Raw genomic sequence first — 144,179 nt, forward strand, 5'->3', positions numbered from 1 at the left:
TCTACAAACAAATGCATACACATACACAAAAAATAAGGAGCTGGAGAGATGGCTCGGTGGCTAAGAGCACTTTTTGCTCTTGCAAAGCACAGAGGTTCAGTTCTCAGTCCGCATCATGGCTGCACACAGCCATCTTTAACTCCAGATCCAAGGGCTCTGTCATCTTCTTCCATGTTCCATGCGCACCAGGCAATACTATGTGCCCATGCACACATGCAGGCATTCATGCACACATTTAAATAAACAAATCTTTTGCCTTTGGAGACAGGGTCTCTCTAAATAGCCTTAACTATTCTGGAACTCACCATGTAAACCAGTCTGACCTCGAGCTCACAGAGATCTACCTCTTGGGTTCTGGGATTAAAGGTGCACACTATCATCCCTGGCTATAAGACCTTGTTTAAAAAAAATTAAAGGTTAGCAAGATGGCACCATAATTAAAGGTGCTTGCTTCCAAGCCTGAGAACCTGAGTTTCATCCCCTAGGACCCACATGGTGGAGAGAACTAATTTTAAATGCCCTCTCACCTTCATCACTCGCCATGGTGTGTGTGTGTGCATAAACATACGCACCACACATACAAATGGATAAATAAGTGAATTAAAAGCATTAAATAACTTTTGTTTTCTCGAGACATTGTTTCTCTGCGTAGCCCTGGCTGGCATTGAAAAGAGAGGTTAAACTATTACCATTTCTTGAGACTTGTCCCTGTAGTGTCGCCATGTCTCGTATCCTGCCCATCTTAATACTCAATACAAATTTACAGTATACATATGTAGCAGGGAACAAAGTTCTAATATATGCTGCAATATGGGTGAACCCTGAAAATATGCTAGGTGAACTAAGCCAGACCAAGAGGCTGGTTAATAATTGTGTTTTTATAGGGAGCCTAGAATACACAAAATCATAGACAACAGAAGTAAAATAGAGGTTGTCAGGAAACCAAAAAATGGGGGTGGTTATTATTTAATGTGTATGATTTGTGTTTGGGATGCTAAGGCCTAGAATTAGATGACAGTGAAATGGGCACAACAATGCAAATGTACTTAAAGGCACTGAATTACATAGCTATAGGTGGTTAAATGATAAGGTTAATGAGTTAATATATCATCATAATAAGGATTACAATGGAAGATAAAAGAATGCTTAATGCCTTATTTGTAATAGCCAGAAACTGGAAGCAGCCTAGATGTCCCTCAACCGAAGAATGGATAGAGAAATTGTGGTACATTTACACAATGGAGTACTACTCAGCAGAAAAAAAATGGAATTTTGAAATTTGCAGGAAAATGGATGGAACTCGAAGAAACCATTCTGAGCAAGGTAACCCAATCACAAAAAGACAAACATGATATGTACTCACTCATATGTGGACCTGCTTTATGATACATAGTAGTGACCATGCTTTATCAGAGCTGTTTTTAATGATGTTGCTCAGAATGGTTTCCTCCCAGATGATGACTGAGAAACTAATTTAAAAAACAAAAATGGTTCCAAGTACCACAAGAGTAACAGAACTGTGCTGTTTTCTGGGATTCTGATTTTTACTTTTTTGTTATTGTTGTTGTTTGTTTGTTTGTTTTGTTTTGTTTTTGTTTGTTTTTTGTTTTTTTAAAATGGAGTGTGCTGGATGTCTCTACAATTTTGTTCAAAGGACTGCAGAACCTGGAAAAGCTGTTGCTGCTATTGATGCATAACATATTGCCATTATTGCTCTTTTTATATAAATATATATATAGGCTAATTGAAACTCAAATATGTGATGAATCCAAGGTGTTTCAGTGAGTGCTCACCTGTGCATGCAAATTTGATTTCATCTTTAGTAAAGTAGTAAAGTTATATGCTTGCCAAAAAAAAAAAAATAAGTGACACACTGGAAGACAAATGTCACACAATTTCAATTTTATGTGTAACCTAGAAATGATGAACTTATGGGAACAGAGAGCAGAATTGTGGCTATTAGGCTTCAATGTGGGACTTTTAACAATGGGGAAACGATTGGTTTAGGATATAAAATTGCAGTTGGACAAGAGGCATGGACTCTCTGAAGTCTTGAGGTCTACTGAGAGCATGATAAATATGGTTGATAACAATATGCTATATTTTAAAAGTTGTGAGATAGTATACTTTAAGTGTTCTCAAAACAAAAATGATGAATATGTGTGATATAACATGTTAATTGGTTTAATTTAGCCATGCCATTGTGAACATACTGTATTCTATATCATAATTGTGCATGACTTTATTTATGAACCAAATAAATGAATGGAAAAAAAAGAATGCTTAACGCCAATGTACTATTGACAATTTATTAACTGCAACTATTTAATTGATATGATTACTTAAGCTTTGTAAAAGTACTTATAGTTTCTGGCATATTATAACACAAAATAATAATTATGCTGGTGCTGTAGCTTAGAAATTCAGCACTTTTAAAAAAAGACATGGGGTGGGGGTGAGGGGGCTTGGTCCTGGGACAGGCTTTGTTGACTCCCCCTCCCTGATGACTACATGAGGGGGTGGGAGGAGGTAGGGAGGGAGGGGGAACTGGGATAGGGATGTAAAGTAAAATAAAAAGAGAAGATCAGCACCATAACATAATTATAATAAAAATACTTAAATGATGGTTCATACTAAACTTTTTGTTTGTTTGTTTTGAGACAGGATTTCTCTGTGTAGCTTTAGAGCCTATCCTGGCACTCACTCTGGAGAAGAGGATGCCCTCGAACTCACAGAGATCTGCCTGCCTCTGCCTCCTGAGTGCTGGGATTAAAGGCGTGCACCACCATGCCCGGCCATACTAAACTTTTATCATGTCAATATTGGTCAATCAGGTCAGATTTGAAAAAGGAAGGAAAACTTACCCCTTTCAGAGACCTCATAGTCTATGCTAAAATCTGACTCAACCTGCTGTTTCTGAGCTTACCTCACTTGTATGACAGTAGCACAATATTCACCAGTGTCTGATTCTGTGTACGTTTAGTACACAGAAGACCACACTCGAAGCTCTTTATAGTTAAGAAAGAATTTGTGAAGTAGTTTTAGCCATTTCTGGACTTGTGCTTGCTTATGAGACCCAGTCACCAGGCAGCATGCTTTCAGCGACTGCAGTTCAATAGTGCATGTGAAGAATTCACAGTGACCACAAACTAAGCTGCAGAGACTCTGAAGTCATTTGTTAATACAGCATAAAGCTATTCTGTCTTGAACAAAAAGCACTCACTTTAAAAAATGCATTAAGCTCACCAGTGCTGCCGCACACCTTTAATCCCAGCATTTGGGAGGCAGAGGGATTTCTGTGAGTTCAAGGCCAGCCTGGTCTACAAAGTGAGTGCCAAGACAGCCAGAGCTACACAGTGAAACCCTGTCTTGAAAAAAAAATGCACTAAAGTAGAAGGTGGTTGACAGACAAACTAACAGTAGTGTCTAACAAAGTGTATGTATGCTACAGTAAAATATTGGATCTAACTGAGATTCACCATAACCTGGGGGAACAAATACACACACATATATGTGTATGTATATGAAATTGCAAGGAACTAGACACTAAGTACTACTGGAAGCATTTGACAATGTTGTATAAATAAGTAAGAGATAAGTACATCAGCACATGCCCTGTCTTAGTCACTGTTCTATTACTGTGAAGAGACTCCATGACTAAAGCAACTCTTATAATGGAAAACACTTAATTGTGGTGGCTGGCTTAGAGTTCAGAGGTTTAGCCTATTATCATCATGGCAGGATGCAAGGTAGCATTCAGGCAAACATGGTACTAGAGAAGGAGCTGAGAGTTCTTACATATTGACTCACAGGCAATAGAAAGTAGTCTGAACATGGTGTGATTTTCGTATATATGAGAACTCAAAGCCTGCCTCCACAGTGACACACTTGCTCCAACAAGACCACAACTATTCCAACAAGGCCACATCTCCTAATAGTGACACTCATTTTGGTGGCCATTTTCTTTCAAATTACCACAATGACCAAGGCAGCTTTTATAAAAGAAAGCATTTAGCTGGGGACTTGCTTATAGTTTCATAGGTTTAGTCCATTATCACTAATGGTAGTGGCATGCAGGCAGACACTGAAGAAGTAGCTGAGAGCTCCATCATATCCTGTATGCAGAGAGAGAGTCTCTGGGCTGAGCATAAGTTTTTGAAACCTCAAAGCCCACCCCCCAAGTGAAAGACTTCCTCCAACAAGGCTACATCTCCCAATCCTTTTAATCCATGCAAATAGAACCACTCCTTGGTGACTAACCATTCAAATATATGAGTCTCTTGGGGCCATTCTTAAACTGCTACATGCCTGTATTCTGACTTGCTCTGGAGTCAGACCCAAAGATCACTTGAGCCCGGGAGTTAAAGAGTGGACTGGGCCACACAGTAATACCATATATGAGTCTGGGCAGGGGGGAGATGAGTGTTGAAATCAGAAAAGATGGTTTATGAGAATCAAACAGGAGAGAACAAAGGCAACCATTTTTTTTTTTATCTTCTGATCTTTGTAGGGCTGCTTTTGTTTGTTTGTTTTTGAGACAGGGTTTCTCTGTGTAGCCTTGTTTTTTTCTGGAACTTGCTATGTAGACCAGGCTGGCCTCTGACTCATAGATATCCATCTGCCTCTTAACCTGAGTGAACTCTGGGATTAAAAGATGAACCATCATACCTAGTTAAAGTTGGATTTTTTTTAACTGAACAAAATAGAAGACAAAGGCCGGGTGGTGGTGGCGCACGTCTTTAATCCCAGCACTCGGCAGGCAGAGGCAGGCAGATCTCCATGAGTTCGAGGCCAGCCTGCTGGTCTACAGAATGAGTTCCAGGACAACCTCCAAAGCAATACAGAGAAACCCTGTCTCAAAAAAAAAAAAAAATAGAAGATAAAGGCTTTTAAAAAAGATTTATTAACCTTTTTACAAGTATGAGTGTTTGTCTGCATGCATATATGTAGATGGATCATGTGTGTGCCTGATGCAGGAAGAAGCCAGAAGAGGCTTTCAGGTCCTTTGAAACTGAAGTTATAGACAGTTGTGAGCTGCCTTTGTGGGTGCTAGTAACAAAACTAAGTTCCTTTTCAAAAGCAGCAGGTGTATAGCTAATATAGTGTAAACTACTATATAAACAGTTATGTTACATTGTTTAAAGATAAGAACAAAGGCACATTTTTATCCTCAGGTATTTTTTTAACGCTAAGAAAAGGAATTAGGCTTCTAATATTTTTAATTATTGGAAAGATTTCCAATGCATTTGTAAAGTCCACACCATTATGATCTTTGTTACACAATAAGTTCTAATAACCATCTATGTTTAAACTTTCAAATTAGAGGTGGAGAGATGGCTCAGCAGTTAAGAGCACTGGCTGATCTTCCAGAGGACCTAGGTTTGATTCCCAGCACCCACATGGCACCTCTCTAACTCCAGGTCCAGGTGGTCTGTTGCCCTGTACTGGCTTCCCTAGGTACTAGGCATACAAATACATAGACACACATATAGACAAAACACCCATACACATAAAAAATAAAAGAAAAAGGAACATCTCTCTCTCTCTCTCTCTCTCTCTCTCTCTCTCTCTCTCTCTCTCTCTCTCTCTCCACACACACACACACACACACACACACACACACACATATATATATATATATATATATGTTATATAGTGTGTATACATAAAGGGAATTTAATAGAATGACTTACAAACTGTGACCCAGCTGGTCCAACAATGGCTGACTATGAAGGGAAAGTTCAAGAACCCAGAAGTTGCTCAGTCCACAAAGCTGGATGCCTCAGATGGTCTTCTCTAGATGCTGGAATCTTGAAGAAGTAAGGCCTAATGCCAGTCAAGGAATGGACTTGTAGCAAGGCAAGGGCAAGCAGGCAAAGAGCAGAAGTTTCCTTCTTCCATGTCCTTATGTACACTTCCAGCAGAAGGCGTGGCCAGGATTAAAGATGTGTCTTCCCACCTCAAGGTGGGAAGGTGTGTGTCAAAGGTGTGTGTCTTTTTTTTTTTTTTTTTTTGGTTTTTTCAAGGCAGGGTTTCTCTGTGGCTATGGAGGCTGTCCTGGAACTAGCTCTTGTAGACCAGGCTGGTCTTGAACTCACAGAGATCTACCTGCCTCTGCCTCCTAAGTGCTGGGATTAAAGGCGTGTGCCATCAACGTCTGGCTTTCTTTCTTTCTTTCTTTCTTTCTTTCTTTCTTTCTTTCTTTCTTTCTTTCTTTTTTGATGCAAACAGCATGAGGCTTTATTATAGTTGTTTAACGAGCTAACCCCATGTTAGCTCGGGCTTTCCATCCATCCACCATGGCAGATGGCTAGAAAAGACAGCTCAAATCGTCTGCATATAGATCTTATAGGGCAGCATAAGGGGAGTGTCTAGGGGTATGCACAGGCTCAGGATTGGTGTGCCTCCAGGCTTGAAGGGCTTGTCCTGTGTTTATTGTCTTTTTTTTTTTAAGGATTTTATTTATTTATTTATTTATTTATTTATTTATTTGTCATGTATACAGTGTGTGCCAGAATCAGAATCTCTGGAAGAGCAGCAGTCTGTGCTCTTAACCCTTGAGCCATCTTTCCAGCCCCACGTATGTGTCTTCTTACCTCAGAAGTCTTGACTTTAAGAGATTCACTCACTTCAAACCAGTCAAAAAAAAAAAAAAAAAACTCACAGGTGTACTCTCCATTTCAGGATTATAGTTTATTCCAAATGTAGTCAAGTTGACAACTAAAAATAGGCATCACAATTATATACTAAAGACAGCTTTAGTATATAAACAGCTCCTGAACAAGGACATTTCTTAGAAACCTGTGTCACTTGTGAGTATGTCATATTTTACAACAGCCACTCAGATGTAGCCAAAGGTGTTAACTGCACACAGACCCTCAGGATTTATAGTCAGAAAGTCGGTGAATCTACCCCACTCCATAGTAAATGCTCCTGGCACTATCCAATCTTCCCTCTTCCTGAATGAGAACACTTAATGGTTACTGTTCCAACACTGTTCCTGAAGTTATGTAGGAAATAGAACATTTTGGCTCCTGGATCTTCAGAGCAGCAGAGACAACATGTAGATCTGATCTTGGGGGATAAAACCACCTGGATTATGACTCTCGTAAAAGGAGTCATTGTGTTGCCAAGTGTGAAAGAAAAGCTGAAGAGCCTGGTGACCTTACAGAGAGAGACCTCTAGTAAACCCACACATTCCATTCTCCTTCCAGACCGTCTACATGGTCACATGACTACCACCAATGGGCTGAGTGACACACTCCAGGCAAAGAACAATTGTTAGAGTGAGGATTTTCAACACTCTCTTCTTGGCCACAGGGGATGGTTTCCTTTGGAGAGTGTCTAGATGCAGTGGGTTCTAAATAAGAAATAGTTTTGGGTTTTTTCTTTTTGGTTTTGTTTGTTTTGGGTTTTTGGTGAGGTGAAGTGAGGTGGGCTTTTTGAGACACGGCTTCTCTGTAATAGCTGTCCTGGAACTCACTCTGTAGACCAGGCTGGCCTCCCACTCAGAGAGATCCTCCTGCCTCTGCCCTCCAAGTGCTGGGATTAAAGGTGTGCCTCATTATGCCATGCCTAACCTTGGTTGTTTTAGACAACTGGGATTTGGCATTTTTAATGCAGTTTAACCCACCTTGTGTTGTGGAATATTATTTTAAGGTGTGTTACATTTGTTTATGCTATGGAACATTTGTTTTAATGATGCAAAGATGTATTTCATTCTCCCCCCCCCCCCGCCATCTTTTTTTATTTTTTTCTCCATTTTTTTTATTTGAATTAGAAACAAGATTGTTTTACATGTCAATACCAGTTCCCTCTCCCTCCCCTCTCCCCTACCCCCCCCCAACTAAAACCCTACTCTTTCTGCTCCCTAGAGAGGATGAGGCCTTCCATAGGGGGGGTCTTCAGAGTCTGTCATATCCTTTGGGATAGGGCCTAGGCCCACCCCCATGTGTCTTGGCTCAGGGAGTATCCCTTCAGGGCTGTCTTGAAAAGCCAAAGGGAGAGGAAGGAGAGAGAGAGAGAGAGAGAGAGAGAGAGAGAGAGAGAGAATTATTAGGGCTGGAGAAATTGTTCTATTGTGGAGTAATCACCAGACATGGGTTTAAGCCAATAGAAAGTCTTTATTAGATGTCTGGTTATTGCACTGGGTGTTTGGGATCCCTCCCAGAGTAGCCTAGAGTCTTTCTTAGGGTGTTTTTAAGCACAAAAACCATGTCCTAGTTTGACATACTTCAATTAACAGATAGTCAGATACAGAACTACAGAAGCCAAAAAAGCAAGGTTAGTACATTTAGAGACTCTCCCAGAACTATTGACTTTGGTAGATTAGGCCTTTGTTCTTGTTTAGGCAGATGGTGCTGTCTACAAGCTGAGTTTTACAGCCTGAATGCTACTTACAGTATGGAGTCAGTTGTGCTAAGGTCTCAGGGCCAAAGGTCTGGGGGCCCTGTTACAGCTCAGCAGTTAAGGGCACTGGCTCATCCTCCAGAGGACCCTGATTCAATTCCCAGTACCCACATGGCAGCTCACAATTGTCTGTAACTCCAGTTCTGGCAGAAAGCGCCCACGTGGAAGCAGGGTTCAGGCTGCTTTGGAGTAAAGACTTATTGTAACAGAATGGTGCCAGAAGTGGGATAACCCCACACCCCCAACGTTCCCAGAGGAAGCAGAGAACCTGCCGCCACAGCCTGCCCTGTTGAGCTGCTTCATGGCATTGGAGCAGCTTCCATACGCTTGTGCCATCCCACTCCCAAGACGGCCTGAAGTCCTCGAGAGTTCCAGGGTTAGGATTCTGGGCTCTCACCGCCACAAGCTGCCTTCCTGAGACTAGTCAAGTGTTGGTGGAACCCAGGCAGCTGGCAGTAGTCTTATGAACTACCATGTAAGCTTCACAGAAGCTTAAAAAGGGATTTTAGCAGCAAAATAACAGAGACAAGCATGACTTCTTGTTAGCAGCATTTTCTTGGGTGGTCTCCGTTTTGGTAGAGACAAGCAGAGACTCCAGCGGTTTCTTTAAAAGAGGTTTTCTGACTCAGCATAAGTGGAAAAACTGCAGGGCTCCCTTTAAAGAGGCCCGGCTAGCTCAATTGGTAGAGCATGAGACTCTTAATCTCAGAGTCGCGGGTTCATGCCCCAGGCGGCTGGCAGTGGCAGTGACCACATCTCCAAGCCAGGAGCATGCTCCTTGGTGCATAGACCAAGGCAGTGAGCCCAGCTCTCAGAGCTGATGGTAAACGTACCTCCGCCATCTTGAAAGACATCGGCTAAAAAAGCCACCACTTTAATTTTGGCAGCGTTGTTTAACAAAAGACTGGTGACCAGAAAAAGGTAAAGATTTACAGTAAAGCCAGATCCAGATAAAGAAAAACCTCTAAAGGTTTACAATGTATAATAAATATTGTAGGCTTGTGAGAGGAAAAGTAACAGGAAGAAATAGAGTATCTGGGTGTGGTGGCACACATCTTTAATCCCAGCACTCCAGAAGCAGAGGCAGAGGCAGGCAGATTTCCACCGAGAAACCCTGTCTCAGAAAAAAAGAAACAAAAGGAAGTAAAAATAGGATAATAGGAAAGCTGCCTAAAGATGGAAAATACAGAGTCTGGATATGCTATATTGTTGTCTTTAAATTGTTTGATTGCCGAGGAGAGAGTTACTGCTGCTAAAATACATTTGATTATAAGTGCTGCTGAATTAATCCAACTTACACATTTTAACAATACTTTGACTTCAAAATTTAAGTCTAAGGACAGGCTACTTGGGAAAAAAGTTTTTGCTTGTGTTTCTACAGAAAATGGAAAACTATGGATTCCATCCAGACTAATATGGTTTGATCAAGCAAGACACCCTGAAGCAATGGCCCAACTGATCCTACATCCAAAACAGCTTGACACGATGCAGCCATAGATTACTATAGCCAGATTTCTGTGTTTTATTGTGATCCCCATGGTATAGACATGTCCCCCAACCAGCAGGAAGCAATTTGGAATGAACGATGCCCAAATTCCCAAATATTGTTTATAAATGTTTGTTTTCATTTAAACGGGGTTGGTTATAAATGGTAATGAGCACAGTCAATCTCTTTTTAAAGGAAAAAAAGGGGGAATAGGATATAGGAATGAGCACTTTGCATTGGTATGGATTTTCATTTATTGATACAAATTTAAGGTCAATTTTGTGATATGCATAATTAAATAAGATTATATAGTCACCTATAATAGTCACAACCTACAGTTAGTTAGGTTTTCTAGATACACAGAGATGTATTTGGGATGGATATTCTTCAAAACTTTCAAAGACCTACAGAAGATATGGCATTTTAATGGTTTAGGGTTTTTCTTGACAATGAGACACCTGGCACAACTGCTCCTGGCACACCAATTATATCAGAAAGGAGGATGGGCATCGAAGAAACTCAATATGGAGTTTGTGAAAGACCCCCAGACCCCTAAGGGCCTCAGGATCCCAAGGGGCCCCCGAGACTAAGAAACCAGACCAAGAGCTGCAAAAGCAAGAGGGTTTATTGAACGAATGCGCATTCAGGTGTCAGCAATATCGGGAAAGCTGCACACCCCAGCAAGGGTTACAGGCTCCTTATATAGGAAAAAAAAAAAAAAACACAGATCAACATACAGGCAAGGGGCACAAAGTGATTGATTACAAAGTATGATCTCATGTTAGAGTGGTCACCCAGCTGTGACCTGCTTTTTTATAAAGGAAAAACCATAGAACGTACCCTGAAAAGTCCTTGATTGTCTGTTGGCCAGCCAGGTGTGACCCAAAAAGGATTGTTTGTCTGCCCTCAGGTTGAGGCCAACTTCCTTGTCCTGAGCCAAGGCCTGTGGGAAACTTTTTCTCTCTGTGAACTAAAATCTTTCAAAACTTTTTCTCTCAGCAAACTAAAATCTTTCAGTTTGCTTTCAACGTGGCAAGATTAGCCATTTGGGCAAGAAACTGCTCTTGCTTGGACTGTTTGTTGCTGTATAAATTGAACATGCAGGACCCACAAGAAAGTGACTTGCCGAACTTACAAAACAAGATGAACAGTCCTGAAGGGTTCCTGCTGAAATGGAGAAGTGTGCCAGACACACTGTGGCTTATGGGCTGAAGATGGATGCCCCAATGTTACAAAGGAACTTTGGGTGACTGTCCAGGCAACAAGATGTCTCTGTCAATTCTAGAGTTTATATATTATCCTTCTGTGGTCTTTGATGGAGTTGAAGACAGATAGTTATGGTTATAGTTTTCTTCAGTTATTATAAAAGATAAGTTACCCTTCTTTTTATTTAGACAGAAAAGAGGAGATGATTGGGGAAGTGCTTCTGTGTATGTGTTTTGTCTTATTGAATAATAAATAAAGTACTGTTTGGACAATGAGGCAGCAAGTAGGGCGGGGCTAGGCGTCAAGGAGGAAATGTAGTAAAGAAGTAGTGATCCAGGCAGGAATTGACATAGCAGGGAGACTCATATAAAAGCAAGGGCAAGAAGGAAGTCGTTCCTTTTCTCTCTTCCTCCTCCTCTCAGTGGAGTCACCATGTGAGCCCAGGAAGACAGACACTTCCGCTGGTGTCTGATAAGGTCTTATAAAATATATAGATTTATGATATTTAAGACTGAGCTAGCAGATGAGAAGTCCTAGTCATTAGCCAAGAAGCATTGTACCTAATATAAGTCTCTCTGTGTTACTTGGGACCTTAACGTGGCAGCGGGCAGAACTCAGGTGGCTTTGGCAGAAAGACTTATTGTTACAGATGGCACTAGAAGAAATCATCCTGAGTGAGGTAACCCAGTCACAAAAAAGACAAACATGCTATGTACTCACTCATATATGGATTTTAGACATGGATCAGGGGGTTGCCAGCCTACAATCCCACCACCAGAGTCTGGAAAACAGGGAAGACCCTAAGAGAGACATGCATGGTACCCTGGGGAAGGGGAACGGGACAGGATCTCCTGAGCAGATTGGGAGCATGGGGGGGGGGGAGGAGAGAGGGAGCTAAGAGAAAGAGGGGGACAAGTGGAGGGGAGAGGAGGAAATGGGGAAGCAGGAAGTTTGAGTCAGGGGAAGAATAGAGGAGAGCAGGATGAGAGATAACATAATAGAGGAAGCCATTATAGGTTCGAGGAGAGATCTGGCACTAGTGAGATTCCTAGAGATCTACAAGGATGACACCAACTGGCAACCTAATCAATAGTGGAGAGGCTACCTTAAATGCCCTTCCCCGATAATGAGATTGATGACTACCTTATGTGCCATCCTAGAGCCTTCATCCAGAGGCTGATGGAAGCAGAGGCAGGCACCCACAGCTAATCACTGAACTTAACTCCTGGAACCTAGTTGTAGAGAGGGAAGAGTGATGAGCAAAGGGGTCAAGACCAGGCTGGTGAAACCCACAGAAACAGCTGACCTGAACAAGGGGCAGCTCATGGACCCCAGACTGATGGCTGAGAGGCCAGCATGGAACTGATCCAGACACCCTTCTGAACTCGGGTGTCAGTGAGGGGGCCTGGGCAATCTATGGGGCCTCTGGTGGTAGATCAGTACTTATCCCTGGTATACGAATGGACTTTGGGAGCTCATTTCACATGGAGAGATGCTGTCTCATCCTGGACACATAGGGGAGGGCCTGGGCCCTGCCCAGGTTGATATGACAGACTTTGGAGATCCCCCATTTAGGGCCTCACCCTCCTTGGGGATCAGGGTGGGGAGGGCGTGGGAGGTTGGGTGGGCTGATGGAGTGCCGGGGAGGAGGGGAGGGAGAGGAAGCTGGGATTGACATGTGAAACAAGCTTGTTCCTAAATTAAAAGAAAGGAAGAAAAAAGAAAATGCTTCCAGGAAACCCACAAACTTCTAAAACTACAAATATTTGGCAAATAATGTTTTTTCTGGGGACAGACAAATACCAACTTCTGTTACAAGAGGCCCTAAAATTAAGACTCACTCTTCTCCCTTTAGCTTAGCTATCAGAGTTGTTATCATTGTGACATCCTTCTTTGCTAGCTGTTACTTTGGACCCTCTGAATGTGGGTGTCAGTTATGTGGCTGGATCTGTTGGGGGGTCTGGCAGGGGTCACCAGGAACTATACCAGGTACATGAACTGGCTTTTTGGAGTCCATTCCCTATGGTGGATACCTTGCTAAACCTTGATACAGAGGGGAGGGGCTTGGTCCTGCCTCAACTTGGTATGCCAGACTTTGCTGACTCCTCAAGGAAGATCTTACCCCCTCTGAGAAGTAGATGGGGAGTGGGAAGGGGGGGCAGGAAGAGGGGAGAGAGGGGTGACTGAGGTTGGTATCTAAAATAAAAAATAATTTTTGTAAATAAAAGCCAATTAAGCAAGCCATGGAGAACGAGCCAGTAAGTGGCACCCTCCATGCCCTCTGTACCAGCCCCTACCTCCAAGTCCTGCCCTGTCTTCCCTCTTTGTGATGTGGAAGTGCTAAATAAACCCTTTCCTCCTCAAGTTGCTATTGGTCTTGGTGTTTCCTCACAGCAATAGACACTGTAACTAAGACACAGCCACTTGACATATTCTCTCATTACTCCTCACTTGAGAGATTTCTTTTGTTCACTGTTATATCCCTAATGCCAAACAAAGAGCAGGTATCAACCAACACTTAGATGCCAAAATAAAAATGAGATATGTAACTTTCATCATAAGCTTCATGACTCCAAAAACGTTAAACATGTATACAACACATTTCCTAGTGTACATCCTATCTAAATAAATCATTCTAAGAAACAGCTGGCAGGTTGAACACTCACCACTGACAGACACTACAAATGGCTCATGTAAGATTTTTTTTCTGGACTGAGGATGTAGCTCAGTGGGAGAATTAGTAGACACAGTCCCCAGCACCAGCACATTCCTAAAACATGACGGCTGCTTATGAACTAAATGTTAATGTTCTATTCACAAACTCACCATGTGAGAGTTACATGAACCAGGGCCTTTAGAAAAATAAGTAGGTATATGGGTGTGAAGCCCTCATACATATGACAAGGACCTTCCTAAGAGAGATGTCATAAAGCTCCTTTTCCTTTTAACCAAGTGAACAAACATGGAGATGGCATTAATTATCAGAAAATCTGAAGTAGGCTTCATGTAGACAGTGACTCTGAAGTAGACCTCATGTAGACAGTGGCTCTGTTTGTGCCTTAATCTTGAGTTTCCTGACCTCTGGAAGTGTAGGAAATAAATATTTGTTGTTCATAAGCTCCTCAAATTATATATTGTTTTAGCAAGCCAAGGGGACTAAAATAGATGTAAACACAATGCTTATACAACTCTGTCACTAATACATAATGCAAAAACTCCAGTTAACATAAGAATTTAGTATTTATTATGATGTTTATACATACAGCAATGGCAAAATGATGCTCAATAAGTTAAACAGATTTTTTAAATACTGTAAAAATGGATAAGAGTAGGAATGATACCATGAATTTATTATACTTGAAAATAGTCATCTGCCTTTTAAACACATTTGAATTGATGATTTCTACATGAACAAAAATATTTTAATACAGAAATAATTTTTCCAATAAAGCAATGGATGCAATCTAATAGCTTGATTTTATTGCACATATTTGGCTTGGGTTTATTTGATCAGATGTCAAGCAGAAAAATAAACTGAGTATTCAAAGTTCATGAAAGTAGGAAGGATGTTATTTTATACTACAAAAATTTAATGTGTAATGACATTTCACAGCTAAATCTTCAGGAAATTTCATTCAACTACTTCATAAAGTCACTAATTAATCACACACGAAAGCTAAAAGTTTTTAGATACAGTAATTTGGCTCTGTTGATATATTACTCTGAGCTGATAATAACAATCACTTTCTTGACCACTTAAATAAGTGGTCTTCATATAATTTTTTAAAACATTAAACAACATATCTTAAATATAGATGTATATTTATGTCACATTCACATAATTGGCACATCATTGACATTTTATCATTTTAAATATGGAAAAACCAGGGGAAATTGGGGCTAGATGTACCCTGTAAACCAGTTTCTAGCTAAAAGCTTCTCTCTTTTACTTTTCAAATTCACTGCGCCAAAAGATTAAGTAGTTGTATTAACCTGTAAACATCCTTGCTTATTTGCACTGTTGCCTGAGGTAATCTGGAAACTATTGTTATTATGGTAGGCTCACAATTGTAAAATTCCTGCAAATGTGCTTTGGAGAACTTCAAAATAAAAACAAAAATTTAAGTGTAGAATTGAGTGATCTTTCTCTATTACAAAAGCTTGATAAGAAATTTCTAGATACCATAGTCAAATCATTTTCTGCCATTTTTAGATGACAAGAAAAACACTCCAACTTTAGACCATAAAAAAGTACACTTCAGAATCTCAATTAGCACTAGGTTATAGATAAAAGTATTTCATTTGCATATCATTGCTAGAATAATGTGTAAAATCATACAGATTTTAGGTTTTCCCATTTTACAGGGTGATAAAATACTGTTATATGCTAGGAATGAGTACCTGCCTAGATTTTCTTTCTCTTATTTTTTATTTTTAAAGATTTATTTATTTATTATGTATACAGTGTTCTGCCTGTATGTATCCCTGCAGTCCAGAAGAGGGCACCAGACTACATTACAAATGGTTGGAAGCCACCATATGGTTGCTGGGAATTGAACTCAGGACCTCTGGAAGAACAGGCAGTGCTCTTAACCTCTGAGCCATCTTTCCAGCCCTCTTTCTTTCTTCCCTCCCTCCCTCCCTTCTTTCTAGATCAGGCTAGCCTTAAACTCAGGGATCTGCCTACCTCTGCCTCCAAGTGCTGGGATTAAAGGCATGTGCCACTACCACCTGGCTATTTTTTAAAATTATTCTTTCATCTATTATATCCCCATCACAGTATATCCATCACCTCCCTGCAGTATATCTCTTAATAGTATCTTTTCTAGGAGAAAAAACGGTAACTATTTACTTTTGTTGCTGGGGGTGGGGTGGGGGGTAGGGGGTGGGGAATAGTATGACCAAGATGACAACTTGAACAAACAAATTATTTTTCTAATTCATTGTTCTGATGCTAGAATATTCTGTATCACTGGATTTTTTTTTTTGTTTGTTTTGTTTTGGTTTGGTTTTGGTTTTGGTTTTGGTTTTTCGAGACAGGGTTTCTCTGTGTAGCTTTGGAGCATGTCCTGGCGCTCGCTCTGGAGACCAGGCTGGCTTCGAACTCACAGAGATCTGCCTGCCTCTGCCTCCCGAGTGCTGGGATTAAAGGTGTGCGCCACCAACGCCCAGCTTGTATCATTGGATTTTAATGAAACAGAAAACATTGAAAAGTTCTCTTTAGAGGACACAACTGGGCTCTGCAGATAAAATATAACTCACTATCTTTAATATGAAAAATCAATAGAATTACCATTGAAATTTCTTCCACAACTCAAAAATAGAATTTATGCAATGGTATTTAAAAATTTCTGCATTAGACAAATCCACACAAAGAGGCAACACTTTATAATGTTACACATGTCAAAAAGGTTCAATCCTGGTTAAAGGTCTGTACAGTTTACAGCCTCTCTCCCTGGCATTTGTCCCTTGTATCACCACTGGCACAGATGGTTAGGATACTGAACCAGTCAGTCCCTCACATTTCATTTCAATCAATGTGTCAATGAACCACCTCAGTGATTATTTAAATTTTGGGGTAGTAATATTTCTCATGCTGAGTTTCCACCATTCATTCATTTGAATTCTAGAAGAAACTATACTGTGTTACCCCTTAATCATTTAAAGGGAACAGAAGTACAAACCCTGTGCCCCAATAAGTAAAACCTAAACCCACCCAAATTTTGTATTTGTGTTGCTGGGGATTGAAGCAGGGCCTTGCACAGGCTAGGTGAGCGGTCAGCCACAGATCTATATCCCCAGCTATCCAACTGAACTTTTTTTTTAAAGCTTTTTATTTATTTATTACATATACAGTGTTCTGCCTACATGCCCAGAAGAGGGCACCAGACTGAATTGTAGATGGTTGTGAGCTACCATGTGGTTGCTGGGAATTGAACTCAGGAACCCTGGAAGAGCAGTCAGTGCTCTTAACCTCTGAGCCATCTCTCCAGCCCCCACCTGAACTTTTAAATGATGGCTATGAAGACACCTGTCTAAAATTTACTGAAATATAGAAGTAGAAAATGTATTATATTCCCTTGTTAATGATAAGAATATGATTTTCTACTATTATAATTTGGTCATGTGTAGTTCAAAGGCATCCTTAAACTTTAAATTATCCTATGCTCCTATATGGATAATCAATTTCTATTTACCAGTTCTATGTGTTACAATTACCTATATTTTTATTTTGGCCTTAGGCAGTCACTTACAAATTATCTTTAACAGACTGCAAATAACTATGAAATGTTTCAATATTTTCAAATATTCTAAGCAATAAGATAAACAATACAATACTTGTAAACTCACACTGTCAAAATTACAGTGGCTCCTTTTTACATGACCAAATCCCATAAACTATGAAAAAGTAATTATGTTACATTAGGCACTAGTGCAGACTGCTCTAGCAACATTTCCTGTACAGTAATTACATACCACTGCAAAGCCCTGAGATGATTTTAAGTGGAGTGGTACAAGGATGAATGCTTTTTCTTTCATAGCTATAAACTTACTTCAGTTTTTTTTTTTTACTAGAAAAATAACAAGCCCATAAAAATATGAAGTATGATTCAAAACAGGGCCAAGATTTTAAGAGGCTAAAACGAAGAGTGAGTAAATTGTAATGGGAGACTTAGGAGATGCATTCAGGAAGGTTGTATTACGTTTAGGAAGCAGTATGTGAAAGGATAATTCAATTCACCATCATCTCCGAATATCTATAAGGATGAGGCACATCATAAAGGGAACTTCTCCACTACTATCAAAAACTTCTTTCTTGAGGAAAGGATCTCCAATGACATGAAAATTAACATGAAACATATTTTTGTTTTGTTTTGTTTTGTTTTGGGGGGCATGAAACATTTTTACATTTAAGAATATAGATTTGAAAGCATTAGCTAATTAATTTGTTTTGTTTTATTTTTGAGACACGGTTTCTCTGTGTAGCCCTGGCTATACTGGAGGTCACTCTGTAGACCAGAATGGCCTCAGACTCACTGAGATTCTGTCTGTGTCTCATCTGACTGCTGGGATTAAAGTTGTGTGCCATCACCCACCTGGTGCATTTTTTGTTTTGTTTTGTTTTTGTTTTCAAGACAGGGTTTCTCTGTGTAGCTTTGGAACCTATCCTGGCACTCGCTCTGGAGACCAGGCTGGCCTTGAACTCACAGAGATCCATCCGCCTGCCCCTGCCTCCCGAGTGCTGGGATTAAAGGCATGTGCCACCAACGCCCAGCCTGGTGCATTAATTTATTTTTAAAGGATTTACCACATGATGAAAAAATTAGATAACGCTGGAAAGATGCACTATTTCTAAAGACTACAAAGGCACATTACATGTTATGCTTACCACTGCAGCATTAAAATACAGATGAGCTAACTAACAGTTAACAGCTAATTACAATATTCTTTCATAAAAAAGAAGATAAGCTTGTGCACTAAGTGCTCTTGACTCTGGAACCACCTGCACGTAAGTGTCGCTGATGTGGACCCAGTGGCTACCCAAGTCACTGTCAGGTTCCTTCAAACCTAGCACAACAAAAAGGACAATTCTACAGTTAGTATATCTACATCCTCTAAATTGTAAGCAGCAACACATTCACAATAAAATATATTTAATTCTAACATCGTATTTTATTTTTCTTAGATTAAGTATTACCTAAGACGAACTAATGCTTTCGAAGCACCAATATTACTAACAAATTATGCTGGTAATTACTTCCAGTCAATAAAATTTTAATTTAAATATCTAGTGAAATATTAGTCTTATAGTACTTAATTGCTCAGAGAAAAGACTCACTTTCTCTAAAAGGAGGAAAGAGGGGCTTAAGAGATGCTTCGGGAAGCACAGGCACTGTCTGTACCAACCTGGCTGCCAGTTTGATCCCCAGAACCCACACGCAAGTGAGAGGAGAAAACTGAGTATACAGAACTATTCTCTAACTACCAAACACATCCTCACGCAACACAGTAAACACACAGACACATGAATAATGAATACATTTTAAAAACTAATAAAGGAGCTGGGCATGGTGGTACACGGCTTTAGCCCCAGTACTCAGGAGCAGAGGCAGGCAGATCTCCATGAGTTTGAGGCCAGCCTGGTCTACAGAGAAAATTAAAGGACAGTCAGAGAAACCCTGTCTGGATCCCTGCCCCTCCCCCCAAAATTACTAAAAAGACACTATTTTGTGATTATAAAGATTCTTAAATATTATCTAAGCAAATTTAAAATTAATAAAATGAATCCATTTGGAGATCTGTAAAATAATAACTGCTTTAAAAAATAAAACTAACAATAAATTCTTTCATGTTTAGGATGGCTTACCTGGTACAGTTTTTCTCCCAGTAATATATTCAGACAACTTCCTGGAGGGCACTCTCACTTTCACATATGCAGTGTAATGGCCGCCTCTCATTGAGCCGCTATGTTCCACTATACCATAGAGACCGTACAGAACTTTCTCTCCCACATTTATATTCTTTCAAAAAAAGACAAAAATGAGTAAAATTCAGTGAAACAAGCATGAAAAAGTAAATGTGTAAAAGAAATGTAGTCTTAAAACCATACAGAGATACTTTGTGCTTCTCAATGAACAACATCAGCAAAACAGAGGGGAGACTATCAAACCCAAATTTATCCAATCTTCTATAATTGTAATTGTCGGTATGTACAAAACAATAATGACAAAGAGATAATCATCAAAATCTAATTATGGCAAAATACAAGAATGATGCCAAAAGGAGAAGAAATTATGCATTAAAATAGTATTAAAAGAGTTGAGGTCAGTTTGGTCTTAGGTCTACATGGTGAGACCCTGTCTTAAAACATACGCGTGTGCATGTGTGCACACACGAGCACACACACACACACACACACACACACACACACACACACACACACACACACATACATACACACACACACACACAAGTCTGGAAGCTGGGAGGGAGAGAGCATACCAGCGGCAGATTGGACCTCCTGGAAGCAGAGAGAGAGAGAGAGAGAGAGAGAGAGAGAGAGAGAGAGAGAGAGAGAGAGAGAGAGACTGCATCAGTGGCCAAGCAGGTGGCCCAGAAACTGGAGAAGAGAGAGAGAGAGAGACAGAACGATTCTCTGAATTTGTTAAATGCAAATGGACTAGACATTGTTGATGTAATTATTACCTGTATATTTATTGTGTATACTTATTGTATAGTTTTTCTTATGTTAGTTGTAGCCTTGTTATATATTATTTATATTTTAGTTATATATATGTTAGCTATACATTATTTATATATTATTATGATTTATTAAAGCTTGCTTGAGGATTCAGAAAGCAAAGCCAGCCTTAAGCACCTTTAATCCCAGTAGCTAGAAGCTAGGAGGTAGTGGAACACACCTTTAATCCCAGGACTCAGGATTAAAAGATAGATTGATCTCTCTTAGTTCAAGACCACAATGACTACATGAAATTGATCTAGTCCTAAAAGGAACAGATCACACAAAGGTGATCTCAGCACCTGTGATCACACACCTTTAATCCTGGCACTAGAGAAGTGGAGACAGGTCAGAGAAAGGAATATAAGGAGGAGGAAACTGGAATTCAGAGCCTTTTGCCTCTGAGGATTTGAGGAGACAGGATTGCCATTTCACCTTGGTAGATCTACTAGCTTGACTGGATTGCTTCTCTAATCTTTACCTTAAAGCTTGAACCCCAATATATGTCTCTGAGGCTTTTATTTATCGTGCTACATCATTAGATGCTGAAAGAACCTTCAACAAAATCCAACACCCCTTCATGATAAAGGACTTGTAGAGAGCAGGGACACAAGGAACATACCTAAACATAATAAAGGCAATATACAGCAAGCCAACAGCCAATATCAAACTAAATGGAAACTCAAAGCAATTCCACTGAAATCAGGAACAACATAAGGCGGTTCACTCTCTCCATATCTATTCAATATAGTACTTGAAGTACTAGCTAGAGCAATAAGAGAACAAGAGATCAAGGAGATACAAATTGGAAATGGAGAAGTCAAACTCTCGCTATTTGCTGATGATATAACGGTATACATAAGTGACCCCAAACATTCTACCAGGGAACTCCTACAGGTGATAAACACCTTCAGCAATGTATCAGGATACAAGATTAACTAAAAAAAAAAAAAAAAAAAAATCAGTAGCCCTCCTACATATAGATGATAAATGGAATGAGAAAGAAATCAGAGAAACATCACCCTTTACAATAGCCACAAATAACATAAAATATCTTGGGTAACACTAACCAAACAAGTGAAAGACCTGCACAACAAGAATTTTAAATCTTTAAAGAAAGAAATTAAAAAAGACATCAGAAAATGGAAAGATTTCCCATGCTCTTGGATAGGTAGGATCAATATAGTAAAAATGGCAATCTTGCCAAAAGCAATCTACAGATTCAATGCAATCCCCAACAAAATCCCAACACAGTTCTTCACAGACCTTGAAATAACAATACTCAACTTCATATGGGGAAAAAAAAAAAAAAAAAAAACAACCCAGGATAGCCAAACAATCCTGTGCAATAAAGGAACTTCTGGAGGAATCACCATCCCTGACTTCAAAGAAAGACTTACAGTAATGAAAACAGCTTGGTGTTGGCATAAAGACAAACAGATGGACCATTGGAATCAAATTGAAGACCTTGCTATCAATTCACACATCTATGAACACCTGATTTTTGACAAAGAAGCTAAAATTAAAAAACAGAAAAAAAGAAAGCATCTTTAACAAATGGTGCTGGCATAAGTGGATGCTGACATGTAGAAGATTGCAGATAGATCCATATCTATCACCATGCACAAAACTTAAGTGCAAATGGATCAAAGACCTCAATATAAATCCATCCACACTGAATCTCATAGAAGAGAAAGTGGGAAGTTGCTTAGAACACACTGGCATAGGAAACCATTTCCTAAAGATAACATCAATAGCACAGATACTGAGAGCAACAATCAATAAATGGGACCTCCTGAAACTGAGAAGCTTCTGTAAAGCAAAGGACACAGTTAACAAGACAAAACCACAGCCTACAGAATGGGCTGTAGGTACAAATCATCACCAACCCCACATCTGACAGAAGACTGATCTCCAAAATATACAAAAAAACTCAAGAAACTAGACATCCAACTACCAAATAATCCAATTAAAAAATGGGGTTCAGATGTAAACAGAGAACTCTCAACAGAGGAATTTCAAATGGCTGAAAGACACTTAAGAAAATGCTCAACATCCTTAATCATTAGGGAAATGCAAATCAAAATAATTCTGAGATCCCTATCTTGCACCTGTCAGAATGGCTAAGATGAAAAACTCTGATGACAGTTTATGTTGGAGAGGATGTGGAATAAGGGCAACACTCCTACCTAGCTGATGGGAATGCAAACTTGTACAGCTGCTTTGAAAATCAATATGGCAGTTCCTCAGAAAATTGGGAATTAACCTACCTCAAGACCCAGCAATGCCACTTTTGGGCATATACCCAAAGGATGCACACTCACACCACAAGGACATCTGTTCAACTATGTTCATAGAAGCATTATTCGTAACAGCCAGAACAACCTAGATGCCCCTCAATCAAAGAATGGATAAGACAAATGTGGTACATTTACACAATGGAGTACTACTCAGAGTTAAAAAAATAATGACATCTTGAAATTTGCAGGCAAATGGATGGAACTAGAAAGTTATTCTGGGTGATGTACTCACTCATAAGTGAATATTAGATATAAAGCAAGGGAAAACTAGCCTACAGGCCACAACCCCAGATAACCTAAGTAACAAAGAGGACACTAAGAGAGACATACACGGATCTGCCTAGGAAAGGGAAAAAGACAAAATCTCCTCAGTAAATTGGGAACATGGGGGGCAGGAGGTAGGGTGGAAGGGGAGGAGTGGGGAAAATTTATAGCTTAATAAATAATTAAAAAAGAGAAACCTTAACATAAAAATAGTATTAAAGGCATCACTGATTTACTTGTAAACCATTTTATTTTAACTATTGTATTTATTTTTAAAATGAATTAGTATACATAAATCACACAAGACAACAGGAATATAATATAAAGACTGATGTATGAAAGATATTAAATGACACTGTGGTTGTGTTAAAGTGGGAGAGAGGGCTAGGAACATATAGCTCAGTGCATGTGGGATGTCTTGGGTCCAATTGCCACAAAAAAAAAAAAAAAAAAAAAAGCAATCTACAGAAGAATGGTGTTTAGGACAGTATAAGCCTGTAACCCCAGCACATGGAAGGCTGAGGTAGAGGGCTCATGAGTTCAAGACCTGTCTGGGTAAGATCTCAGATGGACATCTGTGAGTTTGAGGCCAGCCTGGTCTATAGAGTGAATTCCAGGATAGGCTCCGAAGCTACACAGAGAAACACTGTCTCGGAAAAAAACAAAACAAAACAAAACACATTACTGTGTTTATTTGCAAAAGACACAGAACCTCACAGACGCTAAAACAAAGCTCCCTATTTGGCTCACTCAGAGGAACAGGAGGGCACAGAGACATCATATCATCTGCTAATAAGAAACAGATAGCCCCGGGTGTTGGTGGTGCACACCTTTAATCCCAGCACTCGGGAGGCAGAGGCAGGCAGATCTCTGTGGGTTCGAGGCCACCCTGTTCCCAAGAGCGAGTTCCAGGACAGTCTCCAAAGCAATGCAGAGAAACCCTACTTCGAAAAACCAAACGAAACAAACAAAAAAAAAGAAACAGGTAGCTTTGATGTTTGTGATCCATGCCCAATGCCTTATTCATCTTTATTCCAAAGAACTAAAGTCATATTTGATGTATTAATATGTCACAATTACTTATTGAAGAAGAGAAGCTTATTTAAACAAAACAAAAGCACGTTCTAATAAACAACAAGCAGTAGGCATTTAAGCATCTTACTTGCAAGTTAATTACATGTCTTCATATATCATACCTTACAAGCAGCGGCACAGAATGGTGCTAAGTCAAGGATAAGTGGAAAGTCTACATGTCTGTTCACTTTACGAAGACTCAAGCCAGCCTTAAAAAGACAAAATAATTTTTTTTAGTAAAACAAACTTAAGTTTTAAGTACTATGTTAATTAAAACCAAAAGAATTCTAAAAGTTACTATTCTCATAGATATTTAAAAAAAAAAAAACATGATTAATAACAGTCATACTGCTGGGCAGTGGTGGCAGAGTTGTAGTGGCTTTTTGCCTTGCCAGTGAACTTGTGGTGGTGGCCACACCCTTTGGGAGTGGTTTCAGATTCAGTTGTGACCCCTTATAAGGTAGAGGAGGGGTTGTCTCATGCAGTCTTGGGTCACAAAGTGAGAGCATCCAAAGGGCAGAGACTGAATCTTCTGGAGCAGGAAGATTGAGGTGGTTATTTACTCTTTAAGTGCTTCCTTAATAAAATACCTAGTTATCACTTATCTTGGGTCTGGTGGATTCATTTAAACCCTGCCCTCAATTGTTTGTTGATTTACACCATCAGCACACAACCTAGCCAACTGCCCACAACCATCAGCCAACTGCTCCAGCCTCCCTGAGTTCACTAGGTCAGACAAGCCAGCAAGTGGAGTCCGAAGGAATGAGAAGATACTTAAAGCTGAATGTGTGCACAAACAAAAGTTAATAGGGGCCACCTTTCATGCAGGGGTCTCCTGACATCCCTGGTGTCCTCACTGTATAGAAAGCAAACAATTTCACTATGTATCTGTCACATTTTATTCTCTGAGTTCTCTTTAAAGAAAAAAAATTTTTTAGTCAATACCAGCTAAGTAACTAATGTTAACCCAGGTCATCTGTATGTGTGTATGTGTGTGCTCTTGTTCATGTGTACAGGCATGTGTACATGTATTGGGGATACATGTGGAGGCCAGAGGACAACTTCTGATATCATTCCTTAGATGTCATTTCCCCAGGTGTCATCATTTTGATTTTTTGTTTTTGAGGTCTCTCTCCCTTTCTCTCCCTCCCTCCCTCCCTCCCTCCCTCCCTCCCTCCCCTCTCTCTCTCTCTCTCTCTCTCTCTCTCTCTCTCTCTCTCTGTTTTTGGCTTTTCCAGACAGGGTTTCTCTGAGTGATTTGGAGCCTCTCCAGAAACTTGCTCTGTAGGCCAGGCTAGCCTTGAACTCAGAGATCTGCCTGCAGCTGCCGTCCAGTGCTGGGACTAAAGGTGTGTGTACCACTGCCACCTGGCCATCACTTTGCTTTTTGAGACAGGGTCTCTTACTGGACTAGAACTCACCAATTAGGCTATGCTGGCTGATCAGCCTGCCTCTGCCTTCTCGCAGGTGACATTTAAAGAACATACCAGCATGCCAAGTTTTTTTTCTTTTTTCTTTTCTTTTCTTTTCTTTTCTTTTAAACATGGATTCTAGAGACCAAACGCGGGTGCTTATGCTTACATGGGGGGCACTGTATCAACTGAGCCCTGAACCATTTCCAGTCTCCAGATGACCACGATAAAAAGGATTCACAGAATAGCTAATATGAAATTATGAGATCATATCCAGGAATAATTATTCAACCTACAGTCAGTCTCTTTGCCTCCTTTTTCATCAGGTGACCTCTATAAGCGTCTAATATCAGCACTGAGGTTATTCACACTCCCTAGCCACTCTGAGACAGCTGAGAAACTCTCCCCAACAGAAAGCCTTCTGCAAAGGCCTTTCTAGGGGATGACTCCTAGAAAATATATAACATTATTTGTTTTTCTTTTAACAGAATGATTCTCCCTAGTCATTAAAATACAAATTGGATGTCCTAGACACTAAGTGCTTAGCTAAATCTTCCACCTGGCTTGATCTGAAAAAGGAATGGCTATGCTGGGTCTCCATCTACTTCAGTGTAGCAGCTTCTTAGGAGTGAGGTTAATTAGGGAAGTACCTTTGCTAAAAAATGCTTCATTTCAAACATTACCTGATAGCCATTACTGACTGACTGTCTGGGCAGTGCTACTAGCAGACTCCCACTGATGGCTTGAGTGCCCATCTGGGGTTTCTTTAGCCTCAAACAATTCTGTATCTTTGTTAAAGATTACAAATAAGATAAAGATTAAGATCTCACAGTTACCAAAAAAAAAAAAAAAAAAACCAAAAACAAAAAACCCTCATTTTCTATTTAATTTGCTGGAAAGGATGGGTCTATTTTGTACTTTACTGGAGTTCGTATTCCCTTTTCTGGAGCTCCACACTTATCTATTGGGATCAACATTTTTCTTAGCAGACTTTAAGAGCTGCCTGCATAGTTATAAAATCAATTATTTGGTATGTCTATGACAAAGATCTCTATGGAGTTTGAGGTTTGCTTTTAAGTGTTGTAAGTGGTTCTGATACATAGCCTTAAAGTTACTACACAAAAACAAGATTTTAGAGATACTACAGAACAAAATGTTAGGTATTACTTAGGAACTCATCTCCGCCATTTCCAGCCCTCGGAAGGAGGCTGTAGCTTTGCTGAGGTTACATTCAGCTTAAGAACAAAAAGGGACTGAAATATTCATAAATGCTTCCTTTGATGTACACACATGTTTTTTAAAAGTTTTTTTTTTAAGTTGTTCCTAAAGAAGATGCAATTACCAAATATAACACATTCTGCATCCAACACACCCTTCTTCATTCATAGTCTGTGGAGATAAATTTAACACCAGGCATTAGAATGAAATGCCTGTTTCTTTAACTTTGGATAAGGAGAATCATGATCTCTTTTGTTGTTGTTGTTTGAGACAAGGTCTCTCTATGTAGCTCTTGCTGTCCCTGAACTGACAAAGATTCCCCCCCTGCCCTAACCAAGTGCTAGGATTAAAGGTATGAGCTTTAATCACTAATAAACATCATAACTTTTTCCTTTTCCCCTCATTCCCCTTCTTCGTTCCCCCTTTCCTTCCTTTAGTGACCACTTTACCAACCGAAAGATTTCCCTAGTCCTCAATAATTTTATTTTAAAATACAAAACAAACAAACAACAAAAAGCCTTAACTTAAAAAAAGAAGTTATGGCTGGATGACAGTGGCACATGCTTTTGATCCCAGCACTTGGGAGGCAGAGACAGGTCGATTTCTGTGAGTTAGAGCCAGCCTGGTCTATAGAGCAAGTTCCAGGACAGCTGGGCTATAGCGGTCTCAAAAAAATCAAAACAGCAACAACAACAAAAGAAGTTACAATACTTGGTAGTCTATACTCTTCTTCAATAAAATGAAAGTCATTTAAGAAAAAAAAAAAAAAAAAAAAAAAAGTCAGGGCTGATGACACAACCTATAATCCAGCTGCCTATGAGCCAGAGCAAGAAGACTGCAGTTTCAAGATCTTCCCAGGCTACCCAGAAAATTCCCAACTAGCTTGAGCAACTTCCCAAAACACTGCCTTTAATTTTAAAAACAGAAAACAGGGCAAGAAATGTAGATCAGTGTCAGAACACCTGCCTAGCATAGAGAAAAACCTGGGTTTAAACCAAACACAAAGAAAAACAAAAGCCTGCTGAACAAGATAAAAGATAAAATGATAAGTAATTAACTTATCATTTTAAGCCATCTTTTTTTTTTAAAAGATTTTATTTATTATGTATACAACATTCTGCCTGCACGCCAGAAGAGGGCACCAGATCTCATTACAGATGGTTGTGAGCCACCATGTGGTTGCTGGGAATTGAACTCAGGACCTCTGGAAGAGCAGCCAGTGCTCTTAATCTCTGAGTCATCTCTCCAGCCCCAAGCCATCTTTTCTTTAACACTAAAAGCATCTAGGTTGCCAGCCCCAGCAGTCTTATTGCCCTCCTTCAAAGCCTTCCCATGCTAGGTCCCTATCAACACTGCTCAGCCCAAACACCATCTCAGCTCAAAAGGTGTGTGGGCTTTGCCTTTTGCTCCTTGTAATTCCTCTTAATAACACTTAGTCTCTATTCAAGCACACCTGTGACCGTACTTCTCTCAGAGGCATCACTTGGGTTCCCACCACTTAGATCTGTCACTATTGTTATACAAGCTTTTTTTTCTCCCAACACAGGACAACTCACATGGTGGTGAGATTTTTAACTCAAGGAAATGCTTAGCAATTTCCCATAAGACCTAGGGGTCTGCAAATGTATCACGAAACTGCCTACAGTGTTAGTAACTGGGCTCTTACCTGATGGAATCTTTTAAGATGAAGAATTAGGATAGCTGGAACAGCAGATATTAGTAGTTGCTTCCTGGCATTAGTATAAACTCCTCCTGCTTTCTTTTCTGCATAAAATATAACAAATTTGCTTATAAAATTCCGTTGACTATATTACTTAGAATGTGATAGACATATAGTATTACACCACATGGTGTGTGTGTGTGTGTGTGTGTGTGTGTGTGTGTGTGTGTGTGTGTGTTTTCTGGATAAGTGTTTCTCTGCATAGCCCTGGCTGTCCTGGAAGTTACTCTGTAGACCAAGCTGGCTTCAAACTCAGAAATCTACCCAACTCTGCCCCCAAGTTCTGAGTGTTGTAATTTAAGAAAAGCAGCATTCGAGAGAAAGACATTATGGGACAGAGTTCAAGAAGAGTTTTTGTTTTGTTTTTTTAATTAGAGAAAGGGATCATAAAATGAGGAAAGGGAAGGGGGATACCAGCCTCCTAAGACAGGAATAGCAGGAGAGAGGAGAAAGGAAAAAGGGGGAGAGAGAGAAAAGAGGAAGGGGGAACAGACAGAGGGAAAGAAAGAGAGGAGGATGGGTGGTGGGCAGGGCCCTTTGAAAAGGGAAGAGAGTGAATGTGCAGGTGGTGCTCTTAGTGGCTGCAGCTGAGGGTGTATCCTGTCAGAACCCCAAGGACAGGCCAGTACAGATGCCTGAATACTAACACTGGGACTAAAGCTATGAGCAACAACACCTAGCTACACCATGTTTTAAAAATACTAAGAAACTATTTTTATATGTTTCCCTGTGTGGTGATTATGTATTGGGGGTATACACATTGTGCACAAGCATGTGGAGGCCAAAAGGTGACTGACAGTGGATGGCAATCAATTCTCCACCTTGTTTTTAACTTGAGGTTGTTTTTCTTTCTTCCTTCCTTCCTTCCTTCCTTCCTTCCTTCCTTCCTTCCTTCCTTCCTTCCTTCCTTCCTTCGAGACTGGGTTTCTCTGTGTAGCCCTGGCTGTCCTGGAACTCATGCTGTAGACCAGGCTAGCCTTGAAATTACGTGTTGGGATTAGAAGCATGTGCTACCACCACCACCACTGTTTTTGTTTTTTTAAAGACAGGGTCTCTGCATGTAGCCCTGACTGTACTGGAGCTCACCATGTAACAACGGACATCCACCGGCTTTTCCTTCCAAGTGCTAGGATTTCAGGCATGGCGCTACACTTGGCTTTTACACAGGTGCCGGGGATCAGAACTCAGGTCTTCATGCTTATTCAGCAAACCCTTTGCCTACTAAGCCCTCTCTCCATCCTAAGCAACAATGCAGTCACTAGTGATGTACTGAAAATTCATCAGGTGAGAGTCCCTACTTTTCTCAAGCAAACACTAGATTCATGGCATAAACATATGTAAGAACATCAAATAATGTATCTTGGTTTTAGAATAAATTGATGAGATTTTGTGAAGACCAGTAATCTCAAATCCCACTAGTGATTCAACTATAAGTTTTCAGGATATTTCAGAAATGTTTCAAATCCCTCATATTAGAATAAATAGATTTGTGTTTACAAGACAGAGACATGTTCTTTTTGCTCTTTGGTTACTGCAACATCTGGGAATCTACTTTGCCCGGCCAGTGTCCTGAGTGCAGAGACAGATAAGTAAAGACAAGGCCTGTGCCAAGGGGCTCAATGCACACAGGTCCTTGGAGTGCCCCATTAAGCGCCTATAACCACTCAACACCTACAGTAACCTAGAATCCATCAGTAACCTAGAAACAAGCAAGCTTGAAGTTACCTGCAGAGCTGGTTTCTCTTTGGCACTTCTGTTTCTTTTCCGTACAGTCCTCACAGAGAAGCTTGTTGTTGCCCATTAGTAACTCCATGGACGTGAACTGGTAGAGACAGGACTGCACCGAGCACTCTTTAGAAGTAGTCACATAGCTCTGAGAAAGAGTCTGAAAAGCATTTTGGGCGCTATGACACTTCATGTGTTTTCCCTCTGAAAAACACAAATTATTGGGGATATTCAGTGGCTGTTTTTCCCTGTCAAAATCTCTATTTCCAATGACAGTGCTGCCCAAATGAAGTTCGGCAATCGCTTCAGCCATCTCCTCGTCGCCTCCGTGAGTCTCGGTGGTATGTGGCAATTCACTTGCCAGTGAGAGGTGTAGGTGCTGATCTGTGCGCCCGCAGGAGTCGGAACCAGCCCGGAACAGCACAGTTTGCTTGGAAGCGCTCTCGGATTCAGAAGGCTCGCTGTCGGCATCGGCACTGCTTTCAGAAAGGCTGGCTTCTTTCTCGCTGCCGTCGGTGGGGCTTTCGTTCAGCGATGACTCAGTGCTCCTGATGGGGGCAAACGGGCTCCCTTCACAGTTTTCATTCTTCCGACGCAGAACACCAGTCTTCTCTTCTCCAGATGGCGATTTTCTTGCATGCTTTCTGTCATGACTTAGTTGATTCTGTAAGTTGACAGTATGTTTCAGAAAAAAAGTGTCTTGTGACCTTATCGAAAACAAATGCCACTAAGTCCTATTTAGCTGCCCCACAGTTATTAAGTAAACATTTCTCTGCGATCCATTTCCAAATCTACCTAAATGAGAATCAACAGATGATAGACTGGCTCTAATTTAAAGCTGTTACCTGGGAGACTAACAACAGTAGCTGCCAGGTGTGGGAAAGGGAATAGGACTTCTGTAGAACAGGGCCATGAGGGAGATTTAAACCTTTCTAATAGACATAAGACATCTATTTCCATCATTATGTATTTGGTCTGGTAAAGAGCACATAATAAAAGATAAATAGTAGCTGAGTGGTGGTGGTACACACTTTTAATCCCAGCACTTGGGAGGCAAAGAGAAAGAAGGATCTCTGTGAGTTCGAGGCCAGCTTGGTCTATACAAGCAAACAAACAAAAACCCAAAAGAAACACCACAAGCTAAAGAAAAGAAAGGCATTGCACACTCATATTTTACTAGCCAATGCTTTATAAAAGCACAACAAAACCTGAAGTGCCTTCATCGTTTCCAATCCACAAGGTTCCAATCAAAGGACTTCTATTCTCCATTGTTAGGAAAGGCACGTGTTGTAAGTATCTTATGACGCAGAAATGAGGCAGGCTTTAACTGTAATACTAGCAAGTGGAAGGTTGAAGCAAGTTTCAGGACAGCCTGATCTAAATACTGAATTTCAGGCTAAACAGAATTATAACACAAGACTCTGTCTAAGAAAACAAACAACAACAACAAAAACAAAACCAACCAGTGACTCAGGCAGACAGACAGACAGATAACTAGTAAAATAAAAATAAAACAAGAGAAAACCACACATTCTATCTTTTGAAGTTTTGCCACTTATAAGACTTCTAATAGAGTAGCTTCAATTTCACATGTTAGTTTGCCAAGTCAGTACAAATTATTTCATTTAAAAGATATTCTTAGATAAAATACAAATTCAGATTTTCTATTTTAATAGAATAGTTAACAACCAGACATGCCACTAGAAAAAGTATTGACAAGATGCTTGAATAGCTAGTAATATGGAAAGAGACACACCAAAAGTTTTATGTCCCTATCTGATTGGAATACATACCACCACTCAAAAATCAGTATTTCTCCCTCCCTCTGCCCAGCTCCATCTCCCCCAATTTTGTTTTATTTATAGTTTCAGAGACAAATCTTACTACTGTTGTAGTTCAGCCCAGGCCTGAATTACTATGAAGCTCAACTTGGGATCCTCCTTCGGTCTCTTGAGTGCTAGAAATACAGGCATGTACACGACCATACCTGGCTAGAAGTTGTCTTGCTGAAAATTAAACAAAAGCTAAAATTTGGCCTCTCGACCTAATTGCGGTGAAGAGGAAGGAATGGAGAGAAAACAGCCTGTCAGAGCCATAAGAACTCAACAGCAAAATGAATTACTGTTCAACATGGGAAACTACTAACACAAGGATGACACTGTTTCAGTAACCACACTGAAAGAAGGGAATCTGTAGATTATAAAGAGATTTTAAAAGTGTGCTAATCAACTGTAATCTGTTGATCCTGTTTTTTAGATCATAAATCCAAACTTTAAAACATGTTTGACATTACTAATGAGTGACAAGTTCAAGTATATACTGATACTTTGGTAATATTTGTAGAGAGCATCTTCATTTTTATTTCTTTGTTGTTCTGAGTGGTGAACATTTGGGCTCTATCACAGGGATCTATCCGGGGCCCCTAAAATGTAACTTTTAGTGATATACTTTCAAGTACACAATATATCTGGGATTTCCTTCAGAATAACCTGGGCTGGGGAAAGAGGAAGTAATGGAATACAGATGGTGAAAACATGACCAGCCATGATCTGGTTGCTGTATAGCTGATAAATAGGAGGGTGGGTGTTTATCAGATACTGCTGTTTTGACTTGCAACATACTTGGGATTTTTCAAAATTAAAGTATTAAAAACACCCCTCCCCATCTCACTTGCCTTATCTTTAGGTGACGGATGCTTCTTGGCAGCTCTGGGTTGATGGGTACTTTCTAGAGTAGCAGTGCTGTTGTCATGATCTCGGTCTGTCTCCTGTAAACCTCTGCATTTATTCATTTTTCCCAGAAGTACAGGTTTTGAAACCTATGCCACATGTAACATAAAACATCTTTAGCAAATGAATTCTTCTCAAAGTTTGTAACTTACTAGAAATGTAACACGATAATTAATTTCCTTTTTTAAAAAAAAATACTTGTTAAATTATTTTATTAGTATGGGTGTTTTGTTGCCATGTTTGCACCACTTGCATGCATTGCCCATAAAGGCCACAAGAGGGCGATGGATGCCCTGGAACTGGAACTAGAGTTGAAGAATGTGGTAATTTGAATGTAATTGGCCCCCAAAATCTCATAGGGAGTGGCACTATTAGGAAGTGTGGCTTTGTCGGAATGCATATGGCCTTGTTGGAGGAAGTGTGTCACTGTGGGTATGGGCTTTGAGGTTTCCTATGCTCAGGACACTGCCCAGGGTCTCAGTCAACTTCCTGTTGCCTGCAAGATGTAGGACTCTCAGATATTCCTCAAGCACCATGTCTGCCTGCACACTGCCATACTCCCTACCATGATGATAATGGGCTGAATCTCTGAAACCATAAGCTAGCCACTTCAATTAAATGTTTTCTTTATAAGGGTTGCCAGGAATAGAAACCCTAACTAAGACAAGACAGCTATAAGTTCACAAGCCATGTGGGTGGTTGTAATTGAATCCAGGTCCTTTGGAAAGGCTCCCAGTGACTTAACTGCTGAGCCTTCTCTCCAACCAGCTTTAAAAAGGTAATTTTCTTAACAATTTCAAGATACAACTGCTGGGATAATCTTTTTTGTATAATGTAAAGATGTGTCTCTGATTTGCCTCACCCGCTTAAGGTACCCTCTGATTGGTTTAATAAAGAGCTGAATCTCCAATAGCTAGGCAGGGAGAGGATAGGCAGGACTTCCAGAAAATCTGAGTCAGGAGATTTACAGCCAGACTCAGAGGAAGTCAGACACACAGTGCTGTAGAGAGGTAGAGACATGTGGCAGTGCCTAGATTAATATAAATGGGTGAATTTAAGTTTTAAGAGCTAGTTGGGAACAAGCTTAAGCTAAGGCCAAGCTTTCATAATTAATAAAAAGTCTCCCTATGATTATTTGGGAGCTGACTATATACAAGGCTTACAGATCTAGCTCCAGTAAGTAAGAAAATACATTCACTTTATGCACATGTACACAAACTTACTAACCAAACACAGTATACAAACGCAGTTGGGTGTAGACCGTATGACTCTGAGACACAGACAATAAGCTCAACAGATGCTTAAATAAATGAACGCACACTCTTCACAGCAGTTCCATGATTACTTCTCCTTACCCTTTCTTCTATAATAGGAAGTGAAATATCAATGAAGGGATCCTTCATGGTGGAGATCTTAAAAAGAAAAAGCAGATTGAGAACTTCAGTTAGAATTCTAACATAGAAACACACTGTTGTTAACGAGCAAAACAAATCAAACTTTCCAGGTGACTTAACATCTCAGGTTAAAACACAATATGAAGTGTTAAGAAAACGCAGAAAGCTGGGCAGTGGTAATGCACACCTTTAGTTCCAGCACTTGGGAGGCAGAGGCAGAGATAGGTGGATCTCTATGAGTTTGAGGCCAGTCTGGTCTACAGATCGAGTTCCAGGACAGCCAGGGTTGTTACACAGAGAAATCCAGAAAGAAAGAAAGAAAGAAAGAAAGAAAGAAAGAAAGAAGGAAGGAAGGAAGGAAGGAAGGAAGGAAGGAAGGAAGGAAGGAAGGAAAAAAGAAAAAGAAAGTAAAAGCAAAAAGCAGAGATAACAATGTTTGGCCATATTCCTGTTCCCAGTGTTCTTTAAACCTTAGTAAAAGTTATAGTCACATTCTATGTTTCAATGTCATAGGCAAGAGAAGATATAATTATCTTGATTTTATAAAACTAGGGAAGGCAGAAAAGCTAAACAAGATTAAGTCAAGAGTTCACATACCCTTTTGAACATCACACAACCACACACACACACACACACACACACACACACACACACACACACACACACACACACCAACCCCAAATCAAATGTGAGAATCTTATCGTGCCACATTTTAGGGCACTGCACTGTGACAGTTAGTCATTTTCACAGAAATTTCTCTCTCACCTCAATATAAACTAGAGGCTAATATATCCAATCACATTAAGATGGGCTTATCCAGAATGGTGGCATATACATGTAATCTTATCCCCTGGGAGGCTGACACAAGAGAACTCCAGTTCAAAGCCAGCCTGGGCTACACATACACAGCAAAACGAGGAGCCAAGAGAAGTGAAGTCAGAATTTCTCAGGTAAGTAAAGAGGAAAAATGAAATCATTTAAACAAACAAGTTTATTTAGAAAAACTTAAAAATGTGCTTACATTTAAGAAGGGGAAGGTATATTTTACAAAAATTACTATGTAGCCACCTATCATATTTTTTTAATGATTTCAAGACTACATGTAGAAGGAAACCTCTTTGCTGCCATAATCACCAGTTGTTTTAAGTCAAAAAAAAAAAAAAAAAAAAAAAAAAAAAAAAAAAAAAAAAAACTGAACTGCAAGCTGATTAAAGGAGAAAAGCACTCTACTCAGAACACTTGAGCTGTTGTGATCTTTACCTGTCTGATCGCTACAGGAAAGTTAACTGTGATGACTGTTGCCATAATAGCATATTTCTACTTTCTTCAGTAACAGGTTCATGTGCTATAAGCTTTAACATCTTTGATCTTGAGCAAGCAGATGAGTCTTTATAAAGGAAAAGCAGCTCACTTACATAAAACTAGTTACTTCGGAGACACCAAGTGGTTTCATTTGTGTATGAAACAATGTTGGAAATCTGAAGTGTTATTGTTATTGAAAAGTAATTGTTATTTAAAGTAAGTCTGTCAATTTATCAGCTATCTATCAATAACCTCTGTGATACTTGAGCAATAAAACACAATACAACAAAACAATGTGACTGAGGTTTATTCTGTGAAGTGAATTCTAGGTACATACATTTGCACATTCTTCACACATGACTGTGCTAGTTAATTCACCAATAAAGATCCGATCTATGAAGTTCATCTTCACGCCTTCTTTTCCATAGGCTGTAAAAAGCATCCATTTTTTAATTAAAAAATTCACAAAACAGTCACTGATTTACAGTTACATGCCATTATTTATTTATTCAAAAGTCATCTGGATAAAGTGTAGCATCTATATTATATCCAGTATTGTATTTATTGTACTATGTTGCATCTTTCTCCTTTACACTTTTATAAAGGAGCTATGACTGTTGAGTACCATGATGTATATGAATTAACATCATGCAGGTCCCAGGGACTGAACTCATGTCATCAGTGTTGGCAGCTCCACACCGTTACTTGCTAAGTCATCTCGCCAGCCCAAACTATTTTTAAGAGGTAAAATAAATATAGCAGTAACTACTAACTCATATCACACCCCTGCTGTTCCCATTAATCATCTTGATGCCTCTGTACCTAATGAAAAGGTAGACAGAATAGGGAGAATAACCATTTTTTTGAGGCTAAAGATTCTGGAACCATGGCTATAAAGAAGGGATGTAAAAAACAAGGTTGTGAAGCACAGTTAAGGAACCCTGGACAATTAATAACTCATGTGAACATGTACACACATATGCTTGGCGATTACCCTTAAAAGCTGAAATTATTTTGTTTATGAAGTACTCACAGATCAATGGAAATTGTGCTAATGGTTCTCTTTAAAATAACCAGTTATTAGAGGAAACTGACCAAACAATGTGCTACGGATGTAGTTAGGTTAGGTGACACACACACAAAAGGATGCACTGTGTTAATCTTTCTGCTCTGACAGATATTTAAAGTTTCCTCAGTAAAACCTGAGGCGGAAAGTATATTAACAAAAGTGTTCATCTGCTTTCAAACTTCTATCGTTTGCAAGTCTCTATCATCAAAGTGTTGAAAATTATTAAGAGTATTATCCAAAGCACTTAATAACTGAAAGACATACTTTAATAGCAATAGACATTTTATAGTGACTACTAACAAATATAGTGTTTCATTAAGAAAAATCAAACAAGGGATTAAAAAGAGAACTGACACAAATGGGAAGAAACCAGAGCCGTTGCTGTCAATATGCACTAGATGGCAGCATCACAACACAGAGTAACAAGGCACACACTGGAGAACATACATCTTCCAGCTGCCTTGCTCTGTAGCTCTAGCTGTCCTGCAACTCGCTCTGTAGACCAGGCTGACCTCAAACTCACAGAGATCCTCCTGCCTCTGCCTCCCAAGTGAGTGCCACTACACCTGACTAAGAAAGTAAGTCTAAAACCTGTAACTACAATAGAATGTTAGAGCACTTATTTATAAATTATAGTCATGTACTATAAACAATATAACACTACAAAAATAAAAGTTAGAAATAAAACACAATATCTTACAGTGTCCTCTACAATGATGGCTTCATACTAACGTTGGTATTTCAGAGCAGAATACAAACTAAGAGTAAGAATTGGATGTCACAGGATATAAACTCAAACTGCACTATCTATACAAGCTTTGCTTAATCACTGGCTTGTCTTACATTGACAGACATGTAGAAATACCTGGAGCAGGCAAGATTTGCTACTATTATTAGCCTATTAAACAGTCAATCTGCAACATCTTTAGAGGTTATAGGCATTTTGTGTAGATAAAAGGAGGTAGTGTAGCTGCCTTCCGAATTGAACTCAATTCCCTCTCCACAAAAGTGTTGAACCAATGACTGATACTGTAAGCATCAATGTAGGTGAACAATGTAGGTACAGTGGCAGTAGACTCAAATTGGGAACTAGACAGAGCAACAAACTGCTTTCTTTAGACAAGTGTCTCCCAGTCTAAAGCAAAGAAGCCCCTCCTTAAAATAAACAATGGTGACTGCACACCCGTGGCTGCCCCAAGATGCAGAAAATAGAGCCAGTGTGGGTCTGTCCCTAGACAAGTCCCTTCACCACTCTCTCTAAGGCATGGAACACTGAGGAATAGGGGGCTGTGTCCAGAGGAAAGTGTTTTCCAACACTACCCTTTCCCCAGGCTCTCAGATGCTTTCCCCCACCCACTCTGCAATGTTCCCTAATCTTTGTGGGGAGGAAGAAACCTTTAATCTATTGTTCTAGGAAGAACTTAACAGAGTCAACATACCTTTGACTTTTTTTCTAGTTTCATCATCAGCAGTCTTCGTAGTTGGGTTGTTAAATGCTTTTAGAATGCTAGCTTGTATCCTCTGAAAAACAAAGATAAGAGAACCTAGTGATAGTTAATGAAGATCTCATTCTCAATAAAAGGGCTTTCAAATAGCAAGGTACACCATGGTTCCTACCCTGAAAACAAGATACTTGAATCTTAAATAGGTACTGGTTGTTGAGATGTATAGTTTTATTGTTTTGAAAGTTCCTTTTGTGTGTGAGATTGAGATTTTCCTAACATATGCACATTTAGAAACACTAAGTGTATTCTCTCTTTCCATTCTAAAATCCCACAGAGGAACAAACTCTGTAACTGGACATGTCTGTAATCTCAGCATTTGGAGGAATGGGCAGGATTGTGCGGTAGGACCAGTCTGGACTACAGAGACCCTGCTTCTAAAACAAATTAAAAAAAAAAAAAAAGAAAAGAAAAGGCTCCAAAACCTCTCTAATGCCAAATTTTCATAGGTAAGAGTCACCTTTGTGTTCAGATTCCTTCTCAGATCTCAAGCATTTTTACCAGCTACAAAAGCAAGTAGCCCAGTTAGTTCAGCTTCTCTTCAGGCTTAAAGTGAGAGGTTCCCCCATCCCATCTCCTCCCTCTATCTAAACTGGCATTCTTTATCAAGACAAACATATGAAAAGGGGAAAAAAGATCATATCACATGAAATGTCTTGTCTATGAAGAAATCTTAATATATAAGAAGCTATCAGACTAGTCACTGCAGTCTCTCCAGAGAAAGTGCACACACACACACACACACACACACACACACACACACACACACACACACACACACACACACGGACCCTAAAGTCCAGACTGTCAACTAAAATCTATCAAGAATTTCCCTAATCACAATTATGGTGAACATTACATGTAGCTGCCAATAATGACTGTGTCTTCAGCTGCTTGTAGATATTTCTACACCTGAATGTGTGCATGTATTCATATATGATGCTAAGCTCTGAACCTGGGGCCCACACATGCAACAGAAGAGTTCTATCACTGAGTCACACACTCATGGTCTTTATTTTTACATCTCCTATGTTAGGAAAGTCCCAATCTCCCCCCCAAAAAACTTTCAAAATAGAATAAAACTATATATCCTAACAATAAATACATATTTAAGTCAACAAATTATTAGCTTTCAATTAGTTGGGCCTCTAATTAAAAAGAATTTTGTGAAGTGTAACTTACATTGTTACATAGAGTAAAGGGAAGCTTGTCATCTTTCAAAAGACATTTTTTTCTACATACTGATCACAGGTTTTACTATATAAAACTATTGCCTGAGAGGTACAACAGTGGGGAGATGGTTCAATGGGTAAAGTACCTGCCACATAAGCATGCGGACCAGAAATATGAACCTCCAGAAACCTTCCCTTCCACAAAGCCAGGGCGGGTGTGGGGGCCTGTGATCCTAGTGTGGGAAAGATGTAGACAGAAATCCTCTAGCAAGCTGGCTAGCTAGACTAGCTGAGAGGGTGACTTCTGGATTCAGGAAGAGACACTGCTTCCACATACAGGGGGAGGAACTATTAAGGAAAATACCAAAGTCAACTTTGGGTCTCTGTGTAGAAACATACATGCACTCAACACACGGTACACACACATGAACACATATACACACACTCACCAAAACCCAACTCTACTGTCTGAAATCAACCTTAAAAAAGATTTATTATTATTTTATATGTGCCTGTTTGTAAGGTATGTGTGTATTTTTCAGGTACCTACGGAATCCAGAAGACAGCATTAGGTCCCCGGGGACTGGGTTTACAGCTCTTTGTGAATACCCCAATATGAGAACTAGGGACCCAATGTTGGCCCTGCAAGAATAGCCAGTGATCTTACATGCTGATCCATCTTCCCAGACCATGAAATGGCTTTTACACTGTGAAAATGACACTGAATTCTCTGCTAAAAAAGCAAATGTCAAGGAGACACTATGTGGTATACTTCAACAGAAAATAAAAATACTGCGTATCAGAATCTAAGATATTTCCCAATGTTCAGAAGAAATTCCACACCTTAAATATTTAAATAAATTGAAAAAATAAAAACAAATGGGTTAAGTAGTCAAATTATGAATTTAGAGAAGGGATGCCAAACCAAATAAAAGTAGAAGGAAAAACTTCAAAGGAAATGGTAACAGAAACTGGAGAGAAGCAATACATGAACCCAAAGCTAATTCTTTAGGTATAGGATAAATAAAGAACTAGCTAACCTTAATATAATAAAGGGAAGTTTAATATCATACTTAAATAAAAGAAGCCACTAAGAAAGTAAAAGAAAATTTAAATAACCCTAAGAGAATAATGACATAATGACATTTGAAAATGTGGGGAAAATATAGTAGGTAATTTTCCAGGAAATTACAATTTTGAAATTAATTCTAGGAGTAACAGAAAACCATCTACCATGCTAGGAGGAGGAAAGGAGGGAAGGAAGGAAGGAAGGAAGGAAAAGAAAGAATAAAAGTCTAATAATTTCACACAGAAAACCTGTTTTACGGCTTAGACATTTTTTTTTAAAGGTTCCAAGTTACTTTTATGAGTTCAATAAAGGTCTAAAAAATGACTCGAGAGAGCTGAGGAAGTAACTCACTTGGTAGAGTGCTTGCCTGATAAACATAACACTCTACATTCAAGCTATAGTATTGGGGGCATTATAAAGGCCACCTGGCTAACAGTGCTGATTCCCAGATCTATTCAGTCATCATGGCTCTCTCCCTCTTAAGCTCCCACCTACATATCTATAATAATACATAATGCACGCACACGCACAAACACACACACACACAAACACACACACACACACACACACACACACACACACACACACACACACACCACCTAAACTTACTCATGCTAAAAGAAAAGGAAAGCCAGGGATGGAGCTGCTGAAACACTTGATGGAGTGCAGCTAGATGAGACATTCTGCCTTTAACATAATCTTAATACTGGATTAAAATGATGTATCTTTAAAATAGCAAGTCTAAAAAAAAATATAAAATATCAAGTCTAATCTTAGTGAGAAAGTTCAAATTAGAAGGGAAAAAAAGGCAAAGAAAGCATGAATCTGAAGGCTGCCCATAAAAGAACCACTTACAGTAAATGTAATTATATATTCTGTACATACACAAACCTGTAGTTTCACCACAGGCCCCCTTTAGCATTGTATTCAATTTAGCAGTAGTATGTTCCTCAACCTTATAGTCACAAGAAAAGCCTTTAAGGAAACAATATGGAAGGTCAGTAGTTTTAAGTCGTCTCTCCACGATTCTGGTGGCAGACATAACAGTGCAGCCATCAGGAAAGCCAGGGCAGTGACACGGATGTACCACGGCACACTCAGCATCTGCACATTCCCAGGCAAGACAATGCAGCTCCTGTCTGCAGACTCACTGTAACCAACCAGCATGGCTGTTCTGCTTGTGAGGCTAAATACATCCACATTTTGATTTTGTCAAACTATCTATGGCCTTCAATTAGCAGAATAAGAGGAATATATACTGCCTGAGTTTTTATGATACTGTACAACAGAGAAAAATAATGCATAGAAAAAGATTTAAATTAATTTGTAATGATGTATGACTATCACATAATAAACATACTTCTGTAGAAAAAATTATAAATCTGTAAGAAAATGTGATCAAATTTTGACTCAGGGGAACGTTAATGTCTCCGAAACTTAATTTATCTTGAAAAAATAAAAAAGCAAAAACAAAAAACAAAACAGGTATAACGTGATGTAGTAGTTACCCATCAACTTATTCAAACTAGCTACAAATCCCCCAGAAAATTAGAAGGAATAACCTATATAACAGGTGACTTTGCTTTTGCACTCAAGTTCTCATTAGGAGCTGTAATAAACTTGTTCAACAGAACTCCATCTGGGTATAAAGGATGGAGACAAAAAAATGGGTTGAGCTCCTGGAGTTCAGTTGAAGAGAAGGAGGAGGGATCTTATGAACAAGGGAGGCTTAAGAGCATTATGGGGAAAACCACAGAGACAGCTGACCCGAGCTAGTGGGAGCTACAGACTATGGACTGACAGATGGGAAACCTGCATGGGACTGAACTAGACCCTCTGTGTGTGACAGTTACGTGGCTTGATCTACTGGGGGCAGTGGGACCAGGACTTATCCTGGGTGCAAGAACTGGCTTTTTGGTGACCATTCCCTATGGAGGAAAACTTTGCTCAGCCTTGAGCGGGGTGTGTGCGTGCGTGCGTGCGTGCGTGCGTGCGTGCGTGCGTGCGTGCGTTGGTCCTGCCTCAATTTAGTATGCCAGACTTTGTTGACTCTCCAAGGAAGGCCTTAACCCCTCTGAGGAGTGGATGGAGGAGGGAGGTGAAGAGAAGGGAGAAGGGAAGAGAGAAGGAACTGAGATTGGTATATAAAATGAAAAAAGAATTTTTTTATTTTTTTTTAGTCTGCCAGGCTGGATCAAACTTTGGGAGGCTGATGCCAGGCAGTTTATTGGCAGCATATTTAAAAGTGGTACAATTTGATAAGTTTCTTGGTGCAATACAAGCCTTGATGCACAGGAAGCATATGTACATCCAAACTCAACTCATGGTACATGACATTTTTTTTTTTTTTTCCAGATAGGCTATCTGTATTAGCTTAAGTACCTAGAGAAGGATTTGGCAAGGTCTCTTTCACCCCTTGAGTTTTTGTTCTTGCTATTCTATTTACCCAAATACGTACACTTCTCCTAACTCCTATTCATGGGCAATGGGGCCCCCCCTGCTCTAGATCTCAGCTTTAAATAGAATTTCCTTTATGCATAGGAGGATTCTCCACATTGAATCTCTCTGCTTGGGTGAGGCTGTGACTTCACTTAACCAATGAGTTGTGACCAAGAGTGACATATGCCACTTCCAGGCTCCAGAGTTTCCTTTTCTTTCTTTTTTTAAAGTTTTTTTTTTTTAATTTTAGAGGCACTCATATTTACATATCCATCCCCCCATTCCCTTGCCCTCCCATCCTCCCATGTTCCCCACCAATGACTGCTATAAGGGAAAAAACAGTGTTAGTGTTAGTGTTAGTCTATTTTCTGTTTCTGTAACAAATAAATGAAACTAGCCTCAAGTTTAAGGTCACTCTGGGCTATAGTGGGAGACCCATCTTTTAAAAGTCAAGAGAGGAAAGAGAAGAGAATCTTATGACAGCCTTGGTGTTTGACATGGTGCTGGGAGGCATCTTAGGAAATGACAAGTGCAAATGTGCTGCTCAGATCTCTCCTCTTCTTCATTCTCACACCTTATTTAACTCTAATTACCCTCAAAGATTCCATTTCCTAATACCATTAACGTGTGACTTTAGTGATTACATTTCTAACGTGTGTACTTTTAGGGAATACATCAGAAGCACAGCAATGTAGGATATGTGCTGTGGATCTGACATCTTTTGTGCCTTCTCTGATAAATTACATATTATCTACATAAGATCTCCCAACCTTTCTAGCTTTTCTAACACAGGGTCTCACTATATGGAATAGGCTGGCCTCAAACTCAGAGAGATCTGCTTGCCTTTGTCTCTCTTGTACTGACATTAAAAGCATGCAACTCATGCCTGACTTTTTTTTTTTTTTTTTTTTTTTTTGAGAGCGAGATCTCACTATAAACTCCTGGGTCCACCAATCTTCCTGCCTCAGCTTCTTGAGTAGCTGGGACAGTAGATATATACCACAATGAGTTTTGTTTCTAAGATACTTTGAGTTGATTTAAGAGCTGAAGGACATTAAGAAAAAGGGAAAACAGGGTTACAAAGTATAAAAGAAATAATCTTACTGAAGAAAGGCAAAAATATAGATAAAAATTACTTGGCACTATACTTTAAAATTACAGAAATTATTCCAGATTATTATCCTTGTCTTAAAGAGAACACATTAAGAAATCTGACCTTTGTCTCCTCTGTCCTCACTGCATCCAGCAAATGGTGCAAAAGCTCCTGACTGTCCTGTTGCTGGAACCCTTTAAACCGAGGAGCCCTAGGATTTTGAAACAAAAGCAAGCAAGAAAAAAGGAATAATCATTCCACAGATGACAGTAACACGTCAGTCTTACTTAAGATCACTTTTAAATAAATTAATGGTCAGTTTACCTCTTCCCAAATAAACAGACAAAATGCTCTTCCTGTTCCAGTGCAAATGAGCCCACTGGGCAGGTACTTACCTTCTATTAGGTATGTCACACAGCACTGACAGTTTTCATGCTTTACTCCCTTTCCCCAAATGACCCCACTCTGTTCTCAAGCTGTAAATGAGGGACCTGTTATGGAATAATTTTTTTGTGCATTGTGAAGATGTGTCATTCTGATTGATTTAATAAAGAGCTGAGTGGCCAATAGCTGGGCAGGATTTTCAGTCAATGCTGGAAAGAAGAAGGAAGTGGTCACCAGCCAGGTGGAGAGGAAGCAGCCTGGGCAGTGCAGAGTAAAGCCAATAAATCCACAAGACAAAAAGTAGATGGATTTTAAAAATGGGTTAATTTAAGTTATAAGAGCTAGTCAGTAAGGAGCCTAAACAATTGGCCAAGCTTTTATAATTCTGTGTCATTACTGAGGAGCTGGCAGTCCCATCCAAAGGGTCTGACTACAGGGACCAGAAGGGATATTAAAATAATATGCGATGTCATACAGCCAGAAGGAAAAACAACAATCAAAACCAAGCCTCTGTAATTTATCTTTTTACCTCAAAGAATGAAAAGATTAAAATACAGTCTGTATCTTAATATAAATATCCATTCATCTTTTATCTTAGAAGAAACACAGTCACACACATTTATAGAATGTATCCTAGTATAACTGCACATTGATAAATATGTGCATATATTCCTTCTACAGATTTAATAATTAGATTTCCTGTGTGACTGAATGAGATAGCAAGTGCTACACATAGAGACAATAACAGCAAATATTTACTTGATTTGGTAACTTTTAAAGTCTGCAGAAGAACAGTGCTGGGGCTATCATCATACCCAATTTCAAAAAATTCTACAGAGCCATAGTAACAAAGACAAAATGACAGTGCACAGAAACAGTTATGTAGACCAACAGAAAAGAACAGACAATACAGACACAAAACACACACTTCAACAAAGGTGTCATAGGCTTATGCTGGAAAAAAGACACCCACTCCAGCAAATGGTGCTGAGAAACCTTTGTATCCATGTGGGGAAGAATAAAACTAGATGCCATCCTTCACTCTCTAAAAATCAACACAAGATACATAAAAGACTTTAATGTAACACCTGAAATGAGAAACCACTAAAAGAAAACAGGGGAAACACTCCTAGATAGACATAGGTGTGGAATTTCTGAACAGCTTCTGATAGCTTAGGAAATAGCAAACACAAGTGAGATTGCATGAAATTAAACTTTCCATGGAAAAGTAATCAAGTCAGTAGCATGAAGAAAAATCCTTGCCATAAACTATTCGGAGAAAAAGAAACCCACAGAAAACAACCCAGCAACATATAGAGAAATGAACACTGAACAGACAGTACTCAGATTGCCAAGAAAATAGGGGACAAGTTCCATACTCTTAGCCACAGGGAAATTCAAATCAAAACTAGATACTGAGGTTGCACCCCAGTCAGATAGCTAACATCATGAAGCCAACAAATACTAGCAAAAATGTGGAAGGAAAAACAGCCCTCATATACTGTTGGTGGGAATGTACAGTGCCACAGGCACTATGGAGATCAATACAGAGGTTCCTCAGGAAACTAAAAGCAAGGAGACCATATGACTCAGCATTTCTTGACTGAACATTTAGGTCAGCACACACAAGTTATGTACACTCACATTCATGCAACACCAGTCACAACAGCCAAGTCACAGTATACAGAATTAGTTTAGGTGTTGTGTCGTCCATCAGTACATAAATGGACAAAGAAAATGCATGCTACATAAGAGACTTTTAAACAAGCATAAAGAAAACCTTGCATCATTTGCAGATAAATAAATGGAACAGATCAAAACATTAAATCAGTTTAGCCAGACTCAGAAAGAATAATTTATGTTTTTCTCAGATGTGGAAATCTCAATAAAACAAAATAAGGTATGAAAGTGAAAGGGGAATATTTGAGAAGAAGCAAGGGGCCAGTGAGGAGGGGTGGGAAATTTGTATAAAACAAACATGATGAAAATGTCATAATGAAATCAACTGTTTGTACAATGAATATAAGCGATTAAAAAATTTTAAAGTCTGTAACAAATTCCAAAGTTAAGATGAATGTTTTGTCTTAAATGAAGGTTAACCCTAGTATGCAGTCTAATCTAAGGTGAATTCTATGAAAAGAACATAGAATAGCATTTAACACAGTACAAAACAAATTTACAATAATTTCACTATGGTGTGTGTGTGTGTATACATACAAATATATGTATATGCATATACAGATATAAAATCTCATTTGATATAAACAGCACTGTTAAAGACTTTGTAAAAATGAACTACATTTTTCTACTTGAGAAGACTGAAAAGGAACAAACTAAATGCCACCAAATACCAATCCAGCTCTTATGACCCAGAATCTAGTACTTTAAATAGTATTCCTCATTATCTCATAATTAGCATCCAACCTACAGTGCACTGATGTGCCTGCCACAAGGCTAAGTGAACCAGCAGTGAAGTTAACGTCGAAGAGGAAACACCGCTTCAGTCTTTTACTAGGTACCTGCAAATAGCTTCCTGTTAGAGAATGGTTGTGGGAGTAGGTCAGAGAAACTCAGCCTAGAAACAAATCCCAAAGTTACTTGAGCCTCCACAGCTGGCATCACAAGACATAGAAATTCCATACTAGACTTGTGCTGTCAATATCAAGTGATGCTAGTGAAATCAACTAGGACAGAAACAGGAATCCTTCTGGAATCTTCCTTCACCAGGTGGTCATCAAGCAGACAGACAGACACAGGGTGGAGATCACTTCTGAACAAAGAATCTGGCTTCCTACACCTCCATCTCGTTCATGTACAGACTGTTTATTGCCTTCTAAATAATCATTGAAAAAAATTAAACTAGGGGTTTTTTTTTTATTATTTTACTGAGAACTGGAAAACATAATCCAATAGCTTATAAGACATTTGAAGGAGCCTATTTGAGGTACCAATATCAAGAGACCTTCAAACTTACTTTTAAAAAAAGTTAACAGATACCGAATGTATGAAGATATGAAGACATTCAGTCTATTTAATAAGAGAAACGCTCATAGGAAATGTGCCTTAATATATTAATTATTTTCTTCACCATAACAATATATGTGACAGGCACACCTGAAGGGAAGGTGTGAGATTTCTGCTTAAATTAGGAGAGAGAGATGAGATATGAGAACAAGAGATACATTAACCATAGCTTACTAGAAGTCGGGAAAGTGAGAGGGAGAGAAATAGAAGGACAGAGAGGAAGAGAGAAGAGAGAGGAAGAGAGAAAGTTAATGGCTGGCTGCCATGGTCAATCGCCAGAGAGAGGAGTGGGGGAGGAGAATAATGTTGTGGGCTTAAAAGAGAGAGCATGTGCATGCCCAGCAGAGTCCCTACACAGTAGCTTCGAACTGCACTGTGCGCACCCCACCCATTGTCAGGGGGGCGGGTCTGTCTCTTAAAGAGGTAGAGCAGGTCAGCATTAATGCCTGAACCTTTCAGTAGGGAGCTTTATTTGAGCTCAGAGTTCCAGAGGGTGCATTCCATCATGGTGGGAGGAAATGGCAACCAGATCAGGTTGGTTGGTGGCAGTAGGGGTGTGTCATGCAGATTATTTACATCTTGGTGGACCAGGGAGCAGAAAGGACACTGGACCGAGACACAGGGCCTGGCTACAATCTTCTTGGCCTCACTAATCATTCACCAAGTCAGCCCTCTATCCCAAAAGTTCCAGAACCCCCCAAACCAGCGCCAGCAGCTGAGGACCATGAGTCTCTGAAGGGCATTTCAGATGGAAACTGTATCTCTTAACAAGAGTGGTGCTGCCTTGAGGCAGAAGTGCTGGAAGGATGGCACAGTGGTTAAAAACAGCCTCTGTTCTCACAGAAGACCAGATTTAAGTTTTCCATACCCACAGTCGCCTGTCACTCCAACACCAGTGATCCAATGTGCTGTTCGTTCTTGCCTCAGAAGGCACTAGCACACGTGTAGTGCACATAAATACACACACACACACACACACACACACACACACACACACACACACACACACACACACACACACTCGAGTGGGCTTTTAAAATCTTCAAGACACAGGGGCTGGGGAGGTAGCTTAGCAGTTAAGAGCACTGGCTACTGGACCAGATGACCCAGATAAATTCCCAATTCTGAGTTGGATTCCTAGAACCCATATAAATGTGTAAGGAGATAATTGGCTTCACAAAGCTGTCTGTGCTATGAGCACACATACATAAACACACACACAATAATAACAACAACAATAGTAGTAGTAGTAGCAGTAATAAAGAGAAAACAAAACACAAGTTCCAAGTGAATTCTACAGACCACAAACATAAAATAGGCAAAGCAAAACACAGCCATGTTGGGCCTGAACGAGCTCAACCTTTAGGGGCTAGAAAAGACTAGAATGAAGCTGTTTAAGAATGGGGGACAGTTCCTTAAACCTTAAAGAAAGGCCCGGGACAATTTCCCCAAAGGCCACAAAAGAACTAAGACAGCCTGAGTACCACCTAAAGCCAAGCCTTTACACCACACACCCAAGTTATGGCCACAATGTAAATGACACATTAGGAAACTTGATCTCCAAGGCCAGCCAGAAGGGTTATGTGAGAGCAACTAAAGATTTAAAGTTAATAAGCAGAGAGTGGAGAACTATGAGGAAGGAAGTGTGGGAGTGGCAGATGAGGCAAGGAGGTGAGGAAGACCTGGGAACAAAAATGAGGAAAAATGAATAAGCAAAAAACAACACCAAGCAAGCCTACGAACTGAGAAATTAAAACGTATGAAAAAGTCTAAAGAAAAAAATAGCAAGAGTATGAATTAGTTTCACTTCAAATGCATTTGATAGAACTGCCCAAAACTTTCCCATTAATGTTCTGAGAATGTCCAATAGATGCTCAACATCAAGAGCACTTGCTGCTCTTGCAAAAGTCCTGAGTTTGGCTTTCAGCACCCATATTCCAAGGCTCACAAACATCTCAACTGTCCTCTTTTGGCCTCCAAGGGCACCAGGAACACATGTGGTGCATATACATATATGCAGGCAAACACTCATACACATATAATAAACATAAAATCTTTTTTTAATAAAATTACTGGTAGGCTGTGCTCACAAGGTATATAAAACGTAAGTCAACTTTGTGTTTGCACTTGAACCCTTCCTTCAAGGGGGCTCATAATATATGAAAATGTTGCAAAATCTGAACAAACCTAAAGTCTAAAACATTCCTACCCCTAAGCATGTCAGGTGAGAGGTGTTAAACCTGTAGTAGTCAATCCTGAAGAACAGGGTAGACAGGAATCTGAATTTTTATCTAGGAGTACACAACTATTTTAACATAGTTTTGGATTTTATAAGTCTTAATAAAAGAAGGAGAAATAAAAACCAATGAATCTATTTTGCCAAAATTAAAACAATTTCTAAAGCATAATGCCCTAAAACTATTTAACTTTATGAGGCAGTCAGATCTCTAAGTCTCTCACAGTCTTTTCTGGTCTTCGGGCATTAAAGAAACGGTATGTGCCGAATAAATGAAACATGCCAAACCCTCTATATTTGGGGCTACTTTAAGTTTAAACAAAAATCTTGAAGTCTGCATATACTATAAAATGCAAGTCCCTACTTTCTTCCTTCACACCTCAGTAACTGGACTGAACAAGTTTATGAAGTCCATGAGAGCATTGTCAGTTGTAATGTTATATACGGTAACTTGACATAATCTCAATGTTTCAGAAAACGAAAGTGAATATTTTAGCGATGTTATTTATGAGGGCATGAGGAATTGTGTCAGGCTGTATTTGGCAATAGCCCAGAGCTATAAAGAACTGTTTAGCAAACCAGGATTGGTGGCCCACACCTTTAATACCAGTACTAGAGAGACAGGAGCAGGTGGATTTCCTCAAGCTAGAGGCTAGCCTGGTCTACAGAGTGAGTTTTAGGACAGCCAGAGCTACGTAGTGAGAAAAGCTTAGTCCTAGCCTGACTATTCAGTTCCACTTACAGAGACAATATGCCCAGGTAGCATAAGCAACTCACCCTGTAAACACACACACCTCTTGGCTGAGAGGCCGTTCACCATTTGACCACTGCTATCCACACACCCAAATTCTGCAGGACAAGGTAACTGCCTGGGTCTGACTCAGAGCACCCTGACCAGACCCCAGAAGGTCCAGGATCTTCTCTCTCCTCCATATAACAAAGTCTTGGAGGTTCCAGGGACCTCCCCATGTAATTAATTTGTGTTCCCAAAGTCTTACTAGCATGGAGATGCTCAGTTTCATTTTTATCTTATCTCTAATCCTGGAGAATGCCCCAGGCAGCCAAACAAGACTCTCAGCCAGCTCTGCTTGCCATTTCAAATTTAAACCAGGGTTTCAAAATGGGCTCTAAATTATCCCAAAAGACTCTCTTGGCTTATCTTCAAAGTAGTCTTAAAAAATTCCATAACAGGGGGGCTGGAGAGATGGCTCAGAGGTTAAGAACACTGACTGCTCTCCCAGAGGTCCTGAGTTCAATTCCCAGCAACCACATGCTGGCTCACAACCACCTATAATAAGATCTGGTGTCCTCATCCAGCCTGTAGGCATACATGCAGGCCGAACATTGTATACATAATAAAATCTTTTTTTTTTTGGTAAATAAAATCTTAAAAAAAAAAATCCGTAACAGAGAGCTCCAGACCACCAAACTCATTAAGTTAACCACTCAAATCTAGCCACAGTACTCCCTTGATAATGAATGACCATTTGCTGGCCCCAGTTCAGAACTTTCAATTTTGACATTCTTACAGATCTAGACAACATTCTCAAATGAAATGTCACGTGGTCCAAGGTACCCTATTTTCGTTTGAATAGGTATGGCCACCATAGGCTTATATATTTGAATGCTTGGACATTAGGGAGTAGTGCTACTTGACAGGACTAGGTATGGCCTTGCTGGAGTAGATGTGCTCTTGTTGCACTTGAGGTGGGCTCTGGGGTTTCAAAACCCAAGCCAGGCCCAGTGGCGCACTCTCTCTCTCCCTGATGCCTACAGATCTAGATCAGATCTAGATGAAGAATTCTCAATTTCTCCAGTACCATGTCGGCCTGCATGCTGCCATGTTCCCAACCATGATAATAGGGATTAAATCTCTGAAACTGTAAGCTTTGTGAAACTCGATTTGTAGACCATCTTGAGCTTGAACTCAGGGCGATCCCCTGTCTCTGCCTCCAGAAAAGATACTTTTTGTTTCTACTATCCTACACACACATCCTCTCAATCCCCTTTTGTCTTCATCTGAAGTATCTGAACTACTATTCACCCAGCACTACACAAACACACACTTACCCAGCACTACATACGTACTCACCTGGATGGTTTTGCCCCCAGGAATTTTAAGACAGCTCTCACTACTTTGGCCTCAAAAAAAGACCTCACCAACCTAAATTTAGCCTGTAGTTTCCTTCTCCAGGATGTAGATTATCTCCTCTTAAGCAGCCATTTCCCACAGACCAATCCCCAACACTCAATGAACCTTCTGTGCTGGCTAGTCTTATGTCAATTTGGCACTCAAACTAGTTATCTGAATAGAGGGAATCTCAAATGAGAAAATGAATCCATATGATCCAGCTATAAGGCATTTTCTTAACTACTGATTGATGGAGGAATGCCCAGCCCATTGTAGGTGGAGGTGGGGACACCCCTAGGCTGGTAGTTCTGGGTTCTATAAAAAAGCAGGCTGAGCAAGCTGTGGGGAGCAAGCTGTGGGGAGCAAGCCAGTAAGCAGCACCCCTCCACGGCTTTTGCATCAGCTCCTGCCTTCAGGTTCCTACCCTGATTACCTTCAATGATGAATAGTAACATGGAACTGTAAGCCAAATAAACCCTTTCCTTGGCAATTTGTTGTTTGGTCATGGTGTTTTGTTGCAGCAATAGAAACCCTAACTAAGACATCTTCTTAACTCTCTTACCTCTTAGGTCTATACAGTCTCCAGAGACAAGACCCAGGTCTGCCAACCATTGGTTACCTATCTGGGTCTCTCAATCTCACTAGAAGGGAGAACTACACCACAAACTAAGATAAGAGTAACTCCTTGTCTATTCATCCCACCAACCAAAGGCAAACTGTTTACATTATTAGGCTTTTATAATTTCTTTCGAATATGGATTCCCAATTTTTCCCTTGCTGCTTAGCCTCTCAATGAAGCCACTAACAGGTTCCTAGAGGAGTCACTCTTTCCTCCCTCAATCCATCCTTTTTCCAATAAAACCACTGAAATGTACACATTGCTTCATCTCTATAACAGCAATTTCAGATCCAAATAAGAATTTCTGTCTCTTTTTAAATGCTAGCTAAGGAAAGCCTTTGCAACACCCTGCCAAAAGGGAAGAACATATATCGTCCCACAGCCTAGTTCTTAATCAGCTAGACATGGTCACCAGAGACTGCCCACTCTCCCTCCAGACCATGGCCATGGTGGTACTGCCTGAGGCAAACAAAATCTTACTTCACAGCCCCCTACAGATCCTCACTGAACACTCACTCAAGGACCTAATCAGCCACCACACTTTCCTAACCAACCCCAATCCAGGGCACAGCTTTTCCATGCTTATTTATTAGATTCTAACCGTGTATATGAACCATGCTCACTCCTCAACCCCAAAACACACCTCCCCAGTAGCCCACCATGCCTGCAGATGCCCTTTGCTCTTTCTCTGACACTTGCCTTCTCTTCTAAGTCTTCTGCCCATATTTTCATTATCACCTGCAAAAGGTCCCTGATTTGTATATAAATGGTAGTACCCTAAAACAAGCACCTTACACAGCACAATATAATATACTTCAAGAGACCCAACTACACTCACAAGCCCACACATACTAGAAATTAAATCCCTAACCCCTCACACAACTTCCAACAGGCAGAACCAACTGCTTTTACCCAGCTTCTCACACCTTCTTCCAAGCTTATTGTCAATATATACATTGACTCTAAATACACTTCAACGTCTTATTCCAGAGAGAAAGGGGCTTCCTAACCCAAAAAGGGACATCGATTACTAACTCCCTTTTAATACAAAAACTCCTTGAAGCAGCTCTCCTTTCCAACCAAGCAGCCATTCTCCACTGCAGTGACATGAAAAGAAAAAATGACTTATCTCTCTTCTAAACCACAAGGCTGACCAGATGGCTCAACAGACTGTCACATCCTGATTCTACTTTGACAAGAAAACCTCCATCCCCAGGGCCATCTTGTACACACAGACACTCTTTCGCCACAACTGGAGCCTCTCTAATAGCTGGCATCTTGACTTGTCTATACTCTCTGAGTCACCCTTCTGATCAAACTCTTCTCTCCTTTCTCTGTGGTTAATTACCACTCATCTCCACTGAGGGGCTATTTCCAAAAAGACTAACCAAGTCCTGTCAGACCTGTCAGAACATAAATCCTAACCCCAACTTCTGCTCTCCCCAATTTCCATCTCACCAAATGAGAATTCACTTATCTTCCCAAGACTAGCAATTAGATTTTACCATATGGTCCTAGTTAGGAGACTCGGTATTTCCTAGTATTTGTAGATACCATTTCAGGATGGGTTGAGGCCTTCCCAACCACAAATAAGAGGGTCCACATTATAGTTTACACACTACTCTCTGAAATCATCCCTTGCTTACCCTCCTGCATACAGTCAGACAATGGCCTTGAGTTCATCCCAACTACCCAAACTGCATCCAAATCCCCTGGAGATCCCACATCTTTTAGTGGCCCCAACCACCAGGAAAAGTGGAGAGGATGAATAGGACCATATATGAGTCCTGGCTTCACCTTTCCATGCTCAAAAAGGGTCCACATCTCTAGTCCCACCAAGCTCAAGATAGCCAGGCTTCCAGGTTCCCAGTTCTCACCATCAGAGGCAGACTATGTAGGACCAGAAACTGAATCATACCCATTTAGCTCCCAAGCTATCTCACCAAGTTCCTCCAACAAAGACTACTAGCTTTTACTGCCCAAAGATAACTGACCAGCCATTATCCAACTTGGAAGCAATCTCAATGTGCCCCTTCTACCACTGAGATTGATGTGCCCCTCTATCAGTAAGCAGTAGCCCCAAAACTATGACTCCTCCCCTTTTCCCTTTCTACCCTTCCAGAATTGAGATATGTTGGATAATAGCCTTGAGTCATGAGGAACTACGTCAGGCTGTATTGGGCCATAGCCCCATATAAAGAATTGTTTAGCTCCAGACTGACCATTCAGTTCAGAGCCACCTCCAGAAACAATATGTCCAGGTAGCACAAGTCACTAATCCTGCCAAACTGTGACAGGGCAAGACATTGCAAAGTCTTCTCCATCTTGTATTCTTGCTGAGGACATTTTAGGTTTAACTAGAAAATAACCTCCTTGATGGAGAATCCCATAGAGAATTGCCCAACTAAGAACTCAAGGTCAAATGCCCCAGGTAACTTAGTTTCTTGTGCAGAACCCCCTCCAGATAACCCCTTACTTTAGTTTCTGTTAAAGTGCTTGCTTCTGTAGTTACCAAGCAAGTCAGAACATGGTTTGTGCTTTTAAAAACCCCTTGGAGTTTTTAAAACTCCAGCCTGGTCTACAAGAGCTAGTTCCAGGACAGCCTCCAAAGCCACAGAGAAACCCTGTCTTGAAAAAAAACAAAAACAAAAACAAAAACAAACTTGGTCTAAATATGTGGGGCTACACTGAGGTACTGAATACACAGGAGTACCATCCCAGCCAGCAAATAAAGACTTTCAATCTGTGTCTGAGTAGTTATTTCTGGTGGATTCCCCATAACAAAATCCCCAAAAGAGCTGTAACTTCCTGGTAGATATATACATGCATGTAGGTACGTTATGTTTTAAGTTTGTTTTGTTGTTGTTTTGTTTTTAGAGACAGGGTTTCTCTGTGCTTATGTTTTAAGTTTTAATTACTATGCCTAAGAGATCCATGAAATAACAATGTCTCTAACCTGTAAGACCCTTGCCCAAGGACTTATACTTCCTGAAATGCTGGAGGCTGTTGTTTATGGAAGATAAGAAGCCACATGTTTTCACTCCCCTAAATGAGTTTGACCCATCTACACTGGATATGTTTGATCACAGGTAGGTGGGAAGTACTTGGGCAAGATACACGCCAGGATGTATGCTTGTCCTCGATAGGATGTAGGCAGGTGGTACACAGGCAGGAAGTACAAGTATGTTAAGATATACGCTTGCCCCTGACTGGACGTAGGCAGCAGGCAAGAAATATGTTAGGATTTATGCTTGCTCCTGACTGGACCTGATGGGAAATACAGTAGCTTATGGGTTTGCCTTTTTAAGCCTCTGCAAAAGATGACTCATTGCCATTTTTCTGGGAACTCTGGAATGGACCCGGCCAGAGTCCATCATCCTGGCCAGTATTTAATGAAAGCTTGTTTCAAATTTGGCTTGAAAATTGTGGCAGTGGCAGTGGCACATGCCTTTAATCCCAGCACTCAGGAGGCAGAGGCTGTGAGTTCGAGGCCAGCCTGGTCTACAGAGTGAGTTTCAGGACAGCCAGGACTGTTTCACAGAGAAACCCTGTCTCTGGGGTGGAGGAGTGGTAGGGATCTTGTTCTCCACCAGTGGGATTAGCAGTATGTTCCTCAGGCCCCTCTAAAGGAGTTTAACTTTCATGGCATGGAAAGGTTGCAGCCAGGCCTTTCACTATTTCAGTAAAGCAGTATCAGCCTGTTGAAATGGAGTTGTCTGCTTCTCTGCTTTAGTTTTCTTGCAGACATCAAGTCTGGTAAGCCCTTTATGGCATGTGTTTATTTCCAAGTATATGAAGATTTTGCTTTTAAACAAATGCTAATACCTTCAGAAATCCATATAAGCTCTATTTGTCTCAAAGCTCTTATGTAAAATGAAGAAGCTAAGAGTCTGAGAATGCAGCTTGGTGGAAGACCTTGCCTGGCACATGCGAGAAACCAAGAAAAGAATTTTTTTTTTTTTTTGTTATGCTACTTTGTCCATGTAACAGTTGGGTGATAGCTCCAAGCCATGAAGAATTGCTTAGCCTCAGCCAGACCATTCAGCTCCACCCCCAGAAACGCTATATGCAGGTAGTATAAGCAACTCAGCCTGTCAAAACACAAAACAGCTGTAACTTACTGGTAGAGACAGACATACCTAACATTACATCACAGACTTGGGTCTCAGTTTTGTTGCCCCCATACTAGGTGTGCTGCCTAGTTTCTGAGTCTCTGCTTCCTAATACATAAAATGTGAATGAACAATTACTTCTAAAGAGGATGGTGACAACTTGCATAAGGCACACAGACATGGCCTGACAGATGTTGCTTCTTTGTCTTGGCAGTCTGGGCAGCAACCAAAACAACAGAGCAAGAATAAAACCCTTGTTAAGTGGGAACATTTTGGGACTATGTGGCCTCGTTGTTCATATTAAGAATACAGACACAATTTCCGTCGACTCATCGCAGACCAGACCAGACCAGACCAGACCAGACCAGACCAGACCAGACCAGGAGGCCTAACTCCTTCAGAGTGAGGAGGCTACAAGGAGAGGCAAGACCATCCTGAGCTTCGGACATTGAATTCCTGGCCCACACACACTACAGAGTAACAAGAGGAGATAGAGAGATCCTACCTGCACTCACTGGAAAAAGATATGGGAAGAAGACAGAAAAAGAACTCGCTCAACAATAGAAAGACCAATATGACACCACCAGAATCTAGGGACTCCACTCCAGCAATACCTGAAAAGCCCAACATAGTGCAAGAAGAAGAGATGGACCTCAAAAATTATCTCAGCAAGATGATAGAGACCTTCAAAGAGGAAACAAGAAAATCCCTTAAAGAAATAGAAGAAAAAGCAAGCAAAAAATTACACGATATGGAGGAAAAGACAAACCAAAAAATTCAAGAAATAAACAAATCTCTTAAAGAAGCTAAAAAAACCCAAGATAAAACAACCAAACAAGTGAAGGAAGCACTTGAAACAGTTCAATGCATGAAAGCTGAAATAGAAACAATAAAGAAAACACAGAATGAGGTGATGCTGGAAAATAAAAGGCTGGATAAACAATTACGAACTAAAGATGTGAGTATAACCAATAGAATACAGAGATGGAAGAGAGAATCTCAGATTTTGAAGACTCTCTAGAAGATATACAATCATTGACCAAAGAAAATCTCAAGTCCAACAATCCTTAACACAAAATATCCAGGAAACATGAGACACCGTGAAAAGGCCAAACCTAAGAATAATAGGTATAGAAGAAGGTGAAGAAATACAACTCAAAGGTGCAGAAAACATATTCAACAAAATCATAGAAGAAAACTTCCCCAACCTACAGAAGGATATGCCTATGAAAGTACAAGAAGCTTATAGAACACCAAATAGACTGGACCACAAAAAGAAGTCCCCTTGGCACATAATAATCAAAACACCAAAACTTCAGAATAAAGAGAAAATATTAAGAGCAGCAAAGGAAAAAGGCCAAATAACATATAAAGGCAGACCTGTCAGAATCACACCCGACTTCTCAATGGAAACGTTGAAAGCCAGAAGGTCCTGGATAGATATACTACAAACACTAAGGGAACATGGATGCCAACCCAGACTACTGTACCCAGCAAAACTTTCAATTACTATAGATGGAGGAAACAAGATGTTCCATGACAAAACCAGAATTAAACAATACATATCCACAAATCCAGCACTACAGAAAGTTCTGGAAAGAAAACTCTAACCCAACAAAGATAACTACACTCACAAAAACATAGGAAATACATAATCCAATTTTTCCAAACACGAAAAGAGGAGGGAGAAATCCATACACAATGACACCACCAACAATAAATCCAAAACAAACAACAAACAACAACCAATGGACATTAATATCTCTCAATGTCAATGGTCTTAACCTGCCCATAAAAAGATACAGGCTAACAGAATGGATACAAAGACAGAATCCATCCTTCTGCTTTATACAAGAAACACACGCCAACTTCAAAGACAGGCATTACCATAGAGTAAAGGGTTAGGGAAAGATTTTCCAATCAAATGGGCCCCCAAAACAAGCTGGCATAGCAATCCTAATATCTAACAAATTAGACTTCAAACTAAAATGAATCAAAAGAGATGAAGAAGGGCATTTCATACTCATCACAGGAAAAGTCCATCAAGATGAAGTCTCAATCTTGAACATCTATGCCCCAAATATGAAGGCACCCACATTTGTAAAAGAAACATTACTAAAGCTCAAATCACACACAAAACCACACACACTTATAGTAGGAGACTTCAACACCCCCATTACACCACTAGACAGGACCAGCAGACAGAAACTTAACAAAGAAACAAAAGACCTGAAAGAAGTTATGGCCCAACTGGGGTTAACGGATATCTATAGAGCATTCCATCCAAACTCAAAAGAATATACCTTCTTCTCAGCACCACATGGCACCTTCTCTAAAATTGACCACATAGTAGGCAACAAAGCAAACCTCCACAGTTACAAAAGTATTGAAATAACCCCCTGTATCTTATCAGACCACCATGCATTAAAGCTAGAATTCAGCAACAATACAAATGGCAGAAAACCTGCAAACTTTTGGAAAATGAATAACACCCAATTGCACCATTCCTGGGTTGAGGAAGAAATAAAAAAACAAATTAAAGACTTCCTAGAATCTAATGAGAATGCAGACACAACATACCCAAACTTATGGGACACTCTGAAAGCAGTGCTAAGAGGGAAGTTCATAGCACTAAGTGCCCACATGAAGAAACTAGAGAAAAGTCACATTAGAGAATTGACAGAACAACTGAAAGCACTAGAGCAAAAAGAAGCAAACTCACCAAGGAGGAGTAGATGCCAGGAAATAATCAACCTGAGAGCTGAAATCAATAAAGTAGAAACTAGGAAAACATTACAAAGAATCAATGAAACAAAGAGTTGGTTCTTTGAGAAGATCAACAAGATAGACAAACCTCTAGCCAAACTAACCAAAAGGCAGAGAGAGAGCACACTAATTAACAAAATCAGAAACGAAAAGGGGGATATAACAACGGACACTGTGGAAATCCAGAGAATCTTTAGGTCATACTTTGAAAATCTGTACTCCACAAAATTCGAAAATCTAATGGAAATGGACAGTTTCCTGGATAAATATCACTTACCAAAATTAAATCAAGATCAGATAAACAGTTTAAATCGACCCATAACCCCTAATGAAATAGAAGCAGTCATCAAAAGCCTCCCAACCAAAAAAAGCCCAGGACCAGATGGCTTCACTGCAGAATTCTACCAGAAATTCAAACAGGAGCTAATACCAATACTCCTCAAACTGTTCCGCACAATAGAAGCAGATGGGACACTGCCAAACTCTTTCTATGAGGCTACAATCACTTTGATACCCAATCCACACAAAGATAAGACTAAGAAAGAGAACTACAGACCAATATCCCTCATGAACATTGATGCTAAAATACTCAATAAAATATTGGCTAATCGAATCCAAGAACATATCAGAAAAATCATCCACCACGATCAAGTGGGCTTCATCCCAGGGATGCAAGGATGGTTCAATATACGAAAAACCATCAATGTAATCCACCATATAAACAAACTGAAAAAGAAAAACCACATGATCATCTCACTAGATGCTGAAAAGGCCTTTGACAAAATCCAACATCCCTTCATGATAAAGATCTTGGAGAGAACAGGAATAACAGGAACATATCTAAACATGATAAACGTGATATACACCAAACCAATAGCCAACATCAAACTAAATGGAGAGAAACTCAAAGCTTTCCTCTAAAATCAGGAACAAGACAAGGATGTCCACTCTCTCCATGCCTCTTCAATATTGTACTTGAAGTTCTAGCTAGAGCAATAAGACAAGAACAGGGGATCAAAGGGATACAAATTGGAAAGGACGAAGTCAAACTTTCACTATTTGCAGATGACATGATAGTCTACATAAGTGACCCAAAAAACTCTACCAGGAAACTCCTACAGCTGATAAACACCTTCAGCAAGGTAGCAGGATACAAAATTAACTCAAAAAAATCTGTAGCCCTACTGTATACAGATGATAAACTCAATGAGAAAGAAATCATGGAAACATCACCTTTCACAATATCCACAAGCAACATTAAATATCTGGGGGTAACACTAACCAAAAAAGTGAAAGACCTGTACAATAAGAACTTTGAGACTTTAAAGAAAGAAATTAAAGAAGATACCAGAAAGTGGAAAGATCTCCCGTGCTCTTGGATAGGCAGAATTAACATAGTAAAAATGGCAATCCTACCAAAAGCAATCTACAGATTTAACGCAATCCCCATCAAAATCCCAACACAGTTTTTCACAGACATTGAAAGAACAATACTCAACTTTATATGGAAAAATAAAAAACCCAGGATAGCCAAAACAACTCTTTACAATAAAAGATCTTCTGGAGGCATCACCATCCCTGACTTCAAGCTCTACTATAGAGCCATAGTTCTGAAAACAGCTTGGTATTGGCACAAGAATAGACAGATAGACCAATGGAATCGAATTGAAGACCCAGATATTAACCCACGCACCTACGAACACCTTATTTTTGACAAAGGTGCTAAATCCATACAATGGAAAAAAGATAGCATCTTCAACAAATGGTGCTGGCACAATTGGATTCGGACATGCAGAAAATTGCAGATAGATCCATACCTGTCACCATGCACAAAACTTAAGTGCAAATGGATCAAGGATCTCTCCATAAACCCAGCCACACTGAATCTTCTAGAAGAGAAAGTGGGAACAACCCTTGAACAAATTGGCACAGGAGAACGATTCCTGAACATCACGCCAGAAGCACAGACACTGAGGTCTGCAATTAATAAATGGGACCTCCTGAAACTGAGAAGCTTCTGTAAGGCAAAGGACACAGTCAGTAAGACAAAACGACCACCCACAGAATGGGAAAAGATCTTCACCAGCCCCACATCTGACAGAGGACTGATTTCCAAAATATACAAGGAGCTCAAGAAGCTAGCCACCAAAACACCATACAATGAAATTAAAAAGTGGGGTGCAGAACTAAACAGAGATTTTTCAACAGAGGAATCTGAAATGGCTGAAAGACACTTAAGAAAGTGCTCAAAATCCTTGGCCATCAGAGAAATGCAACTCAAAACAACTCTGAGATACCACCTCACACCTGTCAGAATGGCTAAAATCAAAAATACCAATGACAACCTATGCTGGAGAGGTTGTGGAGAAGAAGGAACACTCCTCCATTGCTGGTGGGAGTGTGAACTTGTAAGACCACTTTGGAAATCAGTATGGCAGTTGCTCAGAAAAATGGGAATCAATCTACCTCAAGATCCAGCCATTCCTCTCTTGGGTATATACCCAAATACTGCATGTCCATACAACAAGGACATATGTTCAACATGTTCATAGCAGCATTGTTTGTAATAGCCAGAACCTGGAAGCAACCTAGATGCCCCTCAACTGAAGAATGGAAAGAGAAAATGTGGTACATTTATACAATGGAGTACTACTCAGCAGAAAAAAGCAATGGAATCTTGAAATTCGCAGGCAAATGGATGGAACTAGAAGAAACCATCCTGAGTGAGGTAACCCAATCACAAAAAGACAAACATGGTATGTACTCACTCATATATGATTTTTAGACATAGAGCAAAGGTTTACCAGCCTATAATCCTCTACCCCAAGGAAACTAGAAATCATGAATGACTCTAAGGGATAAATGGACCCCAGGAATGGGAAGTGTCATGAACTCCCGAGCTAATTGAGAGCATGAGGGTAGGGGAGAGGGTGCTGCCACAATAAGAGTACAAGATGAAGAGTAGAGGAGAAGAAATGGAGGAGCAGATATATTGAGTTGGGGAAAGAATAGAGGAGAGAGAGCAGGATGAGAGATACCATATCAGAGGGAGCCACTATAGGTCCGAGAAGTGATCTGGAACTAGGAAGATCTCCAGAGACCTATAAGGATGACACGATCTGACAGTCCAGGCAGTGGAGGAGAGGATGGCCTAGAAACCCTTCCCCTAGAATGAGATTGATGACTACTCTCTATGCTATCCTAGAGTCTTCATCCAGTGGCTGATGGAAGCAGAGACAGACATCCACAGAAATACACTGAGCTGAAATCTGGAACTTAGTTGAAGAGAGGGAGGAATGAAGAACGAAGGGGTCTGTACCTTGTTGGAGAAACCCACAGAAACAGTTGGCCTGAAAAAGGGAAAGCAGATTGACCCCAGAAGCTCTTTCGGAGGCCAGTACTGGACTAACCCAGCCCCCTGATCATGGATGCCAATGGGGAGGCCCCTGCACTCCTGGGAGCCTCCGGAGGTGGACTGGCGTTTTGCCCTGGTGTATGTGGGGGACTTCGAGAGCCCATCCCACTTGAAGGGATTCGCTCTGTCTCTGAACACATGGGGAGGGGCCTAGGCCCAGCACAGGAAGATTTGATGGACTTGGTGGAGCCCCGGTTGGGGGCCCTACCCTGCCTGGGGAGTGGTGGGTGGATGGGGTGGGGGGTAGGTTGGAGGTGGGGGAGAAGGAATGGGGGTGAGGGGAGGGAGAGGGAGAGGGGAAGTACATGTGAAACAAGCCTGTTCCCTAACTTGAATTAATAATAATAATAATAATAATAATAATTAAAAAAAAAAAAAGAATACAGACACACTCACTTCTGGCAAAGCTGGTTGAAAAGAACTTTAGGAGAAAGTGGTCCTTTTTCAGCCTCTTTCATGCTGTGAAGAAACAGGAACAAGGCTGAAGTCAATGGTCCAGGGCTTGAAAGTTCCACCACTAACGGATCCTTTGAAAACATGATCAATGCTATGTCAGACATATATAATTTTACAAAATATTATCAAGAATCTTAAAGCTATACCTTATTTAAATGATAGTAACTAAACTATCTCAAGTGTATCCATTTTAAGTCCTTCCCATATAAAATATTTAAAAATAGAAAACAGGATTAAATGCTGTAACTGGCCTAGCAGAAATGCAGGTATTGTAAAGAGACTTGAGTCACTCAATTGAGTAACTCAATCTGACTATACTGCAGTTGGAACAATGGACCCCAAAGAACAGAGACTTTCCCCAGGAATCTCATGCTGGGAGATAGGAATGGTGCCAGACAGAGGGGGGAGCTTGATTTCCAACAGTTCTAATCCCTTGCCAGACCACTTTACAGGATGAGACTGAAACCTTTGTATGTCCTAGGTTTTCTGTTAAACTTTCTCACTTCAGGACCCCAAGGATGGACTTAAGGGTTTGCTGGATCTCTTCTGTCCCTCCCTCAAATGTGGTCACATTGAATAATTCTCTTATTTTCTGCTTTCCACTTTTCATTTGCGTTTTTAAAAGTTGGTGTATTGAGGAGGGCAACTGGATGGACCTGACTTTGGGCACAAATTGTGACCCCCGCCCCAGGCTGATAACAATGCCTTGCTTTAAAAAAAAACACAGGATTTTCAATATCTTCTGCCTTTTACTTGCTGAAACCACAAGCCTGAGTGAAATCACCAACCTTCTGTTGATTCAACCTGTCTCTTGACATGCTTGTCTGTAATCAAGATTATAAATCTACTTGGTATTTGTACAAATTCACAAATAAACACAAATTATATACCAGAACTTCACCTTACTGTTGGGTCTCATTTGTTAGGAACAAATGGCTGAGGTGCCTATTAATATATCAGCCAGCCCTTCCATCATCACTGTGGCTTCTCCCAGCTCTCCCAGCCTCACTCAGTAGCTTGGCTCCTCTGGGCACTTCTCCTCCCACCCCCTACCCTAAACCTCTCCCTTCCAGGGGCTGGGCTTCTGCTTCCCTTTCCCCCAGCTTGATCTCTATCTTAACTCAGCCATTTTTGCTCCACTGGTCTCTTGGCTTCTTGGCTAGGTCACCTTATCAGCTGCTCCTCACGTGGTCTCGCTCCTCCTCTCTCCTCTCATGGTCTGGTTTAGTCTGTTGGCCATGTTCAGGCTGGACTCTGCCTGCATTCTCCCTAAATCTATAACAAAATCCGTCTCCATACTTTAGGAGTAGTCGTGTCCTCCTTTTATTTCATTTTTTTTAAGTTCACTTACTTTTCCCCAAACTTTCCACTAATAAATGAAGGAATGGGGAATTACGTAACAGGCTTGATATGTTACATCTTCTTTTATTTTTACTTTTTTTTCCAACTTTTTTATTTGAATTAGAAACAGCATTGTTTTACATGACAATCCCAGTTCCCTTCTCCCACCTGTCCTCCCTTACCGCCCCCCCCCCAACTAAAACCCTATCTATCACATATCCTTTCTGCTCCCCCTGGAAGATGAGGCCTTCCATAGGGTGTCATCAGGGTCTATTGTATCCTTTGGGATAGGGCCTAGGCCCTACATCTTTTTTTAAAGGAGATATAAAGCTCAATAAAGTAACAATTGTGCTAGGGACTTTTTTCCCCACCAAACTTTGCTTCCTTGCTAATTCTTCTGGGCCTCCAGGGAGGTGTGATCCAGAGCACTGCATGGACACTCTTTTTTGTGGCCTCCAGGGAAGTGTGATTCAGATCACTGTGTGGGCACTCTTTTTGGTGGCCTCTAGGGAAGTGTAATCCAGATCATTGCATGGACACTCTTTTTTAACCGCTCTCAAAAGCCAGATCCTAAATCACACTTTGTCTGCTAATGTATCTGCACCATGTTCACATACATACAAAACTTTATTTGGCTGAACGTACGCTAAGCACTCACCTTTGAGCTATACACCCAGCCCTGTTTTGTTTTGTTTTAAATTGGCTTTGACAGTCTTGCCTACCTCCCAAGCATTCCCTGTACCTCAGCCTGCAAAGTATCAGACTCCCATACATGAGCAATCACACCCTATATCTTTTCTTTTTCTTTTTCTTTTTTTTTAAATAAACATAAGGGTCTCACCATGTTGCCTAGGCTGCCTTGAACTACTGGGATCAAACCTTTGCTTCAGCCTCCCATTCAATTGGCTAGGACTACAAGCACAAATACTACCTTAGCTCTCAATAACTATTATCAGTTACTAGTGGCAGTCCATTCCAGCAAAAGTCCATCCAAAATACACACACAACTAAATAAAGTAAGCTAACTACTTGTTTCTATGAGGTAGAAGGTACATTCTTGGGGAACGCTGAGTGTCTCAGTAAGGGGGTGATATAAGAGCCTACAAAATTTGGACTTTGGTTGAGTAATCTGGCATAAAATCTAAAGAAAGAGGATTTACTCTAGACACAAGCCATCAGCTGACAGGTAATTCTACCAGACTACCTCAACAAGTCTAATCTATGGAGAGGGCAGAGAAGACCAATGTTAAGCTTGCTAAAGTGTTGGTGATTCACTCTTATGTCAGCCAACAGGGGCGTTGGGTTTTCTAAATGGCAAACTTGTTTCACCCGTGTTTAGATAAATTACAAAACCACCTTATTTTGTTCTTATTTTGTCCCAGGCTTGGGGCCCTAGCCTGAGGTTGCCTTACTGTGAGATTGAGGAATATGGCCTGGCTTTGGATGTTATAGGCCAGCTTCTGACTGTTAGCGATTGCTCTTCTGTTACTGTCTTTCTTTCTCATTAGCTTACAATTCCAACATTAGACTAGACTTCAACAACCTTTATCTGAAGAGCCTGTGAGATGGCTGCTTGGCGGGTAGAGGCACTTGCCGCCAAGCACAACGACCCGGGTTCAATCCCCAGGATTGAACGCTGGAGAGAAGTAAACTGTACAAGTTGTCCTCTGACCCCACATCTGTATCATGTCACACATGCACATACACACAAAATCAATAAACTATTAATAAAAATACTTTAAACCAAGGAGCTGGAGAGGTGGCTCACAGGTTCTGAGTTCAATTCCCAGCAACTACATGGTGGCTCAAAACCACTTCTAATGAGATCTGGTGCCCTTTTCTGATTTGTAGGCATATATGCTGGCAGAATACTGTATACATACTTAAAAAAAAATACTTTAAACCAGCAGGGCAGTGATGCCACACACCTTTAATCCCAACATTCAGGAGGCAGATTTCTGAGTTCAAGGCCATCCTGATCTACAGAAAAGCCAGGGCTACACAGTGATACCCTGGTCTCAAAAAAACAAACCCAAGAAATTAAACCTTCAGATATTAAATATTTAAATCCAACTTTAAAGAACAGCAACAACCACAAACCCTAAATTAAAAAAAAAAGTCACTGTTAACTACAAGAGTCCTAGACATTTTGGTCAATAAAAGTTTTGACCCCTGTTTTTTTCCAGAATGTGTAAATAAAAATACCCTAATTTTTAAAATTTTTTTGACCTATAATGTTTCTGAACCATAGCATACTTAACCACTACAATTTCTGAAAATTTTACCTGATTATTTATTTTTACAAGGTACTTTTGAATTATGTTTTAAAGCTCTCAGACTACAGTCCCATTTGGTACTTAGGGAAACAGAAAGGAAATATTTTGGAAACAGGTTATGATGTTTCTGTGGCTGTTGTACTTGCTACTCACCAGCTGCGGAGCTGACGAAAGAGAAATCTTGAGTTTGGTGCCGTCCTCTTTTATCTCATTCATCAGCTCAAAGAGAACGTGAGTCTGCGCCAAGTTCTAAACAACAGAGTCAAGCATCCATCCAGTTAGTGCATATCTGACATGATGACGTCAGTGCTTTGTTCAGTTAATGTGGATCTGACATGATGACGTCAGTGCTCTCTGTTTGGTTAGTGTGGTTCTGACACGATGACGTCAGTGCTGTTAGTATGGTTCTAGTGTGATGACGTCAGTGCTCTCAAAGCTCCCAAAGTCATCCAACACAGCAAAATATGTCTACTGAAAATCTTAAAAGACGTAACTGACTACACTTCACATTTTCTGCCAGTATGACTAATGAAACTATAAAACAGGTTTCCTAGTAGCACTGTTGAGTACACATATGATAATGACCAACAACTACCCAAACAAAGAAAAACAAAAAGGACTTTCTAGAATAACATTTCACAGTCATTGGGCAGTCTACACTACAGGTGCACCTATGCTCATATTAACTTGTTCAAATAACTGTTTACAGTTTATAAATCATTCTGATAACTTACCTGAATGACTGCATTAAAAAAGCAAGTATTTCCTAAATTTGTAATTCCTTTAACAGATGGCACACAGCTGCCTTTTCTTCCCTTCTTTATTTCACCCGTTTCACGTTTTTCTTCACTAAGTTTTATGACTTTAGAAAATGCACCTGTGAAACATAAGTTACAGAAAACTTACATGACATGTAAAATGTGTCACTTGACGATTTAAATATATCATTTGAAATCAAATAAGACTGAATCTTTGAATCAGTGTTCCTGAAGGATAAGACCACAAACACTGTATCTTTGGTTTTATATTTTATTGTTATTGAATTGAACTCATTTTAATATAGCTGTCTGTACCCTTACATCATATTACAGCTACGCAGAGAAACCTTGTTTCGAAAAACCGAAAATAAATAAATAAATAAATAAATTCATTTGCCAGGCGGTTGTGGTGCATGCCTTTAATCCCAGCACTCAGGAGGCAGAGGCATGATTTACAGAGTGAGTTCCAGGCCAGCCTCCAAAGCTAGAGAAACCCTGTCTCGAAACAAAAAAAAAACAAACAAAAGGCTGGATTTCTACTAGAGTTGTTGTCTGATCTTGCAGATAGTCACTGAAAATGGATTCTTCTTTCTTTTATTCACATATATTAATTTTATATGATAATGGATTTCATTGTGACATTTTCATGCAACTAATATGTTTTTGCACTACTTACCTCCTTTATTATATTCTTGTTCTACATCTACTTTTACTGATCCCTGCTTCCCAGATAATCCCATTTCTAGGTCCCATGGTTGTTATGCTGTCGGTGATGGTGTTTTGGTGATCCATTTTTTAGTGTTTCATGTAAGATCCCAGGTGAGGGACCATTTACAAAAGCAATGGCTCCTTACAAGTGGCTATGCCACTAAGAAAATGCCTTTATGTCAGGTGTGATGGCACATGCCTTTAATCCCAGCACTGTACCAGACAGGTTAAGTGACCTGCTCAAGGACATCATAAGAGTAATTCCAATTATAAATCCATCACCTTACAATCTAAATTCCTTCCAACGACTCATGTTCTATGAAAGTAACTACAAAAGACAGTAGGCTAAGCTTCTTACAGATCTGGGTGTATACAGCTCTGAACAAATGAATCCTCAAAAGACCCTCCTTCCTTTAACATTCTTAGTAAGTGCTGTTCTGATATGTAACATATCTGAGACAAGGACTCACACAGCTTCCCTGGGTTCGAGTCTCCTGCCCCCCCCTCCAGTCTACATGATTACAGACAATTATCAACAAGTCGGGTTTTATTAAGTGTTGGGGACTGAACCAAGGACTCTTGTGTCCTAGTCAAGCACTCTATCAACTGAACTACACAAAAAACTGAATGGTTGGGAGAAATAAGCTACAGAAAGTCACTATAGATAAAGACACAAATCCACTTGGAAAAAAATAGTCCTAGAAATAATTAACATTAAAATTGTTTTGATATACTTTGTGTATCTCTGTACCTTATTCATCCATCACTTTTTAAAACATCTGGGATGACATCCCAAAGTAAACAATGTTCATAAGACCATCTGGACAAAACTGCGGGCAAGAAAAAAAAGCATAAACATATGGAAAAACAGATTTTCTCCCTTCCCTTCAGCGGTGAGGAATGACAAATGTCAAATCTGGAGCTAGCCACGCTTCACTGTGCGATGCTTTGCAGCACCACCTGGCTCTCCATGCAGAGCCACCAAATATGGACCCCACTGCCAGAAAGAACATGCCCACAGGGCAGTAGCAATAAACACAGTTGATTTCACGGTTAAATGGCCACTTCACACAAGTGGCAAGGGGTTGTTTGTTCACTTTTACAGCAAGTCTATGAGAAAATATCCAAGATTAACAAGGCTATTAGGCTTGTGTATCAAATACGTCAGATAATTTAACCAGAAAACAGACTAGTATTTTCTGAAAGCTACTTTTTTATTTAAAGTAATAGGGAAAGTTTCCCAATATAGAACAATTTAAAGCCAGTCAGTTTATGGAATGCCCACAGTGTGACAGGTATTGTACTAACCACTATTTACATTTACATAGAATAACTTATGATTTATGACCAGAAAGTATAGAGCTGGCACATAAAACTTTGAATTTATGGTATTATCTTAGCAAAACTTTCAGGACCAAGGTATACATTTTGTACATCTATTCACTAATGAACTGTCTGCTTTGAGCTAAGATTCCAGTTTAAAACAGGGGAGTGTCTGAATTAGTCAAATATTTTAAACCTAAAGGTATATGTGGTTTTGTTACATGGTCCAGTTTATGTGCTGTTGTGGCCTGAACCCCCAGTTTCAACCCCTAGGCAAATCTAGGTGAGCATGCTAGAAAATGAGAAGCACCGCAGCCCTTCAACCTCCTTTATAAACACAGAACCAAATATCCTAAAGACTAAAGTCCAGGAACTTTTTTTGGAAGATGTTATAATGAAAAAGGCAAAGCTGCTACAAAAAAAATTTTTTTTAAAAAGCATACAATTTTTTATTACTGTTAATTTTTGAACCTGGTTTTAACCACAACTAAAAATAAAAATGGTGCCCATTATTAGAAAGGGTAAATTCAGAACTTCAAGGTTATTTTATTTTAGAAGCATATTCTATCTACAATTCACATTAGAATTATATGGAATGAGAATGCACAGAACAAACAGCGGGCATTCTAACTTTCTGCTTATTTCTTGTTTTGGTTGCTGTGCTGTGGGCTGGACCATTACACTTGTACCTCTATCGACACTTCTTACAGCTTTTTAAAAATCTTTTTGAGACAGGGTTTCTCTGTATTATAGCCCTGACTGACCTGGAATTAACTGTAGATCAGGCTGGTCTGAAATTACAAAGATTCGCCTGCCTATGCCTCCTGAATGCTGGGATTAGTGTGCTGCCACTACCCAGCAAACAAACCTTCCATTTTTTCCTCTCTTTTCAAGACAGGGGGTTTCTCTGTGTATCCCTGATTATCTTCTTATGGCTCTTTTTTATAACTCTGTATCTCACCTTGAAAGTGTGTTGGCTATATACACAAAGAGCAGGCTGAGCAAGCCAGGGGGAGAAAGCCAGTAAGCAGCTCCCTTCCATGGCCTCTGCATCAGCCCCTGCCTCCAGGATCCTGCCCCACCTGAGATCCTGCCCTCACAACTTTTGACGATGAACTGTTATATGGAACTGTGAGTGAAATAAACTTTCTTCCGCAAGTTGCATTTAGTCATGGTGTTTTATCACAGCAACAGTAACTCTAAGACAGACTGGTACCAGGATCATGGGATATGGCTGTGATAGACCTAACCATGATGTTTTGGGAAGAACTGTGGAAGAACTTTGGAAATTTGGACTAGAAAAGCCATTGATAATTGAGAGCTCAGTGGACTGTTGTATAGGATCTTGGAAGATGAGAGCGTTGAAAGCAGTACAGACAATGGAGGTCGGGCTTGTGAAGTTCCAGAAGAAGCTTGAGTCCTTGAAGACCCTGTCGGGGCTGTTTGCTATTTTGAATTGAGAATCTGGTTAGCTGGGGTTGAGGGATCAGCTGTGACGAACAAGGACCAGAACAACTGAAGAAAAACTCTTGCTTTGTTAGGAAAATAGATACTGGTCAGATAGAGCGAAGATATTATAGCAGCGATTGAAAAGAGACCAGCATCACTGAGGTGAAGTCTGGGAAGTGTTTCCTCAGGGTCAGCACAGAGGCCGTGTTCCAGAGGTGGCCAAGATTATACCTTGTGCTGGCAGCCAAACTTGGTAGTATAGGAGTCTCCCAGGTGGTACTGGTTTTGAAGGTATGAAGGGGTCATGGAGAGCAGCTGAGGCTTAGCACTACAAGAAGCCAGGATAGACTATGGGTAAAAGCACAGCCTCAGTGTCAGTTAAAGTCCAAGACTGAAGAGGTCATGCAAAGAAGTTGAAGTTTGGCACCATGAAGAGAGCCTACGAAAGGCTATTGGTGAAAGTGCAGCCCACTTGCAGCAGGAGATCCAGCATTTTGGAGACGCCAGTACCAAGGGATGACCACCAAGAACAGTAGCAGCAGTGAAAAGCTGGAGCTTGGAAGACAAAAGCAGAGCCAGAGAAGTGACCGAAGCCCTGTTGAGGAGCCCAGGAGATGGTGAGTTGGATCCCAGATATTGGACACTTGAGTTATTCAGTTGGAGCTTGGTTTTGCTTTGTTCAGATTGTGACTGTGCCCTGGTACTTTCCTCTTGAATTAAGAGTATTCAACTTATTTTTTAATTTATAGGAGCCCACATTTGGGAAACATTGGATTTTAAGACTCTGGATTTTAAAAGAGACTGGCTATTTTAAAGAGACTAAATTTTTAAGTGTTTGAATTTTTAAAGAATGTGGGGCTTTTTAAGTATGGAAGATGCTCTATGCTATAATGTCAATATTAATGTGTGATCTCGGGGGTGAATAAGAAAGGAAATGATCTGGCTTTACAGTAAAGTACCTGTGTGTCAAGTTGACAAGGGGTCAGTTGTGCTGGTCAATTTGATATAGGCTAGAGTCATCTGAGAGGAGGGAACTTCAATTGAGAAAATGCCTCCATTAGATTGGGTTGCAGGACGGGCACTGGAGGTGAATGTCTTTAATCACAGTACTCAGGGGGTGGGGATCCGGGCACAGACAGGCGGATCTCTGTGAGTTTGAGGCCAGCCTGGTCTACAGACTGAGTTCTCAAAAACAAAAAACAAAACAAAAAAAAAAGATTGGGCTGCAGGCAAGCATGTAGGGCATTTTCTCTGTGATTAATTTGGAAGGACCCTGTCCCTTGTGGATGGGGCCACCCCAGGATAGTAGTCCTGGGCTCTATAAAGAAAGCAGGCAGACTAAGTAAAGCAGTAAGTAGCACTCCTTTCTGGCCTCTGAATCAGCTCCTGCCTCCAGGTTCCTGTCCTTGCTGCTTTTGACATGGAACTGTGAGTGTCATCAACCCTTTCCTCTCCAGGTTGCTTCTGGTCACGGTGTTTTTATCACAGCAATAGTGACCCTAAGACATTTAATCAGGTTGATTTGATGCTCAACACAAAGGGCCCCCATCAACCTGACACATGCAAGCCCAACAAAATCCCACACAAGCACACAGAGATGGATGGGCTTAGCAGTCTCACTGATTCCAAGTGCAGGGTCTTCATGGATAAGGGCAGACTTCAGCTCATCTTGCAAAGCAGTATTAACATCCATTACCCCTCCAGCGGCTAGACCTTCCTCTGCCATGGCTTACAGGTGAAGTCAAACCTTGAATACACCGAGCCTCTGCCTCACAGGGCTCTGCAGTGGCAGGGACAGAGCTAGTGTTCATCTTGTGAAAATACAAACAAGAGCAGGATTTACATTTATGGCAGAAGAAACTGTATTTACCTTTTTAAAAGGTGTTAAACCTTTCTAATTTTTACTATATAAGGTCACAGTATTTTAGTCCTCAGCTTCAGAAGCTAATCAAACCATTCAATGCTGTTTTACTTTCAAAACAAACCAAAAAAAAAAAAAAAATATGGGAGCAGGGAGGACATAAAAACACTTTCTAAAACAAACACACTTCAGGTCTTTGGTACCCCAAGAAGCATTAGCATAATGCACTCAAGAGTACATGCTTTATTTTCTTCAGTCCTAATAAAAATAGCATTCTTCCAGTACTGACATTTTGAGCTAAATTTCTCTAGAGAGAGCATGGAACTCGCAATCTCCTGTGTAGCTCACAAAAAGTAAACCAATATTCCTCAGTATCCCATTAGGAATTCCTGCATTTGGTATTTGTATAATACTCTAGTTATACAAGCCTACTGAAGTAACGTAGCTTAATGAACCTTTCATAGTACATGAGTCAGTTTAAAAAAACAAAACAAACAATCCCCCCAAAAAAACTGTGAGCAAATTCTAAGTCCAAAGAAAAATGGAGACAAGCACATTCAAAACCTCTCCATTATATCCACATCCACCGCAAGAATGGTTCATTTGTTAGGAATGATGAAACTACATTGACACTTCATTATCACCCAGTATCCATAGTTTACATTAGTTTCCTCTTGGTGGTGTATGTTCCTTTCAGCTGGACAAATACAGAATGACAGATACCCGCCCTTATCATATGGGACAGTTCCATGGCCCTAAAACCCCTCTGCACTTGTTTGTTCTTCCCTCCCCACAGGCTCTGCCAACTTTATTCACTCTTTTATTGCTTCCATGTCTTTGGTCTACTTCTTAACATCTAGACAGATGTTGGATCTTGCAAGGCTATTTTTTTGCCCCTTTTCAGTCTTGTTATCTATGACCTTTTCATTACGCATATGACAAGGGTGAGCTCCCCACAAACACACAAATTCAAACATCAGATGTGAGATCTACACAGCTGTAAGCATTCTTCTGGGAACCTGCACTGGATTCATCTCACTTGCTTAATGCAATTACCTAAACCAGTCATGTAGCATTAATGCTAATCTGCCCATTTCTACAGCTGAAAGAAGTTTGAAGAAAAACTGTTTCCACCACATTCCCTCTACTTTCAAAGTGAAGAACAATCAATTCACCTATTCTCAAAGTTTAATTCCTAGCTAATCATCAGCCTTAGAAACATGTGCTTAGGCTGGGTGGTGGTGGCACACGCCTTTGATCCCAGCACTGGGGAGGCAGAGACAGGTGGATCTCTGTGAGTTTGAGGCCAGCCTGGTCTACAGACTGAGTTCCAGGATAGGCTTCAAAGTAATACAGAGAAACCCTGTCTCAAAAAAAAAAAAGAAAGAAAAAGAAAAAGAAAAAGAAAAGAAACATGTACTTAGTTATATGATAAATGTCACTGATAATAGCTGGAATGTCCATTTCTGTCTTGTATTATGAGTCAAATAACCTTTCTAAAATACAACACTGACCACTCACTTCTCGACTGAAAACAGTGGTTCTTCACTGTCCTAAGGATAAGGACAAATCCTACAGGTAGGAGGCCCTTAAACACCTGTTCCTACTTCTGATCCTCACTTCTCACTATCTTCAGCACCACCAAACTCATCCTTTCAGCTCTATAGGAGCCCTCATCAACAACCTGTTTCTTCTACCTCAAACACACAGCTTTCACTTTTTGACATATTCTAATTAAATAACTTTCTGCTTGTGGCTTAGAAATCTATTCTACATAAATATCCTTGGCTCTTTTAGTCAAGGTTAGATACCCTTATCCCACTGTACTTGTACTGCATCATAACACCACACAAACAAGCAGACAAGAGATGTGATTTCATTACATCCCTTGTGATACCAAAAAACTGGCAACACAGGAACTGGGAAGTAGGTTTCTTCCATTCAGTGCTTCACCTTGGAAATCTAGCACATCATACGTAGCATCTTGTGTAAAGCAGACACTCAAGCATAGTATAACATTTATGAGTAAGATAACTTTGATACTGACATCCAGGATTCAGGGAGGATGGAAATGACAAAGGTTTTCCATTATTCCCTCAGCAACAACTGTGACTTTCCAGTTCAGTTTAATTTAGCAGGCACTACTGAGTTAGAGGCAGTTAGAGGCAGACAAAATGTCAACCAGAATCCACTCCTCAAAGAATATGGATTTGGCTGGGTGTTGGTGGCACATGCCTTTAATCCCAGCTCTTGGGAGGCAGAGGCAGGTGGGTCTCTGTGAGTTCGAGGCCAGCCTGGTCTCCATAGTGAGTGCCAGGAAGGGCTCCAAAGCTACACAGAAAAAAAAAAAAACCAAAAAAAAAAAAAAAAAAGAGAAAAAGAGAGAGAGAGAATATGGATTTAGGAGAGAAAACACACACAGACACACACACACACACACCTCACACAGATATAGATTCACACACTCTCTTCCCCCCCACACACACACACCCTAAGCACCAAGTGCAATGTACTTATGCTTGCTGTTAAAGTCTAAAGTGTATGTACTACATAGATTCAAAGCAAAGACAAGGGTGGCGAAAAAAGTAGTCATTAAGCTGAGCCTCAATAGGTAGGTAAAACTGAAGACAGAAAACAGATATCTTAGTCTGAAGTTCTTCAAAATGCCTGAAGACACCCTCCTCCCTAAGACCAAAAATCCTTTCATAAGCCTAAGATACTCCTTGTCTTCTCACTTTCATTCAGTCTTCATTGTAAACCCGTGGGGAGTGCAGGAAGCACTGAGCGTGTGAGGTCCTAAGGGAATGTGTGCTGTTGACATGGGCATGGCCATGTCAAGGACTCTCTGTCTCAGCCCCATGGGAGTGGCAAAGCCTTCCGCAGCTGAGAGTCAAAGCCTTCTTCAGGGGTTTGTGTGTGAATGTTGATAGTGTGTACACAAAATGTCCACCATAGCCCCCAACCCCATGTTTACAGTGTGAAGGCTGCTCCTCTACAAAGACTAGTAGTTTAAACCAGTCTCCTTGATCCAATTGTATACTATAAACTGTCTGCTGGCCTCAGCTGTCTAGGTACAACACTTCCTCTCTATTCAATAAGTACATTGAGCTTCCAGCTGCAAGGTTTCTCCATCAGAGCCTGGACCACTCAGTTTTTCTGAGTGTCCATGAGCCTGTGTGTGCCCTTGCAGCTGCTGTCTAGTGACTGGAGCGGTGCTGGAGCCACTTCTGATACAGAAGCAAGATGACAGTACAGCTATTTCTGACAGGTGGCAGTGGTGCACGCCTTGAATTCCAGCACCGGGGAGTCAGAAGCAGGCAGAACTCTGAGTTCAAGGCTAGCCTTGTTTACAGAGTGAGTTCTAGGACAGCCAGGGCTACACAGAGACACCTTGTCTCCAGCCCACCCCCAACAGTGTAATAACAATACTACTCATTCATTTATGAAAAGTATCATTCCTAAAAAGTAGTATTTATGTTGACTGTCATGGAATTATTGACATTTTTGAGTGAACATTCAAACTTTTCAGTTTTACTTCTAACAAAGACTGACAGACACGGCTACATAACCAGAACTTCCCTGAGCTTCAAGCATTTTTCAAAAGTGCAAAGAGACAGTGACATCAAAATCTTCAGACTCAAAGAGCTCCTTGTTTTCAGTGGCACATGGGGAACTAGCCTAGACTTCCTATAAATAACATTAAAAGTATTAGAAAGGAGGCCTTGCATCATGTGAAGTGTGCTTATGGAGCTTGTACTGGCTTTCTTCTCAGTGATTATTTCAACTTAGTGTAAAATCACAAAAAGAATTTGCTTAATATCTTTCTTTCCTACCCAAAGAATGACAGGCAACTGAGAAAGGAGACCCTCCCCAGGGATGAACACATCAACTGGTTGTCCCGTGACAAATGGTCAGCCCTGAAAACATACATACAGGTAACATCAAATAGGCTCAAAAGGGAATATTTGGGAATGTATATGTATATACAAATACATATATACATTCTATAACAACTTATGAAAAAAATGGCCATGAATTTGAAGGAGAGCAGGGAGGGGTTTGCAGGGAGGAAAAGGAGAGGAGAAATGTTGTAATTAAATACAATTTCAAAAGTAAACAAAGAAAGAAAAAAATCATTCTTTTCCTCCTACGCAAGCACATATCCTTTTGGATTATGATATGTGGCATTTTACCTGGATAAAGACTTCACAAATATCACTTAATAACTGCATGACAGCAGCTATTAATAACTCATTGACAGAAATTCTCATTTATTTTATTTCCAAAGTATTTTCTTAAAATACATTGAAACTTCATACCACAGTATGGCAGATTTCTTCCAACATGCCATGGGGTCTTATTCAAAACTGAACCTGCCTAAGCTACACAGTACCTGGAACTTTTGGAAACCATGAATTCAAACCTGTCTCATTGTGAAAGTCTCCTTACTCTTAAGGTATCTCGAAGTCCAATTTCCTAGGTGCTACTCAAGGCCCCTCAAGCACAACTGAGGCTTAGGCTCCCACCATCTCAAGTAATTTCTTTTATCTCCATCAGGCCACAATGCATCCTGAACAATTGGGCCCCAGTGAGTGGCACCTAAGTTGCATATGGTCATGGCATTCTATCACAGCATTAGAAAAAGAACTAATCCAAATATGAAGCTCTCACAAACTCTCATGCACTTGGCTTGCACCCCAGTGAGTGCTGCTATTTGGGATGTGCTAGCAACAGAAACTTTAGCAGGGGAGGAAGTTGGTCACTGTAAACAACATGTTCTTGTGGGTTGTATCTTACCCTGGCTCCTTTCTTTCTGCTTCCTAGCCACTATAAGGTAGACACCTTTCCCGTGGCACACACTCATACCACAGTGATATTCTGACTCAAAAAAAAAAACAAAAACAAAACAAAACAAAAAAAAAAAACGGCATGTGGTGGTGGTGCAGGCCTAACCAGCACTTGGGAGACAGAAGCAGGTGGATCACTGTGAGTTCAGGGCCAGCCGGGTCTACAGAGTCAGTTCTAGGACAGCCAAGGCTACAGAGAGAAACCCTGTCTTGGGGGAAAAAAAAACCCAACTTATAGTGATGTTCTGACTCAACATAAGTCCATAACAATGGAGTAAGCTGATTATAGACAAATGCCTCTGACACCACAAGATAATAAGGGAATAAAATAAATCCTCTCACAAGTTGTTTCTCTCAGGTTTTTGTCACAGCAATGAAAAACTAACATATTCCCTTCCTAATAGTCTTGCTGCAATTGAGTATTCAAGAAATCTGAAAACTGTATAACTATTACACTGGCTTTATTCTTTACCTTAGGGAACCTAAGGTAAGAAATGAATAAGAAAATGGGTTCCTAATCACTGCTGGCATCAAATGACTGCATGTGTCCTTAAGGCCACAAAGCAAATGCAATGTGAGGTTCTCAGGAGACAGCAGTCAGGCTGATTCAGTTGCTGAAGCACTCAGGGTCTTTCACCGCATCTCCCCTGGTTCCTTGTTTCAGTAGAAACTGAGCCATGACTGGTATACCTGAGACCAAGAAGGAATCCTGCAAATGCTTGTCAAATGAGTTAAATAGAGAAGTAATAAAATTAATGATTTCCTTTGCTGTCCAGAAGCCTGGACTTAATCTCCCCCTCCTCTGACTTCACCTCTTCAGAGTGATAGGGGGCTAACCAAGACAACTACAGCTACAGACTAGAATACAATTGGAAACTATGAGTTTTTTTTAACTGTTGTTGTTTTTTTTGTTTTTGAATTGTCCAACAACTAAAAGGTTGAGGATGTAGCTTAATGGTGGAGTGTTTTCCTACCCTGCACAAGGCCCTGGGATCAATCCCAGCACTTTTATTGTAAATATATTTTTATAAAGCTTTCCCACTGCTGGTTCTACATTCCAAGCAGTTCAGTTCTTCACAGGCATCTAAAGGACCAAGGAGGTAGTTGGGGGGGGGGGGGGCGCGAGGGTAAGAGGATATGCTGTTGAGTCTGTTGAGCTTGGTCCCCAGACACATGGTAAAAAGGAAGAACCAATTTTCACAGGTTGTCCTTGGGCCTCACACAGGTACCCTGGAATGAGTATCTACACATGCACTGACTCCTCTCTCCATGTGGGTCCCAGGGTCCCAAAAGTATCAGACTTGCCAGAAAAGCATCTTTACCCACTGAGCCATCTCACAGTCCCAAATAGATGCAAATACTTGAAAACTTAAAAACTGGGGCCAGAAAGTAAACTGAAAGGCAACTTGACCCCTGAACAAGAAGTCTGGCCTATATTTGAGTAGCTAGGATCAGAACAGCACTGCAATTATGCAACACACAATAACAGACCGAAGTTCCAAATATGTGTGTCAGGAACAAGTCCAGTATTTTCACAAACATTACTTCTAAATCTTCACAAAGTATTACTGTCAAGCTTCACAACACTCCTCAAGACCGAATTCTTTGTTTTCTGTTTTTTTTTTTTTTTTTTTTTTTTTTTTTTTTTTTTTTTTTTTTTTTTCGAGACAGGGTTTCTCTGTATAGCTTTGGAGCCTATCCTGCCACTCGATCTGGAGACCAGGCTGGCCTTGAACTCACAGAGATCTGCCTGCCTCTGCCTCCCAAGTGCTGGGATTAAAGGCGTGCGCCACCAACACCTGGCTTAAGACCGAATTCTTATCCCACTTTTATCATAAGGAAACTAAGGGGTAGAAGAGAAATTCAAACTAGGACTGTTACATATTACAGCTTCTGCTAGCTACATACTTCTGTTTCTCACATTAGAAATATCCATACCTAACATGATACAATAGCAAGATGAGACTGCTGCCTAGGGATGTATGAAAGTATTTTACTGAAATTACAGAATGAGAAAAGTCTAGTGAAATCAAAGATGTGATTTGTTTTGTATTTGAGGTAGGTTCTCAACATGTAGCCCAGATGGACTGGAACACCCTATGTAGACCGGGATGGCCTTGAATGCACACAGATCTGCCTGCCTCTGCCTCCTGTGTGCAGGGGTCATAGGTATTCTTTTTTTTTTTTTTTTTAAATCCCCACCCTCAGCCCCAAAGGTATTCTTTATGACCTCTTTATGCAGAGTATAAACCTTTCTTTTCTTTTCTTTCTTTCTTTTTTTTTTTGGTTTTTGAGACAGGGCTTCTCTGTGAACTAGCTCTTGTAGACCAGGCTGGACTCCAACTCACAGAGATCCACCTGCCTCTGCCTCCCGAGTGCTGGGACTAAAGGTGTGCACCACCACTACCCGGCTTACAAACCATATTTTAACCTAAATTGCTTTAACAAATTTCTTAAGTTACCTGTTTGTGTTTTAGAAACATGTTTCTGGAGAAAGTCAACTATCTGAGCCAAAACCTTCTTGTTACACTGTGTCAATAATTTTTCATTACATTCATAACACCTGAAAAATATAAAAGGCAAGCCAATGTTATGAAAGCACCTTCAATAACTACATACAAGGTACATACTTAATAATTCTGTCTTTAATTACACAGAAATAGGGAACCCAAAGCAAGGGATAGATCACACAGATCCTCACCATTCAAATTTTGCAGTTTGTCTGAAATGTAATAGAATGTTACAAGCTTTCAGGCACTGTAGTTATACAGCCTAACTTATACATGTACCCAATTTGCGTGTGTGTGTGTGTGTGTGTGTGTGTGTGTGTGTGTGTGTGTGTATAAGTGGATTTTTGTTTTGGGCAATATCCAACAGTACACAGGAGGCAGAGGCAGGCAGATCTGTGTGAGTTCAAGACCATCTGGTTCAGTTCCAGAACAACCAGAGCTACGTAGATAGACCATGTCTCAAAAAACAAGACAAAACAGCAACCAAAGTAGGATCTCTCATATAGCATTTGCTGTCCTAGAACTTACAATGTAGACTAGGCTAGCCTGTAACTCACAGAGGTCAACCTGCCTCTGCCTCCCATGTGCAGGAATTAAATGTGTGCATCAGCATGCCTGTTTTTTTTTTTTTTTTTTAAGTCTTATTTATTTTTATTTTATGAGTGTGAGTATTTGTCTGAATATATGTCTGTGCACCATGTGCATGCATTACCTAAAGAAGCTAGAAGAAGGCATCAGCTCCCTGGGACTGGAGTTACAGACCATTGTGGGTGCTGGGAATTGAACCCGAGTCCTCTGGAAGAACAGCCAATACTCTTAACTGCTGACCCATCTTTCCAGCCCTGTAATACACACTCTTAACCTCAGAACTATTTCTTTAGCCCCTGTTTTTAGTCTTTCTAAGACAGGGCTTATCTATACAGCCTAAGCTAGCTTGGAACTCACAATCACCTGCCTGTTTTTCCCCAGTGCTGTGATTACAGTTGTAAAACACAATACTTAACTCCAATAATATTTTAAGAACATTACCATGCAGGTTAGAGAGTCCCTGAACCACCTGAGTGCTTAAAGTACCTTCTTCTTAGGATGCTGGGATTCTGTATTAGTTCATTACAGAAAATGCAATGAGACAGATTTCTTTTCCTTATGGTACAAAGAAAATGTGAAAGATAAGTAGGGTTTTTGTTTTGTTTTTAATTTAAGCCTTATGTTTGTGGATTAAATTATTATTATTATTATTATTATTATTATTATTATTATTATTATTTTGGTCAGGTAGCAGTGGCATATGCCTTTAGTCCCAGCACTTAGGAGGCAGATGCAGGCAGACCTCTGTGAGTTCGAGGCCAGCCTGGTCTACAGATCTAGTTCCAGGATAGGCTCCAAAGCTACAGAGAAACCCTGTCTCAAAAATATATAAATCATCCCACAGATTGTGTACAAGAGAAAAACTTATACATTGGTATTACATTTTTATTTTACCTTGTAAAGCTCAGTATTTTTAGTAGATAAAATACTAGTAAAAGTTAACTTACCATATGGTCCAGCTACTCAGGCTAATGACAACACAATGGGACTCGGTCCCAAGGCTCTGGAAATGTCTCAGTGAATGCTGGCTTTCTGAATTTTTACCACATCCCTGAAGATGAACAAAACGTTATCTGTATGAGTCACACATAAGTTTCTTTCAAATTGATCATATCTTAAATTGTACTTAAGCACAGTTTTTGTTTCAAGCAAGAGGGAACAGTTTCAAAGAGCAACATAGATTTTTACCAAATTTCATTATTTGTAAAGTAGATAACTTAATGTTCACTATGTATTTACCTGTAATAACCACAGGTGATTACTTTCTCTGTCATTTAGGAAGGCATGCACTCCCTGTCTCGAACATTATATACTGTGGAACACTGAACATCCGCTAGCCCAGGGGTTCCCTCCCCTAACACTTATTTCCTAATCCTCCACCCCAAGCCCACTGGAAATGGAAACAGGGCCAGTGTGGTAAAATCCCCCACTAGATAAGTAAGGGAACGATTATTACATGGGAGAAAGAGTTTAGGAAAGTGTCATATTTCTGCAAAAAGAAAGGGATATACTATTCCTTCTTCATGAGCTTTGGAGATTGCTGTGTGACACATAATGCCTGAATCATCTCCAGTCTCTAAAGCCAAGAAGCTAGAGATGACACAGTAAAACAATAGAAGTCTTGATTTTGAAAGTTTCTTTCTCTTGAATTAACTGATAGCTCTGAAGTGACTTGATTTCTGTATTTAATTATTTTATTTATTTATTTATTTTTAGTTTTTTAAGACAGGGTTTCTCCAAGTAGCCCTGGCAGGCCTACAAATAGCTCTGTAGAACAAGCTTTGAACTCAAAGATCTACCTGCCTCTGCCTCCCAAATACTGGGATTAAAGTCGAAAATCCCTTTATTAGGGTTGGTGAGATGGCTCAATGATTAAAGGTACCCGCTGATATCCACAAATGTGTTGTGACATGTGTGTGTGTGCGCTCGTGCAGTAAATTAATAATAATAGTAATAAATAGGATAAAAAGGCACGAAAAGGGGAATCCAAAAGATTATATTCATTTACCACAATTCAGAAAAAAAGGACAAAACAAGTCCAGATATAAGAACAAGTGCATTAGATTCCCTTTCAAACTATTTATGAACTACACATGGTTACTTTCTAAACACAGCACATATTTACTTAATCCTAAACATTCCTAAGTCTATCTTGGCACAGCAATCTAAACATGAGATGAATCTATTTTAAGGCCTATATTACCAGAAGTCCAACTCATAGTAGGCATTTTAAAGATAAAAATTGAAGACATACATATAAATGACACCTTTCTTACCTGAAAACCACACTTGAGGCACAACCAAACATCAGAAGGAAGTACCGGCTGTCCATCACAGAATCTTCTCTCTTTCAAACACTCTGAACAAACTGACCACAGGTTCTCAGCTACTGCCTTCTTCACATGATTCACACTGACAGCATGACTGACGTGCTGGCATGTTAAACCTACTGGATAATACAGGGCAAAATGAAAACATTTTCTCTGCTAGGCAAAAACATTACCATTAGCAAGAATGCTGGTTAGTTTATTAACTTGATACAAGCTGGAGTCATCTGGATAGAACCTCAATTGAGAAACTGTCTCCATCAGACTGCCTGTAGGCAAGTCTGTCTGTAGGCAGTTTTTTTGGTTAATGATTGATGAGAGAAGGTCCAGCACACATAGGCAGTGCCATCTCTGGGCAGGTGTTCCTGGGTTGTATAAGAAAGCAGGCTTAGCTAGCCACAGGAAACAAGCCAGCATATAGTGTTCCCCCATGGCCTCTGCTTTAGTTCCTTCTTCCATGTTCCTGCTCTGACTTTCTTCATGACAAATTAGAAACCATAAGCTGAAATAAGCCCTTGCCTCCTCAAGTTGCTTCTGGTCATAATGTCTGTCAAGGCCCAGAAAGCAAACCAGGGCAGTCAGCAAAAGTCTGCATCATTAAAATGATACTAAATAAAAAGCACAAATTCAGCCGGGCGGTGGTGGCACATGTCTTTAATTCCAGCACTCAGGAGGCAGAGGTAGGTGGATCAACAAAGTAACTCATAAAGATACATAATTGCACCAATGCATACACAAAACATTCTAGAAATGAAGTAATTACAGAAGAGATTAGTGGTTTCTAGGAGCTATGGGTGAGGACAGGGGTATGGATACAAATAGGTAGCACACAGGATGGTGATAAGCATGGCTCACTGACATATACAAAACCACACACATAATAAAACTGCAAGTGCACACACACACTCCAACACACATACAAAATGTGATATCTCAATAAGTTAAGGATGGTTCCATCAATTTTGATATTGTATTATAGCAATGCCAGATGTTAACATCAGGTAAGGACAAGTGAAGGTTAAAAGAGATCTCTATATATCTCTTTATATCTTCATGTTAATCTAAATTGGTCCTGAACTAGAAATACAAACAAGATTAATTAATATTTACTAAGCCAGGTTTAATGGTACAAGCCTTTAATCCCAGCACTCTAAAGGCAGATCTCTTGTGAATTGGAGGCCAGCCTGTCCTACATTGTGAGTTTCAGGATAGCCAGAGATACATAATAAGACCCTCTCTGGGAAACAAAAAAGATTTTTAAAAGACTATTTCCCAAACAGATACAATGTATCAATCACTTTGAATGTCTTTTCTGTTCACTAAGCAGTTCCTGCTCTTTTCTTTCACAGGACTGGAGTTCAGCACCCACATTAAAAAGCTCACCGTATCCTGTAATTCCAGTTCTTAAGGAACACAGAACTTTTTTCTGACCTCCACTGGCACCATTCACTACCATTCACTATGACATTCACTGACACATGGAAGTAAATATGTGTGACACACACTATAAATAAAAATTATTTTAAAGAGGTATCCATATGGTTACTCTCCAGTTCTACAAGAAATAGCAGGAAAACACATATTTAGACCAGGAGAGTAGCTCACAGATAGTTGTGCTTAGCATACAGCACCAGGCCCTGGGCTAAATAAGATAAAATAAAAAAGATACATAAATCTTTTCACATACATTCATTTTGCTATGTTCATCATTGTTAGGATAAAGTGGCATAATTTACAGGAAGCAGTTCTTTTTTTTTTTTTCAGAGACAGAGTTTCTCTGTATATCCCTGGCTGTCCTGGAAACTTACTCTGTAGACCAGGCTGGCCTTGAACTCAGATATCCACCTGCCTCTGCTTCCCGAGTATTGGAATTAAAAGTGTACACCACCACTGCCCAGCTTCAGAATTCTTCTTGAATATTCCCACATACTAAAAATGTTTTGCCTAGTCCCTAAACATTACTTATAAAAGTTTCCATTATATATGGAGACAAATGGCTAAAACTAAGCACAAATAAAACATCTTCAAATATTATATTCTCCTCCCAAGGGCCCAGGTAATACTTACATTGTCCTCAAATACCTGAACACTTTAATTTCTCTACCTCAGACATCCACATCAAAATTACATTTACAAATCCACAACTGTCTACTAATTAACTAGATAGGTTAGTTGTGCAGCTAGCTGTACATTAACTATTCAGACATGAATGTCATTCCTCACTAGGTATTTACAATGAAACATATAAAACATTAAAATTCTTAATTCCACATCAAGGGCAAACCATAAAAACAGACATGAAGCCGGGCAGTGGTGGCGCACACCTTTAGTCCCAGCACTCGGAAGGCAGAGGCAGGAGGATCTCTGTGAGTTCGAGACCAGCCTGGTCTACAAGAGCTAGTTCCAGGTCAGCCTCTAAAGCCACAGAGAAACCCTGTCTGGAAAAACCAACAACAACAACAACAACAAAAAAAAAAACCAGACATGAAAGGATTGGTTCTGGGAGCCTGGGGTTGTATCTCAGTTGAATGTTTGCCTGGCATGCACAAAACCCCAGCTTTAGCCCCACTACCCTATAACACAGTATAATGGCACAAGCCTACAATCCATCCAAACACCCAGATGGTAGGAGCATCTGACTTAGCCTCAGCTACACAGTGAGTTTGAGGGCTAGCCGGGGTTAGAGACCATGGTTCAAAAAAAAAAAAGTAATTCTGATGTATATTCAGATAGCAAGGACCATGTCATTAAAGAAAGAAAGAGCTTACATACATTAGTCTGTATGAATTTTATAATTTAAAATTCTGAAGTGAAAAGTCATTCTATCCTATATATCTTCTCCATAATCCATAGGATGGGTTCTGACCAAGATGACGTAAATATTCTGATGCTGCCATTCAGACTTCTAAAACTGAAATCACTGGTAACCTTAGAAATCAGTGGATGGGCCAGGTGGCCATGGCACACACCTTTAATCCCAGCACTCGGAGAAGGAGGTAGAGGCAGAGGCAAGATGATCTTGGTGAGTTTGAGGCCAGCCTAGTCTACAGAGCGACTTCCAGGACAGTTAGGGCTGTACAGAGAAACCCTTTCTTGAAAAATCAAAAGAAAAAAGAAAGAAATGCAAGTCCTAGCGGGGTGGTGGAAGGAAGGAAGGAAGGAAGGAAGAAAAGAGGAAGGAAGACAGCTCTGTGGGCTGGGCATGTGGCTTGGTGGTAGAATGCTCAGCTAACACATGCAAGCCCTGGGGAACTAGGAATGTAACCCTGTTTCAACCATATCACTATAGAAATGAAAGGAAAAGGAGAAAGAAGGTGGAAGAAGAAATGGGGGAGGGGAGGACAGTAGTGAGGGGAAGGGGAGGATGGGCCAAGCAAGTCCTACAGTTAACAAAACAAAAAGTTTTACCATCTATCGACCTCTTAATTTTAATGAGCCATGAGGAAAGACAAAAAACAATGTGACAATTTTAATTTAATAATTTTAAGTTTTAATAACTTAAAACAAAATCCCAATACAGACGCTAACAATGGTTTTGAGGGGGAACTAGACCAACTAGTTCTCAGATTTATGCAGAAAATAGTGAAAATATAGTACTGAATTTAGTGACTGAAAAGCATCTGTTATTCCTCCTTTATCCCCGCCCCCACCGCCCTCACTCTCTGAGATGCCAGATACCACAATTTACCAGCAATGTCATCTGAAGAATCTTCGTCATGAGGTAGCAAGGGTCTTTTATTTCTTTTGCCTTTCTCAGGTAAATCTTTTGATGGATCCTTCACCCGCATCTGTTATCTACTGAAAAGTTCAAAGAAAAATAACAATATTTTAATCTTCAAAATTAAACTTTTATGTATTTAATGCATATCCAAACTCAATTGATATATAAATCAACAGAAGAAAAATAAGGGATACAAATCAGGTAAACAAACCTTTAAACCAATACACAGGATTGAGATTACAACTCGGTGAAAGAACATGAATGAAACCCTGGGTCCTAACCCCAGGACCAACACACACACACACTCAAAGGTCAATACATAAATGATACATTTCAGCTACACTGTTATAGACTGTTCTTACTCCCCAAGTGTCTCAAAATCCCTCTACTTAAATCTAATCCACACTATGACAGTACCTGAAGTTGAACCCTAACAAGAATTAGGTGAAAGAGTGAACCATGCATTTATGTGAGGAAACAAGAAATCCAAGACAAATAGGTCTTTTTTAAATTGGGGTCTACCTTACCCTTGCTTGTAGCAAGGATAGACAAGATCTGTCAGCACCTTCAGCTTGGATTTGCCAGCCTTCAGTACTAACTAACGTTTGCAGTTAAGCCACTCTGTGGACAGTAATTTTTTTTTGTCCCCTCCCCACAGCATCCCTGCATGCATGATATCTCAGAGGGAAAATTTTCATCAAGGAAATAAGTGCTGCTTCTTATAATGGGTTTCCTCACCCTGTCATCTATGCTGACAGTGGTAGCTGGAACTCACACTGGAGCAGAGAAACTATAAACATAAGAGTCAGGAACCCTAATCGCTCTACTACCTAGTGGACTATTGACAGAAAAATTAATTCCTACTTTTAAGTTGCCATATTTTCTCTCCAAGTTCTGATTATGAATCTTTTTTTAAATCTACAAAAGTTAAAAGAATCATATAGTGAGTACTCATGCAGTGTCTAGATTATGTATGTTTTACCATTTTACTATACTTGTTTTATCTAAATATCAGCATAAAAACATACAATTTTTTTTGTTGTTGCTGTTTTGTTTTTCCAAGGCAAAGGTTTCCCTGTGTAGCTTTGGCTGTCCTAGAAATCAACTCTGTGGACCAAGCTGGCACCAAACCATGACCACGTGGAGATACATGGGTTAATAGAAATGAGCTAATGACTAAGAGAAAGCTAGCCAATAAGAAGCCTGAGCCATAAGCCAAACAGTTTATAATGAATATAAGCCTCTGTGTGTTTATTTGGGACTAAATGACAGAACAGAAACTTCCATAAACACACACACACACACACACACACACACACACACACACACACACACACACGTGTTTTAGATGAACAAAAAACCGTCATTTTCTCATGTATTCAGAAAGTCTTAAAAGAAAGTATCCTGGGGGCTGGAGAGATAGCTCAGAGGTTAAGAGCACGTGTGTGTGTGTGTGTGAGCATAGTGCTTTAAAAAAAATAAAATAAGGAGGGTTGGAGAGGTAACTCAGTGGTTAAGAGCACTGGCTGTTCTTCCAGAGGACCCGAGTTCAATTAACATGGCAGCTCACAGCTGCCTGTAACTCTAGTTCCAGGAGGTCTGAGATCCTCACACAGACATGCATGCTGGAAAAACATCAATGCATATAAAATAAAGATAAATAAATTACTTTAAAAAATAAGAAATTTTCCTACATGGCATCACTATCATATCTAGGAAAAGTTTTCCTAATATCTTTTATCCTAACATAGTCTAATTTCCTTATCTGACTCAAGTATATTCTATAGAATATAGATGGATGAAGATTCAATCATTATTTGTACTTCATCTGTTACAGTTCTTCATTTTTAATTCTGCTTTCCCATATGAATTTTTTAAAAAGTATGTGCGATCTCCAGAGTGAGTGCCAGGATAGGCTCCAAAGCTACATAGAGAAACCCTGCCTCAAAAAAACAAATAAATAAATAAATAAATAGTATGTGCGAGGAATAGTATATGTAGGTGTCCTTGCTAACACACCTCAGCAAATGTTTCTATGTTAGACCCCCGAAAACTCAAGTATCCGGGGTCCCAGGCCACGTTCGCGGTCACCCCAATCACCAGGCGGATTCGCTGCAAACTGCACGAGGCTTTATTGTAATTTAACGAGCTAACCCCATGTTAGCTCGGGTCTTTCACCCACCAGCCATGGTGGATGGCTAGAAAAGACGGCTTGAAGCTGCTGCGCATAGATCTTTATAGGGCAGCGTAAGGGGAGTGTCTAGGGGTACGCACAGGCTCACGATTGGTGTGCCTCCAGGCTTGGAGGGCTTGCCCTGTGTTGATTGGTCAACTGGTTGTTATGGCTCATAGGCCCTCCCAGGGTGGTTGCTATGCTCTCTACGTCATTGCTGTGCGTAAAGCACACCCAGGGTCGTAAAGCATAGCGCCACCAGCTAACCTCTGATTGGCTCCCTGTCACGAGACAGGCATCTGACTTTCTAGTGTCTAGTTCAAGGTCATAGAAGCACATGTTCGGCCATAATGGCTGTCAAAAGGGAAGCCGGTTCCTTCATTATACCTACAACACAATGAGGTAAGAAGGAAAGCTTCCAATACAGAGCTGGTTCTTAAAGCCCTGCCTGACTAAAGAAAAGAAGATGATCATATTTAACTTCGGGTAAGTAAACAAACACTACATCACCCATTTAGCAGAAGTCAATTTTAGATGAACACAAAGCAGTCACTTTCTCATGTATTCAGAAAGTCTTAAAAGAAAGCATCCTGGGGGCTGGAGAGATGGCTCAGAGGTTAAGAGCACTGATTTCTCTTCCAGAGGTCCTGAGTTCAATTTCCAGCAACCACGTGGTGGATCAGACAGAACACTGTATGCATAACAGATAGAAAGAAAGAAAAAAGAAGAAAGAAAGAAAGAAAGAAAGAAAGAAAGCATCCTGGGCCTACCCTTATCCTCCACACCTCTCTCTGGACAACTTCTGTGCATTTTATACTCAGCCATTTCTTCAAACCCTTTTCAATCTCCTTAACCTTCAACTCTCCTATCTCCCCACAATGAGGCCATCTTTCTAATGAGGCTCTTTCTAACTCTACATTTACAATCCTGCATCCACTAACTTTCCATTATCAAAACTGTGTCTGGAACTCCAAGACTCTCCTGGCACTGAGGAGTCAGCACACGGTTGTAGGTTGTACTCATGGACAGAACATTTGAATGAACATACAACCTGGTTAGAAGGTACAGGGGCACTTTTCCATAACTTCCATAAGCTCTCTCCCTCTGCAGTGGGCAGGCATGCTCACAAGAACAAGCAGTGTATGCTCCAAGTCTCTAATGGGTTCTCCTGAGCTCATTGCCAAACTGGGGCAAGGTTGCAGGCAGACCCGACAAAACACAGAAGCCTCAGGCCTGATTGTTAACTCTTCACCACAAATATATTCTAGCTACCCTCCCCCCCAATACCCATGAGGTTTTCTAAACATCAAATGTTACAGCTGTAAAAACAACAACAACAAAAACCTATTTATTCACGTATTTGGTGGGTTAGGATGTGCACGTGTTTATGCGCTTAGCTTTGCATTCCTGAGGATCTCTTTCACCACGTGGGTCCTGGAGAATGAGCTAAAGCCTTTAACTGCCGAGCCACCAGCTTAAACATTACTTAGTCACCTGCATTTTCTCTAACACAGGTTGTACAGCTAGCATATTTAATATTTTTTGCTTTTCAACTGGCTACAAGCATTCCATGTCCAAATACTGTTCTTTTACGTCTTGGGCTGCTATTCTCCAGCATGAGGAGACATAAATATCTTCCTTTTAGATACCCGGGCTCAAATCACTAAAGAACCTTCTTCCAACTACTCCGAGATACGTCATGATCATCACTATCATCTTCCTCATTTGACACTTGAAACTGGATGGAGGTAAAGTGACTTGCATAAGTCCGGGAGTGGACTCAGGTAGCATCTACCCCTAACCTAATACTCAAGTGTTGCCAGAAAGCCGTGGTTAGGCTCTCTCCCTCAGGCCACTGACGCACCCCAAGCTGGCAGAGTGGAAAGCGCTGCAAGGTTGAGACAGCGAGGGGACGAGAGGTCCCGGGTCACCGAGAAGACTGGACCCGGCCTGGCTCCCTCCCTGGCCCCGGCTCTTGCCACAGCTTCCAGGACGCGGCTGTGTGGCAGCCCGGTGTCCCTGTGCATGTGGACGCGAGGGCACGCGGGAAACCTCTCCTCCTCGGCTGGTCCACCTAAGAGGCCTCGCCGCCCCAGCGTAGACACAGTGAGGACACAAGGGCTGCAATGACCCCAAAGCCTGGGCCCCGACTCACCCCGCCCGCTGGGCCGCAGCTTCCACACACAGGAGCTTCTGCGCCTGCGCAGCAGGCACCCGGAGAAGGCGGGGTCTGGCGTCCTGGGTGGGGCGAAGTCTGGTGTTCTGGGCAGACTGGGGGGCGAGGTCTGGCGTCCTGGGTGGGGAGGGACCTGGCGTTCTAGGTGGGGAGAGGGTGGGGCCTGGCTCCTGGGTGGGGCGAGGTCTGGCTTCTGGGCGCGGTGAGGGCGGGGCCTGATATTCTGGGTAGCCTGGGGTCAGGAGTTTTGAGTCCAGGCTCCAATCCCAGCTGCCCTTTCGTCAGCCTTGAGGTCCAGCAAACCGAAGTAGAGCCAGCGGGTGTAATAGGGGGTAACTCCCTGCAGCCAGCTGTTGCAATGCTAGCCACAGGGCCTGGGTTCAAGCTTGGGTGAGCTGCTCGGGTCTTTCTGGCTTGCCCCTCTTGCTGGGCACCTTTTGGGATGGCCTCTCTTGTCTCATCACCCTTCTGGAGTTTACTGTATATGAAGTTTATTTTTTCATGCGGTTCTCACTTCCGAACTAGACAATACATCACACCTGTAATTCATCAGAGTCCGATCATCTGTTACAGAGATGTACACCTTTGCTTTTGAGTAAAAATAGTTGGTTTGAAACCATTTTGTTGCAAGCACTGGTTGATGGGTCCTGGTAGTCTCAGCCTTTCACAAAGGACAAGTTGTGACCTAATGGAGAAGGTGCTGGGTTAGAAGTTAAAAGATTGTAGTTAAGCGCCCAAAGCTGACGCTTACCTTAAAAATTCTAATGCATCTCTATGGGGAAACTTGTTCAAGGAGCTAGCTATTCGTTTACATTGTTTTTATAGGAGCCATGCATTGCAAAAATACAGTGGAATACAAATACGCTGGTTAAGTGATAGATATGGGGACGCACAATTATCTTTTAGATTTTCTCTCAGGATGAAAAGAAAACATTGCATCAGTAAGAACAGTTGTGTTGTGATGTAATTTCAAAGTCAAAATTATCTGTATGAATAAAGTTTAGTACGTTAATGTTGAATTTGAAATAGACTGTGAAAAAGACAGGCAAAAGAGCAAATCTAAAATATTTGCATCCGAAATTGCAACAGGGATAGGTCCTTTTTTTTTTTTTTTTTTTTTACATATCTGCAAAAACAACTATGCAATTACACATTAGAACCATAGGTTTAAATTCTGAGGAAACAGTTATGATAAAGTAAGAATGGATTGTATACTCCGCAAAATTATCAGTATGCTGGTAGAAAAATAAACAAACTTGTTAAAGACCTTTTAATTTGCATTTCCATAAGTAGGGATGCCTCACCCCAGACACAGTGGATGTAATCAAGAAATCTGACAACAAATTCTGGTAAATATGGCTGGTAGGGATGCAAACTAGTGTGTATGAAAATCAGTATGATGGTTCCTTGAAAAATTACAATTAGAACTATCATGTGACCCAGTTATGTCACTCCTTAGCATCTATCCAAAGTCTGAATACCTTACTACAGAGGTAGATACCTGTACCTCCATGTGTACTGCTGGTGTATATGTGATAACAAGGAAATGGAACTAGCTTCGCTGCCCATCAACAGACGAATATATAATAAAAATGTGGTTCCTACACACAATGGAATTGTATTCAGCTATAAAGGAAAATAAATTATAAATTTACAGAAAAATATGCATCTGGAAAGTATAACATTAATCAGGGACACTCAAACTTGAAAAGACTTCACTTTCATTTGCAAAGCTCAGCCTGTAATGTATGAAAGTCCATATATACATAAATGGGTGTAAATGTAGGCAGAGCCTAAAACACTAAAAGAGACCAAGAGAGGGTAAAGATGGGTTCTGAGGAATAGAGGAAGTGGAGTACAAAGGACACATGTGAAATTGTTGGAACTGGTATGCTGACCTCGCACCCTGACAATGGGTGGGACATGAGGAATTCAGGCAGTTACTTAGGCAGCTCAAAGGGCCCTGCATTGCATGGCCATGTCATGGCTACTATCACTCATTACAGGACTGTGTAAGTACACATGCTCGACCTCCCCCTTTTACTTGAGCACCTCCACATGGTCGGCCCTTCCTCTCTTTGCTCCCTTCCTCTTACTCTTACAATCTCTCTCTCTCTTACCTTCCTATCTCTTACTCTTACCTTCTCTTTGTCTCTCCCTCTAACGCTCTCTCTCTCCCATCCTGTAATAAATTGGTTAATATACTCTTTGCGGTTCGTGTTTCATCTCTGTCTCACGCCTTTCTAATTTTTAAACTTAAACAAAAGAACAACAGACATGAAGGAGGGAAAGAAACTAGGGCCATGCATTTACAAAGGGGGAACCTGAGGTGGTAGGTGAAGGGGTGAGAACCTACTAAGACACTATTTTCAAAGAAGAAATAGGTCCTTTTTAAAGTATCATATTTTAAGCTGGGTGGTGGTGGCCTAGGCCTTTAATCCCAGCACTTGGGAGACAGAAGAAGGCAGAACTCTATGAGTTCGAAGCCAGCCTGGTTTACAGTGTGAGTTCCAGGACAGCCAGAGGTACAAGAGGAAACCCCACCCCAATAATAAATAAATAATCATATTTAAGTCTAAATTTACATGGGGGGGCATTGAGAAAGTTCCTGCTTGCTAAAAAAGAAGTCATTCTCATCTCTGGCATGAGGAACAAGTGGCTCTTCAATTAACATATGACTGTGGTGCCCATTAACTTGTGAAGGTCAATACTAGCCTCTACCCTCCCTCAGTTGCTGCTCAACCCTCCCCCCTTCCTCAGATCACAAGCCCCCTTGTTTTCCCAGGAGACATGCTTGGCAGTTTGGGACAGGGGTGGGGGTGGGGCTGGGGATGTGGGTGGGATCCTTTTCACACACCGCGGCTAGTTTGATTCCTTCCTTCCTTCCTTCCTTCCTTCCTTCCTTCCTTCCTTCCTTCCTTCCTTCTCTCTCTCTCTCTCTCTCTCTCTCTCTCTCTCTCTCTCTCTCTCTCTCTTCTTTCTTTCTTTCTTTCTTTGGTTTTTCGAGACAGGGTTTCTCTGTGTAGCTTTGGAGGCTGTCCTGGAACTAGCTCTGGAGACCAGACTGGCCTCGAACTCACAGAGATCCGCTTCCTCTGCCTCCCAGAGTGCTGGGATTAAAGGCGTGCGCCACAACGCCCGGCTCCCCCTTCCCTTTCTAATAAAATTTCTCACTTAAGCTCTGTCTGCCTGACATGTTTGTCATTCTCACCTGCCAAGGAATCCACAAAGGTTCCCCTTGTGCTTTATCATAACAAATACTATGAAATTTGTGTTTAGGACATGGAATTCAAATCTTTTTACTCTCCCCTTCCCCTACCCTTGTCAGACTTTATTAAAATGTTTTAATTCCCATCAGCACCCAGTAAAACCTTTGTTTACACAAAGGTCCACTACTGCACTCCAGGAATTTGATGGCCTAGAGCAGTGTTTCCGTTCTCCTTCATTTTCTATTCACCAATTCGTTTCCGTTAAGACTGTGACATCAGACCCCAGTCAACGGGAAAAGGCAGTCACCACCGAAGTTTGAATAAAAACCAAGTGCCCTTCCTGTGTGTTCAGCTTTCCCAGCACACCTCTTTATCAAGAGTAAGGTTGGAATGGTGGTCTCTTTCTTTGGGACCCTGTACTTATTTCTAACAATACATACAGTCAAGAGCAGAGAGAAATGAACACGTACACGCTCGCTTGCTAGTGTACAGCTTGATGTTGCCACTTTTAAATAGTGAAATGTTTATTTTTTTGTATGTGTGTGAGAGTGAGCGCCAAGTGTTTGTGTGTGTGTGTGTGTGTCTGCAAAGTCAGAAAAAGGCATTGAGTTGTCTTTTGCTCACTGATCTCTTCAGTCCTTCCATTCCCCTAGTTTAAAACAGCTCAGGGCCCCCTGCCTAGGGATCGGTGCCACTCACAGCGGGCTGGGTATTCCTATATCAGTTAACCTAATTAAGGTAATCTTCCAAAGACATGCCTAAAGTAAAATATTAACTGCGTGGCAGTACCCCGTTCTACCAGCGTTTACTGCGGGGCGCTCAAGAGCCTGGACAGCGCCCATGGTGAGAAGCCGGGGAGGAGGAGGAGGAAGTGGTCGACGGCACCCGGGTCCGGAGAGCCCACAGTGATGCTGGCCAGGCGGGTGCTTGGGGCCTCACACAGGGCGGCACTAGGATCGGTAGAGGCTGCTCTTGGAGGTGAGTTTGATTCCCGAGGAACAAAACCACCCGATTTCGGGTGCCAGGGAGGGAATGACATTGAGCGTGCTCTTTCTTTTTTTAGACTTACAGTTGTTAATATAAGCGAAGCTCCCCACGTCTTGGCACGCAGGTATGCAGTGCCCACGTGCAGTTTTTGCTCCTTTTTATCCTCTGGATCCCATGCTTTCCCAGCCTGGAGATGCGCTGATGAACTGAGCGATGGAGTAAACATGGCACCAGGGTTATTTATAATGAGAATGAATTGTGCAAGTTTGAGTGATGAAGGTCAATCCACCACTCAGTGGAGCTGGCAGGAAGGCTCCGGAGCGGCTTAATTACAAACCCAACCTTTTAACTTACATTGTGACCCACCAGAGGACAAAGCTCATCTCTTTATAACCGGAATCCACCACCACTTCCAACCCCCTCCCCCCATATACAGTTAGAATTAAGAAAGTACTTCCTCTCCCATTAATTTTGCAAATTTAACCTTTTAACTTACATTGTGACCCACCAGGGGACAAAGCTCATCTCTTTATAACCAGAATCCACCACCACTTCCAACCCCCTCCCCCATATACAGTTAGAATTAAGAAAGTACTTCCTCTCCCATTAATTTTGCAAATTTAACCTTTTAACTTACATTGTGACCCACCAGAGGACAAAGCTCATCTCTTTATAACCAGAATCCACCACCACTTCCAACCCCCTCCCCCATATACAGTTAGAATTAAGAAAGTACTTCCTCTCCCATTAATTTTGCAAATTTGGGAGCAGGAGCAGAGAGAGTTGCTGTTGACCTAGCTGGGTCTAAAGTTCAGTCCAGGCTTCAGTTCCTCCCCTGCACCCTCCACTCCTCTTTTTATTATTACTATTATTATTTTATTTTAAATATTGCCCCTTCCTTAAGGTCTATTTTCTTTCACAGAAACTGCTCTATGGGCCCAGAAAGCTATTCTCCCTTGCTCCTTTCTTAACATCTTTTGTTACTGAAGAAGGGGCTTTCTGTGCAAATTGTTCTCTTTCACCTCTTTGTAGCAATACTAGACAACCAAATCTGCCAGGCCTACCACAGGGGATACAGCTCCATAAGGAGTTCACCTTTATATGTTTATGTGTGAGAGGGAGACAAATAACAAGTACACAGCCCAATCCAGTGGCTGAATTGAAAGAGCCTCAGATCTTGAATGAAGTGCCAAAGAAAAGTGCCTTTGTGTATTGTTTTGTTTGTTTTTAAGACAGTTTTTCTGTGTAGCTTTGGAATCTATCATGGAACTCTCTTTGTAGACTAGGCTGGCCTTGAACTCACAGGGATCCACCTGCCTCCTGCCTCTGAATGCTAGGATTAAAGGCCTGTGCCACCACTGCCTCACACCTTTTTTTTTTTTTTTTTTGTATTTTAAAAGGTACACAAATTGTACATGGTTATATTCTCACTCAAATAAAGCAAAATAACCAAACAAAACAAAAAAACAGCACAGCCACAGATCTCCTTCAGCTACTTGAATCCCACTCTTCAGATAAGGGTGACAATGACTTCTTTAAGTTTTTCTATAGTTAGCCATAGACAAAAGTTGGTATTATATGTGTATATTGTGTGTATACTTCTATATTTTGACTCACATAGCTATTTAGGTTTTTTTCTTTTTTCTTTTTATTTATTTTTTTTGGTTTTCTGAGGCAGGGTTTCTCTGTGGCTTTGGAGGCTGTCCTGGAACTAGCTCTTGTAGACCAGGCTGGTCTTGAACTCACAGTGATCCACCTGCCTCTGCCTCCCAGGTGCTGGTGTTAAAGACGTGCGCCACCACTGCCTGGCGCTGTTTAGCTTTTAAAACCTGCATATGTTCCATAGTGGGGTTGTACTACAGTTACTATGCAGTCACTAATAAAAAGTTTTAGATGCAGGTTTTTATTATTATAAAATTATTTAATCATCATAGTGTAAGGTACCCTATGTACACAAACAAGTATTTTAGTAGAATGGATACCTAGAAGTAGAATTGTTAAAGGGAAATGACAAATATTAAATAGATATGAGAGGAGAGTAGGTGTACCCTGTAGAAATGAAGGGACAGATATTTCTTTTAGAAAGAGCAGTATGGTATAATTCATGAAAACAGGAATAATTATTGATTGCACTGTATATACATTAATTTTATTTAAACCCAACAGCATGTATTCTCACTTTTTTTTTTTTTTTTTTTTTCCGAGACAGGGTTTCTCTGTGTAGCTTATCCTGGCACTCCCTCTGGAGACCAGGATGGCCTCGAACTCACAGAGATTCGCCTGCCTCTGCCTCCCGAGTGCTGGGTTTAAAGGCGTGCGCCACCAACGCCTGGCTGTACAGCATGTATTCTTAGTTTTCTCAGTGTTATAATACCAAACAAAGGCAATTTCAGAAAGGGTTTATTTTGGCTCATGGCTTGAGCAGGAAGTTTTTATATACATACTCCAATATCTATATAAACATATATATTCATATATTACACATATATGTAAATATATATTCCCCCAAACTTAAGACTCATTTTTTTCTTCAGTGTAAGAACAGATGAATGTTTCTTTGGCTCAATACTAAGCCAAGTGGTCAATTTACAAATAGAGGATATGGTATACAAAACACGTATAGCTTGACGCAAATAATAGTGCGCAGTGTAGGCTCATGCCATTGAGAGACTTGGGGAAGGTGAGACTAAAGGAAAATACATTGTTGCTTCGGGTTTTGATCACTGAATGGAAAGGCAAGGACACTTGTCTTCATTACCTACTACCTCACAAGTGAGTATAGCTGAATTATAGGAAGTTAAAAGTCTGCCTGATGATTACAAGAAAAACAAACTATCTTTGATCCAGTTTCAATAGTTGCTTGTTGTGGGCACATTTTCCATATTGGTAAATAGCACTAGAACCAAGCTTAACATAATTTATGCAGTTACATCGTTTTCCAGTTTCTTACCATGATACATAGAAAATGTATGAATTTAGCCTGATGTCTTTTATTTGAATAGGTTAATTGCAACCTTTTAAAACTCTAATTCTGAAGCTGGGCAGTGGCAGCATACACTGTTAATCCCAGTGCTCAGGAGGCAAAGGCTGGTGAATTTCTGTGAGTTAGAGGTCAGTCTGGTCTACAGAGCAAGTTCCAGGACAGCCATGGCTACACAGAGAAATCCTGACTTGAAAAACAAAAACAAAAACCCTATATATATTTATTATTTTATGTGTACAAGTATTTTGGCCACATGCAGGTCTCACCTACATGACTGGTGCCTGAAGAGGGGGAACGATGGTCCTGAATCCCTCAGAATTGAAGTTACAGATTGTTGTGAACCACCATCAAATCTTGGAATCAAACCCAGATCCTCTGGGAGAGCAGCAAGTGCTCTTAACCATTGAGCCATCTCTCTAGTTCTCCTTCAAGAGTTCTTAATGACAATGTGTAAGAATCCATTTCATCAGACCATGGCCAATATTTGGTATTATCAATACCTCAAAGCTTTACAGGCCTGACACAAACTTTTAACACTATATCCCACCCACCCACCCTTTTTTTTTTTTCGAGACAGGGTTTCTCTGTGTAGCTTTGGAGCCTATCCTGGCACTCGCTCTGTAGACCAGGCTGGCCTCGAACTCACAGAGATCCACCTGCCTGTGACCCCCAAGTGCTGGAATTAAAGGCATATGACACCATGGCTGGCAGGGCCATATTCTTTATTAAAGATTTATGTGGGAGGGGCCAATCCACTGTAGGTGTGCCACCCCAGGCAGGTAATCCTGGGGTATATAAGGAAGCAGGTTGAGTACGCCATGGAGAACCAGACAATATAATATGCAGCATTCCTCCATGGCCTCTGCATCAGTTTCCTCCTCCAGATTCCTGCCCTGAGTTCATGCCCCTGGCTTCCCTCAGTGATGCACTTATGCACTATAAGATGAAACAAACCCTTTCTTCCCCAAGATACTTTCGGTCATGGTATTTTATCACAACAGAAACCCTATGATATACAAGTTACTATCTATTTGCAAAGAGAAATGTAGTTGAAGTTTTCTTTAATATTGGCACTAGAGTTAAGAGTGGGATTAGCAAATGAAATGGATAACAATTATTAAATGGTTGATACATTCCTAAGGTCTTGCTAGCTAAAAGGTTTTGAAAGAAGTGGCAGAAGGCCAGCGGTCAGCATTCAGAACAAGAAAACGGGCTGCTTGTCGGTCAGAATGTGTGCAGATTGGAAGGGGCTTTTCTGTGCTCTGCTCACCACACCTTTCTCCTCTTAGGTATGTCAGGACTGAGCACGGGCTTACATATTATAAGCAAGCACTTCACTACTGAGCTACCACCACACACCAAACTTCTCTATTTGAGTCTTAAAATTTAATTCTGATCCAGCTACCACAGTTAGCGAAGATACCACAAGGGCTTTGCAACAAAACTGTCCCCATTTTAGACACGATTCCTAAGTCCCAGCTTCCCTTATTTCTGACCAAATGAACATAAATAAGATGCCCATGATTCCTTCTCCATTGTCAGTAAATCGCTTACAGAAATCAGGTCAGCACTTTTTATCAGTTTATTTTCAATGATTTAATAAAGAATACAAGCCGAATGGTGGTGGTACACACCTTTAATTCCAGTGCTAGGGAGGCAGAGACAAGTGGATCTCTGTGAGTTTGAGGCCAGCCTCTGGTTTACAGATCTAGTTCCAGGAAATGCTCCAAAGCTACAGAGAAACCCTGTCTAAAAGAAAAGAAAAAAAAAAAATGCTGAAGAAGTCATGGTATGAGATTGAGAGGAATCTTAAGTGCAAGTGTGCAAGTGTTTCCATCTTCATGGAACTCCGGTGTGCTGTCTTTGCAATGTTTGGACATGTTAACCCAGTAGATCTCCAGACTTCAACGATTTTAATGAAAGTGCCATAATCTTAACGGTTGACTGGTAATTTATCTTCTAGCCTTTACTCCACTACACAGAAGACCAGGCACGAAAGATCCTAGTTCTATTCATGGCTTGGTCTTTTGGGTGATCAGTGCCACTCTACAGCTGTCTAGGGCACCAGTGTCAATCTCATTAAAACAAAGCTATCATCTCCCACTCTGAGAAGTTCTATGTACTTCCAAGTCATGAACCAGGAATAGAGTATGTGTATCCAGAGTTTATTAAAGTAAAAAGGTGAACTCAGTTATGTCATCTAGCTATAACCTACTTATTGCTGTTAACACCAATGTCACTTTAAAGTTGTCTAAAATTTTTTTTTATAGGTTTGAAGTCAATATGGGGAAGCAGCCAACATTTTTACTCTACTCTCCCTAAGGATGTCACTTATAGGGAACTAAAAAACCTATTGAACTCCAAAAATATTATGTTAATTGATGTTAGAGAAACATGGGAAATTCTTGAGCATGGAAAAATACCTGGATCAATCAATATACCATGTAAGTGATGTGTGTTTTAAATAGATTCATATAATAAATGATTACATTCAAAACTTAATTGAATGCTTTAACATTTTCTTGCAGTGGATGAGGTAAGTGAAGCTCTACAGATGAACCCAAGGGACTTCAAAGAGAAGTACCATGAAGTGAAGCCATCCAAATCTGACAGTCTAGTGTTTTCTTGTTTTGCTGGAGTAAGAAGTAAGCAGGCCATGAACACAGCATTATCACTGGGCTTTAACAGGTGTGTGAATGAAGGAAAAACTAGATTGTGCACTGTAGATTGCAATGTTATATAGCCATTTGGGATGCTGGGACTATAGCTCAGTGGTAGCATAATTACCTAGGATATAAAAAGCCGTGGATACAATTTCCATCCTAATAAAATGAAAATAAATATCTTAGTGTATTTAAGAATATCATATTCAGGAGACAGAGGCAGGTGGATCTCTGAGTTCCAGGGCCGTCTTGAAAAACCAAACCAAACTAACCAACCAACCAAAGCAAAGAATCTTTTGGGGAGGAGACAGGGCTGGAGAGATTGCTCAATGGTTAAGAGCACTGGCTGCAATTCCAGAGGACCCAGGTTTGTTTTCTAGCATCCACATGGTACCTCAAGCTGTTTGTAAGTCCAGTTCTAGGAGATCTGATATATCTGATGCCTTCTTCTCTTAGGGCACCAGGCATGCGTGTGGCATAGACAAAACACCTATATGCGTATGTAACAAAAATTCAAAGCCAATCAGAGCTACATTGTTACCTTGTCTCAAAAAGAAAAAGAAAAAGAGAAAAGAAAAAAGTTTCTTGGAGCTGTTGGTGTAATTTAGTGGTTCCTCATGTTCCTAAAATGCACAAGTGCCTGGATTTAATTGCTACTACCACCGAGGCAATAAATAAATAAATAAATAAATAAATAAATAAATAAATAAATACTGTTAATGAAGGCAGTTTAGAGACCAAGGGCATGTGTCTTAACAACCTACTCAAAACCAATAATTTTTTTAGATAGACAGAATCAAGATAGTATGGTTGAGTAGCTATTGCAAAGTTCCTCCCAATGTTCTGTTATGAAACCTGCCATTATTTTGTATGTTTTCAGTGCTCAGCACTATGCTGGAGGCTGGAAGGAATGGGTAACCTATGAAATGTCAGAGAACAAACAAGAAAATTGAGTTTTGGAATAAGAGACTCTGTCCTTGTGTTCATATATTCAAGGACAGTGGATGAAGCAAAAGAAAACTCCAGTCTTGGCATCAAAGGCTAATGGATTCTGTATAATCCTCATCTGTGAACTGAAGACACTACAAAGCTCTCTAAAGTAAGATGGAAAGCCATTGGAAAATCTAGAAATACAAATATTGGAACTTCTATGTTCGCAATGTCAGTCTGGTTTGTTGACTGTTCTTCCCACTCAGATGAGAAATGCTGCAACACATGCACACTCCCTCAAGCACATGCACGTGTTAGTCTATTTAAAAGCATTACTGAAGCACTAAGGCTTTCGAAGATCTATGTTCCTCTCTGTGTAGCTTTGGAGCCTATCCTGGCACTCGTTCTGTAGACCAGACTAGCCTCGAACTCACAGAGATCTGCCTGCCTCTGTCTCCCGAGTGCTGGGATTAAGGGCATTTGCCACCAATACCCGGCTGAAGATCTATGATCTTAAGGGGAAAGTGAGCTGTAGACTATGATCCTGAATTATATATAGTATGGGGCCCATCAACTAACAGGAGCCTGGATAAAAGTACCAGGCTTTTAGTTACAGCTAGTGGGTGCAGATAAGCCACAAATTGAACAGTCCCCTTAATAACTCTGAGTCAGGCTGGAGAGATGGCTCAGCAGGTAAGAGCACTGACTGTTCTTCCAGAGGTCCTGAGTTCAATTCCCGGCAACCACATGGTGACTCACAACCACCTTGAACGAGATCTGGCGCCCTCTGCTGGCATGTGGGCAGAAGACTGTATACATAATAAAGAAGCAAAATCTTAAAAAGAAAAAAAAAAAGAACTCTGAGTCAACCAAATCCCAGGTGCAGGCATCTTCCTGATCATATGATAGATGAATATATAGAAAGTGTGGCAGTATTCCAGTAAAATTTCTTTTGGACACCAAAATTTTAATTTTATGTTGAAGTGTCACCAAATAATCTTTCAACTATATTTGAAAATATAGTAAACATATTTTACCTTAAGGCCAGGCCAAAATACAGGTACAAACCAGATTTAGCCTGTAGGACACAGCATGTGGTTGGCTGAACCAGAGCTGAAGTTTTCACATATAATGTTCAGGCTTCTGTCAAAACTTGTTAGGTACAATGTGGGAAGCTGTCTTTTCCGGGCTGCAGTCGGAGCCAGCCGACCAGCCCAGGGTTTGTACCTGAAAGGGGAGGAGGGAGTGTGGATAAAGAAAAGGCTAGCTAAAAACATTAAAAGAAAAGACAGAGACACAGGAATGAAATCAGTAGGGTATATTCAGTCAATACTGAGCACTGCAAGTTTATTTTTCACCATTCTTAAATACCTTAACCAAAAAGGGGAGCATGGTATTATATATCCGGAACAAACAGACATTTCCTCAATTCTTCAAAGATTTGGTGACCACACCCTATATTTAACTTCTTGTTATCTGACCTTGAGGGTCAAGAGAAATTACACCCCAGACCAAGTCTGTTGTTATTTAGATAAGACACCCAAGACCAAGTTCAAACATCCTACTATAGCCATTCCTTTAAGTCTTATGACTTACTAAGGAGTTTTGAACTCTCTGCCTCTGAGCCAAGATGGAGTGGAGCCATCTTTATGGGACCCAACAATACAACAGTAAGCAGGATCTTTTTGTGTTTTTGTTTTGAGAAGAGGGTCTTACTTTGTAGCTCTGTCTGGCCTGGAACTCAGAATGTAGACCAGGCTGGTCACAAACTCACAGAGATTACTTGCCTCTGCTTTGCAAATGCTGGACTTCAAGGTATGTGCCACCATCAATAAATATGATCTTATGATTGAAAAAAAGCAATAGGAAAAAAAAGAGTTGGGTATGTTAGTATATGCTTATAACCCTAGCTGTTGGGAAGTGGAGGCAGGAGAATTAGAAGTGAAAGGTCCCCAGCTACACAGTGAGTTCAAGACAAGCTTGAGCTATATGAAACCCTCCCTGCCTCAGAGAAGAAGAGAGTATACACAGAACCATAGGGGATTTACATATTGGAATTTCAGATACAAGGATTAACGTAACCATGACTAAAAGAGGTAATTAAATATATTCAATAATTTGATGACAAAAATAAAGGAACTATATAAAAACACAAGAAGTATCAAACAGAAATTCTAGAAATTAAAACATAATAACTAAGCCAGGCTTACTGGCTCATGCATGTAATCTCAGTTACTTGGGAAGATGGGGCAGAAGGATTGTGAGTTCAAAGACAACATAGGCAAATTAATGAAAACCTATTAAAAACATAAAGAGAGTTAGGGATGTAAGTTTAGGGATAGCACATTTAGTCAGGACACACAAGGCTCTGTTTTGATTCCTAGTAACCAAATATATCAACAAAAGACAACAGCTATCACTGTCACTGGGCTGTGCACTCTATTTTCTGGCCAATTCTTCTCTAGTCTCCACGCCCTGTCTAGCTGTAGGAATATTGGGGTTACATGCCTACTGTATCATGCTTTTAACATGGCATAGATCAGAATTCAGTCCCTACTCAGATGGCCGACATGCACAGCAAGCATTTTCACTCTCTTAGATATCTCCATGGCTTCTACTCTGAACTTACATTAAGCTTTTATCTATAGCTCTCCAAACGCTTGCTTAGACAAAGGGTTCAAATAAACTTGGAGAGTTAAAGTCACTGCCTCTCTTCCCTCTGTTATTACTACAACAATAAAAGTGCATTGAGTATCAAAAAAAAAAAAAAAAAAAAAAAAAACTAGGGTAACTGCTGCTTGCTTGGTCATTTTGAGATGACCTGTTAGTGAAATTCTCCTGTGCTTAAAAGGAGCCTGCATGCTCCTGTCAGGGTCATTGACATTTTGAACAGGTGACCAACTGTATATTCTGGGAAATAAATTTGTTCTTTGTTCTTGCATAAAAAAAAAGACATCAACTAACAGATGTTAAACAAGCTTCAGAACAGATTAGACACAGATAAGATTGATGTTGATGAAAAACTAGAGGTTTGCCTTTAATCCCAGCATGTGGGAGGCAGAGGCAGGCAGATCTCTGGTTTGAGACCAGCTTAGTCTACAGAGTGAGTTTCAGGACACCTAGGGCTACACAGAGAAACCCTACCTTGAAAACCAAAAGGGAAAAAAAAAGAAAGAAAAACTAGAGGTTCACACATTAAGAGCAAATTATAGAAACACACTCTGTAACCTAGTTTTAAAACATGAAATTATATCAGTTATTAGGCATTTCAGTATAGCTATGGAAATAACAAATGCCAATTTCAGGACAGTTTCCACTGAGGGAAGAGAAACATGTATTAACATTGTTAATATTCTATCTAATATCTGTTACTTATTACTGCCACCTTTTAAATAAATACTTTTTATTTAAATTAGAAACAATCTTATTTTATATATCAATCCCAGTTCCCTCTCCTTCCCATGCATCCCACTGACTCCATCCCATCTTTCTTCTGCTCCGTAGAAATGATAAGGCCTTCCATGGGGATTGTAAGAGTCTGTCACATCATTTAGGGCAGGGCCTAGGCCCTCCCCCATGTGTCTAGACTGAGAGAATATCCTTCCATGGGGAATGGGATCCCAATGCCCATTTGTACACTAGGATAAATACTGTTCCATTACCAGAGGCCCCATAGACTGCACAGGCCTCCTAACTGACACCCATGTTCAGGAAGCCTGTTTCCGTCCTATGCTGGTTTCCCAGCTGTCTATGAGCTCCCCTTTGTTCAGGTTAGCTGTTTCTGTGAGTTGACCCCTTTTCTCATCACTCCTCCCTCTCTACAACGGGATTCCAAGAATTCAGGTCAGTGCTTAGAAGTGGGTCTCTGTTTCTGCTTCCATCAGCTACAGGATGAAGGCTCTAGGATGGCATATAAGGTAGCCATCAATTTCATTATAGGGGAAGGGTTAGATAGCCTCTCCACTATTGCTTAGATTCTTAGTTGGGGCCATGCTTGTAGATCACTGGACATTTCCCTAGTGCCAGATTTCTCTTTAAACCTATAATGGCTCCCTCTATTAAGGTAGCTCTTTTCTTGCTCTCCTCTATTCTTGCCCCCCACTCAATCTTCCTGGTCCCTCATGTCTTTCCCTCCCTTCTCCCCTTCTCTTTCTCCTAACTCCCTCTCCTATCCCCCCCTTCCCGGTGCTTCCAATTTGCTCAGGAGATCTTGTTCCTTTCCCCTTCTCCAAGGAACCATGTATGTCTCACTTAAGGGTCCTCCTTGGCTCTAGATTCTCCGGAGGTATGGATTGTAGGCTGGTAATCCTTTGCTCTATGTCTAAAATCCATTTATGAGTGAGTACATACCATGTTTGTCTTTTTGTGACTGGGTTACCTCACTCAGGATGGTTTCTTTTAGTCCCATCCATTTGCAAGCGAATTTCAAGATTCCATTGTTTTTTTTTTTTTTTTTTTTTTTTTTTTTTTTTTTTTTTTTTTTTTTTCTGCTAAGGGGCATTTAGGTTGCTTCCAGGTTCTGGTTATTACAAATAATGCTGCTATGAACATAGTTGAACAGATGTCCTTGTTGTATGACTGTGCATCGTTTGGGTATATTCCTAAGATAGGAATTACTGGATCTTGTGGCAGACTGATTCCCATTATTCTGAGGAATTGCCATACTGATTCCAAAGTGGCTGTACAAGTTTACACTCCCACCAGCAGTGGAGGAGTGTTCCCCTTTCTCCACATCCTCTCCAGCATAAACTGTCATTGGTGGTTTTTTTGTTTGTTTGTTTGTTTGTTTGTTTGTTTTTAATTTTAGCCATTCTGACAGGAGTAGGATGATGTCTCCGAGTTGTTTTGATTTGCATTTCCCTGATGGTTAAGCACTTTCTTTAGTGTCTTTCAGCCATTTTAGATTCCTCTGTTGAGAATTCTCTATTTAGTTCTGTACCCCACTTTTTAATTGGATTGTTTGGTATTTTGGAGACTAGCTTCTTGAGTTCTTTGTATATTTTGGAAATCAGCCCTCTGTCAGATATGGGGTTGGTGAAGATCTTCCATTCTGTGGGCTGCCATTTCATCTTGTTGACTGTGTCCTTTGCCTTACAGAAACTTCTCAGTTTCAGGAGGACCCATTTATTAATTGTGCGCAGTGTCTGTGCTACTGGTGTTATGTTCAGGAAGTGGTCTCCTGTATCAATTTGTTCAAGGGTACCTCCAACTTTCTCATCTAAGAAGTTCAGTGTGGCTGGATTTATGTTGAAGTCTTTGATCCATTTGGACTTTGTGCATGGTGATAGATATGGATCTATCTGCAATCTTCTACATTTCAGCATCCAGCAGTTATGCCAACACTATTTGTTGAAGATGTTTTTCCTTTTTTTTTTTTTGTTTTTTGATTTTTGGTTCTTCAAGACAGGGTTTCTCTGTATGGCTTGGAAACTTGTCCTGGCACTCACTCTGTAGAACAGGCTGGCCTTGAACACAGAGAGATCCACCTGCCTCTGCCTCCCGAGTGCTGGGATTAAAGGGGTGCACCACCAATGCCTGGTGAAGATGCTTTCTTTTTTCCATTCTATAATTTTAGCTTCTTTGTCAAAAACTCAGGTGTTTGTAAGCACCTGGGTTAATATCAGGGTTTTCAATTCGATTCCATTGGTTTACCTGTCTATTTTTGGGCCAATACTAAGGCGTTTTTTAGGACTATGGCTCTATAATAGAGCTTGAAGTCAGGGATGGTGATAGCCCTGGAAGTTCCTTTATTATACAGGGTTGTTTTTGCTATCCTGGGTTTTTTGTTTTGCCATATAAAATTGAGTATTGCTCTTTCAAGGTCTGTGAAGAATTGTGCTGGGATTTTGATGGGAACTGCATTAAATCTGTAGATTGCTTTGGCAAGATTGCCATTTTTACTATGTTGATCCTACCTATCCAAGAGCATGGGAAATCTTTTCATTTTCTGGTATCTTCTGTAATTTCTTTAAGACTCAACGTTCTTGCTATAAAGGTCTTTCACTTGTTTGGTTATAGTTACCCCAAATTATTTTATGTTGTTTGTGGCAATTGTAAAGGGTGATGTTTCTCTGATTTCTTTCTCAGCCCATTTATCGTCTGTATATAGTAGGGCTACTGATTTTTTTGAGTTAATCTTGTATCCTGCCACTTTGCTGAAGGTGTTTATCAGCTGTAGGAGTTCCCTGGTAGAGTTTCTCGGGTCACTTATGTTGATTATCATATCATCTGCAAATAGTTGAAGTTTGATTTCATTTCCAATTTGTATCCCCTTGATCTCCTTTTGTTGTCTTATTGCTCTAGCTAGAACTTAATGACAATATTGAAGAGGTATGGAGAGAGTGGACAGCCTTGTCTTGTCACTGATTTTAGAGGAATAGCTTTGAGTTTCTCTCCATTTAGTTTGATGTTGGTTTCCTGTACATTGTTTTTCATGTTTGTTATGTTCCTGTTATCCCTGATCTCTCTAAGCCTTTTATCATGAAGGGGTGTTGGATTTTGTCAAATGCTTTTTCAGCATCTAGTGAGATGATCATGTGGTTTTCTTTTTCAGTGTTTTTATATGATGGATTATATTGATGGATTTTCATATCTTGGACCATCCCTGCATGCCTGGGATAAAGCCTACTTGATTATGGATGATTTTTCTCATGTGTTCTTGGATTTGATTTGCCAGTATTTCATTGAGTATTTGTGCATCAATGTTCATGAGGGAGATTGGTTTGTAGTTCTCTTTCTTAGTTGTGTCTTTCTGTGGCTTGGGTACCAAGGTAATTGTAGCCTCGTAAAGTTTGGCAATGTCCCTTCTGCTTCTATTGTGTGGGACACTTTGAGGAGTATTGGTATTAGGTCTTCTTTGAATTTATGGTAGAATTCTGCACTGAAACCACCTGGCTCTGTGCTTTTTTGTTTGGGAGACTTCTGATGACTACTTCTATTTCATTAGGGGTTATAGGTCTATTTAAATTCCTTATGTTTTTGATTTAATTTTGGTCATATCTATCCAGAAAATTGTGCATTTCCTTTAAATTTCCCAATTTTTTGGAGTACACGTTTTCAAATATGACCTGATGATTCTCTGGATTTCCCGTGTCTGCTGTTATGTCCCCCTGTTCATTTTTTATTTTGTTAATTTCCATGTTCTCTCTCTCTGCCTTTTGGTAAGGTAGGATAAAAAGGTTTGTCTATCTTGTTTATTTTCTCAAAGAACCAACTCTTTGTTTCAATGATTTTTTGTATTGTTTTGTTTCTACTTTATTGATTTCAGCCCTCAATTTGATTATTTCCTGGCATCTAATCCTTTGGTGTGAGTTTGAGCTTTCAGTTTTGCTGTTAATTTTCTAGTGTGACTATTCTCTAGTTTCTTCATGTGGACACTTAGTGCTATGAACTTTCCTCTTAGCACTGCTTTCAAAGTGTTCCATAAATCTGGGTATGCTGTGTCTTCATTCTCATTGATTTCTAGGAAGTCTTTAATTTCTGTTTTTGTTTCTTCTTTGAACCAGGAATGGTGCAATTTCCGATTGCTCAATTTCCATGGGTTTGTAGTGTTTCTGCAATTTGTGTTATTGTTGAATTCTAACAGTAAACCACGGTGATCTGATAAGATATAAGGGGTTAATCCAATTTTTTTGTTATCTGTTCAAGTTTGCTATGTTGCCGAGTATGTGGTTGATTTTAGAGAAGGTTCTATGTGGCGCTGAGAAAAGGTGTATTCTCTTGTGTTTGGATTGAATGTTCTATAGATGTCTGTTAATCCCATTGGGTTGTAACTTCTGTTAGTTCCTTTGTTTCTTTGTTAACTTTCTGTCTGGTGGTCCTGTCTAGTGGTGAGAGTGGGGTGTTGAAGTCTCCCACTATAAGTGTGTGAGGTTTTACATGTGATTTGAGTTTTAGTAATGTTTCTTTTATGAATGTGGGTGCCTTTGTATTTGGGGCATAGATGTTCAGAATTGAGACTTCATCTTAATGGATTTTTCCTGTGATGAATATGAAATGACCTTTTTCATCTCTTTTGATTGATTTTAGTTTGAAGTCTAATTTGTTAGATATTAGGATTGCTACACCTGCTTGTTTCTTAGGGCCATTTGATTGGAAAATCTTATCCACTGGGATGGGTTCACCTGTGTGCAATCTCCAGGCCAGGAGAATCCTACTGCTACCTTTTTTATGTAGGGGATAGTGATTATTATGGAGGAAACAGTCCAATTCTTTAAAAGGTGAGGATAGGCTCTTTAAGAGTGTTTCTTGTTCCCAGAAATCACCGTGAGAGAGATGGCTAGGAAGGCATGGAGGTCGGTATCTAAACAGAACAACAGGGAAAAGGAGAAGATCTAGGGGGCCTATAAAATACCCAATCCAGGTTCATTTAGTCAATTCCCAACCCCCTGGGTGCCTCCCACCCCAAAGGGAGCTAGCTGTTTGCTTGCTTGAGAAGAGCTGTGGCTTTTGCTGTATTTCCTGTCTCACTGAACAAGCTCAGCCATTCCCTGGATAGAGCACACCCCTTAAACTTCTTAAGGGCTCATCTGGGATTTCAGAGGACACATACTCAAGGCATGCAGTCAGACATGGTGCTGGAGAAGGAACTGAGAATTCTATATTTGGACCTGCAGAAGCAGGAAGAGAGACATTGGACCTGGCTTGGGCTTCTGTAACCTCAAAGCTCACACCAGTGACATACTTCTTCCAACAAGGCTTTGTCTCCTAATGCTTTCCAAACAGTGGCATTCTCTGATAACCAAGTGAAGATGGAAGTTTCTGTCCCTCCTGATCCACAGCCACTTCAGCCCCAAATAAACACCCAGATGCTCTATTAATTATAAATCTGTTGGTGGATGACTAGGGCTTCTTACTGCCTAGCTCTGTCTTAATTATTAGTGCATAACTACTACTCTATATGTTTCTATATGGCCTTATCTTACCAGAGAATGCCTGGTGCATCCTATCTTCCAGGCCAATACATGGCATCTCCTCGAGGCCTCTTTCTCCCCACCTATCTTCCTGCCTCTCTTGGCCAATCCGTGTTTTATTCATCAACCAATAAGAGAAACATATATACAGAAGGACATCCCCCATCAACTAAGCATTTGAATCTATGAGCCTATGGGGGCCATTCTCTTTCAATCACCACAATCTACAAAGGACTATGGGGAAGACCACATATCAGCTCTATGATTTCCTCACCCCACACCCAAACATTCTGATGCCCCTTCCGTAGTTACATGTGGTTACTTCTTTAACTGAAGCCCCAAAAGTCTAGCTTTTTGCGCCATGTTTGTAGACACAGAAGCCAGATCAATGGTTAACACCTGTGTTAGGGGTAGTGTGCTGGTATTAGACATACCTGGGAAGAGGATGTCTCAACTCACGAACTGCCTCCATCAGATTGCCCCGTGGGGCATTTTCTTGTCTGATATGGGAGGGCCCATCTCACTGTGGGCAGTGCTAGACCTGAGCAGGTGGTCCTGAGTAATGTAATAAATCAGGCCCAGCAAGCTATAAGGAAAAGTCAGTCAATGTGGTTCCTCCAGACTGCTCAAGCTCTTGCCTCCAGGCTCCTGCATTGAGCTCCTGCCCTGTTTTCCCTCAGTGATGTACTGTGATATGGAAGCATAAGCCAGATAAACCCTTTCTACCCCCTATTTGGTTTTGGTCAGTGTTTTATCACAGTAACAGAGAAGAACAAGCAGATCAGGTAGCTTTTAAAATGAAAAAGGATAGCAATGGAGGCATTCGTTTTTCTTATTGCCCTCTTGGTTGGCCTGTGTCTGGCATCCTACAAAACTTGGGAGTGAAGAAACTCCAGGAGCAGGAAGAGACAAACATTATTCTTTTTATAAAACCAGCAGCAACAAAGTTTGTAATGTTCTGTCTCTAATCCACTATTTTTCAGCTGCAGTGTAGAGAGGGTGGTGGGACTATTTACCTACACTTCCCAATGCTCAATTTTCCATAGTCTGCCTTTGCCTTGTTACTGGCAAGAAATATCCAGAGGTCAGAGGATGCTGTCTATCTTCTAAGGGGCCAATAGCATCCTTGTAAGACTTCTCTAATAGTATCCACTGATTGCACAATGGGCCCTTCTAATCTTTGTTTGCTGCCTTTTTTTTTTTTTTTTTTTTTTTTTTTGACAGGGTCTCTCTATGTATTCCTGGTTGTCCTGGAATTTGCTCTATAGACCAGATGAGCACACTTGGCTCACCAATGATCCTTCCATCTTGATGATCCTTGGGACTATGGCCACTCTCTTTTTTTCCTCCCAATTACCCCACCAGGCATGTCCTCTCTTCATTGAGGATCTGTCATTGATACCCTTTTGTAAGCTCTTACAAGAAATCAGATGGCAAATCAAGTGTGTTAAGAAACGGTAGCACAAGCCAGGCGTTGGTGGAGCATGCCTTTAATCTCAGCACTCGGGAGGCAGAGGCAGGCAGGTCTCTGTGAGTTCGAGGCCAGCCTGGTCTCCAGAGCGAGTGCCAGGATAGGCTCCAAGGCTACACAGAGAAACCCTGTCTCGAACCCCTCCCCCCTCCAAAAAAAAAAAAAAAAGAAAAAGAAAGGAAGAAAGAAAGAAAGAAAGAAAGGAAGAAAGAAAGAAATGGTAGCACCAAAAGTATCTTAGATACAGAGGTACAGGGTGTCTAGACCTGAGTCCCTGTAGGCAGCCACATGGTGACATGGCTCTACCAAGCAAGACTAATGGAGCAAACTGGGAGATGGCAGGGTTATGAGCCATGGAGAGGTGCATAAATCTCACCATTTGTTCTGGTATCTCCCTGGTACAGACAAGACCACATTGTCCTGTTAGCAGGTTGGAAATGGTTTCCATCCACAGTGGCCTAGGAAACATGGGTAGAGACCCCAATCTAAGGCTTCTCTATCTTTCCTCTTCATTGAAGATGGGACAAACATATGCCAAGATTTCACCTGGCTGCCCTCACAGAGTATAATTAGACACTTGGGCATTCAAACAGAAACCTCAATTTTTCTCTGGTTAAGAGGCATTTCTCCCATATGTCCTGGGTGATGGGGGGAGGAACAAAAGTTGCCCCAGGGACCCTCATTATAATACCATCCTTTAACTGGACGAGTTCTGAAAAAAAATGATGGAAAATGGTTCAAGGTTTCCTGTGTTCAACTTTTATCTTTGATAACACCAGAATTGGTCCACTATTGTCAGGCAGAGCCCACTATTTTTATTTATTTATTTAATTTATTTATTTTGTTTTCGAGACAGGATTTCTCTGTGTAGCTTTGGAGCCTATCCTGGTCCTAGCTCTGGAGACCAGGCTGGCCTCGAACTCAGAGATCCACCTGCCTCTGCCTCCTAAGTGCTGGGATGAATGGTGTGCACCACCACTGACTGTCCAGAGCCCACTATTTTGATAATCATCTGTAGTTTGGCTCTCCTACCTTTGAAATCAGGGATCCTCACATAAATTAATAACCCCATCACCTTAGTCCTCTTTATCAATCCCAGCTCCTTTAAACCCATATACCACATCCTGGAAGCCGGATGAACTCTCCCACCAGACCCTGGAGAACCTAAGCGTGTTCAGCCTGAGTAAGGCTTCCCCAACTACCTGCCCCCAGAGGTTCTTGGGCTACTTCCCTAGCAAAAAGATGGTGGAAGAATTAAGACTCATCTATGTCCACAGAACCTTCTCTTAGTAGAGCTTAAAGAATGGAATTGGGTAGTTCATAGAAACTCCAATCAATAGGAACAGGCCTTCCAGAATCTAAACAGTCTTTATGACATGGCCAGGAGGGATGCCATGCTCATCTTTGTTTTGGGATAGGGTTTCATGGTGTGGTTGCCTCTGTCTCCTAAGGCATGTGCCACCACACCCAGCCCTTGTTCATTTTAGATTAAGACTTTGACCTCAGTGGAAAAGCAGAGGGTGAAAGAAAGGGTATTAGCTGATAATGATTACCACTGTGGGTCACAGCTCAGTTCCCACAGGAGCCCTGATCTATTTGGGAATGTCAGTGACTCCCAGGCAAATGGTAGAGAAAGCACTTTATTGTATTTCAAAGGGCTTAAGGAGAGCAAGGGCCAACATCTCATTTACTCTCAGCTACTGGCCAATTTCCAAGGACAGAGGAAAGGTTTCCCCCCTTAGGAGACAACTTCCTACTTCTACTAAGGACACATCATACTCTTATCCACAATAGATGAAGTCCAGGAAGACAACTACAGCCTGGATGATCACAGATGGTAGCCCCCAATTGTCTTTTATAGTTGTCTAGATCAATATAATGGGAAATTCTAAAGTTCCCAAATATATCACCAGGGAAGGGAAAACTCCATTCTGTTAGAGTGGTGGTCTGGATGTAATTGGCCTGCATAAGCTAGTAGGGAGTAGCATTATTGGGAGGTGTGGCCTTGTTGAAGTAGGTGTGACATTGTTAAAAGAAGTCTCACCGTGGGGGTGGTCATTGAGGTCTCTTGCTCAAGCTTTCTTCAGTGTGACAAAGTTCACTTCCTGTTGCCTTCTGATCAAAAGACGTGGCCAGCATCATGTCTATGTCTGCCTAATGCCATGCCCCCCATCATGATGAAAATGAACTGAACGAGCCACCACTGTGGTGACATCTTGTTTGTACAAATAAAGCCTGTCTGAAGATCAGAGTATCGAGCTTGCCACTAGTTAACCATAGAGGTCTGGAAGTCTGTACAGACAGGAAGTGAGCTGGATGGTGGAAAAAGGATATAAGCAGGAAGAAACAGGAACTTGATCTCTTGTCTGCTGAGATGCCAAGGAGGTAAAAGGTGGTTTTGGCTTGCTCCTTCTCTCTGATTTGTCAGCATTTTCCTCCATATCTGACCCTGGGCTTTTATTATTTAGATCAATTAAGAACTCCTTACGCTGTGATCTTCATCTGTTCCATGGAATGAGTCAGCAATACCCTAGATGACACCACCAGCACCCTGATAACCCCTTTATGCACTTGGCCACAGCTAAAACAAGATGAGTCTGATCTTTCATTTTGTGAGACAGGGTTTTCCTATATGGTTCAGGATGCCCTTGAACTCAAGATCCTTTTACTCTAGCCTACCGAGAGCTAAAGGGCTCTCACACTACCATTTCCAGCTTGATATTAAAACCACTACTATCATGGTATCAAAATGTAAAATTATAGCATATAATTTAATGCCTTATTTTTTTAAGTAGCTGTTGTATGTCAATCATGGGTGATCAACTTTTGAGTAGATCACAAGGGAATAGAGGTAACCATGGAAAACATGACAATAGTAGGCCAAATTAAAATTAACCAAATGCCTCGGCTTCCTTTCATTTTCATCTTCCTCAGCTACTTCATGATTTCCATGAGCCTCTTCGATTCCATGAGTATATATTCTTTTGCTATTTACTACGTATGTGCCATAACACTTAGTGGATGCAGGTTCAGCATCTAATCTGTTGGAGTATTTGTATCCTTTTTTAAGAAAAAGATTTACCTGTTTTAATGTGTGTATATATACTTTTATGACTGTTTATCTGCACTTGGTAGTTCTTGAAATGTGTGCAATGCTCACAGATGCCCAAAAAGGGCACTGGATCTCCTGGAACCATTGTTAGAGATGGTTATAAGCTGCAATTTGAGTGCTGGCAATTGAACCTGGGTTCTCTGCAAGGGTAGCAAATGTTCTTAGACCTCTGAGCCATGTCTCCAACACTAAATACTGTATTATCATTAAAAAGACTTATTATTTTTATTTGTATGGGTCTTTTGCCTGCATGTATGTCTGTGCATCATTTGCATGACTGCCCTGTAGGTGTCAGGAGAGGGTATCAGATCCCCTGGAACCAGAGTTACAGATTGGCCATGTGGGTGTTGAGAATTAAATCCAACAGCTAGTGCCCTTAACTGCTGAACCATCTCTCCAGCCCAAATGTTGTATTCTTGTTTTTGCTGTCCTGAGACAGGCTTTCTTTGTGTAGCCCTGGCTGTCCTGGAACTCACTCTATAGACCAGGCTGGCCTCGAACTCACAGAGATCCGCCTGACTCTGCCTCCTGAGTGCTGGGATCAAAGTCCTGCACCACCACTGCCCAGCTTTGACAACAGCTTTAAAAAAAGATTTATTTATTTATTATGTTTACAGTGTTCTGCCTGCATATATGCCTGCAGGCCAGAAGAGGGCACCAGATCTCATTACTGATGGTTGTGAGTCACCATGTAGTTGCCGGAAACTTAACTCAGGACCTCTGGAAGAGCAGCCAGTGCTCTTAACCTCTGAGCCATCTCTCCATCCCCAAACACAGCTTTTAAACTTTGATTCTATGCTATCCTTATTTTAACACACAGAGGTTCCAAGTATGTTTCTCTGTCTTCTCAAATATGTAGGATCCTTTAAATTATGGCAACATTTTAACTTAAAACTGTGTGACTAAAACAAACAGAAGAAAAGGACTGTCAAGGAAACTGTTAAAACGGAACAAAGAGCTGTGTGTTGGTGGTGCACACTTTAAATCCCAGCAACCAGGAAGCAGATGCAGGTAGATCTCTGAGTTCAAGGCCAGGGAAACCCTGTCTTAGAAAAAAACAAAACAGAGCAAACTTTAAAACAACCTAATACCCTTAAACAGAATGAACTGCACTCTCAAACAAGAACCAGGTTCTACCTAAAAGGCCTGAAACATGCCTATCTCAGTAACTACACAAGAGAAAACATAGGGGAATCACAATCCAGTCAGTTCTACAACAGCAGTGATACTTGGCTCGGAAGCAGTCATTCTTGCTCGGAAGATACACTCAGCAGTCTCGATAAAAGTGTTACTGTTACACAACAAACAATAAATGATCCTGGAGTACCTTAAAACAAAACAAAACAAAACAAAACACTAAACAAAGCCCAACAGTGGTGGTGGACGCCTTTAATCCCAGCACTTGGGAGGTGGAGGCAGGAGGATCTCTGTGAGTTCGAGGCCAGCCTGGTCTACAAGAGCTAGCTTCAGGACAGCTAGCACTGTTACACAGAGAAACCATATCTCAAAAAGCCAAAAAGTAAAACACTAAATTATAACCAAGGTAACCATCAATTATAAAAGACAAAACATTTTAAAGAAATCAGATTACAAAAGATTGTTATCTATGTACCTATATGCACTGAACATTGTACAGTTTATTGTCATTTGGAGATACTGTTGTTCAGGCTGGCCTCAAACTGTTCATATGTAGAAGATCAGGCTAGACTTGTTGAACTTCTGATCCTCCTGACTCCATACCCTAAGAGTGCTAGTACTAAAGGTGTGGGCCAGTGTAAACTGTATTATTAAATGGTAGAAGTCCCATCACAGGGGTGAAGGGGAAATGTTTGAAAAAGCAAGATCTTCCATCTTTCATAGCAGGGTAATATTTACAATTAAAAATAAGTAAAAGGGCCGGGCGGTGGTGGTGCATGCCTTTGATCCCAGCACTCGGAAGGCAGGTGGATCTCTGTGAGTTAGAGACCAGCCTGGTCTACAAGAGCTAGTTCAAGGACAGACTCCAAAGCCACAGAGAAACCCTGTCTCAAAAAACCAAAAAGTAAAAGGGGAGGGGTAAGCAGAAGAGGTAGCACGGTAATACATTTGGAGTTCAGACATACAGGGTTTATGGAACAAAATCTGTATCTAAGCTGTTGCTTACTTCAACTATGACTGAATGAGTTCTCTGTAGGAAACCTACTCAGATAACTGGCTCAAACTCAGCACACAGCGTACATTTTGACACACAGTAAGTGCTCAAATTAGCCATATTAAGAGCTTGCTAATCGGAAATGTTGAAGTAAATAGCAGAGAAATGAATACAAGATAAAAGGAAAAGCAGGAATGGGAATGAGAGGCAGGCGGCAGGTGGGATGAGACAGGGGTCTAACATTTTCATTATTATCTGGCAGCAGCACTGTCCAATGCAAGCCACTCTGTGATTTTAAATGTCCCTACATTTAAAAAATTAAAAAGAAACAAGAAAAATTAATTTTAATAATGTTTTATTTAATTCTATGTATCCAAAATATTATCATTTAAAACACACTGGTTATAAACAAATTAAGATTTTAACATTCTTTTGCTTTGTAATAAGTACCTGAAATCCAACATGTTTGTACATTTATAGCATTATCTAAATTCAGACAAGCCAACCCTAAGTGGCTGGTGGCTATGATACTGGACAGTGTGCCTAAGACAGTAACTGATTCTGAAAAACAATACTTATCATAAGTGGGTAATACAGCAACAGCCACTATTTACTTACTAATGGAAGAGACTGCTATCTTATACAGTAGTCTAGCCAAAACAAAAAGAATCTCAATGCAATCAGCCTTCATATTCAATTACCAATTTACAGACATACAAAGGAAAAAAATAACTACATTAAATGGCGTGCTAAAGATGCCCACAGTAAAATTTAGGCTATGGGAAACGTAAAAGATGAATAAATGAAAACAGGGAATTTTTTGTTAATAACATGAAGAATCCACGAATATAAAACTAAAAGGGTTTATAGCCAGGCGTTGGTGGCACACGCCTTTAATCCCAGCACTCAGGAGGCAGAGGCAGGCGGATCTCTGTGAGTTTGAGGCCAGCCTGGTCTCCAGAGCAAGTGCCAGGATAGACTCCAAAACTACACAGAGACACCCTGCCTCAAAAAACCAAACAAACAAACAAACAAAAACCTAAAAGGATTTATAAATGAATACATAGAATGTTCTGCAACTTGCAGGGAATTAAAACTTTTAATGTAATATTTGATAATTAGTCTCATTAATTTTTAAGTAAAGTATACAAAAGTATATTAAAACTATCAAAGTCCTGTTACTTTTATAGTGTTTTAAGGTGCCATTACCTCTCAGGAGTACATACTGATGAAATAATATATCTGGAATTTTCTTCAAAACAATAATGCAAAGTAGAGATTGGTATGGAAACTGAAATAAGATGAAATTGGCTACAAATCAGTAATTGCTAAGGCTAGATCATACATGCATGGAGGCTTATTACACTGCTTTGTCTGCTCTCGTAAATTTAAAAATTTCTACAATAAGAGATTGCAAAGAAAACTATGAAGCACAGAGATTATACAAAAAAAAAAGCTTGAAGATAAAAACTATAGCTAATGACTGTGATGAGTAATCACCGAGCATGCAAGCTAAGCTCAGTTTAAACTCCTTAAGACCTAGAGAGAGCTTGTTTTCTTGCTTCTTATCCTTAAACAACCTTAGGAGGTACCACTTGGTACCAAAGTATTGTCTCCTTTCCAGCTCATCTGATCCTCTCCATAAGGAATCAAGACTTTTCTTGCAATTATTCATAAACCACATGAAATCACCTCTTTACAAAGCACAGGGGCTTTTAACATGCAGAAAGAGTCTCAGAAAACCTAAATCAAACTTAACAAAATGAATTCAAGACACTAGGAAATATAGCTGAAGAACTTAAACCTTTTATTCTTCAAATTTTAACTAGGAAGTCAATGCTTAGCAATTTTTTTTCATGACTTATCTTTTAAAAGTGCAAAATTACACATTAATATCCCAATACTCCAAGTTTCATATGTCATTCTTCAAGTCTGAAGAAAATGAGTAATTGAGGAAGTTTCAGAGATACCAGTTTCACAGATGTAGCATCTGTTCTGAAGTCTACACTCATGAAAATGAAGAAGAGCCAGTATCACACTGGCCTGAAACCTGACTAGGTTCTTCACTCAGAATACTTGCAGAACATCTGTCAGTTCTCACTAAAACACAAAATTAGACCGGCATGTGTGTATATAATAAAAATTTTCAGGACAGATTAAAGATTAACATTAAAACTTCACCAAATTTGAACTTCATTGTTTACCAAATTAAACTTTTAAAAATTCTTACTGTGAATTGATTGCAAATTACTTTTTCTTTGAGGTTTCCCAGCATTTCAAAACAGCTAATAAGTCAATCTAACCTTTAAAATGTAAACGCATACTATACATATTGCACTTTTCTAACAGGCTGGGCAAGTATCTTCTGTGATAACACAAAAAGTATTGAATAAAACACATTTTAAAAATCAGTAAGTTCTTGTTTAATCTCCCTCAAATTGTAAATAGCATTCCTAAAATATTCCAATTTTTCCTACGATTTAGTTTCTTAAATAAAGTTTTAAACTTAAACTGGGGAGGGTTGGGGGCTCTTACTGACTTTTTATGTCCTTTTTTTTTCTGGTCCCTCGATGTTCAAAGAGAATTTTAAACAAATGACATTTCATGTTTTCTGCCTTAATTTTTAACAAGCTATAAGAGGTAGGCAGATCTCTGTGAGTTCTAGGCCAGCCTAGTCTACAGAGCGAGTTCCAGGAAAGGCTCCAAAGCTACACAGAGAAACCCTGTCTCGAAAAACAAAACAAAAAGCTATTATTAATTAAAAAAAACCCTTCAATTACTATAATCAAATATTAGTGTGTGTGTATTTGTTTCTGTGTGAGAGAAGTTAACTCTGAAATGTCTGTGTATGTCTAAAATAGGTTCCCCTCAGAGCTTTACTTAATTTTATGATTAAGACTTAATAAATTACACACTAGAATCAAATTAAGTAAGGTAAACTTATTTTGTAAAAATTAAGTCAATTCCCAATATGCTTGACAGAAACAAGCTATTCATTTGCATCTGATTTCCAATGAAGACCTTACTCAAACTGTCCAATGCTTTACTTCCAAGTGGTCCACTACAGGATTCTTCAGGGTGTTTTAAGATTGGCTGTAGCTAGAGTTCTGACTTCCATTTGGACCCTGCTCTCCTTCACTGTTCAAATGGGGAAGAAAGAAATTTTATGCCAATTAAAAGATTCATTTTTAACACCTGATAGTATTACTAGTTTCTGAAGTTAATTATTCTGTGGTACTATTCTACAAAACAAAGACATTTCTGATTATAAGAGACAGGCGTAGAATAATTAAAATCCAGAAAACTACCATTTGGTTTTATGCTTTTATTCTTCTGTAACTTTGGGCCCTCATACACAAAAGCAATCTAGAAGTTAGTGTGCATATACATTCAAAGATTTAAGTTAGCGTTTGGGATTTCACTATTATTACAGGTATCACTCAACATAGAGATCACAAATTCTGGACAAATTTCCTACGAAATTAATCTGACATGTAAAACTCTATTTCTACTCTTTAGGAAAATCCAAACTGTCTTTCAAAAAAAAAAAAAAAAACCAAACCAAAACCAAAACAAACCTGCTGTCCAATGACATAATAAAATCATATGGTAATGATAACAAACCTTTATACATCAAAAAAAATATGGAAATTTCCTAGAAAAATGCTGAATATTAAAATAAAAATAACTAAAGCTGGAAATACCAGTAACTGTGACAATAGGAGATTGCCTTATCTTGTCCATCATCATCTTGCAGCTTCAGGCCCTGCCATTAGTGGAGAATCACTCAGGGAGCTTCTGTAAAAAACGCATCCAAAGGTAGCTGTTTGAATGACTGCCTTAAGCAGCTCCTCTTAACAGTTAAGCATCACTTTCTTCAAGTGTAACATCACTTTCTTCTCAAGTGTAACTGGCAGCATCTATAAATGCATCTCAGTGCTATATAACCTTTGAAGTAACAACTGAACTTACAGCATTTATTTTCCTTCTCACCGTTTTTTCTTCCTTGAATGATCTGACATACAGTGAAGGCAGAGAGCCACTCAATTAATGAACAGATTCATTTAAAACAACAAAAGCTTCTTAGCAGAGGAGGTTCGCTTTTGGCAAAATTATATGTAACTGTGTGCTATGGATCATAGGATCACTCAGAAGCCAAAATTTATTATCTTTAATATATCAGATCATGATAATTTTTGAAAATGGCTACTGAAATATATGAAATAATCATTACTGAAGGAGAGGAATACAGTCAATGGAAAGAATTATATGAGCTTTTTATCACCGAATTTCAAATAAGTTTGCCTAGTTCAGTTTCAATTATGTACAGAATGTGGCTATATGTTGAGGGATACCTGTAATAGATCTCCATTGCAATAGGAAAACTTACTAGACAGAAGATTTATCTTAAAACTGAGACATATCTCAATTTATCGAGACAGAAATTACATAAACAGAAATTAAGAAAATTTAGTATAAGTTTTTAGAAAAAGATAAAACATGACACAATCTAAGAAAAATACAATTTGAGAACACTATACAATGAAATCAAATCAGTAATTAAGTCTACAATGTACCTGTTTGGAGGTGGTTTTGGCTTCGGCATCTTACTAAGAATAGTTGCCATCTCTTTTCTCTCATCAAAATTCTTCCACTGCTCATATAGTTTTAAAATAACCCTGATTATTTCCAAAATCTAGAAGAAAATATTTGAAAGTCTTTCAGTAGCAAAACTAGCAATGTATTACCATTTAAAGAACACACATCATGCAGAGCCTGGTGGCACATGCCTTAATCCCAGCACTTGGGAGAGAGAGGCAGGTGGATTTTGATGCATTGGGGCCAGCCTGATCTACATATCAAGTTCCAAGCAAGGCAGGGCTGTATAGTAAGAGTATGTCTTCAAAAAAGAGGAGTACCTTCTCCATATCCACAGAAAGTTCTGCAAACCATTGCCTAGCATCTTTCTGTTGTACAACACAGGCTACATGTAGACAAGCTAAAAAGAAAATTAGAAACAATTGTTCAAATTTAACAGCAAACAGTCTTAGAACTAAAGATTTTCATAAAGATTTTATCTTATTTTCCAGTACTATTTTTTTAAAATATAGCTTCATGTTGAGATTACACACATACACATAAACACACACACCATTTTGTGTATCAACATTTAATAGATCGTTTACCAACTTAATGATACAGAAAAAAAAATCTCTAGCTGTAGTGTGGTTCTTCACTGTATACTGGTCACAGTGTGGGTAGCTCAAGGCAGATTTCGGGGGAAATCAGCAATGTTAATCATGCAGGGGTTGTCTCCTCAAAGGAGGAAATAAAATACCTGCTTTCCATCCAGAAAGTAGGGGTGGATATTATTAACAACCTGTTGACCTTTTGCTATCTATAGAGGCAGACCTCACCCAAATAACCCAGGATGTCTATCCCAGACTTTCCCTCCCTAGACCTATATCTTTAGCTCTCAATTAATGGAACCCATCCTTAAGGGATATAACCTAAATTTTAAAAAGCTAAATTTCACTTAAGCATTTTTGACCTTTGCAATACAGTCACGTTTGGTTAGACAAGCTTTTAAGATGGTCTTGTAGGCTGGAGAGGTGGCTCAGAGGTTAAGAGCACTGGCTGCTCTTCCAGGGTCCTGAGTTCAGTTCCCAGCAATGACATGGTGGCTCACAACCATCTATAGTGGGATCTGATGCCCTCTTCTGGCACACAGTAACATGCAGATAAAGCACTCCTATCCATAAAATAAATAAATCTTGCTGGGTGGTAGTTGCAAATGCCTTTAATCCCAGCAGAGGCAGGCGGATCTCTGTGAGTTCAAGGTCAGCCTGGTCTACAAATCGAATTCTGGGCTGGAGAGATGGCTCAGGGGTTAAGAGCACTGACTGTTCTTACCAGAGGTCCTGAGTTTAATTCCCAGCAACCACATGGTGGCTCACAACCATCTGTAATGGGATCTGGTGCCCTCTTCTGGCCTGCACTATATATATGATAAATAAATAAATCTTAAAAAAAAAAAAAAATCGAATTCCAGGACAGCCAGGGCTGTTACACAGAGAAACCCTGTCTCAAAAAATCAAAATAAATAAATAGATAAAATAATTTTTGCTAATTCAAAATACCACCAAGTCCAGTGCTTCACAAGAGTCACCAGTGCTGCAGAAGTATTCAGTTCAGCCCATGTGTGACCTGTACTACTCGTTTTTTGTTTTTTTTTTTTTTAAAGGTTTTATTTATTTAAGAGTATACAACATTCTGCTTCCATGTATATCTGCACATCAGAAGAGGGCACCTTATAAGGGATGGTTGGAAGAGCAGTTGGTGCTCTTAACCTCTGAGCCATCTCTCCAGCCCAGACCTGTACTACTCTTACTACTAAGAAAGGAGCCAGAAAAATCAACAGGAGAAGAAAAAAGGAGCAGGAACTATGAAGTGCCTAGGATGTAACAGACATTTGGTGCTCTATAGGTTGTTTCACTTAACTCTTGAAACAATTCTTTATGAAATTATTATCCATCCCACAACTTTATAAGCTCAGAAAAATTACATAATTGTTTCTACAACTGTACAGAAAGCAATGTCTCAATTTGGTCTGCTTAACTCTAGCCCATCCCTGCGTGCCTTCTCCACCCCATGGGATGCCAGCTAACTTCTAGTGACAGCAGCACAGGTGCTTCTTAAGCTCTTGAGGTTTTACTGGATCCGGAAATGGAAGTCAGAACCAGTTACTTAAGACAACTAATATCAGCAGATTTACACCCAAATTTTCCCCTTTAAGCAAACAAAAATGATGTTTAGGTACTGATTAAAATGTTTTAAATGAATTAAGGGGGGAAAACTATCAAAAAAGGGACTGAGGATTAGCAATGTATAGGGGGAAAATTATCAAAAAAAGGGACTAAGGATCAGCAATGCTAATCTGTTAATAGTACTTATTACTGAAAGCTCACATTCAAGGATTAGTCTACCACTTGATAAAAACATAAATTACAATCAGGCGAAATGTATTTTAGGATGACCTAAATAGGCAAAAACAGTTTAACCAATAAAGGCACTCCAAATTTACATACCTAAAGCTATCATGAAAGGAGGATACAGCAGACAAAGATCCGTCCTGTAGGTATCATTCACTATTCTCCTGTGGAAATGTAAATCTTATCATTACTAACAGCACAACTACTTCATTGACCATGTAACTTCTCCCAGAGAGAGCCAGATTTCCATCTTTGTGCATTTACATCCCTGTTCTACTACCGAGAAGAGTCATAAAGATGAAAACACAGAGGCCAAACAATGGATGCCTGAATGTGACAACAAAGATTCATGTATCAGTGAGCATATTTTTGATGTTGGTACCTCACAACAAATTATATAAAATAAATTTTTCATATTTTTGAAAAATAAAAAATAAAATTAAGAAGCCATTATTTGAAATGGATTTGTATTGAATCCAATCAAAAAGTACTATTTTAAGAATAAATTCTGGGTGGTGGTGGTGCACGCCTTTAATCCCAGCACTCGGGAGGCAGAGGCTGGTGGATCTCTGGGAGTTCGAGGCCAGTCTGGTCTCCACAGTGAGTTCCAGGCCAGCCTCCAAAGCTACAGAGAAACTCTGTCTTTGTAAGAATAAATTCATTGTTAATTTTCATGTGAGGTCTTATTTTTCATATGAAACATTAACAGATATACTTATCAAACAGGTAATTCAAGATATATATGACTTTATAACCTTATACCACTATAGTTATTAAAATTTTTTTGTTTTTTACTTTTTGTTTTTTCGAGACAGGGTTTCTTGGTGGCTTTGGAGGCTGTCCTGGAACTAGCTCTTGTAGACCAGGTTGGTCTCTAACTCATAGAGATCTTCCTGCCTCTGCCTCCCGAGTGCTGGGATTAAAGGTGTGCGCCACCACCACACAGCCTAGTAATTAAAATTTAACAAGCAAATATTTGCTGAATATAAAATATCTTGGGGCACTTTAAAATACTAAACCACATATTTAGTTGTCAACCCTCCTGTCTAGCAACAGGTTTCATATGAGTAACTTCTGTTCTAGTTACCATGCAAGGGGAAGCAACACGTCTTCTTGGCCCATGTCCTGCACATACTGGAGCAAAGGTCTATAAGGATGATACACTATCAAGCAACAATCCTAGAAACAGTTTAAAAACATATATGTATAAGAGCAGATTTATTACAACATAAAACAATACCATTTCCAACTAATTGTATTTAAAATTAATTTCTCTATCTCATACTTGCTTCTTCCTTCTTATTCTTTTGCTCACATATGACCTGAGCTACTGTGATAGTGAAGGAAATGCTCTCTCTGGAATATACCTTGGTAAATCAGTAGGCAGCCAGTCAACATCCACTCTTGCCCTCAGAGACTCAAAGTGTCACACCTGCAACACACTGACACCTCTCACTAGACTATAAAGCCATAGTCCCAACGGAGGAGCAGAATTCTGCCAAAGACATAATCTGTCTTTAGTTCTGTGTGTGTGCACGCACACACAAATTGCACACAGTTTGCAGTGGTTTAACTTCCTGGCTTATTTGCTTGTAATCCTGATTATAGCTATAATAAAATTTTAAAAAATTTCCAGAGCCCAAGTAAGATATACAAATTATTTTACAGGCATCAGAAGGAAAAATAGGTGATAATGCTACTATAGTTCTATGATTTTGCCATCACATATCATTTAGATAAATTTAAAATTTATCTCCCTTCAGAACAATTCATTAAGTTTTACTGTATTATGGAAAAATATACATACCATTAATTCTAAAAGGTAAAATTCACATTCTAGTATCTGTTAAAAGAAATTATCCAGTGAAAATAAGCATAATTACATAAATACTCTTTTTTTAAAAGTAACAATTTACAGACACAGATAAATTAAAGAATTTACCAGTCTTATATAAAGTTTCTAAATCATGAAAATAAACACAGTAACTTACATTAGCATTAACATTCACAATTATTATTATTATTATTATTATTATTATTATTATTATTATTATTTTATTATTTTGGTTTTTCGAGATAGGGTTTCTCTGTGTAGCTTTGGAACCACTCCTGGCACTCACTCTGCAGACTAGGCTGCCCTGGAACTCACAGAGATCACCAGTTTCTGCCTATGCCTCCCAAGTGCTGCGACTAAAGGCATGAGCCACTACTGCCCGGCAAAATACAAGTTACGAGTTTTGTTTATTTTTTTCGGACAGGGCCTGACTGTCTACACGGGCTAGCCTCAAAGACACAGAGATTTACCTGCCTCTGCCTCACGAGTGCTAGGAGTAAACAGCAAATATGGAGTCCTGGCAAAAATAGCATTTTACTGTTATATGTTTTAAATCCTTTTAAGGAAAAGGCAGTATCATTATATTCTTCTTTGGGGGGATGGAAGTAACATGGAATTGAACCCAAAGTCTCAAATATGCTAAGAATTTACTCTACTACTGAGCTACAACCCCAGAATTCTTTTGATTTAAAAAAAAAAAAAACCCTATTAGAAAGTTTAAAAAGCTTAAATTTAAGCCAGGCATGTGGCACATGCCTTTAATTCCAGCATCAGGTGGCAAAGTCCAGCCTGATCTACACAGACAAACCCTGTCTCAAAACAAACAAAAAACAACAACAAAAAACTAATCACCCACCAACAAAAATTTTCTAAACTTCCTAATGTGATTTAACTGTCATCCATGATTAATAATCACTATTGTTAAGTATTACCAGGACCAGGCGTTGGTGGCGCATGCCTTTAATCCCAGCACTTGGGAGGCAGAGGCAGGCGGATCTCTGTGAGTTTGAGGCCAGCCTGGTCTCCAGAGCAAGTGCCAGGATAGGCTCCAAAGCTACACAGAGAAGCCCTGTCTCGGAAAAACCAAAAAAAAAAAAAAACCAAAAAAAAAAAAACAACAACAAAAAAAACCTATTACCAGAAAAATAGAGAGAAGTTACTGAGATTTAATATAAGATAATGTCTATATTTTACAGTACTTGAAACTTCCATTTCTAAGAGACTATGAAGTTTATTCTAACATAAAATGGAGTTAGTTAATACAGAATTTTCTATAATATACTTACATGATTCATCCTGTAAGGAAATTCCTTTGGAAAGGCATATGAAAATCTAGTTTTTACTATAAGAAACAAAACAAAACAATTAAAACCAAGAAAATGCCAACATGAAATTTGTTCAAAATGTCTTTAATGTAGCATAAAATGTTAGAAGGTATGCTGTATTTATTGCTTACAGGAGGAGCTCTCACAAATACTTCAAAAGGCATAAATACATAAGTGTATTTATAAACAAATACATAAATACACTTATGTATTAATTTATTGCTTTTTAGATTTTGAGACAAGGGATCATTATGTACCCTTGGCTGGCCTGGAACCTGCTATGTAGGCTAGGCAGGCCTCAAGGTAATAGAGACCTGTTGGCCTCTGCCTTGGGCTGGTATTACAGGCATGCACCACCACACCTTGTCAAAACACATTTTAATAAAAGCAGCATGATACATGCAAAGTCCCTAGGTCATTTTCTTATACAACATAGTTACCGTTTGTAGTCACTTATAAAGCACAAATGAAAAACCACTGTTAACTATCACCTCAACAAGTTATGAGTTACACATACTTACTACTGAGAAAATTGTATTCCAGTCATTAGGTTCAAATACTCAAACCAATTAAGGTAGCAACGGGCAGTTCCAGCAGCTCTGGTTTATAATTTCTTCCATTGGTACAAGTGACTTCTTTCACTAAACTAAGAGGAATTCTGTGCATTTTATGTATTACATTTCAACAAGGAAAATAATGTCTGTACAGGACTGGCATAGTGGTGCATGCTTTTAATCTCAGCAATTGGGAGGCAGGCTAATCTCTGAGTCTGAGGCCAGTCTGGTCTAGATCCCATTTCGAAAAACTTTGTGATTGATACATATCATTAAGCCTGGACTTAGAGACACCTAACACCTCCAGCGAGATTAGATTTACATTATGATGTCAGCTTCTACCCCACTTAATGCTAAAATGGTAAAATCCACTTTTGTTTGTTGTTTTTTTTTTGAGACAGGGTTTCTTTGTATAGCCCTGGCTGTCCTGGAACTCACTCTGTAGACCAGGCAGGCCTTGAACTCAAGAGATCCACCTTACTCTACCTCCCAAGGGCTGGAATTAAAGGTGTATGCTACCACCACCAGATCCACATTTTAAAAACATACTATTTATCCTGTGTTTGTGCATGCACACACATGTACACCATAATGTGAGTGCAATTCAGAGGACATTTTATAGGCCCTAGGGATCAAACCCAGGTCATCTGGTTGAGCCACCTCTCCAAGGCTAGGCAGTAAAATTCTCTCTCAAAAAAATTAAAACAAAACAGATAATTTGCACGCTTAAGTCCTAATCCCTACTACCTCAGAAGGGGATTATACCTGGAGAAACCTTTACAGCAATGAAGAGGTTTAGTAGTTAAGAACACTCACTGCTCTTGCAGATGACCAGAGTTCAGTTTTCAACCCATGTGAGGCAGTTCACATCTGCCTGTAACTACAGCTTCAGGGAATGCAACATTCTTTTTTGTCTTCTTCAGATGCCCATATGCACATGCACAGGCAAACACTAAACACATACATAACTCATTTTTTAAAAGAGGTAAAGGTTAAATTAGGTCATAAGAGTGGGACGTAATTCTACAGGAATGCTTGATGTGGTTTGACATAAAATATCTCCATGACTCATGTTGAAGGCTAAGCCATAGCTGGAGGATGCAATCACTGACAGGTGGTATTTCACTGAATCACTGAAAGATGAAGTTTCTGAACACTGATGGAATCATAACTGAACATCCAAATGGGAGGTGGTAGAGCTGTGGTGGTAGGGTCTAATTAGAGGACGAGGATCCCTGGCAGATTGTCACTCAAGAAATACTTCTCGACCTCAGTCTCCTCCACTCTTTCTGCTTCTTGGCCATCATGACATAAGTACTCTCCTCTGTTACACCCTTTTATTGTGACATTTCTGCCTCACCAGAGGCCTAACAATGATGGGAGCAGCAAACCACAGACAGAAACTTCTGAAGGTATGAGTCAAAACGAACCCTTCCTTTAAAACTGCTTCACAAAAAAAAAAAAAAAAAAAAAAAAAGCCAACAACTAAAACTGCTTCACTCAATACAGCTCATTATTATTATTTTTTTTTTACCACTGAAAAGGATTATTTTAAACTAGGCATGGTAGCCCACACCCATAATCTCACCAGGAGATTAACAATCCTTCTTGGTAGGTAGAAGCTGGAAAAGCCCAAGTTTCACATAAGACGCTGTCTCAAAAAAAAAAAAATATCATAACGAAAGTAAAAAATGTGTTGTATAGGCTGGAGACTTGGCTTGGCTCAGTGGTTAAGAATTCTTCTTGTTGCTGAGGACCCAGGTTCAATTCCCAGCATCCACAAGGAGGCTCACCACCTCCCTAGGCACCAAGTCCTGTTGGGACCCTGCTGGGTGACCTAAGGTGCCCTTGGAGTTCTCTGTCCACTTCGAGATTAGGCATTCATTTCCCTCCTTCCACCTAGGCCTGTATGCAAACTATCTGCCCATTGCCGAGGGGCTTGGGGACATGGACCTTGGTCTGAGTAAATTTCTACTGTGACAGCTGTTGGTATATAAGTCTACTCCCCTCTGAAATAAACTGGCATTCTCCTTGCAACAATGAGCCACTGTCTTGTCTTTATTTAACCCTCAGATTCCCTTGCCCGAACCTGTGAAATGTTGTAACACTGGCCATTATTACAAAGTACAAATGTTTGCACAGAGACACATCCAGGCAAAACACTCATACACATAAAATAGTAATAATAAATCAAAGAAGAGACATTTTGGGGATGGAGAGATGGCTCAGCAGTTAAGAGCTCTGGCTGCTCTTCAAAGGACCTGGATTCAATTCCCAACAACTACATGGCAGCTCACACCTGTCCATAATCCCAGTTCCAGGGCTTCTGACAGCCTCACATAGGCATACATGCAGGCAAAACACCAATGAACATAAAATAAAAACAACTCCTTTACCTCTACCCTCCTAAGCACTGAGATTACAGGTCTACACCCTACATCAGTAAAAAACATCTTTTCAGACATTTTTTTTTTCCTGTCTAATATGCTAAGGATATTCTTTGGCACTGTAATAAATTCACCTACACTTGGGTCATAAACAAAACAAAATCTGTATGTTACAAAGCCTTCTTTGGATTTCATCTTTAAAGCAGAATACACTTTTTGCACTTACATACAGAAGTAGTAGCAGCGATCAATCTTGTATTTGAGACCACACCAAATTCCTAGAGAAAAGTGAATGAGATCAAGTACTTACTAACCCAGTAAATATTAAAGATATCTGAGATCTATTCAGAAACAGTTTTTCCAAGCTCCTCTCATGTTTACAGTCTGTTCAGTTGCTACCTACTTAATGGATGAAGCATTTAAATTTCTAAATGTATTACCTTTCCTTAAAATTTCAATAATTTGGGTTGGAGTATAGCTCAGAAGTATATTGTATATTGTATATTGCTTATCCAGAATGTTCAATCCTTAGCACAATTAATCAGCCAACCAACCAATCAATAAATAAATGCTGATACTACTCAGAAGACCAAACACCAACAGTTCTGAAAGAATGAAACAGTTATAATGAAATATAAGGCTTTGTAGGTAAGTTATTTTCTTTTCAACCTGATATACTACCATCATAAAATAGCTAAAGTTTATCATGTAATGTACTTAATACTCGCATTTAATTTCAGATAAACCACTTAAGATTCCTAAACCATTCACTTAATATGAATGTAAAAAAAAACAAGAATGGTCCTTTATTTAATAAAACTATTCAAATACCTTTAATTAAAAATCTGTAATCTAAGGGGGGCAGTGGTGATGCCTTTAATCCTAGCACTAGGGAGACAGAGACAGGAGGATCTCTGTGAGTTTGAGGCCATCCTGGTCTATGCCTTAGTTTCCTCATTTATAAAATGGGATGTAAATGTTACAACTCTAAGGGGAAAGACTTCCCTTATGACAGTGTTGACAGTTCTGAAGAGAAGTACCCCCAATGGTGGTATCACAGCTGAGGGGAAAGGCTTACCTAATGCAGGCATTGTCAGCTGAGGGGGAAGGTTTCCTCAATGAAAGTACTACAGCTCTGAGAGGAAAGGCTTCCCCCATAGAAGTGCTGCATGTCTAAAGGGAAAGGCATCCCGGCAATCAGGAGCCAAGGCATTCTACAAAGTCACGCTGCACAACAAACCTCACACAAGAGATTTATTGGGAGGGAAGGAAAACCCAGGAGGGTGGCTGCCTCTGCTTGGATGAGAAGCAGTAGGGAACTGAGTAGAAGGCAGGCTTTATATAGGGTTTCTTGGTGAGCAGAGAATTCCAGGGTAGTATGGAATTGGTGGGATTTTTGTGGCCTGATTTTGTGCAAGCTCAGGGACTGGTGGATTCTTTTTCTTAATCTTGGTCTCAGGTTATTTAAGAGTCAAGGTGTTCTCTCCCTGGCTCTGGTCTCAGATCAAGTCAAGGTCAAGGCCCTTTTACCCTATTGCTATATACTCTACAGTTATAGGATTAAACAAAAACTTATAGTCTCATTAAAGCATCTGATACATAGTAAGTGCCATATTTATTAAATATATAAAATTACTTGCAAGATGTATGTATTATCTTGTATAAATTACCCCTTAAGATTATCCATACAAAGGCAATATAAAAAAAGATTAACTGTACATAATATTATAGGTTGATGAAGAGCAAAAAATTGTTTTATACCTCTACTTTGGATGCCAGAAACACACATGTAGGAGCCATTAATACAGGATCTATACTTTTCAGAGAATACCTAAAACATGATTAGACAAGAGTTAAATTATGTCCATTTAGAAGACACACTGGGTAATCAGGCAATCATAATTCTATAGCAATCAAGTGACTTACTTATATATGGCATATGGAAATCAGAAGAGAACCTCAAACAGGCTAACAAAAAAATAAAACAGCCATACCTGGCATAGAACCTCTTGAAATAGACTGTAGCAGTAGCAATAACCTGTTGTCTTAATTTAAGATGTTCACCTAATGCTTGGATGACTAAAAGGGAAATAATAAAATTTTAATGTTTCACCTGGCACCATTATAGTAACATTAATAACATTAACTTTTAACAGTAATTTCTACATGTTAGAATTATGTCCACTCATAGCTAGGCACTCTCTGACACCCTCTGATCCACAGCTGCCTAAGACTTGCAAATATAGCAACATGCAAAACCAAGAAATAGAAACCACCTACAAGTTATCTTGCTATAAGGAAGTTGACTATCAAATATTCCTTTTAATACTTTTCAGATTATTTTCATAAAAAGTCCTAACTCTTGCAGAAGACCCAAGTTCCATTCCCAGCACCCACATGGTGGCTCACAATCATTTGTAACTCCAGTCCCTAGGGATCCAAGCCTCCTTGTCACTATATAACATATAGTGCACAGATACACATGCAGGCAAAATACCCATACATAAAAAAAAATAAAATTTATTTTAAAAAATACCAGGCAACAAAGCTATCCCAGCAGAGTAAAGGTCTCCTGACTAAACCCCCTTCTTTTTTTTTTGTTTTTTGTTTTTTGTTTTTTGTTTTTAGAGACAGGGTTTCTTTATGGCTTTGGAGGCTGTCCTGGAACTAGCTCTTATAGACCATACTGGTCTTGAACTCACAGAGATCCACCTGCCTCTGCCTCCCAAGTTCTGGGATTAAAGGCATTCACCACCACCACCCCGATTTAAACCCCCTTCTTCCTAATGTAAAATTATAAGGTAAAAATGACAACTACAGGATGCCAATTTAAAGAATTACTTATTTTTACTTTGTCTTAACCAACCTTAAAAGAGGCCGCACTAGAAATACCCAAGGACATTAGCTAACACTGTGCTTCCAACACATAAAGTGCAAAAAGTGTTACCAAGCACACTAAAACGATAAATGTATAAATAAGAACATTAACTATAGACTGCAATAATCCATTGAAAATTACCACAAACAAGTCTCAAAGGTGACCAGCTATACTATACTACTTCAACCAACTTAAAATTGTACCATTTGTAAAAAATATTTGTAACTTCCAATACTCTTCTTCTGAGAGAAATTTTAAGTCCTTCTGGCGCTCTTTCAACAGATCTTGTTTATCCAAAATCCACTGCAAACTGGAAAAAGTAAAGAAGATAATAAAACACAGTGTAGAACGCCAACAAGCAAAAGCACCTAAAACTTTTTAAGATTTAACAAGCTGATCTATTCTAAGAAGTACATTCCTTTTTTTCTCCTCTGAGACAGGGTTTCTCTTGTAGTCATGGCTGTCCTGGAACTCACTTCTGTAGACCAGGCTGGCTTCACATTCAGAGATCCACCTGCCAACAACACCTCACCCCCATCACTGCTAGGTTTAAAGGCATGTGGTAACATACCCAGCTTCTTCTTCTTTGGAGGTACATCCGTAAAAGACAATGTCTGGATAGAAATATATCAGAGGTAGACAAAGCACTAGCCTATCTCTGAAATACACACACACACACACACACACACACACACACACACACACACACTCACTCACACACACACACACACACACACACACACACACACACACACACACACACTCTTAGCATTAATTCTTCTAAATAGGTCTCTAAAATATTGAGTAAATTATATAAAACAATGAAAATCTTGAGTCCTTCAACACATGTTCACCCATTTTAAGCAGATTCTGCCTCAGAGGAAAATAAATATTTTTCTAATGAGATTTTTTTTTTCAACCAGAATTTTCACTATCATCCCTCAAGTTTCACAGTCTTGTCGACAAACCAATTTAATCCCTTTGGTTCTTGACACTACTTGTTGACTGTTTTGCTGACTATCTTCAAATAATTCTGTGTCAGTTTGCTGTGTTTGACTCTCATTCAGTCTGGTCACTAAATAAGGATGTCATTTTAAACTCTCAGGGGAGTCACTCATATGATTTCTCTAGCTTTTCAGCAGCTCACCTACAGTCTCAGCAGGAAAAAATAGGAGAACTTGAGGGCAAAGAATTGGCTTTAATCCCAGCACTCTGGAGACAGAGGCAGGCGGATCTCTGTGAGTTAGAGACAAGTCTTGTCTACAAGAGCTAGTTCCAGGACTTGGGCGCGCGCGGGGGGGGGGGGGGGAGGATATGTCTCTTGATGTTTTTCAAAGGCTCTCTACTTTTTTCCAGACTTCTTTCATACTGTCATTTGTACAAAGAGCCAGCACACTGGTTCTCGAAACCCTTGATACAAAGGCCCTTCCTCAAAGATAGATTCTTACTATACCCAAAGACTTACTGTCTGTTCCAGTATTACGTCACTGAGACAGACGATGAAGGCAGTCCAAGTGCCAGAATTACAGGCTCCAACTTAATTCCGCCTTTTTGAGTCATCTCCTTCTGTATTTCAACTTCATCTAAAACATCTCAGTGACTGTAAACAACCAGAAATACTATGTCGCATAGTGATGCTCCACGAGCAGCTCATCTCCCTAAAATCACTTTGTAGCAAGAGAAAACATGCTTTCCAGAAACAGGTTTACAAACTCACTGTTTCCTTCTTCCCCGTTCTTGGGGTAAAGAGGAAAAGGAGCCAATCCAATTCACAGAACTAAAATTTCGTTAGTTTCTTCACCCTAAGATTTACTTAAGCTACGATGTCTTGTATTAAGTCCCGTTCAGTTTTTAAGTATTCAGTGAAAAACCTGCTCAAAGCTTAGCCAGATCACACAACCTCGCTGCACGTTTAACCAATGCATTTAGAGAGAAATGTCTCAAATATTACTTTAGCCCTTCCATGACCACTGACAGGCAGGCACCCGAATTCACTCATTTAAATGGTTCAAGGAATAGATAAAACCTGAGAAATACACACTTTTAACGCAAAACAGAAGACACTGGCTAATGAATGAAAATGCATACATGTTGAGAGCAACTGCGCTCTCTATATTCTAGGGGCATAAACGTCTACTGAGAAGCCGGGAAGTGGTGGCGCACGACTCAGGAGGAAGAGGCAGGGGCAAACAAACCAACAAACCAAAAACCGGATCGACAATCTAGGCAATATTAGATCTGCAAGTAAGGCGAATGACAAGAGATTGTAACGTCTTTGCTCTCAACAAGACCTAGCAAAAGCAACCCATACCCGTCCGAACAGGCTACAACGTGCCTGTGCCCACATCATCCCACTCACAGCTAACCCCCAAATACAAACTGAAACAGCCTCAGTCTTCCGTCGGACACCTGTCCTCTCGCCCATCCTTCAGGCTCACCCAGCCCCCGAGGCTCCGAGGCCCGCCAACAAGCTCGCCTAGCTTCCCCGGGAGGGCTCGCCCACACTCCAAGATCCGCAGGCCCTAGGGAGTCGCAGGCCCAGTCCTCCCCGGGCCCCAGAACCAGTCCCGCGGGAGCAAACGGAAGCTCACTCACTAGTGGGAGCTCTGCCAGAAGTTCCCTGCCATGGAATACTGCGGGCCCTGATACAAAAGCACCAGCCAGCAGAGCGGCCCACGGAGCCACCATAGACCCAGTCCAGCCGGGCGCGCTCCTCAACCAGGCTGGCTGGGCTGAGCTCCGCAGCGACCGCCGCCGGAGGAAGAGAACAGCGCCGTCGTCGCCTAGACGCCGGTCCGCAACACGGAATTGCGTACACCGGTTCCGGATGACAAAAGTTCCGGCCCGCCTTAGCGCCGGAGAAAGCGAGCAGACAGACACGAGAGAGGCCGGAGGCCGGAGACCGGAACTAGAGCAAGCAGAGGCGGAAGCTCGCGGTGGAGAGCCGCTCTCCCGAGAGCTCCGCCCTAGAGCAGGCACCTTCTGGATTTCTGCTGCTTTGCAGTTTTTCTTCTGGATCCGTCTAGGCATCTTGCTAACCCACCTAGAATAGTACTGTGGCATTGTAAGAAAGCGTAACATATGTGTGATTGCTCGTTTTCCTAGCATTGGAAGGAGAAATAGATTTAAGCGCTCTTAGTGACTTCTGCCGGAGCTGAGCCTAACGAGTTAATGGGTTTTCGTGTGGACATTTTAGAATAGCAGCAATCTTTTAATGTCAGAGCCATCGTTTGTCCACCTGAAAACATATGGGCGTATGAATACACATCTAGCCACACGGATGCACATGCATGCCCCAAAATTGAAATACTACAGAAATGCAATAATTTAGTTTTACAGAACGAGCAATAGCGAGTTTCTATTATTGTAACATGCACTCAGTACCTCACTTCAGTGGCTGAGGCAGGGACAGTAGGAATTTCAGGTCAGTCCTTGTTTCCTGCCTCCAGAATGCCAGGATTAAAGGCGTGTGCCACCATGCCGGGGCCTACTCTTAGCTTCTATTACATAAGAAAGCCTAAATTACAGTACAGATGAAAAAGAACTTGGTTTTAGTTAACACGGTGCTGTCTTGATATGAGAAAGAACTTCTCTGTCTGACCACTAGCTCCTGATACATAAAACAGTTATCTCTGCAGTGACCGATGATTGTGTTGATTTACAGTACTAGTTCATACAGTTTGGGGGGAATTTCAGGGTTCACTTTTTGGATTCAGTTAGTTGGGAATGGCTGTTGAAGAACAAAATATGTATCAATAAAAAATGTTAGGAGAGGCTAGACAGATGGCTCAGAAGTTGAGTGTGTTTGTGGCTCTGTCAGAAGACTAGAGTTAGTTCCCAGCACACACATCAGGTGGCTTATAACCACCTGCTGCAATGGCCAGCCCCAGGGGATCAACAATTTCTAGCCGCCATGGGTAGCTGCATGTACTGTGCATGTCTACACACACACACACACACACACACACACACACCTTTAAATTTTATTTTTAATTGAAATTTAATTATATTACATCATTTCTCTCCTTCCTCTTCCCCCTCCTTGAGTGGATTGACAGTCTGGTTAGTTCCGACCCCTATGTAGTATGGGGGTCAGGGGTCTAAGCATAACCAGCAATCCTGGCCAGTTTCTAACTGGGATTAACTTGAGAGGTGGGACTCTGGCCCAGGTATGTTAAATGCTTTTGAAGGGGAGAGGTGGTTGGAGCCTTAGCCCACGAAGGAGATCTTTGTTGAGACCCAAAGTTCTGGGAGCCTGGGGGGCGGGCAGTTTTTTTCTGGATAGTAATTCTATATCCAGAGTCCTTTCCTGTGGCATAGAGTCATCAGGTTCTCCCTATTTCCCAAAGCCGGAATATTTAAGGAATTCTTTAGACCTTTATCTTATGGCCATTAGATTACATTTTCCTATTGTGCATTCCTTGGAGGGGGGCGTCGTGTGTGTGTGTGTGTGTGTGTGTGTGTGTGTGTGTGTGTGTGTGTGTGAGTGTGTGTGTGAGTGTGTGTGTGTGTGTGTGTGTGTGTTTGTGTTTATCGGTTTGTTTTCAGGAAGCCTCTGTTTTACAATCCCAATTATTTATTTATTTTTATATATTTGAATTACAAACAAGATTGAATTACATGACGATCCCAGTTCCCTTCTCCCTCCCTTCCTCCTCTACCACCCCACCCCCAACTAAAATCCTACCTGTCATATGTCCTTTCTTCTAATCTACACCTGACTCAAAATTTCTGCTTCCTTGTGACCTCTGCATCCTTCCTTTTCTTCCCTTCTCACTCTCGTAGCTTCCTCCCCCCTCTTCCCATGTTCTCAATTTGCTCAGGGCACAATCCCAATTTTTTACAATGGACACTCCCTTGTCTTTGTTGATTAGTGGGCTTAGCCACAGGGAATGCATAGAATTGTAAACTCTGTATTTTTAATCTCAAAAGATAAGTGCCCACATCTTTCCTTTCCTTAATACAACCAGACATTTAAAATGGGCATCAGTGAGTAAAGTTCTAGATGAATATGAGTTGCTTGTCTGTAATCTTGATACCCATCACCTGTCTGTACTGCAGCCTGTGTGAGAGACTGCAGGAACCTGCCATGTGGCTTAGCTCATGGCTCGATGGCAGCTTCCAGGAGACACAACGAACAGCCAACAGGAGAGACTAGAAAGCTGTGTTTGATACCATTTGTGTGTGTTTAGAATGTTTTAAAAGCTTTTTCAGGTCTTATATGGATGTAGGTGCCAGATGTTGGGTGCCATATTTGGAGACACTCTATTTGGCATCCTTATCTGTGGCTTCTGCTTTCTTAATCTGGGTGTGGCAGATCCATGGTATAATGGCAGCTACCTTCCATTTCATGTTGTTCCCAGCACTCCTTTGGATAGCCGCTACCAGACAACATCACCAGACTTGAACAAGAGGAAACTGGTGGTAGATTCAGAGATTGGTTGGGTCTCTCAATACAATGAACAAAGAGCCTTTATGGAGGACTGGAGGGCCTGTAGTGACTCGAATAGCTAGAGAGTTCTGCCAACTGTTGGTCTCTGAGCTGGGGAAACAGTGGGGGAGGTCTTCCAAATGTAATCTCATTAGGCAAATCCCTCCCTGTATGGGAAGCAGCAGCCACAAAGCAAAACAATAGAATGAAGTCTATCCATCCTTTGCTGGACTCAGAGAGTTTTGTTAGGGCTTTGTTGGTTTTTGACATCCTGTTCATTATTTTTACCAGTCCAGAATTCTGAGGTCATATGCACAATGAGGTTTTCAATCTATGCCTAATGTTTTAGCTATTAATTTAGATGTTTTGACTATGGAAGCCAAGCCACTGTTGGAGTCCATTGCTAGGGGAAGGTCAAATGATTGGACCAGTTCCTGGAGGAACTTTTAAGGTACTATTTGAGCAGTGTCTTAGTTAGGACTAATACTGCTGTGGGAAGGAAAGGGTTTATTTGGCTTACATGTCTACATCATTGTTCATCACCAAAGGAAGTTGGGAACTCAACAGGAGATCCCTCTTTTCAGATAACTCTAGCTTGTGTCAAGGTAACAGAAAACTAGCTAACACAAGCAGCTTCAGTTTGGGTGGGGAACCCTTCTACCCACTCAGAAAAGATATCCATCTTTGGCAGGCCAGATCTTGGTGAATTCAATTTACCAAAGTTCACTGGGGTGTTAGTCTCTCATTTAGACCTCTTCTTAGATAAGTGCTTTCTGTTTTGGATTTACTTTTGTACAAACCTGGTAGCTAGCTGGGACTTCCTTTTTTTTATATAAATTTTATTTAAATTAGAAACAATCTTATTTTACATATCAATCCCAGTTCCCTCTCCCTCCTATCCTCCCATGCTCCTCATCCACCCCCCATCCCATCCCCCATCCCCTCCCCAGGGAGGAGGAGGCCTTCCATGGGGGGGTCATCAAAATCTGTCAAGTCATTTGGGGAAGGGCCTAGGCCCTCCCCTGTGCATCTAGGCTAAGAGAGTATCGCTCCAAGGGAAATGGCCTCCCAAAGTGCTGGGATCCACTGCCAGAGGTCCCATAGACTACCCAGTGCTCCTAGCTGACACCCAGGTTTAGGGGGCCTGGTTTGGTCCTTTGTTGGTTCCCCAGATGTCAGACTGGGGTCCATGAGTTCCCACTTGCTCAGGTCAGCTGTTTCTGTGGGTTTTCCCAGCATGGTCTTGACCCCTTAGTTCATCACTCCTCCTCTCTGGAACTGGATTCCAGGAATCTGGCTCAGTTTTTAGCAGTGGATCTCAGCTTCTGCTTCCATCAGCTACTGGATAAAGGCTCTAGGATGGCACTTAAGGTAGTCATTATTTTCATTATAGGGGAAGGTCATTTAAGGTAGCCTCTCCACTAATGCTTAGATTCCTATTTGGGGTCATCCTTGTGGATCTCTGTATAATTCCCTAGTGCCAGATTTCTCTTTAAACCTATAGTGGCTCCCTCTATTGATGTGTCGCTTTTCTTGCTCTCCTCTATTCATCTCCCCACTCAATCTTCCTGATCCTTCATGTTCTCCTCCCCTCTCCTCTTCTCCCCTCTCTTTCTCTTACCTCCCTCCCCTCCACCCATGCTCCCAATTTGTTCAGGGAATCTTGTCCCTTTCTCCTTCACTTGGGGACAATATATGTCTCTCTTAGGGTCCTCCTTGTTTCCTAGCTTCCCTGGAGGTGTGGATTATTGACTGAGACTTCTTGTGCCAGGCTGTCCAGTCAAGGTATTATATACCTTGGTCTGATCAACTCAAGATTTTGTGGACTCCAGATGAGTAGCCTCATGAGGGTAAGTTACTAGAGTTCTGCTAATTGTTTCTGGGAAAAATGATCCTTCCCTTTTGGTCCATTTCTTCTTTTTGCATTTTCTGTTTTCTCTTGGTTGTACCACAAGTCTCAGGCAGCACTGGGTCAGAGTGTGTCACCAGATATCAATAGGTCCCACTGGTCTTAAGGCCACTTGTTGGGCAGCAAAGTCAGCAGCCAGGTTACCTCTTGCCTCAGGGGAGTCACATTTTTAATGATCTCAGCAGTGGATGATAACAGTTTTTAGGAGAACCCAAACAGCCTCTAGGAAGGCGAGGATGTTCTCTTTGTTTGGATGAGAAGTCTTTTTCCTCCATCAATCACACTGTGGGCATATACAGTAGTAAAAGTATGGCAATCATCTATGTATCTGGTGATGGACTTTCCCTTTTACCATCTGAGAGCCTGGGTTAGAGCAATTAGTTATTTCATTTCATAATAGTCATAGTGGGCACCTGTAGGTCATCACCCAGCAAGAGGGTAGTAAGATTGATGGTGGTGGGTTTGTCAAACAAGACTTAAGAGTAGTCCAAGAGTGCAGCCTGATAGTAGGTCAAACAGACATTAGGCAGCCAATGTTCTAGTGGTCCTTGGAGCAGGAGGTCAATGGCGTGGGGGTGCTATAAGCATAAGATCCTGACCCAGAGTTAACTTGGTTTTTTGTTTGTTTGTTTTTTCATTAGACTAGCAATAGGCACCACAATTCTTAGACAGGGTCAAATTGTTTGGGTAGTTATGTCACAGAGAAACAATTGAGAGGCAAGAACTTCTGTATCCACTGAAAGCCACTGTCACCTTCTCAGATGAGGAGCTGCAGTTAGCCTAACAGATAGCCAGCAAAATTCTGATGTCTTTCCTTTCCTTTAGAGATTTCCTCAGGACCATACTCTAATATGTAAATTATCTCCTCATAGCCTCTCAAACTAAAACAAACTGTAAAAGTGACATTGACCGGTCTCTGTAAGAGTTACAGACCTTGGGCTAAAGTATGTTGGCTAAGAAAGACCAAATTTGTACATCAGAGGCCACAAATCTTGGCTACCAGCTGAGCAGAGAGAGACATTTCCATGTCCCCAAAGTTTGGATTAAAACTCCCTTTGTAATGCCTTTTGTTTTGTGCACAAACAAAAAGGTTTTGAGACATCTGGAAGTGCTATAGCTGGAGCCAAAGTCAGAGCTATTTTTAAAGCTTGAAATATCTTTTGTTTAACCTCAGTCAGATTAGGGGTGCAGTGTCCCCTTTGTACTGTTATATAGAGGCCTTTCTGTTTTCACAAACTCTGGTATCCAGAGGCAGTAATACCTAGCTGCACCTAGGAACTTTGGAACCTGTCTCTTAGTCTTTGGAGTTGTGATCTGAAGGATAGCAACAATCCTACTCTGAAACAGACTCCTTTTGCCTCTCTCTGCTCAGCTGGTAGCCAAGATTTGTAGCCTCTGATGTACAAATTTGGTCTTTCTTAGCCAACATACTTTAGCCCAAGGTCTGTAACCGGTCAATGTCACTTTTACAGTTTGTTTTAGTTTGAGAGGCTATGAGGAGATAATTTACATATTAGAGTATGGTCCTGAGGAAATCTCTAAAGGAAAGGAAAGACATCAGAATTTTGCTGGCTATCTGTTAGGCTAACTGCAGCTCCTCATCTGAGAAGGTGACAGTGGCTTTCAGTGGATACAGAAGTTCTTGCCTCTCAATTGTTTCTCTGTAGCACAGTGGCTGCATCTGAGCCTGCTGCTTCCTTGCTGTTGGGGCTGATGCCCAGATGAGCTTTTGCATGTCCCACTACCAGCCCCTCTGCCGCTGCCTCAACCACCTCTACACTGGGAGCCAAATGTTGTTTTTAGCTAAGTCTCTATCGCTCTATTTTACCAATAAAAACTTGGGAGCCAGAGCTGGGGTGAAAACTTGCTAACTCAGAGAGGCAGAGAAAGCAGCCAGTTGACCTTCATCCTCTACCACCATCCCAGAAAGAGAGCTCTCTCCTAAACTATCTGAAACACCGTTAATCCCAGCCCTCAAGAGGCAAAGACAGGTTGACCTCTATGAGTTCAAGGCCAGCATGGCCTACAAAGCAAGTTCCAGGACAGCCAGGGCTAGACAAAACCAAAATAAAACAAAAACCCAAATATAAATACAAAATTCTCATTAAAATACCTACCAAACTAATCTAAGAGCACATCAAAAAGATCATCTACCATTCTATTATGATCAGGCAATCTTTATACCTGAGATGCAGGGAGGGCTCAACATACGTTAATCAATAAATGTAATCCACCATATAAATAAACTGAAAGACAAAAGCCACACGACCATCTCACTAGATACAAAAAAGACCTTTGACAGAAATCTAACATCCATTCAGTATAAAATTCCTGGAGAGATTAGGGATACAAGGGACATAACAACTTAATAAAGGCAGTTTACAGTACAGCAAGCCAATAGCCAACATCAACATAAATGAAGAGAAATGCAAAGCAATTCCACTAAAATCAGGGACAAGACAAGGCTGTCTTCTCTCTCCATATCAACACAATACAGAACTTGGAGTTTTAGCTAGAGCAATAAGACAACTCAAGAAGACCAAGGAAATGCAAATTGGAAAGGAAAAAGTCAAAGTATCTTTATTTGCAGATGATATGGTGTTATATATAGATGACTCTAAAAATTCCACTGTGAGAATCCTACAGCTGATAAACATCTTCATCAAAGTAGATGGATACAAAATTACCTCAGAAAATCCATCAAACCTCCTATATACAAATGATAAACAGATGGAGGGAAACAACACCTTTCACAATAGCCTTAAGTAATATAAAATATATCTGGTTAACTCTAACCAAGTAACTACAAGATTTGTATGATAAAAACCTTAAGACATTGAATAAAGAAGTTGAAGAAGATGTCAACAGATGGAAAGATCTTCCATGCTCATGGATCAGTAGGATTCATAGGGTAAAAATGGCCAACTTACCAAAAGCAATCTACAAATTCAATGCAATCTTCATTAAAATTCCAGCAAAATTCTTCAGATATCTTGAGAGAAGAATTTTCAACTTCATATGGAAACTCAAAAAACACAGTATAGCTAAAACAATTCTGAATAATCAAATAACTGCTGGAGGTATCACTACCCCCAATTTCAAGTTGTACTATAGAGGTATATATAATAATACATTGCTATATAATAATTTATGCAATAAAACAGCATGGTATTGTTTTTATTAGATACACATTGATCAATGGAATCAAATTGACATAAATCCACACACCTATGGATGCCTTATTTTTGATAAAGAGGTCATAAATATATACTGGAAAAAGACAGCATCTTCAACAAATGGTGCTGGTCAAACTGGATGATTGCAGGAAGAAGAATGGAACAAAGACCTTAATGTAAAACATGATACACTGAACCTGATAGAAGAGAAAATGGGAAACAACCTTGAACTCACCGGCACAGAAAAAGACTCTCTGAACAGAACACCAA

General features: G+C 40.3%; 3 protein-coding genes across 13 annotated transcripts; 1 reads left to right on the top strand and 2 right to left on the bottom strand.

Moving 5' to 3' along the window:
• Nucleotides 1–18,376: 18,376 nt before the first annotated feature.
• Nucleotides 18,377–91,142, bottom strand: Usp45 (ubiquitin specific peptidase 45). 5 transcript variants are annotated; one of them, XM_027403458.2, is made up of 18 exons: nt 91,005–91,142; nt 86,644–86,750; nt 82,905–83,077; nt 81,576–81,679; nt 79,993–80,093; nt 67,319–67,461; nt 66,738–66,833; nt 62,908–63,038; nt 43,948–44,035; nt 37,989–38,070; nt 35,818–35,909; nt 34,140–34,196; nt 32,730–32,873; nt 30,056–30,719; nt 28,277–28,374; nt 24,103–24,189; nt 19,470–19,623; nt 18,377–18,670 (listed from the first exon to the last, which is right to left on the bottom strand). In XM_027403458.2, exons 2-18 carry the CDS (start codon nt 86,741–86,743, stop codon nt 18,540–18,542), a joined length of 2,445 nt encoding a protein of 814 aa, XP_027259259.1. In that variant the 5' UTR covers nt 86,744–86,750; nt 91,005–91,142; the 3' UTR covers nt 18,377–18,539. The 5 variants fall into 5 exon arrangements, with proteins under 5 accessions (XP_027259259.1, XP_027259260.1, XP_027259258.1 ...); XM_027403459.2 differs by having other exon boundaries at nt 82,905–83,074; nt 86,644–86,753; nt 91,005–91,139; XM_027403457.2 differs by having other exon boundaries at nt 86,644–86,753; nt 91,005–91,139.
• A 3,913-nt stretch (nt 91,143–95,055) lies between these two features.
• On the top strand, nt 95,056–102,032 carry Tstd3 (thiosulfate sulfurtransferase like domain containing 3). Of its 2 annotated transcripts, none has more exons than XM_027403463.2 (4): nt 95,056–95,212; nt 100,475–100,648; nt 100,733–100,892; nt 101,748–102,032. In XM_027403463.2, the coding sequence occupies exons 1-4, from the start codon at nt 95,143–95,145 to the stop codon at nt 101,818–101,820; spliced, it is 477 nt and encodes a 158-aa protein (XP_027259264.1). In that variant the 5' UTR covers nt 95,056–95,142; the 3' UTR covers nt 101,821–102,032. The 2 variants fall into 2 exon arrangements, with proteins under 2 accessions (XP_027259264.1, XP_027259265.1); XM_027403464.2 differs by having other exon boundaries at nt 101,864–102,032.
• Nucleotides 102,033–117,761: 15,729 nt separating this feature from the next.
• Nucleotides 117,762–136,186, bottom strand: Ccnc (cyclin C). Of its 6 annotated transcripts, none has more exons than XM_027403468.2 (13): nt 135,989–136,182; nt 134,859–134,993; nt 133,597–133,703; nt 132,510–132,594; nt 132,277–132,346; nt 130,742–130,793; nt 127,536–127,591; nt 126,223–126,258; nt 125,503–125,594; nt 124,512–124,579; nt 122,343–122,422; nt 122,001–122,119; nt 117,762–120,561 (listed from the first exon to the last, which is right to left on the bottom strand). In XM_027403468.2, exons 5-13 carry the CDS (start codon nt 132,313–132,315, stop codon nt 120,507–120,509), a joined length of 597 nt encoding a protein of 198 aa, XP_027259269.1. In that variant the 5' UTR covers nt 132,316–132,346; nt 132,510–132,594; nt 133,597–133,703; nt 134,859–134,993; nt 135,989–136,182; the 3' UTR covers nt 117,762–120,506. The 6 variants fall into 6 exon arrangements, with proteins under 6 accessions (XP_027259269.1, XP_027259270.1, XP_035295842.1 ...); XM_027403467.2 differs by lacking the exon at nt 134,859–134,993 and adding an exon at nt 121,128–121,221 and having other exon boundaries at nt 118,504–120,561; nt 135,989–136,185; XM_027403469.2 differs by lacking the exon at nt 132,510–132,594 and having other exon boundaries at nt 135,989–136,185.
• Nucleotides 136,187–144,179: the final 7,993 nt, after the last annotated feature.

This window comes from Cricetulus griseus, chromosome 2, assembly GCF_003668045.3.
Source record: "Cricetulus griseus strain 17A/GY chromosome 2, alternate assembly CriGri-PICRH-1.0, whole genome shotgun sequence".
Lineage (NCBI taxonomy): Eukaryota > Metazoa > Chordata > Mammalia > Rodentia > Cricetidae > Cricetulus > Cricetulus griseus.

Bases quoted from the DNA above. Each gene is read 5' to 3' on its own strand.
- Usp45 (XM_027403458.2), bottom strand. From the start codon at position 86,743: ATGCGGGTGAAGGATCCATCAAAAGATTTACCTGAGAAAGGCAAAAGA. The intron at 80,094-81,575 runs GTAAGTTAACTT...TATATTTTTCAG, and splicing joins CTGAGTAGCTGGACCATATG to GTGTTATGAATGTAATGAAA. The intron at 44,036-62,907 runs GTGAGTGTGTCT...TCAAAATCCTAG, and splicing joins TTCAACCAGCTTTGCCAGAA to GGCTCCTCGGTTTAAAGGGT.
- Tstd3 (XM_027403463.2), top strand. From the start codon at position 95,143: ATGCTGGCCAGGCGGGTGCTTGGGGCCTCACACAGGGCGGCACTAGGA. The intron at 100,649-100,732 runs GTAAGTGATGTG...ATTTTCTTGCAG, and splicing joins TGGATCAATCAATATACCAT to TGGATGAGGTAAGTGAAGCT. The intron at 100,893-101,747 runs GTGTGTGAATGA...GTATGTTTTCAG, and splicing joins TTATCACTGGGCTTTAACAG to TGCTCAGCACTATGCTGGAG.
- Ccnc (XM_027403465.2), bottom strand. From the start codon at position 136,020: ATGGCAGGGAACTTCTGGCAGAGCTCCCACTA. The intron at 130,794-132,276 runs GTATAAAACAAT...ACTTTTCTCTAG, and splicing joins TTCTGGCATCCAAAGTAGAG to GAATTTGGTGTGGTCTCAAA. The intron at 125,595-126,222 runs GTATGTATATTT...AACTGTTTCTAG, and splicing joins TTTACCTTTTAGAATTAATG to GATTGTTGCTTGATAGTGTA.